This window comes from Zea mays, chromosome 6 (genome assembly GCF_902167145.1).
Source record: "Zea mays cultivar B73 chromosome 6, Zm-B73-REFERENCE-NAM-5.0, whole genome shotgun sequence".
Classification (NCBI taxonomy): Eukaryota; Viridiplantae; Streptophyta; class Magnoliopsida; order Poales; family Poaceae; genus Zea; species Zea mays.
In genome coordinates this window covers 41,199,151-41,343,329 of record NC_050101.1, presented here as the reverse complement: position 1 = coordinate 41,343,329, position 144,179 = coordinate 41,199,151, and the positions used below count along the sequence as shown (strand labels likewise).

General features: G+C 51.8%; 1 long non-coding RNA gene and 2 pseudogenes across 1 annotated transcript in view; 2 read left to right on the top strand and 1 right to left on the bottom strand.

Moving 5' to 3' along the window:
- The first annotated feature begins 53,150 nt into the window (after positions 1-53,150).
- LOC103638136 (G-type lectin S-receptor-like serine/threonine-protein kinase At2g19130) lies at positions 53,151-106,731 on the top strand (annotated as a pseudogene).
- A 692-nt stretch (positions 106,732-107,423) lies between these two features.
- On the top strand, positions 107,424-109,961 carry LOC111589560 (uncharacterized; annotated as a pseudogene).
- A 30,869-nt stretch (positions 109,962-140,830) lies between these two features.
- LOC103629217 (uncharacterized) overlaps positions 140,831-144,179 on the bottom strand; it is a 4,466-nt gene continuing 1,117 nt past the window's right edge. The window contains exon 2 of the long non-coding RNA XR_002263233.1: positions 140,831-141,108. This is a non-coding gene — a long non-coding RNA (uncharacterized lncRNA). The remainder of the gene's footprint in view (positions 141,109-144,179) is intronic.

The window sequence follows — 144,179 nt, the reverse complement described above, 5'->3', positions numbered from 1 at the left end:
TTTAAATAGCCGGCTAAGAGATACACTATTTAGCGTTAATCAAGATTAGCCGCTAATAGATTTATTTAGCCCTATAAATACATAACATTAGCTTGATTTAGCTGATAAACCTGCAATCCTTTTATTGGGTCGAACCTTTGAAACATTAAGACCCAAAAACAAGTTGTGGGTAGGTCCTTAACTTAATGTTTATGATTTTGTTAGATAATGATTCAATGCCTTTCATATGTGTCATTGAATTTACATGCATGTTGATTTATTATTGGACATTTGGACTACTAGTTTGAACTGTCATATTTAAATGTTGAACATTTAAACTATCTATGAAGTTATATCATGCTTTTTCCTAAAAACTGTTAAATGGTTTAGCTCATAGCTATAGCTGGCTATAGCCTTTATAGCTTATCCAAAAGCTTGCCCCTAAGGCCCTTACCCAGACATTTAAAACAATATTGGTACCTGCTCTGCTAGCTCCGATAATGGCAGCGCAAAAGGCCTCCACGAGGACACCCGCCATCGCGGCACTCCTGCTGTTGTCGGCGATGACGATGTTGTCCTCGACGACAGCGGAGGCACGCTGGTTGGGTGGAAGCATCGTCCAACAACCCCAACCCTTTCGTGACCCTCCTCCGCGGCATTGGGGTCCATGGTCAGTTATTGTCTGCCACAGAACATGGGGCAAGCGTCGTGGTCTCCTCTGCCGCCCTAGATTCCCCTACCACCACCATGCGCCACCGCCGGAGACATACTGGCCATCGACGCCGAGTAATTATTGATTGGTTCATTGGAATGTTAGGACAAGATGGCTGATTTAGGGAAAAAAATATGTGACACCATTGATGGTCGGCGTGCTACTAAATTGTTTTACACATCTAAATCTGGCTCAATAAGCCCATATGATTGGTTGATGAGGCAGAATATATTTTTAGTTTATTATGCTTATGATGAAATAAATTAATCATCTCAAACAGATATGATTGTTGTATATATCTCATTGCTGTCAAGATATGGACCTTTTTGGTGAGGATCAATGACGACAAGGCTCTTAACCTTCTGGTCGTGGGTTCGAGCCCCACGGTGGGCGCCAAATGTTGGGATTTAATCTGCCTAGGCAAGTTGATCCAACAAGGGGGTGGACAGTGTGTTTGCAAAGTTTACACGGAATGTCCAAAGCTTAATCTCCCGTATGTGGGCACTGTACGGGGGTATTTATAGGTACTCGAGGGGCCGTTTGTCCCTGTCAAAGACGTTTAGACAATCGAGTACCCGGTTTATCCCCAAAATATTCACACGAGTGGAGGTTACAGATAGTCATTAAAGTAAACCCTATTACAGACACGACCCTTATCGCACTTGTCCTCACAGGGCCCATCACTATGGGCCGAATCACACATGGGCCTTCCACGGCGGATGCGGGCGCGAGAGGCCCATAGACTTCGGTGGGGCCTTCGTCTTGCAACACCAGACCGAAGGGGGTCGCACTGTTCTCCGTCTGGGCGGCGCCCTCGGCTTGTTCTGGCGTGTTCTGTCGATGTAGCCTTCGTCAGCGTGATGAGAAGACGAAATCGTAGAGCGAAGGGTAGCGTGTTCGCCTTCGCCCCAACACCCGCGCGCTTCCCTAACCCCTCGCGGACTAGGCTTCCCCTGCACGACTAGGCCACGACAATGGCTGCCCCCGTACGACAAGGTCGCGGCGTGGGCGAAGGAGGCGGCGCAACCTGCATTCCAAGGTCTCACATCCACATACACGCATCCCAGGCCCGACCAACTGGACAACCAAACCCTAGCTGCATGCCTATCTCAGTGAGTCCACGCGCCGCACCGCGTCTTCCGGTGCCGGCTCCCCACTCCAGCCTCTAGCGCACAACAACAAAGAAGGAGATCGCCAAGCTTCTCGGCCGGCTCCTCGTCTCCACCACGCCCTCCTCGTCGGACGCCGACTATGTGTCCTCATCCTTGGTCCTTGTCAATTTCGTCAATAGCTGCATCCACGACCTGGCCCTCCCCTTCGCTGACGTGCTCTACTTCCCAAGAACCTAGATAGTGAAACTCGGGTCCGAGTGCGTCCCTTAGGACTTGTCCTCTCCTACCTCTCGTCTTGACCCATTGTCCTTGTCAATCTGATCCGATCCATGTGAAGAAACGAATAGAATCGCTTGGTCGATCCGGTGCTGACATATCCCTTTTCATTTGTTGGTACACCTATGTCTCTCTGATCCTATCATTCCTCTCCAATAAGCTTATTGTTTGCTCTGTCTCTCTGATTTCGCAAGTGACGACGCTGACTTCTGCTCTTGCACATGCGTCATCTAATTGATTAATCTATAGTCTGGTCGCGTTGTGCTGCTACTGCTTGATCGACGAGTGCTGCGACCCATCTGTCATCTTCGTCAGCTACACGAAGCATCCGAGTACAACTCTAAACATACGAACATTTTAATAACGAGAGCATAGAATGATAAAATAGTGCTTCTGCATCTTAATGTATTTTATCAATACATGTTGACTCTGTGGCAAAGCACTGACATACACCTAGTATAAATTATAATACTGTTCTAAATTTGGTATAAAATATTTATAAAATATTAAACGTGGTCAAACATTCAAAATACCATAAAATCTCGAAATTTCTATGTAATTAAATGGAAATAATCCACGTTGGCTTCATAATGGACACTAATGCATAGAAAATATCTAAAGTATGCAGCGAAAACAAAATATTCCAAGATATTATTTGCAAAATTCTAAATCTCATAAAAGTATTTTCTAATTTTTATAACCTTTTCTTTTATTTTTATTCAATCTGCCGAAATAAAGAAAAGACCAATTTTTAATTCGATGGAAATAAAAATGGGCTGCTTGGCCTCTGTCGGGCTTTGGGCCCGTCTCTGTGCCGGTCCAGGCGGTGCGGCCCGTGCTTCCGGGCCGAGATGTCGGCCCACCAAAACCGCCCCCTATTACAGACATGACCCTTATCGCACTTGTCCTCACGGGGCCCATCACTATGGGCCGAATCACACATGGGCCTTCCTCGGTGGATGGGGGCGCGAGAGGCCCATAGACTTCGGCGGGGCCTTCATCTTGCAACACCAGACCGAAGGGGGTCGCACTGTTCTCCGTCCGGGCGGCACCCTCGGCTTGTTCTGGCGTGTTTTGTCGATGTAGCCTTCGTCGGCGTGATGAGAAGACGAAGTCGTAGAGCGAAGGGTAGCGTGTTCGCCTTCGCCCCAACACCCGCGCGCTTCCCAAACCCCTCGCGGACTAGGCTTCCCCTGCACGACTAGGCCACGACAATGGCTGCCCCCGCACGACGAGGCCGCGGCGTGGGCGAAGGAGGCGGCGCAACCTGCAGTCCAAGGTCTCACATCCACATACACGCATCCCAGGCCCGACCAACTCGACAACCAAACCCTAGTTGCATGCCTATCTCAGTGAGTCCCCGCGCCGCGCCGCGTCTTCCGGTGCCGGCTCCCCACTCCAGCCTCTAGCGCACAACAGCAAAGAAGGAGATCACCAAGCTTGTCGGCCGGCTCCTCGTCTCCACCACGCCCTCCTCGTCGGACGCCGACTATGTGTCCTCATCCCTGGTCCTTGTCAATTTCGTCAATAGCTGCATCCACGACCTGGCCCTCCCCTTCGCTGACGTGCTCTGCTTCCCAAGAACCTAGATAGTGAAACTCGGGTCCGAGTGTGTCCCTGTAGGACTTGTCCTCTCCTGCCTCTCGTCTTGACCCATTGTCCTTGTCAATCTGATCCGATCCATGTGAAGAAACGAATAGAATCGCTTGGTCGATCCGGTGCTGACATATCCCTTTTCATTTGTTGGTACACCTATGTCTCTCTGATCCTATCATTCCTCTGCCATAAGCTTATTGTAGGCTCTGTCTCTCTGATTTCCCAAGTGACGACGCTGACTTCTGCTCTTGCACATGCGTCATCTAATTGATTAATCTACAGTCTGGTCGCGTTGTGCTGTTACTGCTTGATCGACGAGTGTTGCGACCCATCTGTCATCTTCGTCAGCTAGACGAAGCATCCGAGTACAACTCTAAACATACGAACATTTTAATAACGAGAGCATAGAACGATAAAATAGTGCTTCTGCATCTTAATGTATTTTATCAATACATGTTGACTCCGTGGCAAAGCACTGGCATACACCTAGTATAAAATATAATACTGTTCTAAATTTGGTATAAAATATTTATAAAATATTAAACATGGTCAAACATTCAAAATACCATAAAATCTCGAAATTTCTATGTAATTCAATGGAAATAATCCACGTTGGCTTCATAATGAACAATAATGCATAGAAAATATCTAAAGTATGCAGCAAAAACAAAATATTCCAAGATATTATTTGCAAAATTCTAAATCTCATAAAAGTATTTTCTAATTTTTATAACCTTTTCTTTTATTTTTATTCAATCTGTCGAAATAAAGAAAAGACCAATTTTTAATTCGCTGGAAATAAAAATGGGCTGCTTGGCCTCTGTCGGGCTTTGGGCCCGTCTCTGTGCCGGTCCAAGCGGTGCAGCCCGTGCGCCCGGGCCGAGATGTCGGCCCACCAAAACCGCCCCCTATTACAGACTCGACCCTTATCGCACTTGTCCTCATGGGGCCCATCACTATGGGCCAAATCACACATGGGCCTTCCTCGGTGGATGGGGGCGCGAGAGGCCCATAGACTTCAGCGGGTCCTTCGTCTTGCAACACCAGACCGAAGTGGGTCGCACTGTTCTCCGCCCGGGCGGCGCCCTCGGCTTGTTCTGGCGTGTTCTGTCGATGTAGCCTTCGTCAGCATGATGAGAAGACGAAGTCGTAGAGCAAAGGGTAGCGTGTTTGCCTTCGCTCCAACTGAAAGGGAAATGTACCCTTGGGCCATTTCTAGTATATTTTGGTGATTAAGTGTCCAACACATATTAAGTGGGTTATTATATGCCAAATGATGTATGAAGTGCAAATCAACAAGAAGGTATGTTTCTAGACTTAGTTCATTTGTTTTGGGTACTAATGAAGTTACCTAAGTGCTAGAAACAGGAAAAGAAAACGATTGGAAGAGAGTGCCTGTGTGCAGCCAAGACTCAGCACAGTCTGGCACACCGGACAGTGTCCGGTGCGCCAGGCTGGTCTCCGGTGAACTGGCCACTCTCGGGAAAACTTCGGCAGTGTACGACTATAATTCACCGGACTGTCCGGTGGTGCACCGGACTGTCCGGTGAGCCAACGGCCGCTAGCGCAACGGTCGGCCGCCAAATCCACGGGCGACGCGTAGCTCGCTCCAACGGTCGGCAGGGGGCACCGGACTGTCCGGTGCGCCAACTGCCACCAATCTGCAACGGTCGGCTGCGCCCGATTTGGAAGGGAATCGGGCACCGGACATGAACAGTAGCTGTTCGGTGGCAAACCGAACTGTCCGGTGCGCCACCTGACAGAAGGCAACTTTGGCCTTCCAAGATTGCCTCCAACGGCTCCTAGCTGCCTTAGGGCTATAAAAGGGACCCCTAGGCGCATGGAGGAGATACACAAGCATTCTTTGATCATTCTAAGACACCAAGACTCCATTCTCACGCATTCGATTCTTTGAGATAGTGACTTGAGCTCCATTTGAGTAGAGAACTCCTCGCGTTGTGTTTTGAGCTCAAGTTGTGGCTTGTGTGCGTGATTGTGCTCGTTGTTTTGAGTCTTGTGTGTGTTGCTCTCCGCTCCCTTACTTCCGTGCTTCTTTGTGATCATCAATTGTAAGGGCGAGAGGCTCCAAGTTGTGGGGATTCCTCGCGAATGGGAGAAGGCATAAGAAAGGAAAACCTGTGGTATTCAAGTTGATCATTGGATCACTTGAAAGGGGTTGAGTGCAACCCTCATCCATTGGGACGCCACAACGTGGAGTAGGCAAGTGTTATACTTGGCCGAACCACGGGATAAAACCAATGTGTCTCTTGTGATTGCTTTTCTGTGATATCTTGTGTTAGCAAGAGCTCGCTTCATAGCCATACTAACACTTAACCAAGTTTTGTGGCTATAAGTATTTGGTTTTTACAGGATCACCTATCCCCCCTCTAGGTGTCTCAATTGGTATCAGAGCCGTTCTCTTCACGTAAGGGACTAATCGCCCGAAGAGATGGATCCTAAGGGAAAGGGGATGGTGGTCAACGATAAGGAGAAGGAGTCCATCTTCAACGAGCCAAGAGATGACAAGCCCACTGACTCTGGCTCGAGTCATAAGAAGAAGGACGAGAAGAAGAAGAGGCGCATCAAGAAGATCGTCTACTACGACAGCGACGAATCTTCTTCTTCACCAAGAGACGACGACGATGATTCTTCGTCAAAGAAAAGAACGGTTAATCAAAACTATTCCTTTGATTACTCTCGCATTCCTTTCAATACTAATGCTCATTTACTTTCAATTCCACTTGGGAAACCTCCACACTTTGATGGAGAAGACTACTCATTTTGGAGTCACAAAATGCGTAGTCACCTATTTTCTCTCCATCCAAGTATTTGGGAGGTAGTTGAAAATGGAATGCATTTTGATAGTACTGACAACCTCGTTTTCATTAATGAGCAAATCCATAAGAATGCACAAGCAACCACTGTTTTGCTAGCATCATTGTGCAGGGATGAGTACAACAAGGTGAGCGGCTTGGATAACGCCAAGCAAATCTGGGATACCCTCAAGATCTCTTATGAGGGAAATGATGCCACCATGATCACCAAGATGGAATTGGTGGAAGGTGAACTGGGAAGATTTGCAATGATCAGGGGAGAGGAGCCAACGCAGACATACAACAGGCTCAAGACCCTGGTGAACAAGATCAGAAGCTATGGAAGCACGAGATGGACGGACCACGACGTCGTCCGACTTATGCTCAGGTCCTTCACAATTATTGATCCTCATCTTGTAAACCTCATCTGTGAAAATCCCAGGTACACAAAGATGACTCCCGAGGAGATCTTTGGGAAGTTTGTGAGCGGGCGGATGATGGTGAAGGAAGCGCGATACGTGGATGACGCTCTCAATGGCCCTCTATCCGTCCACGAGCCTCAACCCGTTGCTCTCAAAGCAACAAGCAGTAGGGAGGCGCTACCTAGCAAGGTGGCACAAGTTGAGGCAGTCGGGCTAAACGAGGATGAGATGGCCCTAATCATAAAGCGCTTCAAGACCACATTAAAAGGGCGCAAGAAGTACCCAAACAAGAACAAGACAAAGGGAAAGCGCTCCTGCTTCAAGTGCGGTAAGACTAGTCACTTTATTGCTAACTGTCCGGATAATGATAGTGACCAGGGACAAGAAAAGAGCGGGAAGAGGGAGAAAAAGAAGTCCTACAAGAAGGCAAAGGGCGAGGCGCACCTTGGAAAAGAATGGAATTCGGATTGCTCTTCTTCCGACTCCGACGACGAAGGACTCGCCGCCTCAGCCTTCAACAAGTCATCTCTCTTCCCCAACGAGCGTCATACTTGCCTCATGGCAAAGGAGAAAAGGTAAGCGCTCGAGATACCCCTAAGTATACTACTTCAAGTGATGATGACTCTAGTGATGATGAAGTAGATTACACAAGTTTATTCAAAGGTTTAGATAGAACTAAAGTAGATAAAATCAATGAATTGATTGATGCTTTAAATGAAAAAGAATAGACTTTTAGAAAAGCAAGAGGATATTTTATATGAAGAGCATGATAAGTTTGTAAGTGTGCAAAAGTCTCTTGCTTTAGAGTTAAAAGAAATGAAATGCTATCTTCGGAATTATCTGCCTGTCATGAAACTATTTCTAGTTTAAGGAGTGTTAATGATGATTTAAATGCTAAGTTAGAAATAGCTAATAAATTTAGTTCATGTGTGGAACATGTCGTTATTTGCAATAGATGCAAGGATTTTAATGTTGATGCTTGTAATGAACATTTAATTTCCATTTCTAAATTAAATGATGAAGTGACAAGTCTTAATGCTCAACTTAAAACTTGCAAAAGTGACTTTGATAAATTAAAATTTGCTAGGGATGCCTACACGGTTGGTAGACACCCCTCAATTAAGGATGGGCTTGGCTTTTGAAAGGAAGCCAAGAACTTAACAAGCCAAATGGATCCCGCCAAGGAGAAAGGGAAGGCCCCTATGGCTAATAGTGCTCAAAGGAATCATGCTTTCATCTATAGTGATAGAAAAATTTCTAGAAATGCTCATAGGAGTTATGCTTATGATTCACATGCTATGATTGCTTCAAGTTCTTCTTTTGTGCATGGTAGAAATATGCCTAGGAAAAATGTTGTTCATCATGTGCCTAGGAAAGTATGCAATGAACCCTCTACAATTTACCATGCTTGCAATACTTCTTTTGCAATTTGTTGTAAGAATAAGAAAGTGGTTGCTAGGAAGTTGGGGGCCAAGTGCAAGGGAGACAAGACTTGCATTTGGGTCCCAAAGACTATTGTGACTAACCTTGTAGGACCCAACAAGAGTTGGGTACCTAAAACCCAAGCGTAAATTGTCTTGCAGGTTTATTCATCCGGGGGCTCAAGCTAGATTATCGACAGCGAATGCACAAACCACATGACGGGGGAGAAGAAGATGTTCACCTCCTACGTCAAGAATGAGGATTCCCAGGATACGATTATCTTTGGAGATGGGAACCAAGGCAAGGTCAAAGGCTTGGGCAAGATAGCCATCACAAATGAGCACTCTATCTCTAATGTATTTTTAGTAGAGTCGCTAGGCTATAATCTCTTGTCTGTTAGTCAATTGTGCCACATGGGCTACAATTGTTTGTTTACAAATGTTGATGTATCTGTCTTTAGAAGGAGTGATGGTTCATTAGCGTTTAAGGGTGTACTAGATGGCAAACTCTACTTAGTTGATTTTTCGAAAGAGGAGGTCGATCTAGATGCATGCTTAATCGCTAAGACTAGTATGGGCTGGTTGTGGCATCGCCGTCTAGCACATGTTGGGATGAAGAACCTTCACAAACTTCTAAAGGGAGAGCATGTGTTAGGACTAACCAATGTATGCTTCGAAAAGGATAGACCTTGTGCAGCTTGTCAGGCAGGAAAACAGGTGGGAAGCACTCATCACAACAAGAATGTGATGACTACATCAAGACCACTAGAGTTACTACGTATGGACCTCTTCGGACCCATCGCCTACCTTAGCATCGGGGGAAGTAAGTATGGTCTTGTTATTGTTGATGATTTTTCCTGCTTCACTTGGGTATTCTTTTTGCAGGATAAAACAGAAACCCAAGGGACCCTCAAGCGCTTTCTAAGGCGAGCTCAAAATGAATTTGAGCTCAAGGTGAAAAAGATTAGAAGCGACAACGGGTCCGAGTTCAAGAATCTTCAAGTGGAGGAATACCTTGAGGAGGAAGGGATCAAGCACGAGTTCTCCGCTCCCTACACACCACAGCAAAACGGTGTGGTAGAGAGGAAGAACAGAACGCTTATTGATATGGCGAGGACGATGCTTGGAGAGTTCAAGACGCCCGAGCAGTTTTGGTCGGAAGCTGTGAACACAGCTTGCCATGCCATAAACCGGCTCTATCTCCATCGCCTCCTCAAGAAGACCTCGTATGAACTACTAACTGGTAACAAACTCAACGTTTCATACTTTCGTGTATTTGGGAGTAAATGTTACATTCTAGTGAAGAAAGGTAGAAATTCTAAATTTACTCCTAAAGTTGTAGAAGGGTTTTTACTAGGTTATGACTCAAATACAAAGGCGTATAGAGTCTTCAACAAATCATCGGGTTTGGTTGAAGTCTCTAGCGATGTTGTATTTGATGAGACTAATGGCTCTCCAAGAGAGCAAGTTGATCTTGATGATGTAGATGAAGATGATGTTCCAACAGCCGCAATATGCACCATGGCGATTGGAGATGTGCGACCATAGGAACAACAAGAACAAGATCAACCTTCTTCCTCAACCATGGTGCATCCCCCAACTCAAGATGATGAACAGGTTCCTCAAGAAGAGGCGTGTGATCAAGGGGGAGCACAAGAAGAACAAGTTATGGAGGAAGAAGCACCACTGGCCCCTCCAACTCAAGTTCGAGCGACGATTCAAAGGAATCATCCCGTCGACCAGATTTTGGGTGATATAATCAAGGGAGTAACCACTCACTCTAGATTAGCTAATTTTTGTAAGCATTACTCATTTGTCTCTTCTATTGAGCCTTTCAGGGTAGAAGAGGCCTTACTAGATCCGGACTAGATATTGGCCATGCAGGAAGAGCTCAACAATTTCAAGCGAAATGAAGTTTGGACCCTGGTGCCACATCCAAAGCAAAACGTTGTGGGCACCAAGTGGGTGTTCCGCAACAAGCAAGACGAGCACGAGGTGGTGACAAGAAACAAGGCTCGACTTGTGGCAAAAGGTTATGCCCAAGTCGCAGGTTTGGATTTCGAGGAAACTTTTGCTCCTGTGGCTAGGCTAGAGTCCATTAGAATATTATTAGCCTATGCCGCTCACCACTCTTTTAGGTTGTTCCAAATGGATGTGAAGAGCGCTTTCCTCAACGGGCCAATCAAGGAGGAGGTGTACGTGGAGCAACCCCCTGGCTTTGAGGATGAACGGTATCTCGACCATGTGTGTAAGCTCTCTAAGGCGCTCTATGGACTTAAGCAAGCCCCAAGAGCATGGTATGAATGTCTTAGAGATTTCCTAATTGCTAATGCTTTCAAGGTTGGGAAAGCCGATCCAACTCTTTTCACTAAGACCTATGATGGTGACCTATTTGTGTGTCAAATTTATGTCGATGACATAATATTTGGTTCCACTAATCAAAAGTCTTGTGAGGAGTTTAGCAGGGTGATGACTCAGAAATTTGAGATGTCAATGATGGATGAGTTGAACTACTTCCTCGGGTTCCAAGTGAAGCAACTCAAGGACGGCACCTTCATCTCACAAACGAAGTATACGCAAGATCTTCTCAAGCGGTTTGGGATGACGGACGCCAAGCCTGCAAAGACACCAATGGAAACCGACGGACACGTCGACCTCAACAAAGGAGGTAAGTCCATTGATCAAAAGGCATACCGGTCTATGATAGGGTCTTTACTTTATTTATGTTCTAGTAGATCGGATATTATGCTAAGCGTATGCATGTGTGCTAGATTTCAATTCGACCTAAGGGAGTGTCACCTTATGGTCGTTAAACGAATTCTTAGATATTTAGTTGCTACGTCTTGCTTCGGGATCTAGTATCCAAAGGGGTCTACCTTTGACTTGATTGGATACTCAGACTCCGATTATGCTGGATGCAAGGTTGATAGGAAGAGTACATCAGGGACGTGCCAATTCCTAGGAAGGTCCCTAGTGTCTTGGAGTTCTAAGAAACAAACTTCCGTTGCCTTATCCCCCGCTGAGGCCGAGTATGTTGCCGCAGGACAGTGTTGCGCACAACTACTTTGGATGAAGCAAACCCTCCGGGACTTTGGCTACAATCTGAGCAAAGTCCCACTCCTATGTGACAATGAGAGTGCAATCCGCATGGCGGACAATCCTGTTGAACACAACCGCACTAAGCACATAGACATCCGGCATCACTTTTTGAGAGACCACCAGCAAAAGGGAGATATCAAAGTGTTTTATGTTAGCACCGAGAACCAGCTAGCCGATATCTTTACCAAGCCTTTAGATGAGAAGACCTTTTGCAGGCTGCGTAGTGAGCTAAATGTCTTAGATTTGCGTAACTTGGATTGATCTATAGCATACATGTGTTTTATGCCTTTGATCATGTTACCTTATGCATTTATATGATTTATTGCTTATTTATGGTGCTCAAGTTGTGCAAGAAATCCCCGGACCTCACAAGTCCATGTGTGAGTGATGCACATATTTAGAGGGAGATGTGCTACAACTTGACCCCTTAAGACTAACCATGTGTTTGAGTTTACTTGATTTAGTCTCAAGAGTGAATTGAAAGTGAAAGGTGAACTTGGACCATGCAAGACTTCCACTGCACTCTGATGTGAGGGTAATTAACTCCAAGTTCATATCTATGCTCTTGTTGCCTTTTTGCTCTTAATTGACAGTTTTGGTGCTTAATGCCAAAGGGGGAGAAATTAACGCCAAAACAAATGGATCAGCTACCACCTGAGAATTTTGAAAAATAATAGAGTTAGAACTTGTGATTTGTCAAAATACTCTTATTGTCAAAATTTGGTCTCTTACGGGGAGATTTTATGATTATGGGAAAAAGGGGAGTTTTTGGTACTTAATGAATTTTTCATTTGGATTATCTCTCTTTGTGCCTAAACATGTGTGTTTGACTTAGAGATAGGAAAATGATTTTGATTTGTAAAAACAAACCAAGTGGTGGCAAAGAACGATCCAAATATGTCAAATTTTGTCAAAGTCTATTTTTGTTCTCAATTGCATTGATGTTGCACTTCTATTTGTTGCTTTTTGATGTGTTGGCATAAATCACCAAAAAGGGGGAGATTGAAAGGGAAATGTGCCCTTGGACCATTTCTAGTATATTTTGGTGATTAAGTGTCCAACACATATTAAGTGGGTTATTATATGCCAAATGATGAATGAAGTGCAAATCAACAAGAAGGTATGTTTCTAGACTTAGTTCATTTGTTTTGGGTACTAATGAAGTTACCTAAGTGCTAGAAACAGGAAAAAGAAAAAAATTGGAAGAGAGTGCCTGTGTGCAGCCAAGACTCAGCACAGTCTGGCACACCGGACTGTCCGGTGGTGCACTGGACAGTGTCCGGTGCGTCAGGCTGGTCTCCGGCGAACTGGCCACTCTCGGGAAAACTTCGGCGGTGTACGGCTATAATTCACCGGACTGTCCGGTGATGCACCGGACTGTCCGGTGAGCCAACGGCCACCAGCGCAACGGTCGGCCGCCAAATCCGCGGGCGACGCGTGGCTCGCTCCAACGGTCGGCAGGGGGCACCGGACTGTCCGGTGGGCACCGGACTGTCCGGTGTGCACCAGACAGTGTCCGGTGCGCCAACTGCCACTAATCTGCAACGGTCGGTTGCGCCCGATTTGGAAGGGAATCGGGCACCGGACATGAACAGTAGCTGTCCGGTGCGCCACCCGATAGAAGGCAACTTTGGCCTTCCAAGATTGCCTCCAACGGCTCCTAGCTGCCTTGGGGCTATAAAAGGGACCCCTAGGCGCATGGACGAGATACACAAGCATTCTTTGATCATTCTAAGACACCAAGACTCCATTCTCGCGCATTCGATTCTTTGAGATAGTGACTTGAGCTCCATTTGAGTAGAGAACTCCTCGCGTTGTGTTTTGAGCTCAAGTTGTGGCTTGTGTGCGTGATTGTGCTCGTTGTTTTGAGTCTTGTGTGTGTTGCTCTCCCCTCCCTTACTTCCGTGCTTCTTTGTGATCATCAATTGTAAGGGCGAGAGGCTCCAAGTTGTGGAGATTCCTCGCGAACGGGAGAAGGCATGAAAGGGAAATAGGCTTACACCTTTTCCTAAATTGATTTTGGTGGTTGAATTGCTCAACACAAATAATTGGACTAACTAGTTTGCTCTAGTCTATAAGTTTTACAGGTGCCAAAGGTTCACAACAAGCCAATAAAAAGACCAAAGATGGGTTCAAATAAAGAGAGCTAAAGACATCCCAAAAGGCACCCTGGTCTGGCGCACCGGACTGTCTGGTGTGCCACCGGACAGTGTCCGGTGCACCAGGGAACTTGACGCTAAACTCCTCACCGTCGGGAAAATGGGAGGCCGCTCCGCTATAATTCAACGGACTGTTCGGTGTGCCAGCGGAGCAACGGCTACTTCGCACGCAACGATCGACTGCAACACATTTAATGTGCGCCTGCGCGCGCAGAGGACAGAGCACGCGCAGAAGGCGCACCGAACAGTCTATAGGACCTGTCCGGTGCACCATCGGATAGCCCAGAGGCCCCACCAGATAGAGCTCCAACGGTCAGAACCCAACGGCCGGCTGACGTGGCTGACGCACTGGACAGTGTCCGGTGGCGCACCGGACTATCCGGTGCGCCATGCGACAACAGCCTCCCAACGGCCACTTTTGGTGGTTGGGGCTATAAATACCCCAACCACCCCCACATTCATTGCATCCAAGTTTTCCACCTTCAACACATTACAAGAGCTATAGCATTCAATTCTAGACACAACCAAAGAGATCAAATCCTCTCCCAAGTCCGGAATCACTCCAAATCGAATAGTGACTAGAGAGAGCGACATTTGTGTTCATTTGAGCTCTTGCGCTTGGATTGCTTCTTTTCTCTCTCATTCTTTCTTGTGATCAACTCTATTGTAACCGAAGCAAGAGACACCAATTGTGTGGTGGTCCTTGCGGGGACTTTGTGTCCCGTTTGATTGAGAAGAGAAGCTCACTCGGTCTAAGTGACCGTTTGAGAGAGGGAAAGGGTTGAAAGAGACCCGGTCTTTGTGACCACCTCAACGGGGAGTAGGTTTGCAAGAACCGAACCTTGGTAAAACAAATTCTTGTGTCTCACTCTTTATTTGCTTGCGATTTGTTTTTGCCCTCTCTCTCGGACTCGTTCATATTTCTAACGCTAACCCGGCTTGTATTTGTGCTTAAGTTTATAAATTTCCGATTCGCCCTATTCACCTCCCCCCCTCTAGGCGACTTTCAATTGGTATCGGAGCCCGGTGCTTCATTAGAGCTGTCGGCGTTTCAACCCCGGGGGGTCCCTGGACCGACGAGTAAATTGTCGCCGCGTGTCCCAGCCCAGATGGGTCAACGCGAGACGGAGCACGAAGGGGGGGAAAAGGAGACAGGCAAAAGGGGAAACTTGCGGCCTTCGTGTTGTCCTGCGCCCAGGTCGGGTGCGCTTGCAGTAGGGGGTTACAAGCGTCTGTGTGGGAGAGAGCGAGAGACTTTACGCGTCGTCCCGTTCTCCCGCGCGGCCAACCTTCTCGTACGAGAGCCCTGGACCTTCCTTTTATAGGCGTAAGGAGAGGGTCCAGGTGTACAATGGGGGATGTAGCAGTGTGCTAACGTGTCTAGCAGAGAGGAGCTAGAGCCCTAAGTACATGTCGTCATGGCAGCCGGAGAGGTTTTGGCACCCTGTTCATGTGATGTCGTGGCCGTCGGAGGAGCGCTGGAGCCTTGCGGAAGGACAGCTGTCAGGGCTGTCAAGTCCTTGCTGACGTCTCCTTGCTTCCGTAAGGGGCAGAGAGCTGCCGTCGTCATGGAGCACGCGGGGCGCCATCATTATTTGTTTACCGGGGCGAGCCAGATGGGACGCCGGTCTTGTTCCCCGTAGCCTGATCTAGCTAGGGGTAGGGTAATGATGGCCCCCGCTGTGATGTGGTCGGTCCGAGCCCTGGGTCGGGCAAGGTGGAGGCTCCTCCGAGGTCGAGGTCGAGTCTGTCTTCCGAGGTCGAGGTCGAGTCCGAGCCCCGGGTCGGGCGAGGCGGAGACCGTCGTCCGAGGCCAAGGCTGAGTCCGAGCCCTGGGCTCGGGCGAGGCGGAGTTTGTCGTCTTCCGGAGCCAAGGCTGAGTCCGAGCCCTGGGGTCGGGCGAGGCGGAGTTCGTCGTCTTCCGGAGCCAAGGCCGAGTCCGAGCCCTGGGGTCAGGCGAGGCAGAGTTCGTCGTCTTCCGGAGCCAGGGCTGAGTCCGAGCCCTAGGGTCGGGCGAGGCGGAGTCCATCGTCCGAGGCTGAGACGGGGGTCGAGCCCTGGGGTCGGGCGAGGCGGAGCTTCCTATGGCGCCTGAGGCTGGACTTGGTTGCTGTCAGCCTCACTCTGTCGAGTGGCACAACAGTCGGAGCAACGCAGGCGGCTCTGTCTTCTTGTCAGGTTGGTCAGTGGAGCGGCAAAGTGACTGCGGTCACTTCGGCTCTGTCGACTGAAGAGCACGCGTCAAGATAAGGTGTCAGGCCATCCTTGCATTAAATGCTCCTGCGATACGGTCGGTTGGCGTGGCGATCTGGCCAAGGTTGCTTCTCTGCGAAGACTAGGCCTCGGGCGAGCCGAAGGTGTGCCCGTTGCTTGAGGGGGTCCTCGGGCGAGACGTGAATCCTCCGGGGTCGGCTGCCCTTGCCCGAGGCTGGGCTCGGGCAAGGCGAGATCGTGTCCCTTGAGTGGACTGAGCCTTGACCTTAATCGCACCCATCAGGCCTTTGCAGCTTTGTGCTGATGGGGGTTACCAGCTGAGATTAGGAGTCTTGGAGGTACCCCTAATTATGGTCCCTGACAGTAGCCCCCGAGCCTCGAAGGGAGTGTTGCTACTCGCTTGGAGGCTTTTGTCGCACTTTTTTGCAAGGGGACCGGCCTTTCTCGGTTGCGTTTCGTTCCGGTGGGTGCGCGCGAGCGCACCCGCCGGGTGTAGCCCCCGAGGCCTCGGAGGTAGGGGTGGTAATGGGCTATAAACTTTACACTGCAAATTTTAAGGATCGAATCGGATTAGGGTCGGGCCCTATTCTTATTCATTTTTGAACTAATATTATTTAAGGGCCTTAACTTTTTGTGAAGAGGTATTTGGATCGTGATCCGTTACCACCCCTACTCGGAGGAGTGGTTTGACTCCATCGAGGTCTTAGCGCGTTTCGTGATGCTTCGGCCGGTCTGGTTGTTCCCTCATGCGAACTGGCCGTAGCCCGGGTGCATAGTCGAGTCCCAAGTTCTCGGGCTGGTATGTTGACACTGTCAACGGTTTGGCCGGAGCCGGGTTTGCGAGAGCAGCCCCCGAGCCTCCACACAGAGCGAGAGGACGGTCAGGGACAGACTCGGCTTTTTTCATACGCCCCTACGTCGCCTTTCCGCAAGGAGGAGGGGGGAAAGCGCCATGTTGCCCTCGGAGGGCGCCGAACATGGTGTCTCCGGTGAGTTGCTAATGGGTAATCTGAGTGGACGCCCGTGCCCCATTCGTTAGGGGTCGGCTAGTGGCCCGGAGGCGCGCTCCAAAAGTACCTGCGGGTGATTTGCCGGACCCGGTCCTATTTTGACGGGGTCTGAGGGCTCGATGCCTCCCTCTGGTGGGATTCCGTTACAAAATCGTTCCCGTCGGTCTCGGAAATGTCCTAGGGTACCTTGGGAGCGTAGCCCGAGCCTTGGTTATGTATCGAACGTACCCAGGGTCATCCCTCGCTCTGCATGCTCTGAGGCGGCTGTCAGAACCCTTCGGGGGCCAGCCTACGAACCCCTGATCAGTAGTGGGCGCGGAGCCCGAGTGGCCTGAGACGGCTATTGAACCCTTCCGAGGGGCCAGCCTTCGAACCTCTGACCAGTAGTGGGCGCGGAGCCCGAGTGCTCTGAGGCGGCTGTTGAACCCTTCCGAGGGGCCAGCCTTCGAACCTCTGATCAGTAGGGGGGCTCGGGGCTCGCTTCCTTCACGGAGAAGGATCCCTTTCGGAGTATCCCCTTTCCCGGTCCCTGTGGCAAGAGAGAGAAAGAGGAAGTGGAAAAGGATACGAAATCGAATGACGTGGCGCACCTTTTTTGACGCGGTCATTATGGCGGAGGTGAAGCGTCGCCTGCTTCGCCTGCCAAAGGTGCCGCCTGTCCTGCCGCAGAATTAATGCGACGGGGTGAGTGGCTCGCGGGGCGGCCGTTGTGCGTGCGCGAGCCGTTCGAGGAACGGAACACGGGCGCGTCGTCTTCACGCCGTGGGAGAGGGTTCTCTCGCTGTCCCAGGAGGGGACGTGAGCTTGCTGACGACTTGACCGCTGCTTCCGCCCGCCTGCCACCGCCATTGCTGCCGGCCCATTTCTGGCCGTATCGACCGTCGTGCCTTCTCCCGCGGCTGACTGACTCGTGACCGATGTGCTCGGTTGGCACTGTTGGGTCATGCGCAGGGTCGCCTCGAGTCGTGGCACCGGTTCCGCAGTCGAGAAGGCGCGGTACTGGCGCGAGTGGCGGTGCAGTTTCTTGCACGTAGTAACCGGCGCGTCGGTTATATGACGTGTGGGCCTGGGCCTCCATGCTGGACGCGTCGAAGTCGAAAGGGTGCGCCCCTTGGTGCGGTTGCATGCCGCCTGCATGGCGGTCCGCTCTTTCACCCGCTGGTCTGGGCGGAAGTGGAGGAATGCTTGTAACCGCTGGGCAGTCGCGTGCACCGTGCGCGGCGGTTTTGGCTCCTTCTGTCCTGGGTCAGCTTGCATGACGCGTGGGACCCAGCCCTTGTGTCGTAGGTGGAAGACCTTGGAGCGTGTTGGAGAAGACTCAGTCCGCGACGGCTGAGGACGCAAGTGGGGAGAGTTGCCTTTAAAAGGAGGGTGACCCCCTTGGAAGGCAACCATGTCTTCGTACTCCCTTCATGCATCGCATCCTTCCACCTTCCGAGCCCCGGATGGGGAACACTCGCGTCGCTTTCGTATTGCTGTCGTTGGAGGAACGCAACTTCGCGGAAGTTGGTACCTTTCAGCCATCGTTCGGCTTCAAGGATTTTCATCAGGCAGCCCGGCTGCATCCCCTCGCTGGTGGTCACCCAAGACGGTGACCACCAGTTCGATGGTGGGGAGAAGCGAGCCGGGCTGCGGCCTCTGCCCCCACCCTCAGCTTCAAGGATCTTCATCATCCTTGCTGGGGCGGAAAGCGAGGTGAGCCAGGGCTCTACCTCCCGCACGGGTCAGCTGGCCACCTCTTCTTCCAGCTTCTGGTGGTGGAAACCATCCTCCAGCTCTGCGGAGGAGGCGTCCTCCAGCCATGTCGGGGAAGGTGAACTGTTGCTGCCCAGCTAGGATGCAACATTCCATCCTCTGTCCTCGCTTTCGTGGCAAGGACGGGAGTGAGGACCTGCCGGTGCGCTTTGGAGCGGCCTGCGCTCGCTGGTGCGGCGTTGGTGGACAGGCGGACGCCGCCGTCGGTGCTGACGTGGTGGCAGCTGGAGAAAGCTTCTCCGTCGTCGAGGCCGTCAGCGCCGCCTGCGGCCCGACCTCCGGCTCTTTGGCTTTAATGTCTGGTTCACGTCCCTTGAGTGGGGACGCGAATGAGAGCCTTTCGGTGGCTGCGTCCGTCCTGGGACCATGGCTGCTGCTGCAGAGGTCGTTGGCGAGTCGCCCGGAGCTTGTCGCCCCGCAGGCTCTCCGGTGTGGAGGTTGTTCATACCTGTGGGGGCGGAACCGGAGTTCCATTTGTAATGGCACCTTGAATGTCGGTGACTATTCATTGTGGCTGTTGGGGCCTGAACATGTATGTATTTTTGGCATGAAGCCGTGTTTTTTCCTCATTTCGAGCACTAGGACTCGCCTGTCGGCTAACTGAACCGCTTAACCAAGTGTGAGTTGCCTTGTGCGAAGGTGACGAGTGAGGTATCCATATCCCGGAGGCGTAGGAGACCCTCGGCTCGGTCGGCCTTGCCGCCCGAGGCTTCTCTTGCTTAGTTAAAGGAACCCTCGGCCGCTCTGCGATGAGCTGGAGCTGGAGGCAGCGGTGTTAGTGTGGACAGAGGCAGAGTTGGCTCGAAAAGAAGACTTCGTCGGCCGGAGCCTGGCCGGGCTGTCCACTGGCGGAACCAGCGCCGGAGTCGAGTTGCCGAGGCCACGAGCCGGGCTGGTGTCCTCGGAGGACAGCTGGCTGAGGCTTCGAGGTGGCCGGCCGAGCCGTCTGCTCGGGCCGGGTTCCTGGAGGAGACCCTGGCGGCGATGGCCCGGGCGCGGTGCTGACGTCGTCCTTCGGAGCGGAGATCCTCCGACCGCGTTGTCGTCCGAGGCTCGGTCGAACTTCGTCGAAGGTGTAGTTGACGCCGAGGGTGCTGCTGCTCCCCCTCCGTCACGGTCCGAGCCTGCAGGATCGGTTCGCCTGTAGTATGCATATGTTTTTTGCGGCCGCCGAGGCCCAAACATATCGTCGTTGTGTTGTAAAGCTGCGTTTCTTTTCCCCTCGTTTCGAGTATCAGGACTTATTTGTCGGTAACAGAATTGTTTGTCCGAGCGAGAGTTACTTTTCACGGAAGGTGATGAGTGAGGTATCCGTATCCCAGAGGCGTAGGAGTCCCTCGGCTCGGTCGGCCTTACCGCTTACGTGTACTCTTACTCGTCCGTAGGATTCTGCTATCGATATAGTCGAGAAGGCACGAAAAATCGTTTCGGCAGAAGAGTTTTCGAGCGTTAAGACTTGTTCGGTCCGCAGAATCGCTTATCCGAGCGTGAGTTACTTATCGCAGAAGGTGATGAGTGAGGTATCCGTATCCCGGAGGCGTAGGAGTCCCTCGGCTCGGTCAGCCTTGGCTGCTTACGTGTACTCCGTCGTTTTCAGGATCCCACTTTTGAAGTAGTCGAAAAGCACGAAAGACGTTCTGACAGAAAAGACCTTTTCCGAGGAAAATTTTGATGTAGAGGGGGTTCCCCCCTTCTAGCCCCCGAGGGAGGGTCGGGCTTTGCCGAGGCAAGGCTGACCCTTCCTTGATGGTTAGACTTGGTGTGTGAACGAGGTGTACGAATGACTTGAAAGCATCTTAAGGGTAGAAGCGACGTAGTTGTTGGATGTTCCAAGCGTTGCTGTAGACCTCGCCTTGACTGTTGGCCAGCTTGTATGTCCCGGGCTTCAGAACCTTGGCGATGACGAATGGCCCTTCCCAGGGAGGCGTGAGCTTGTGCCGCCCTCGGGCGTCTTGTCGCAGCCGAAGCACCAAGTCGCCCACCTAGAGGTCTCGGGACCAAACCCCTCGGGCGTGGTAGCATCGCAGGGACTGCTGATACCGCGCCGAGTGTAGTAAGGCCATGTCCCGAGCCTCTTCCAGCTGGTCCAGTGAGTCTTCTCGGTTGGTTCGATTGCTTTGGTCGTCGAACGCCCTCGTCCTCGAGGAACCATATTCTAAGTCTGTGGGCAAGATGGCCTCGGCCCCATAGACTAGAAAGAACGGTGTGAAGCCCGTGGCTCGGCTCGGCGTTGTCCTCAGACTCCAGACCACCGAGGGGAGTTCCTTCATCCATCGCCTGCCGAACTTGTTGAGGTCGTTGTAGATTCGTGGCTTGAGTCCTTGCAGAATCATGTCGTTGGCACGCTCTACCTGCCCATTCGTCATGGGGTGAGCCACGGCGGCCCAGTCCACCCGGATGTGGTGATCCTCGCAGAAGTCCGGGAACTTTCTGCCGGTGAATTGGGTGCCGTTGTCGGTGATGATGGAGTTCGGGACCCCAAAGCGATGGATGATGTTGGTGAAGAACGCCACCGCCTATTCGGACCTGATGTTATTTAGGGGTCGGACCTCGATCCACTTGGAGAATTTGTCGATGGCGACCAGCAGGTGCGTGTAGCCCCCGGGTGCCTTCTGCAAGGGACCGACGAGGTCCAGACCCCACACAGCAAACGGCCAGGTGATGGGTATCGTCTGCAGAGCCTGAGCAGGCAGGTGGGTCTGCCTTGCGTAGAATTGACACCCTTGGCAGGTGCGGACAATTCTAGTGGCGTCGGCCACCGCGGTCGGCCAGTAGAAGCCTTGTCGGAAAGCATTTCCAACAAGGGCTCGAGGCGCTGCGTGATGACCGCAAGCCCCTGAGTGTATTTCTTGTAATAACTCCTGACCTTCGGTGATGGATATGCATCGCTGGAGGATGCCTGAGGGGCTGCGGTGGTAGAGCTCCTTCCCGTCCCCCAGCAAGATGAACGACTTGGCGCACCGCGCCAGTCGCCGAGCTTCAGCTCGGTCGAGGGGCAGCTCTCCTCGGTGGAGATATTGCAAGTACGGGGTCTGCCAGTCTCGATTAGGCGGGACCCCATTCTGCTCTTCCTCGACGCGCAGTGCCTCACCCTCGGGGGCCGAGGGTGCCTCGGGCTGAGCCGAGGGCGCCTCGGGCTGGGCTGAGGCCTTCTCGGGCTCGGGCGTGTCGTCGGTCTTGACTGAGGGCTGATGTAGGTCTCGGGAGAAGACGTCCAGGGGAACCGTTGTTCGCCCCGAGGCTATCTTAGCCAGCTCGTCCGCAGTCTCGTTGTATCGTTGGGCGACGTGGTTGGCCTCAAGCCCGTAGAACTTGTCTTCCAGGCGCCGAACCTCATCGCAGTAGGCTTCCATCTTCAGGTCACGGCAGTGGGAGTTCTTCATGACTTGGTCGATGACAAGCTGCGAGTCACCGCGAGCGTCGAGGCGTCGGACCCCTAGCTCGATGGCGATGCGCAACCCGTTGACCAGAGCCTCGTACTCAGCCACGTTGTTGGACGCCGGGAAATGGAGGCGCAGCACGTAGCGGAGGTGCTTCCCGAGGGGCGAGATGAAGAGTAGGCCCGCGCCTGCCCCTGTTTTCATCAGTGACCCATCGAAAAACATGGTCCAGAGTTCCGGTTGGATCGGAGCTGCCGGGAGCTAGGTGTCGACCCATTCAGCCACAAAGTCCGCCAAGACTTGGGACTTGATGGCCTTCCGAGGGGCGAACGAGATTGTCTCGCCCATGATTTCCACCGCCCACTTCGCAATCCTACCCGAGGCCTCTCGGCACTGGATGATCTCCCTCAGGGGGAAGGATGACACCACAGTCATCGGATGAGACTCGAAGTAGTGTCGTAACTTCCGTCGCGTCAGAATCACTGCGTATAGCAGCTTCTGAATTTGTGGGTAGCGGATCTTGGTCTCGGACAATGCATGCCCTTCTTCTCGTCTCTCAACCACGATCGCGGCGCTGACCACCTGAGTGGTAGCGGCGACGTAGATAAAGAGGGCTTCTCCGGCAGCGGGGGGCACCAAGATGGGCACGTTCGTGAGGAGCGCCTTCAGGTTCCCGAGGGCTTCCTCGGCCTCAGGGGTCCAAGTGAAGCACTCGGCCTTTCTCAAGAGGCGGTACAGAGGTAGGCCTCTTTCGCCGAGGCGCGAGATGAAGCGGCTCAGAGCCGCAAGGCATCCCATGACCCTCTGTACGCCTTTCAAGTCTTTGATGGGCCCCATGTTGGTGATGGCCGCGATTTTCTCCGGGTTGGCCTCGATGCCTTGCTCGGAGACGATGAATCCCAAGAGCATGCCTCGGGGGACTCCGAAGACACATTTCTCGGGATTGAGTTTTACGCCCTTCGCCTTGAGACACCGGAATGTCGTTTCAAGGTCGGAAAGGAGGTCGGAGGCTTTCCTCGTCTTGACTACGATGTCATCGACGTAAGCCTCGACCGTTCGACCAATGTGCTCTCCGAACACGTGGTTCATGCACCTTTGGTACGTCGCACCCGCATTCCTCAAACCAAATGGCATAGTGACGTAGCAGTACATGCCAAAAGGTGTGATGAAAGAAGTCGCGAGCTGGTCGAACTCTTTCATCCTGATTTGGTGATACCCTGAGTAGGCATCGAGGAAAGACAGGGTTTCGCACCCAGCAGTGGAATCCACGATTTGATCGATGCAAGGCAGAGGGTAGGGAACCTTCGGACATGCTTTGTTTAGACCAGTGTAGTCTACACACATCCGCCATTTCCCTCCTTTCTTTCTCACAAACACAGGGTTGGCAAGCCATTCGAGATGGAATACCTCTTTGATGAACCCTGCGGCCATCAGCTTGTGGATCTCCTCGCCTATGGCTCTGGCTTTTCTTCGTCAAATCGGCGCAGAGGCTGCTTCATGGGTCGGGCTCCAGCTCGGATATCCAGCGAGTGCTCGGCGACATCCCTCGATATGCCAGGCATGTCCGAGGGACTCCACGCGAAAACTTCGGCGTTTGCGCGGAGAAAGTCGACGAGCACTGCTTCTTATTTGGGGTCGAGCTCGGAGCAGATCCGGATCTGCTTGGAGGCGTTGTTGCTGGGGTCGAGAGGGACGGACTTGACCGTCTCTGCTGGCTCGAAGTTGCCGGTATGGCGCTTCACGTCTGGCGCCTCCTTGGAGAGGCTCTCTAGGTCGGCGATGAGGGCCTCGGATTCGGCGAGGGCCTCGGCGTACTCCACGCGCTCCACGTCGCATTCGTACGCGTGTCGGTACGTGGGGCCGACGGTGATGACCCCGTTGGGGCCCGGCATCTTGAGCTTGAGGTAGGTGTAGTTGGGGACGGCCATGAACTTGGCGTAGCACGGCCTCCCCAGCACCGCGTGGTAGGTTCCTCTAAACCCGACCACCTCGAACGTGAGGGTTTCCCTTCGGAAGTTGGAGGGAGTCCCGAAGCAGACGGGCAGATCGAGTTGTCCGAGGGGCTGGACGCGTTTCTCGGGGATGATCCCGTGAAAGGGCGTTGTGCCTGCCTGGACCGAGGACAGATCGATCCATAGGAGCCCGAGGGTCTCGGTGTAGATGATGTTGAGGCTGCTGCCTCCGTCCATGAGGACCTTGGTGAGCCTGACGTTGCCGATGACGGGGTCGACAACAAGCGGATATTTCCTCGGGCTCGGCACGCGGTCGGGGTGGTCGCCCTGGTCGAAGGTGATGGGCTTGTCGGACCAGTCTAGGTAGACTGGCGCCGCCACCTTTACCGACAGACCTCCCGACGCTCTTGCTTGCGGTGCCGAGCTGAGGCGTTCGCCACTGGCCCACCGTAGATCATGAAGCAGTCGTGGACCTCGGGGAACTCCTCTGCCTTGTGATCCTCCTTATTATCGTTGTTGTGGGCCCTGCCACCTTCCGCGGGTGGCCCGGCCTTGTGAAAGTGGCGACGAAGCATGACGCACTCCTCAAGGGTGTGCTTGACGGGCCCCTGATGATAGGGGCACGGCTCCTTGAGCATCTTGTCGAAGAGATTGGCGCCTCTGGGAGGTTTCCGAGGGTTCTTGTACTCAGCGGCGGCGACAAGGTCTGCGTCGGCGGCGTCGCGTTTCGCTTGCGACTTCTTCTTGCCTTTCTTCTTGGTGCCGCGCTGAGTGGACGTCTCGGGGACATCTTCCGGCTGGCGGCCCTGGGGTTGCTTGTCCTTCCGGAAGATGGCCTCAACCGCCTCCTGGCCAGAGGCGAACTTGGTGGCAATGTCCATCAGCTCGCTCGCCCTGGTGGGGGTCTTGCGACCCAGCTTGCTCACCAGGTCGCGGCAGGTGGTGCCGGCGAGGAACGCGCCAATGACATCCGAGTCAGTGACGTTGGGCATCTCGGTGCGCTGCTTCGAGAATCGCCGGATGTAGTCCCGGAGAGACTCTCCCGGCTGTTGGCGGCAGCTTCGGAGATCCCAAGAGTTTCCAGGGCGTACGTACATGCCCTAGAAGTTGCCGGCGAAGGCTTGGACCAGGTCGTCCCAGTTGGAGATCTGCCCCGGAGGCAGGTGCTCCAGCCAGACTCGAGCGGTGTCGGAGAGGAACAGGGGGAGGTTGCGGATGATGAGGTTGTCATCGTTCGTTCCACCCAGCTGGCAGGTCAGTCGGTAGTCCACGAGCCACAGTTCTGGCCTCGTCTCCCCCGAGTACTTTGTGATGGTAGTCGGGGTTCGGAACCAGGTCGGGAACGGCGCCTGTCGTATGGCCCGGCTGAAAGCCTGCGTACCGGGTGGTTCGGGCGAGGGACTCCAATCCTCCCCGCTGTCGTAGCATCCCCCACGCCAGGGGTGGTAGCCTCGGTGCACCTTCTCATCGAGGTGGGCTCAACGGTTGCGGTGGTGGTGCTCGTTGCCTAGGCGACCCGGGGCCGCAGGCGCTGTGTTGCGCGTGCGCCCGGTATGGACCGAGGCTTCCCGCATGAATCGGGAAGTCCCGGCGCGATGCTCCGATGGGTACCCCTGCCTTCGGGAGGCAGAGCTTTCGGCCCGTCGGACCGCGGCATCTTCCAGGAGATTCTTGAGCTCTCCCTGGATACGCCGCCCTTCGGTGGTCGATGGTTCCGGCATCGCGCGGAGTAGTATCGCTGCCGCAGCCAGGTTCTGGCCGACCCCACTAGAAGCCGGTGGCGGCCTTGCCCTGACATCGTCGGCAATGCGGAGCTGGATGCCCTGGGGCAGATGACGCGCTTCTCCGGTCAGAGCTTGGTCTGCCCATTCCTGCCCGATGTTCCGCCGGAATGGCTCAAGTGTTCCTGCTCCCTCGTCGAGCCTGGCCTGCACCTCGCGGATTTGCTCGAGCTGTGCATCCTGACCCCCCGCAGGGACTGGGACCACAGCTAGCTCCCGAAGGATGTCAACGCGAGGCACAGGCCTAGGGGGATCACCGTTTTCCGGTATACCAAGATGGTTGCCTTCGCCGGGACCCCCTAGATCGACGTGGAAACATTCACGACTTGGGCCGCAGTCCTCGTCGCCGAAGCTGCGGCTACCATCGGAACAATCGGAGAGGCAGTAGTCGCATGCGGTCATGAAGTCCCGCATGGCACTGGGGTTACTGAGCCTAGAGAAATCCCAACAAAAGTCGGGATCGTCATCTTCCTCGAAACCCGAGGGTCCGTAGGTCGAGACGGCCGTCAACCGGTCCCAGGGTGACCGCATATGATACCCCGGAGGGCTTGAACATGCCTTTATAAAAGCGTCCACCAAAGTGGGGTCGCTCGGTGGGTCGCAGCTGGATCTAAAAGGCACGAGATGGGAATCGGTCGGTACCTCTTGGTCGACAGGCAGTGATAAAGTCGCGTCAGAGGCGGACTGCACCGTCGTCTCAGGTACGAGGGTGACGCCCAGCAAGTCCCTCGCGAGCGTGCTGGCGTCGTTCGTCCGCTTGGAGTTGGCGTGTTGCGGGGAAACGGCGCTCGTCTTCGTCTCAGACGCGAGGTCGACGCCTGACGTGTCCCCCGTTGGGGCACCGGCGCCGTCGACTCGCTCGACAGCCGACAAGGTGTCGCCTCCTGCTTGGCCATGGTTGCCCCGCCTCCTCCTCCGTCGGCGGGGGGTGACGGGACAAACCCGAATGTTGTTCTTCCGCCACGTGGGGAAGACGTCGTTGATTCCGCCGCCGGCGGGCGGGCTGACGGCCGCCATTGTCGCTGTCGCGCGGCGGAGGAAGGAGTATCATGTCGTAGCCGCCGTCGAGGGACATGAACCCAAGACTCCCGAAACGGAGCACCGTCCCGGGCTGGAAAGGTTGCTGGAGACTACCCATCTGGAGCTTGATGGGAAGCTGTTCGTCAACACACAGCAGGCCCCTACCAGGCGCGCCAACTGTCGGTGTTTCGACCCCGGGGGGTCCCTGGACCGACGAGTAAATTGTCGCCATGTGTCCCAGCCCAGATGGGTCGGCGCGAGATGGAGCACGAAGGAGGAATAAAGAGACAGGCAAAAGGGGAAACCCGCAGCCTTCGTGTTGTCCTGCGCCCAGGTCGGGTGCGCTTGCAGTAGGGGGTTACAAGCGTCCACGTGGGAGAGAGCGAGAGACTTTACGTGTCGTATCGTTCTCCCGCGCGGCCAACCTTCTCGTATGAGAGCCTTGGACCTTCCTTTTATAGGCGTAAGGAGAGGGTCCAGGTGTACAATGGGGGATGTAGCAGTGTGCTAACGTGTCTAGCAGAGAGGAGCTAGAGCCCTAAGTACATGCCATCGTGGCAGCCGGAGAGGTTTTGGCACCCTGTTCATATGATGTCGTGGCCGTCGGAGGAGCGCTGGAGCCTTGCGGAAGGACAGCTGTCGGGGCTGTCGAGTCCTTGCTGACGTCTCCTTGCTTCCGTAAGGGGCTGAGAGCCGTCGTCGTCATGGAGCATGCGGGGCGCCATCATTATTTGTTTATCGGGGCGAGCCAGATGGGACACCGGTCTTGTTCCCCGTAGCCTGAGCTAGCTACGGGTAGGGTAATGATGGGCCCCGCTGTGACGTGGTCAGTCCGAGCCTTGGGTCGGGCGAGGTGGAGGCTCCTCCGAGGTCGAGGTCGAGTCTGCCTTCCGAGGTCGAGGTCGAGTCCGAGCCCTGGGTCGGGCGAGGCGGAGACCGTCGTCCGAGGCCAAGGCTGAGTCTGAGCCCTGGGCTCGGGCGAGGCGGAGTTCGTTGTCTTCCGGAGCCAAGGCTGAGTCCGAGCCCTGGGGTCGGGCGAGGCGGAGTTCGTCGTCTTCCGGAGCCAAGGCCGAGTCCGAGCCCTGGGGTCAGGCGAGGCGGAGTTCGTCGTCTTCCGGAGCCAGGGCTGAGTCCGAGCCCTGGGGTCGGGCGAGGCGGAGTCCATCGTCCGAGGCCGAGACGGGGGCCAAGCCCTAGGGTCGGGCGAGGCGGAGCTTCCTATGGCGCCCGAGGCCGGACTTGGCTGCTGTCAGCCTCACTCTGTCGAGTGGCACAGCAGTCAGAGCAACGCAGGCGGCTCTGTCTTCTTGTCAGGTCGGTCAGTGGAGCGGCGAAGTGACTGCGGTCACTTCGGCTCTGTCGACTGAAGAGCGCGCGTCAGGATAAGGTGTCAGGCCATCCTTCATTAAATGCTCCTGCGATACGGTCGGTTGGCGTGGCGATCTAGCCAAGGTTGCTTCTCTGCGAAGACTGGGCCTCGGGCGAGCCGAAGGTGTGCCCGTTGCTTGAGGGGGTCCTCGGGCGAGACATGAATCCTCTGGGGTCGGCTGCCCTTGCCCGAGGCTGGGCTCGGGCGAGGCGAGATCGTGTCCCTTGAGTGGACCGAGCCTTGACCTTAATCGCACCCATCAGGCCTTTGCAGCATTGTGCTGATGGGGGTTACCAGCTGAGATTAGGAGTCTTAGGGGTACCCCTAATTATGGTCCCTGACAAGAGCCTAACCGCTCGAAGTGATGTCGGGAGCATCCGCCAAGAGGGAGATCGAGACCGGCGAGAAGCCCGCCACAAGCCATGGGAAGGCTCCATCCGGGGAGTCCGCCAACAAGGTGAAGGGATCCCCTTCACACAACAAGTCGCGTTGGAGCGGTGACAAGAAAAAGAAGATGAGGAAGGTGGTCTACTATGAGACCGACTCTTCGTCGCCATCCACCTCCGGCTCCGACACGCCGTTTGTAACTTCTAAGCGCCATGAGCGCAAGAAGTTTAGTAAGATCCCCCTACGCTACCCTCGCATTTCCAAACGTACTCCATTACTTTCCGTTCCATTAGGCAAACCACCTATGTTTGATGGTGAAGATTATAATATGTGGAGTGATAAAATGAGGCATCATCTAACCTCACTCCACACTAGCATTTGGGATGTTGTTGAAATTGGAGTACAGGTACCATCACCGGGGGATGAAGACTATGATTCGGATGAGGTCGCCCAAATCCGACACTTCAACTCCCAAGCCACCACTATACTCCTCGCCTCTCTAAGTCGAGAGGAGTATAACAAGGTGCAAGGATTAAAGAGCGCCAAGGAGATTTGGGACGTGCTCAAGACCGCACACGAAGGAGATGAGGTGACTAAAATCACCAAACGGGAGACGATCGAGGGGGAGCTCGGTCGCTTTCGGCTTCGCCAAGGGGAGGAGCCACAAGAGATGTACAATCGGCTCAAGACCTTGGTGAACCAAGTGCGCAACCTCGGGAGCACCAAATGGGATGACCATGAGATGGTCAAGGTTATTCTAAGATCTCTCGTTTTTCTTAACCCTACGCAAGTTCAATTAATTCGAGGTGATCCTAGTTATACGCTAATGTCTCCCGAGGAGGTCATAGGTAAATTTGTGAGCTTTGAGCTAATGATCAAAGGCTCCAAAAAGATTATCGAGCAAGGCGACTCCTCCACGCCCGAAGCACAACCCGTTGCATTCAAAGCAACGAAGGAGAAGAAAGAAGATTCTACTTCAAGTAGAATCCCCATCGACGCCTCCAAGCTTGACAATGAGGAGATGGCGCTCATCATCAAGAGCTTTCGTCAAATCCTCAAACAAAGGAAGGGGAAAGATTACAAGCCCCGTTCCAAGAAGGTGTGCTACAAGTGTGGTAAGCCCGGTCATTTCATTGCTAAATGTCCATTATCTAGTGATAGTGACAGGGGCGACGACAAGAAGGGAAAGAGGAGAGAAAAGAAGAGATACTATAAGAAGAAGGGCGGCGATGCCCATATATGCCGCGAGTGGGACTCCGACGAGAGCTCCACCCACTCCTCCTCCGACGAGAACGCCGCCAACATCGCCGTCACCAAGGGCCTCCTCTTCCCCAACGTCGGCCACAAGTGCCTCATGGCCAAGGACGGCAAAAGGAAGAAGGTAAAATCAAAATCCTCTACTAAATATGCAACCTCTAGTGATGAGAATAATTGTAGTGATGAGGAGGATAATTTGTGTACCCTTTTTGCCAACCTAAACATGCAACAAAAAGAAAAATTAAATGAATTAATTAGTGCTATTCATGAGAAGGATGAACTCTTGGATTCTCAAGAGGACTTCCTAATTAAGGAAAATAAGAAGCATGTTAAGGTTAAAAATGCTTACGCTCTGGAAGTAGAAAAATGTGAAAAACTATCTAGTGAGCTAAGCACTTGCCATGATATTATTGCCAACCTTAGAAATGAGAATGCTAAATTAGTTGCTAAGGTTGATTCTAACGTTAGTGATGTTTCAATTCCCAATCTTAGAGATCATAATGTTAGTTTACTTGCTAAGATTGAAGAATTGAATATCTCTCTTGCTAGCCTTAGAAATGATAATGAAAAATTAATTGCTAAGGCTAAAGACTTAGATGTTTGCAATGTTACAATATCCGATCTTAGAGATAAGAATGACATTTTACGTGCTAAGATTGCTGAACTTAATTCTTGCAAACCTTCTACATCTACCATTGAGCATGTTACTATTTGCACTAGATGTAGAGACATTAATGTTGATGCTATTCATGATCACCTAACTTTAATTAAGAAACAAAATGATCACATAGCTCAACTTAATGCCAAAATTAATGAGCATGACTTAGAAAATGAAAAAATTAAATTTGCTAGAAGCATGCTCTATAGTGGGAGACACCCTGGCATTAAGGATGGCATTGGCTTCCAAAAGGGAGACAATGTCGAACTTAATGCTCCTCCTAAAAGATTGTCTAACTTTGTAAAGGGCAAGGCTCCCATGCCTTAGGATAACGAAGGTTACATTTTGTACCCTGTCGGTTATCCCGAGAGCAAAATTAGGAGAATTCATTCTAGGAAGTCTCACTCTGGCCCTAATCATGCTTTTATGTATAAGGGTGAGACATCTAGCTCTAGGCAATCAACCCGTGCAAAATTGCCTAAGAAGAAAACTCCTATTGCATCAAATGATTTTAACATTTCATTTAAGACTTTTGATGCATCTTATGTTTTGACTAACAAATCCGGCAAGGTAGTTGCAAAGTATGTTGGGGGCAAACACAAGGGATCAAAGACTTATGTTTGGTTACCCAAAGTTCTTGTATCTAATGTAAAAGGACCCAAAACCATTTGGGTACCTAAAATCAATAACTAAATTTGTTTTGTAGGTTTATGCATCCGGGGGCTCAAGTTGGATCATCGACAGCGGGTGCACAAACCATATGACAGGGGAGAAGAAGATGTTCTCCTCCTATGAGAAAAACCAAGATCCCCAACGAGCTATCACATTCGGGGACAGAAATCAAGGTTTGGTCAAAGGATTGGGTAAAATTGCTATATCTCCTGACCACTCCATTTCCAATGTTTTCTTGTAGATTCTTTAGATTACAACTTGCTTTCAGTTTCGCAATTATGCAAAATGGGTTACAACTGTCTTTTTACGGATACAGGTGTTACTGTCTTTAGAAGAAGTGATGATTCAATAGCATTTAAGGGAGTGTTAGAGGGTCAGCTATACTTAGTAGATTTTGATAGAGCTGAACTCGACACTTGCTTAGTTGCTAAGACTAACATGGGCTGGCTCTGGCATCACCGACTAGCACATGTTGGAATGAAGAATCTTCACAAGCTTCTAAAGGGAGAACACATTTTGGGACTAACAAATGTTCATTTTGAGAAAGACAGAGTTTGTAGCGCATGTCAGGCAAGGAAGCAAGTTGGTGTTCATCATCCACACAAGAACATCATGACGACTGACAGGCCACTCGAGCTCCTACACATGGATCTATTCGGCCTGATAGCTTACATAAGCATCGGCGGGAGTAAGTACTGTCTAGTTATTGTGGATGACTATTCTCGCTTCACTTGGGTGTTCTTTTTGCAGGAAAAATCTCATACCCAAAAAACCTTAAAGGGATTCTTGAGACGGGCTCAAAATGAGTTCGGCTTAAGGATCAAGAAAATTAGAAGCGACAACGAAACGAAGTTCAAGAACTCTCAAATCGAAGGCTTCCTTGAGGAGGAGGGCATCAAGCATGAGTTCTCTTCTCCCTACACGCCACAACAAAATGGTGTAGTGGAGAGGAAGAATAGAACTCTACTGGACATGGCAAGGACCATGCTTGATGAGTACAAGACTTCGGATCGGTTTTGGGCCGAGGCGGTCAACACCGCTTGCTATGCCATCAACCGGTTGTATTTACACCGAATCCTCAATAAGACATCATACGAACTCCTTACCGGTAAAAGCCCAATGTTTCATATTTTAGAGTCTTTGGTAGCAAATGCTTTATTCTTGTTAAAAGAAGTAGAAAATCTAAATTTGCTCCTAAGGCTGTAGAAGGCTTTTTACTTGGTTATGATTCAAACACAAAGGCATATAGAGTCTTTAACAAGTCCACTAGACTAGTTGAAGTTTCTTGTGACATTGTGTTTGATGAGACTAACGGCTCTCAAGTAGAGCAAGTTGATCTTGATGAATTAGATGATGAAGAGGCTCCGTGCGTCACGCTAAGGAACATGTCCATTGGGGATGTGTGTCCTAAGGAATCCGAAGAGCCTCCACAAACACAAGATCAACCATCCTCCTCCATGCAAGCATCTCCACCAACTCAAAATGAGGATGAGGCTCAAGATGATGAAGGAGAAGATCAAGAAGATGAGCCACCTCAAGAGGAGAGCAATGATCAAGGGGGAGATGCCCATGATCAAGATGAGGAAGATGAACAAGTTCCAAGACCGCCACACCCAAGAGTCCACCAAGCGATTCAACGAGATCACCCCGTGAACACCACCCTCGGCAATATTCAAAAAGGGGTAACTACTCGATCTCGTGTTGCTCATTTTTGTGAAAATTACTCTTTTGTTTCCACTATTGAGCCACACAGGGTAGAGGAAGCACTTCAAGATTCAGATTGGGTGGTGGCGAAGCAAGAGGAGCTCAACAACTTCACGAGGAATGAGGTTTGGCATTTAGTTCCATGTTTGTCGGCGTTTCGAGACCGGGGGGTCCCTGGACCGACGAGTGAAATGTCGCCGCGTGCCCCAGCCCAGATGGGTCGGCGCGAGACGGAGCGCGAAGGGGGGAAAAGGCAGCCGGAGAGAGGGAGGTGGAAATCCCGCGGCCTTCGTGTTTGTGCCGCGCCTAGGTCGGGTGCGCTTGCAGTAGGGGGTTACAAGCGTCCACGCGGGAGGGGAGCGAGCGGCCTCACGCGAGCGCCTGTCCCGTCCTCTTCCCCGCGCGGCCAACCTTCTCTAAGAGGGCCCTGGTCCTTCCTTTTATAGGCGTAAGGAGAGGATCCAGGTGTACAATGGGGGGTGTAGCAGTGTGCTAACGTGTCTAGCGGAGGAGAGCTAGCGCCCTAAGTACATGCCATCGTGGTAGCCGAAGAGGTTTTGGCACCCGATTCGTGTGGTGTCGTGGCCGTCGGAGGAGCGCTGGAGCCTGGTGGAAGGACAACTATCGGAGCTGTCGAGTCCTTGCTGACGTCCTCTTGCTTCCGTAAAGGGGCTGAGAGCCGCCGTCGTCATAGAGCGTGCGGGGCGCCATCATTGCTTGTCTGGCGGAGCGAGCCAGATGGGACGCCGGTCTTGTTTCCCGTAGCCTGAGTCAGCTTGGGGTAGGGTAATGATGGCGCCTCCTGTTGACGTGGTCGGTCCGTGCCCTAGGTTGGGCGATGTGGAGGCTCCTCCGAGGTCGAGGTCGAGTCTGTCTTCCGAGGCCGAGGTCGAGTCCGAGCCCCTGGGTCGGGCGAGGCGGAGACCGTCGGCTGAGGCCAGGGCTGAGTCCGAGCCCTGGGGTCGAGCGGAACGGAGTTTGTCGTCTTCTGGGGCTGAGCCCGAGTCCGAGCCCTGGGTCGGGCGGAGCGGAGTTCGCCGTCTTCCGGGGCTGAGCCCGAGTCCGAGCCCTGGGTCGGGCGGAGCGGAGTTCGCCGTCTTCCGGGGCTGAGCCTAAGTCCGAGCCCTGGGTCGGGCGGAGTGGAGTTCGCCGTCTTCCGGGGCTGAGCCCGAGTCCAAGCCCTAGGTCGGGCGGAGCGGAGTTCGCCGTCTTCCAGGACCGAGCCCGAGTCCGAGCCCTGGGTCGGGCGGAGCGGAGTTTCCTATGGTGCCCGAGGCCGGGCCTGACTGCCTGTCAGCCTCACTCTGTCGAGTGGCACAGCAGTCGGAGCGGCGCAGGCGGCGCTGTCCTTCTGTCAGGCCGGTCAGTGGAGCGGCGAAGTGACTGCGGTCACTTCGGCTCTGTCGACTGGAGGACGTGCGTTAGGATAAAGGTGTCAGGCCACCTTTGCATTAAATGCTCCTGCGATTTGGTCGGTTGGCGTGGCGATTTGGCCAGGGTTGCTTCTTGGCGAAGACTAGGCCTCGGGCGAGCCGGAAGTATGTTCGTCGCTGGAGGGCAGCCTCGGGCGAGACGGAGATCCTCCGGGGTCGGCTGCCCTTGCCCGAGGCTGGGCTCGGGCGAGGCGTGATCGAGTCCCTCGAATGGACCGATCCCTGACTTAGTCGCACCCATCAGGCCTTTGCAGCTTTGTGCTGATGGGGTTTACCAGCTGAGAATTAGGAGGCTTGAGGGTACCCCTAATTATGGTCCCCGACAGTAGCCCCCGAGCCTCAAAGGGAGTGTTAACACTCGCTTGGAGGCTTTTGTCGCACTTTTTTGCAAGGGGACCAGCCTTTCTCGGTTGCGTTTTGTTCCGGTGGGTGCGCGCGAGCGCACCCGCCGGGTGTAGCCCCTGAGGCCTCGGAGGAGTGGTTTGACTCCTCCGAGGTCTTAATGCCTCGCGCAATGCTTCGGCTGGTCTGGTCGTTCCCTCATGCGAGCTGGCCGTAGCCCGGGTGCACGGTCGGGTCCCAAGTTCTCGGGCTGGTATGTTAACGCTGTCAACGGTTTGGCCGGAGCTGGGTTTGCGAGAGCAGCCCCCAAGCCTCCGCACAGGGCGAGAGGACGGTCAAGGACAGACTCGACTTTTTTTACATACGCCCCTGCGTCGCCTTTCCACAAGGAGGAGGGGGGAAAGCGCCATGTTGCCCTCGGAGGGCGCCGAACATGGTGTCTCCGGCGAGCTGCTGGCGGGTAATCCGAGTGGACGCCCGTGCCCCATTTGTTAGGGGTCGGCTAGAGGCCCGGAGGCGCGCCCAAAAGTACCTGCGGGTGATCTGCCAGACCCGGTCCCCTGTCAACGGGGTCCGAGGGCTCGATGCCTCCCTCTGATGGGATTCCGTTACAAGATCGTTTCCGCTGGTCTCGGAAATGTCCTAGGGTACCTCGGGAGCGTAGCCCGAGCCTCGGTTATGTATCGAACGTACCCAGGGTCATCCCTCGCTCTATGTCTGAGGCGGCTGTGAACCCTTCGAGGGCCAGCCTATGAACCCCTGATCAGTAGTGGGCGCGGAGCCCGAGTGGCCTGAGGTGGCCGTTGAACCCTTTCGAGGGGCCGGCCTTCGAACCTCTGACCAGTAGTGGGTGTGGAGCCCACGCGCTCTGAGGCGGCTGTTAAACCCCTCCGAGGGGCCAGCCTTTGAACCTCTGATCAGTAGGGAGGCTCGGAGCCTGTTTCCTTCACGGAGAAGGATCCTTTTCGGGGTATCCCCCTTTCCCGGTCCCTGTTGTAAGAGAGAGAAAGAGGAAAAGGAAAAGGATACAAAATCGAATGACGTGGCGTACCTTTTTTGACGCGGTCATCATGGCGAAGGCGAAGCGTCGCTCGCTTTCCCTGCCAGAGGCGCCGCCTGTCCCGTCGTGGAGTTAATGCGACGGGGCGAGTAGTTCGCGGGGCGGCCGTTGCGCGTGCGTGAGCCATTCGAGGAACGAAACGCGGGTGCGCCATCTTCACGTCGTGAGAGAGGGTTCTCTCGCTGCCCCTGGACGGGACGTGAGCTTGGCTGACGATGTGACCGCTGCTCCTGCCCGCCTGCCACCGCCATTACTGCCGGCCCATTTTTGGTCGTATTGACTGTCGCGCCTGGCTGGCACTGCTGGGTCGTAGCAGGGTTGCCTCGAGTCGCGGTACTGGTTCCGTAGTCGAGGAGGCATGGCAGTGGTGCGAGTGGCGGTGTAGTTGCTTGCATGTAGCGACCGGCGCGCTGGTTGCATGAGGCGTGGGCGTGGGCCCCCATGCTGGGTGCGTTGGAAGTCAGAGGGGCGTGCCCACTTGGCGCGGTTGCATGCCGCCTGCATGGCTGCCCGCCCTTTCGCCCGCTGGTCTGGGCGAAAGTGGAGGAATGCTCGTAACCGCTGGGCGGTTGCATGCACCGCGCGCGGCGGTTTGGCTTCTTCTGCTCTGGGCCAGCTTGCATGACGCGTGGGACCCAGCCCCCGCGCCGTAGGGGGAGGACCTTGGAGCGTGTTGGAGAAGACTCAGCCCACGACGGCTGGGGACGCAAGTAGGGAGAGTCGCCTTTAAGAGGAGGGTGACCCCCTTGAAAGGCGACCATGTCTTCGCGCTCCCTTATGCATCGTGTCTTTCCACCTTCCGAGCCCCCGGATGGGGGACACCCGCAATCCTTCCGCCTTGTCGTTGGAGGAACGCAACTCTGTGGGAGTTGGTACCTTTCGGCCATCGTTCAGCTTTAAGGATTTTCATCACGCAGCCTGGCTGCACCCCCTCGCCGGTGGTCACCCAAGACGGTGACCACCAGCCCCTGGATGGGGAGAAGCAAGCCGGGCTGCGGCCCCCGTCTCTCCCTCAGCTTCAAGGATGCTTACCATCCTTGCTGGGGCGGAGAGCGAGGCGAGCCGGGGCTCTACCTCCCGCGCGGGTCGGCTGGCCACCTCCTCTTCCAGTTTCTGGTGGTGGAAACCATCCTCCAGCTCTGCGGAGGAGGCGTCCTCCAGCCATGCCGGGGAAGGCGAACTGTTGCTGCCCAGCTAGGGTGCAACATTCTGTCCTCTTCCTCGCTTTCGTGGCGAGGACGGGAGCGAGGACCTACCGGTGCGCTTTGGAGCGGCCTGCGTTCGCCGGTGCGGCGTTGGTAGAGAGGCAGACACCGTCGTCGGTGCTGACATGGTGGCGGCCGGGGGAAGCTTCCCCACCATCGAGGCCGTCAGTGCCGCCTACGGGCCGGCCTCCGGCTCTTTGGCTTTGATGGCTGGTTCGCATCCCTTGAGCGGGGACGCGAACGAGAGCCTTCCGGTGGCCGCGTCCGTCCTGGGACCATGGCTGCTGCTGCAGAGGTCGCCGGCGAGTCGCCCGGAACTTGTCGCCCCGCAGGCTCCCCGGTGTGGAGGTTGTTCATACCCGTGGGGACGGAACCGGAGTTCCGTTTGTGATGGCACCTTGAATGTCGGTCTTTTGTTCAACGTGGCTGTCGGGGCCTAAACGTGTATGTATTTTTGGCGCGGAGCCGTGTTTTTTCCTCATTTTCGAGCACTAAGACTCGCCTGTTGGTTGTCTGAACCGCTTCACCAAGCCTGAGTCGCCCCGTGCAAAGGTGAAGAGTGAGGTATCCGTATCCCGGAGGCGTAGGAGTCCCTTGGCTCGGTCGGCCTTGTTGTCCGAGGCTTCTCTTGCTTAGTTAAAGGAACCCCTCGGCCGCTCTTCGATGAGCCAAAGCCAGGGGTAGCGGTGTCAGCACGGACAGAGGCAGAGTTGGCTCGAAAAGAAGACTTGGTCGGCCGGAGCCTGGTCGGGTCGTCCGTTAGCGGGACCGACGCCGGAATTTATCTGCCGAGGCCTCGGGCCGGGCTGATGTCTTCGGGGGACAGCTGGCCGAGACCTCGGGGTGACCGGCCGAGCTGCCTGCTCGAGCCGGATTCTTGAAGAAGACCCTGGCGGCGATGGCCCGGGCGTGATGATGATGTCGTCCTTCAGAGTGGAGGTCCTCGGACCGCGTCGCCGTTCGAGGCTAGGTCGGACCTCGCCGAAGGTGTAGTCGACGCCGAGGGTGCTTGATAGTCGCCTAGAGGGGGGGTGAATAGGGTGAAACTGAAATTTACAAATATAAACACAACTACAAGCCGGGTTAGCGTTAGAAATAAAAACGAGTCCGCGAGAGAGGGTGGAAAACAAATCGCAAGCAAATGAAGAGTGTGACACGCGGATTTGTTTTACCGAGGTTCGGTTCTTGCAAACCTACTCCCCGTTGAGGAGGCCACAAAGGCCGGGTCTCTTTCAACCCTTCCCTCTCTCAAACAGTCCCTCGGACCGAGTGAGCTTCTCTTCTCAAATCACTTGGGAATCAAACTTCCCGCAAGGACCACCACACAATTGGTGTCTCTTGCCTCAATTACAAGTGAATGTTTGATCACAAGAAAGAATGCCAAAGAAAAGAAGCGATCCAAGCGCAAGAGCTCAAATGAACACTACAAATCACTCTCTCTAGTCACTAAGGCTTTGTGTCGAGTTGGGAGAGGATTTGATCTCTTTTGGTGTGCTTTGCAATGAATGCTAGCTCTTGTATAGTGGTTGGAAGCTGGAAAACTTGGATTACTTGAATGTGGGGTGGTTGGGGGTATTTATAGCCCCAACCACCAAACTAGCCGTTTGGTGGAGGCTGACTGTCGTATGGTGCACCGGACAGTCCGGTGCACACCGGACATATCCGGTGCGCCAGCCACGTCACCAATTCCGTTGGGATTCGACCGTTGGAGCTCTGACTTCTGGGCCCGCCTGGATGTCCGGTGCACACCGGACATGTACTGTTCAATGTCCGGTGTGCCAGCGCGCGCGTGCCTGACTTCTGCGCGCTTCTGGCGCGCATTGAATGCGCCTGCAGGTGACCGTTGGCGCGAAGTAGCCGTTGCTCCGCAGATGCACCGGACAGTCCGGTGTACACCGGACATGTCCGGTGAATTATAGCGGAGCAGCCGTTATGATTTCCCGAGGCTGCCAAGTTCCAGAGCCGCGTCCTCTTGGAGCACCGGACACTGTCTGGTGTACACCAGACAGTCCGGTGAATTATAGCGCGCCGGCTTCTGAAAATTCCCGAGGCTGAGAAGTTCTGCGCGAGATCCCCTGGTGCACCGGACACTGTCCGGTGCGCCAGACCAAGGAGCCTTTCGGGATGCCTTTAGCTCTCTATTTTGAACCCAACTTTGGTCTTTTTAATTGGCTTGTTGTGAACCGTTGGCACCTGTATAACTTATACACTAGAGCAAACTAGTTAGTCCAATTATTTGTGTTGGGCAATTCAACCACCAAAATTATTTAGGAACTAGGTGTAAGCCTAATTCCCTTTCAGTGCTGCTGCTCCCTTCAACTGTCAAGATCCGAGCCTGCAGGATCGGATTATCTTGTAGTGTGTGTTTTCTGCGGCCGCCGAGGCCCAAACACACCCTCGCCGTGTTGTAAAGCTGCGCTTCTTTTCCTCTTGTTTCGAGTATCTGGACTTTTTCGTCGGTAACAGAATTGTCTGTGATAGCGAGAGTTGCTTTTCACGGAAGGTGATGAGTGAGGTATCCATATCCCGGAGGCGTAGGAATCCCTCTACTTGGTCGGCCTTGCCGCTTACGCGCACTCTTGCCCGTCCATAGGGTTCTAACACCGACGCAGTCGAGAAGGCCCGAAGAATCACTTCGGCAGAGGGGCTTTCGAGCGTGAAGACTTGTTCGGTCCGCGGAATCACTTATCCGAACGCGAGTTACTTATCGCAGAAGGTGATGAGTGAGGTATCCGTATCCCGGAGGCGTAGGAGTCCCTCGGCTCGGTCAGCCTTGGCTGCTTACGTGTACTCCATCATTTTCAGGATCCACTTTTGAAGTAGTCGAAAAGCGCGAAAGACATTCTGGCAGAAAGGATCTTTTTTCGAGGAAAATTTCGACGCAGAGGGGGTTCCCCCCTTTTAGCCCCCGAGGGAGGGTCGGGCTTTGCCGAGGCAAGGCTGACCCTTCCTTGATGACTAAACTTTGCGTGGGAGCGAGGTATATGAACAACTTGAAAGCATCTTAAGGGTAGAAGCGACGTAGCTGTTGGATGTTCCAAGCATTGCTGTAGACCTCGCCTTGACTGTTGGCCAGCTTGTACGTTCCGGGCTTCAGAACTTTGGCGATGACGAACGGCCCTTCCCAGGGAGGTGTGAGCTTGTGCCGCCCTCGGGTGTCCTGTCACAGCCGAAGCACCAAGTCACCCACCTGGAGGTCTCGGGACCGGACCCCTCGGGCGTGGTAGCGTCGCAGGGACTGCTGGTACCGCGCCGAGTGTAGTAAGGCCATGTCCCGAGCCTCTTCCAGCTGGTCCAGCGAGTCTTCTCGACTAGCTTGGTTGCTTTGGTCGGCGTAGGCCCTCGTCCTCGGGGAACCGTATTCTAAGTCTGTGGGCAAGATGGCCTCGGCCCCATAGACTAGAAAGAACGGCGTGAAGCCCGTGGCTCGGCTCGGCGTTGTCCTCAGACTCCAGACCACCGAGAGGAGTTCCTTCATCCATCGCTTGCCGAACTTGTTGAGGTCGTTGTAGATCCGAGGCTTGAGTCCTTGTAGAATCATGCCGTTGGCACGCTCTACTTGCCCATTCGTCATGGGGTGAGCCACGGCGGCCCAGTCCACCCGAATGTGGTGATCCTTGCAGAAGTCTAGGAACTTTCTGCCGGTGAACTGGGTGTCGTTGTCGGTGATGATGGAGTTTGGGACCCCAAAACGATGGATGATGTTGGTGAAGAACGCCACCGCCTGTTCGGACCTGATGCTGTTTAGGGGTCGGACCTCGATCCACTTGGAGAATTTGTCGATGGCAACCAACAGGTGCGTGTAGCCCCCGGGTGCCTTCTGCAAGGGGCCGACGAGGTCCAGACCCCACACAGCAAAAGGCCAGGTGATGGGTATCGTCTGTAGAGCCTGAGCGGGCAGGTGGGTTTGCCTCGCGTAGAACTGACACCCTTCGCAGGTGCGGACAATTCTAGTGGAGTCGGCCACCACCGTCGGCCAGTAGAAACCTTGTCGGAAGGCGTTTCCAACAAGGGTTCGAGGTGCTGCGTGATGGCCGCAAGCCCCCGAGTGTATCTCTCGTAGGAGCTCCTGACCTTCGGCGATGGGGATGCATCGTTGGAGGATGCCTGAGGGGCTGCGGTGGTAGAGCTCCTTCCCATCTCCCAGCAAGACAAACGACTTGGCGCGTCGTGCCAACCGCCGAGCTTCGGCTCGGTCGAGGGGTAGCTCTCCTCGGTGGAGATATTGCAGGTACGGGGTCTGCTAGTTTCGATTAGGCGCGACCCCGCTTCGCTCCTCCTCGACGCGCAGTGCCTCACCCTCGGGGGCCGAGGGTACCTCGGGCTTAACCGAGGGTGCCTCAGGCCGAGCCGAGGGTGCCTCGGGCCGAGCCGAGGGTGCCTCGGGCCGAGCCGAGGGTGCCTCGGACCGAGCCGAGGGTGCCTCGGGCTGGGCCGAGGGTGCCTCGGGCTCGGGCGTGTCGTCGATCTTGACGGAGGGTTGATGCAGGTCTCAGGAGAAGACGTCCGGGGGAACCGTTGTTCGCCCCGAGGCTATTTTAGCCAGCTCGTCCGCAGTCTCGTTGTAGCGCTGGGCGATGTGGTTGAGCTCGAGCCCGTAGAACTTGTCTTCCAGGCGCCGAACCTCATCGTAGTAGGCCTCCATCTTCGGGTCGCGGCAGTGGGAGTTCTTCATGACTTGATCGATGATGAGCTGCGAGTCACCGCGAGCGTCGAGGCGTCGGACCCCTAGCTCGATGGCGATCCGCAACCCGTTGACCAGAGCCTCGTACTCAGCCACATTGTTGGACGTCGGGAAATGGAGGCGTAGCACGTAGCGTAGGTGCTTTCCGAGGGGCGAGATGAAGAGTAGGCCTGCGCCGGCTCCTGTCTTCATCAGCGACCCATCGAAGAACATGGTCCAGAGTTCCGGCTGGATCGGAACTGTTGGGAGCTGGGTGTCGACCCATTCAGCCACGAAGTCCGCCAAGACCTGGGACTTGATGGCCTTCCGAGGGGCGAACGAGATCGTTTCGCCCATGATTTCCACCGCCCACTTCGCGATTCTACCCGAGGCCTCTCGGCACTGGATGATCTCCCCCAGGGGGAAGGATGACACCACAGTTACCGGATGAGACTCGAAGTAGTGTCGCAACTTCCGCCGCGTCAGGATCACCGCGTACAGCAGCTTCTGAACTTGTGGGTAGCGGATTTTGGTCTCGGACAGTACCTCGCTGATGAAGTAGACTGGCCTCTGGACGGGCAATGTATGCCCCTCTTCTCGCCTCTCAACCACAATCGCGGCGCTAACCACCTAAGTGGTCGCGGCAACGTAGATCAAGAGGGCTTCTCCGGCAGCGGGGGGCACCAAGATGGGTGCATTCGTGAGGAGCGCCTTCAGGTTCCCGAGGGCTTCCTCGGCCTCAGGGGTCCAAGTGAAGCACTCGGCCTTCCTTAAGAGGCGGTACAGAGGCAGACCTCTTTCGCCGAGGCGTGAGACGAAGCAGCTCAGAGCCGCAAGACATCCCATGACTCTCTGTACGCCCTTCAAGTCCTTGATGGGCCCCATGCTGGTGATGGCTGCAATCTTCTCCAGGTTGGCTTCGATGCCTCGCTCGGAGACGATGAACCCCAAGAGCATGCCTCGGGGTACCCCGAAGACACACTTTTCATGATTGAGCTTCACGCCTTTCGCCTTGAGACATCGGAATGTCACTTCAAGGTCGGAAAGGAGGTCGGAGGCTTTCCTCGTATTGACTACGATGTCATCGACGTAGGCCTCAACCGTCCGGCCAATGTGTTCGCCGAACACATGGTTCATGCACCGCTGGTACGTCGCACCCGCATTCCTCAAGCCGAACGGCATGGTGACATAGCAGTACATGCCGAAGGGCGTGATGAAAGAAGTCGCGAGCTGGTCGGACTCCTTCATCCTGATTTGGTGATACCCTGAGTAGGCATCGAGGAAAGACAGGGTTTCGCACCCAGCAGTGGAATCCACGATTTGATCGATGCGAGGCAGAGGGTAGGGAACCTTCGGACATGCTTTGTTTAGACCAGTGTAGTCTACACACATCCGCCATTTCCCTCCTTTCTTTCTCACAAGCACAGGGTTGGCAAGCCATTCGGGATGGAATACCTCTTTGATGAACCCTGCCGCCATTAGCTTGTGGATCTCCTCGCCTATGGCTCTGCGCTTTTCTTCGTCGAATCGGCGCAGAGGCTGCTTGACGGGTCGGGCTCCGGCTCGGATATCCAGCGAGTGCTCGGCGACATCCCTCGGTATGCTGGGCATGTCCGAGGGACTCCACGCGAAAACGTCGGCGTTCGCGCGGAGAAAGTCGACGAGCACTGCTTCCTATTTGGGATTGACCTCGGAGCCGATCCGGATCTGCTTGAAAGCATCGCTGCTGGGGTCGAGGGGGACGGACTTAACCGTCTCCGCTGGCTCGAAGTTGCCGGCGTGGCGCTTCACGTCTGGCACCTCCTTCGAGAGGCTCTCCAGGTCGGCGATGAGGGCCTCGGATTCAGCGAGGGCCTCGGCGTACTCCACGCACTCCACGTCGCATTCGAACACGTGTCGGTACGTGGGGCCGACGGTGATGACCCCGTTGGGGCCTGACATCTTGAGCTTGAGGTAGGTGTAGTTGGGGACGGCCATGAACTTCGCGTAGCATGGCCTCCCCAGTACTGCGTGGTAGGTTCCTCGGAACCCAACCACCTCGAACGTGAGGGTCTCCCTTCAGAAGTTGAAGGGTGTTCCGAAGCAGACGGGAAGGTCGAGTCGTCCGAGGGGCTGGACGCGCTTCCCGGGAATGATCCCGTGGAAAGGCGCAGCGCCTGCCCGGACCGAGGACAGATCAACACGCAGGAGCCTGAGGGTCTCGGCGTAGATGATGTTGAGGCTGCTGCCTCCGTCCATGAGGACCTTGGTGAGCCTGACGTCGCCGATGATGGGGTCGACAACGAGCGGGTATTTCCCCGGGCTCGGCATGTGGTCGGGGTGGTTGGCTTGGTCGAAGGTGATGGGCTGGTCGGACCAGTCTAGGTAAACTGGCGCCGCCACCTTCACCGAACAGACCTCCCGACGCTCTTGCTTGCGGTGCCGAGCCGAGGCGTTTGCCGCTTGCCCACCGTAGATCATGAAGCAGTCGCGGACCTCGGGGAACTCTCCTGCCTGGTGATCTTCCTTCTTGTCGTCGTCGCGAGCCCTGCCACCCTCCGCGGGTGGCCCGGCCCTGTGGAAGTGGCGCCGAAGCATAGCGCACTCCTCAAGGGTGTGCTTGACGGCCCCCTGATGATAGGGGCATGGCTCCTTGAGCATCTTGTCGAAGAGGTTGGCACCTCCGGGGGGTTTTCGAGGGTTCTTGTACTCGGCGGCGGCGACAAGGTCCGCGTCGGCGGCGTCGCGTTTCACTTGCGACTTCTTCTTGCCCTTCTTCTTGGCGCCGCGCTGAGTTGACGCCTCGAGCGCATCTTCCGGTGGGCGGCCCTAGGGCTGCTTGTCCTTCCGGAAGATAGCCTCAACCACCTCCTGGCCAGAGGTAAACTTGGTGGCGATGTCCATCAGCTCGCTCGCCCTGGTGGGGGTCTTGCGACCCAGCTTGCTCACCAGCGGTAGGTGGTGTCGGCGAGGAACGCGCCGATGACATCCGAATCAGTGATGTTGGGCAGCTCGGTGCGCTGCTTCGAGAATCGCCGGATGTAGTCCCGGAGAGACTCTCCCGGCTGCTGACGGCAGCTTCGGAGGACCCAGGAGTTCCCAGGGCGCACGTACGTGCCCTGGAAATTGCCGGCGAAGGCTTGGACCAGGTCGTCCCAGTTGGAGATCTGCCCCGGAGGCAGGTGCTCCAACCAGGCGCGAGCGGTGTCGGAGAGGAACAGGGGGAGGTTGTGGATGATGAGGTTGTCATCGTCCGTTCCACCCAGTTGGCAGGCCAGCCGGTAGTCCGCGAGCCACAGTTCCGGTCTCGTCTCCCCCGAGTACTTTGTGATAGTAGTCGGGGGTCGGAACCGGGTCGGGAACGACGCCCGTCGTATGGCGCGGCTGAACGACTGCAGACCGGGTGGTTCGGGCGAGGGACTCCGATCCTCCCCGCTGTCGTAGCGTCCCCCAAGCCTGGGGTGGTAGCCTCGGCGCACCCTCTCATCGAGGTGGGCCCGACGGTCGCGGTGATGGTGCTCGTTGCCGAGGCGACCCGGGGCCGCAGGCGCTGTGTTGCGCGTGCGCCCGGTGTGGACCGAGGCTTCCCGCATAAATCGGGAAGTCACAGCGCGATGTTCCGAGGGGTACCCCTGCCTTCGGGAGGCAGAGCTTTTGGCCCGTCGGACCGCGGCGCCCTCCAGGAGATTCTTGAGCTCTCCCTGGATTCGCCGCCCCTCGGTGGTTGATGGCTCCGGCATCGCGCGGAGAAGCATTGCCGCTGCAGCCAGGTTCTGGCCGACTCCACTGGAAGCGGGTGGCGGCCTCACCCTGACATCGTCGGCGATGCGGTGCTGGAAGCCCTGGGGTAGATGACGCACTTCCCCGCCCGGAGGTTGGCCCGCCCATTCCTGCCCGACGTCCTGGCGGATCGGCTCAAGTGTTCCTGCTCCCTCGTTGAGCCTGGCCTGCACCCCGCGGATTTGCTCGAGCTGTGGGTCATGACTCCCCGCATGAACGGGGACCACTGCTAGCTCCCGTAGGATGTCAACGCGAGGCACAGGCCTAGGGAGATCACCGTTCTCCGGCATACCAAGATGGTTGCCTTCGAAGGGACCCCCTAGATCGATGTGGAAACATTCACGACTTGGGCCGCAGTCCTCGTCGCCGAGGCTGCGGCTACCGTCGGAACAGTCGGAAAGGCAGTAGTCGCATGCGGTCATGAAGTCCCGCATGGCACTGGGGTTACCAAGTCCGGAGAAATCCCAACAGAAGTCGGGCACGTCATCTTCCTCGGACCCCGAGGGCCCGTAGGTCGAGACGTCCGTCAGCCGGTCCCAAGGTGACTGCATACGAAACCCCAGAGGGTTTGGACTCGCCTCTACGAGGGCGTCCGCCAAAGCGAAGTCGCTTGGCGGGTCGAGGCTGAATCCAAACGGCGTGAGATGGGAATCGGTGGGTACCTCTTGGTCGACGGGCGGTGACGAAGTCACGTCAGGGACTGACTGCACCGTCGTCTTAGGTACGAGGGTGACGCCCAGCAAGCCTTTTGCGAGCGTGCTGGCGTCGTCCGTTTGCTTGGAATTGGCGTGTTGCGGGGAGACAGCGCTCGTCGTCGTCTCAAACGCGAGGTCGATGCCCGACGCGCCCCCCGTTGGGGCGCCGGCGCCGTCGACTTGCTCGACAGCCGACGAGGTGCCGCCTCCTACTTGGCCTTGGTTGCCCCGCCTCCTCCTCCGTCGGCGGGGGAGAGGGCGGGGTGAGCCGGGCTATCGACCGCCATTGTCGCTGTCGCACGGCGGGGGAAGGAGTATCATGTCGTAGCTGCCGTCGAGGGACATGAACTCAAGACTCCCGAAACGGAGCACCATCCCGGGCTGGAAAGGTTGCTGGAGACTGCCCATCTGGAGCTTGACGGGAAGCTGTTCGTCAACACGCAGCAGGCCCCTGGACCGACGAGTGAAATGTCGCCGCGTGCCCCAGCCCAGAAGGGTCGGCGCGAGACAGAGCGCGAAGGGGGGAAAAGGCAGCCGGAGAGAGGGAGGTGGAAATCCCGCGGCCTTCGTGTTTGTCCCGTGCCCAGGTCAGGTGCGCTTGCAATAGGGGGTTACAAGCGTCCACGCGGGAGGGGAGCGAGCGGCCTCACGCGAGCGCCTGTCCCATCCTCTTCCCCGCGTGGCCAACCTTCTCTAAGAGGGCCCTGGTCCTTCCTTTTATAGGCGTAAGGAGAGGATCCAGGTGTACAATGGGGGGTGTAGCAGTGTGCTAACGTGTCTAGCGGAGGAGAGCTAGCGCCCTAAGTACATGCCATCGTGGCAGCCGGAGAGGTTTTGGCGCCCGGTTCGTGTGGTGTCGTGGCCATCGGAGGAGCGCTGGAGCCTGGTGGAAGGACAGCTGTCAGAGCTGTCGAGTCCTTGCTGACGTCCTCTTGCTTCCGTAAGGGGGCTGAGAGCCGCCGTCGTCATAGAGCGTGCGGGGCGCCATCATTGCTTGTCTGGCGGAGCGAGCCAGATGGGACGCCGACCTTGTTTCTCGTAGCCTGAGTTAGCTTGGGGTAGGGTAATGATGGCGCCTCCTGTTGACGTGGTCGGTCCGTGCCCTAGGTTGGGCGATGTGGAGGCTCCTCCGAGGTCGAGGTCGAGTCTGTCTTCCGAGGCCGAGGTCGAGTCCGAGCCCCTGGGTCGGGCGAGGCGGAGACCGTCGGCTGAGGCCAGGGCTGAGTCCGAGCCCTGGGGTCGAGCGGAATGGAGTTCGTCGTCTTCTGGGGCTGAGCCCGAGTCCGAGCCCTGGGTCGGGCGGAGCGGAGTTCGCCGTCTTCCGGGGCTGAGCCCGAGTCCGAGTCCTGGGTCGGGCGGAGCGGAGTTCCCCGTCTTCCGGGGCTGAGCCCGAGTCCGAGCCCTGGGTCGGGCGGAGCGGAGTTCACCGTCTTCCAGGGCTGAGCCCGAGTCCGAGCCCTGGGTCGGGCGGAGCGGAGTTCGCCGTCTTCCGGGGCTGAGCCCGAGTTCGAGCCCTAGGTCGGGCGAAGCGGAGTTCGCCGTCTTCCGGGACCGAGCCCGGGTCCGAGCCCTGGGTCGGGCGGAGCGGAGTTTCCTATGGTGCCCGAGGCCGGGCCTGACTGCCTGTCAGCCTCACTCTGTCGAGTGGCACAGCAGTCGGAGCGGCGCAGGCGATGTTGTCCTTCTGTCAGGCCGTTCAGTGGAGCGGCGAAGTGACTGCGGTCACTTCGGCTCTGTCGACTGGAGGACGTGCGTCAGGATAAAGGTGTCAGGCCACCTTTGCATTAAATGCTCCTGCGATTTGGTCGGTTGGCGTGGTGATTTGGCCAGGGTTGCTTCTTGGCGAAGACTGGGCCTCGGGCGAGCCGGAAGTATGTTCGTCGCTGGAGGGGGGCCTCGGGCGAGACGGAGATCCTCCGGGGTCGGATGCCCTTGCCCGAGGCTGGGCTCGAGCGAGGCGTGATCGAGTCCCTCGAATGGACCGATCCCTGACTTAGTCGCACCCATCAGGCCTTTGCAGCTTTGTGCTGATGGGGTTTACCAGCTGAGAATTAGGAGTCTTGAGGGTACCCCTAATTATGGTCCCCGACAATGTCCTAACCAAAATGTTGTAGGAACCAAGTGGGTCTTCCGCAACAGACAAGACGAGCATGGTGTGGTGACAAGGAACAAAGCCCTTGTGGCCAAGGGGTATTCACAAGTCGAAGGTTTGGATTTTGGTGAAACCTATGCACCCGTAGCTAGGCTAGAACCAATTCGCATTTTACTTGCCTATGCTACTTACCATGGCTTCAAGCTTTATCAAATGGACGTGAAAAGTGCCTTCCTCAATGGACCAATCAAGGAGGAGGTCTATGTTGAGCAACCTCCCGGCTTTGAAGATAGTGAGTATCCTAATCACGTATATAAACTCTCTAAGGCGCTTTATGGGCTCAAGCAAACCCCAAGAGCATTGTATGAATGCCTAAGAGATTTTCTTATCACTAATGGCTTCAAAGTCGGAAAGGCTGATCCTACTTTATTTACTAAAACTCTTGACAATGATTTGTTTGTATGCCAAATTTATGTTGATGATATTATATTTGGGTCTACTAACGGATCTACATGTGAGGAATTTAGTAGGATTATGACACAAACATTCGAGATGTCTATGATGGGGGAGTTGAAGTACTTCTTAGGATTTCAAGTGAAGCAACTCCAAGAGGGCACCTTCATTAGCCAAACGAAGTATATCCAAGACATTCTAAACAAGTTTGGGATGAAGGATGCCAAGCCCATCAAGACACCCATGGGAACAAATGGGCATCTCGACCTCGACACGGGAGGTAAATCCGTAGATCAAAAGGTATACCGGTCGATGATAGATTCTTTACTCTATTTATGTGCATCTCGACCGGATATTATGCTTTCCGTATGCATGTGTGCAAGATTCCAAGCCGATCCTAAGGAAACTCACCTTAGGGCCGTAAAACGAATCTTGAGATATTTAGTTTATACTCCTAAGTTTGGGCTTTGGTACCCTCGGGGATCCATGTTTGATTTGATTGGTTATTCGAATGCCGATTGGGCGGGGTGTAAAATTAATAGAAAGAGCACATCAGGGACTTGTCAGTTCTTGGGAAGGTCTCTGGGGTCTTGGGCTTCAAAGAAGCAAAATTCCGTAGCTCTTTCTACCGCCGAAGCCGAGTATATTGCCGCAGGCCATTGTTGCGCGCAATTGCTTTGGATGAGGCAAACCCTTAGGGACTATGGTTACAAATTAACCAAAGTTCCTCTTCTATGTGATAATGAGAGTGCAATCCGCATGGCGGATAATCCCGTTGAACATAGCCGCACTAAACACATAGCCATTCGGTATCATTTCTTAAGGGATCACCAACAAAAGGGGATATCGAGATTGCATATATTAACACCAAAGAACAATTAGCCGATATCTTTACCAAGCCACTAGATGAACAAACATTTAACAAACTTAGGCATGAGCTAAATATTCTTGATTCTCGGAATTTCTTTTGATGTTTTGCACACATAGCTCATTAATATACCTTTGATCATATCTCTTTTATATGCTATGACTAATGTATTTTCAAGTGTATTTCAAACTAAGTCATAGATTGAAAGGGAATTGGAGTATTCGGCGAAGACAAAGGCTTCCACTCCACTCCATCAAATTACTCATCCTTCGCCGCCGCTCCGAGCCACTCTCCAACTTTGGTATAACCTTCACTCATATTTTGTTCGCCAAAGGGGGAGAAAGTAGTCACCAAGGGCTTATATTTTACTCAAGTATCCGTTTTTGGCGATTCATGCCAAAGGGGGAGAAAGTATTAGCCCAAAGCAAAAGGACCGCACCACCACGTACCACCACACCAATTTTCAAAATTTAAGTTTAGAAAAGATTTTGAAATGATGATTTTTTTCAATTGGTATCTTATTTTTGATAGAATTTCAAACTGGAACACCCTCTTCAAAAACCAATATCTAAAACCCTCTTGAATACTAAGAGGAGGATTTTATTGAGGGGGAGTTTTGTTTAGTCAAAGGAAAATCATTTGAAATAGGGGAGAAAATTTCAAATCTTGAAAATGCTTCTCAAAATCTTATTCTTTTATCCTTTGACCATTTGCAAAAGAACTTTGAAAAGAATTTACAAAAAAATTTGAAAAAACAAAACATGTGGTGCAAGCGTGGTCCAAAATATTAAAAATGAAGAAACAATACATGCCTATCTTATAAGAATTTATCGGTTCAATTCTAAGTAACCTTTGCACTTACATTATACAAACTAGTTCAATTATGCACTTCTATATTTGCTTTGATTTGTGTTGGCATCAATCACCCAAAAGGGGGAGATTGAAAGGGAAATAGGCTTACACCTTTTCCTAAATTGGTTTTGGTGGTTGAATTGCCCAACACAAATAATTGGACTAACTAGTTTGCTCTAGTCTATAAGTTTTATAGGTGCCAAAGGTTCACAACAAGCCAATAAAAAGACCAAAGATGGGTTCAAATAAAGAGAGCTAAAGACATCCCAAAAGGCACCCTGGTCTGGCACACCGGACTGTCCGGTGCACCAGGGAACTCGACGCTGAACTCCTCACCTTCGGGAAAATGGGAGGCCGCTCCGCTATAATTCACCGGACTGTCCGGTGAGGCACCGGACAGTGTCCGGTGTCACACCGGACTGTCCGGTGTGCTAGCGGAGCAACGACTACTGCGCACGTAACAGTCGACTGCAACGCATTTAATGCGCGCCTACGCGCGCAGATGACATAGCACGCATAGAAGGCGCACCGGATAGTCTACAGGACCTGTCCGGTGCACCACCGGACAGCCCAGAGGCCCCACCAGTCAGAGCTCCAACGGTCAGAACCCAATGGCCGGCTGACGTGGCTGGCGCACCGGATTGTCTGGTGCGCCATGCGACAGAAAGCCTCCCAACGACCACTTTTGGTGGTTGGGGCTATAAATACCCCAACCACCCCACATTCATTGCATCCAAGTTTTCCACCTTCAACACATTACAAGAGCTATAACATTCAATTTTAGACACAACCAAAGAGATCAAATCCTCTCCCAAGTCCGGAATCACTCCAAATCGAATAGTGACTAGAGAGAGCGACATTTGTGTTCATTTGAGCTCTTGCGCTTGGTTTGCTTCTTTTCTCTCTCATTCTTTCTTGTGATCAACTCTATTGTAACCGAAGCAAGAGACACCAATTGTGTGGTGGTCCTTGCGGGGACTTTGTGTCCCGTTTGATTGAGAAGAGAAGCTCACTCGGTCTAAGTGACCGTTTCAGAGAGGGAAAGGGTTGAAAGAGACCCGGTCTTTGTGACCACCTCAACGGGGAGTAGGTTTGCAAGAACCGAACCTCGGTAAAACAAATCCTTATGTCTCACTCTTTATTTGCTTGCGATTTGTTTTTGCCCTCTCTCTCGGACTCGTTCATATTTCTAACGCTAACCCGGCTTGTAGTTGTGCTTAAGTTTATAAATTTCCGATTCGCCCTATTCACCCCCTCTAGGCGACTTTCAAGGCATAAGAAAGGAAAACCCGTGGTATTCAAGTTGATCACTGGATCACTTGAAAGGGGTTGAGTGCAACCCTCGTCCATTGGGACGCCACAACGTGGAGTAGGCAAGTGTTATACTTGGCCGAACCACGGGATAAAACCACCGTGTCTCTTGTGATTGCTTTTCTGTGATATCTTGTGTTAGCAAGAGCTTGCTTCGTAGCCATACTAACACTTAACCAAGTTTTGTGGCTATAAGTATTTGATTTTTACAGGATCACCTATTCCCCCGTCTAGGTGCTCTCACCAACACCCGCGCGCTTCCCTAATCCCTCGCGGACTAGGCTTCCCCTGCACGACTAGGCCACGACAATGGCTGCCTCCGCACGACGAGGCCGCGGCATGGGCGAAGGAGGCGGCGCGACCTGCAGTCCAAGGTCTCACATCCACATACACGCATCCCAGGCCCGACCAACTGGACAACCAAACCCTAGTTGCATGCCTATCTCAGTGAGTCCCCGTGCCGCGCCGCGTCTTCCGGTGCCGGCTCCCCACTCCAGCCTCTAGCGCACAACAACAAAGAAGGAGATCGCCAAGCTTCTCGGCCGGCTCCTCGTCTCCACCATGCCCTCCTCGTCGGACGCCGACTATGTGTCCTCATCCCTAGTCCTTGTCAATTTCGTCAATAGCTGCATCCACGACCTGGCCCTCCCCTTCGCTGACGTGCTCTGCTTCCCAAGAACCTAGATAGTGAAACTCGGGTCCGAGTGCGTCCCTGTAGGACTTGTCCTCTCCCGCCTCTCGTCTTGACCCATTGTCCTTGTCAATCTGATCTAATCCATGTGAAGAAATGAATAGAATCGCTTGGTCGATCCGGTGCTGACATATCCCTTTTCATTTGTTGGTACACCTATGTCTCTCTGATCCTATCATTCCTCTGCCATAAGCTTATTGTTGGCTCTGTCTCTCTGATTTCCCAAGTGACGACGTAGACTTCTGCTCTTGCACATGCGTCATCTAATTGATTAATCTACAGTCTGGTCGCGTTGTGCTCCTACTGCTTGATCGACGAGTGCTGCGACCCATCTGTCATCTTCGTCAGCTAGACGAAGCATCCGAGTACAACTCTAAACATACGGACATTTTAATAACGAGAGCATAGAACGATAAAATAGTGCTTCTGCATCTTAATGTATTTTATTAATACATGTTGACTCCGTGGCAAAGGACTGGCATACACCTAGTATAAAATATAATACTGTTCTAAATTTGGTATAAAATATTTATAAAATATTAAACGTTGTCAAACATTCAAAATACCATAAAATCTCGAAATTTCTATGTAATTAAATAGAAATAATCCACGTTGGCTTCATAATGAATAATAATGCATAGAAAATATCTAAACTATGCAGCGAAAACAAAATATTCCAAGATATTATTTGCAAAATTCTAAATCTCATAAAAGTATTTTCTAATTTTTATAACCTTTTATTTTATTTTTATTCAATCTGCCGAAATAAAGAAAAGACCAATTCTTAATTCGCTGGAAATAAAAATGGGCTACTTGGCCTCTGTCGGCCTTTTGGCCCGTCTCTGTGCCGGTCCAGGCGGTGCGGCCCGTGCGCCCGGGCCGAGATGTCGGCCCACCAAAACCGCGCCCCCCCGCATCGCCACGGGGATAAGGATCGACGGGCAAGAATACACGGATCACTGTTTATCCATTTATCACAAACCCTACCCACTTTCCCCATTTCTCTCAGCCGTGCGCCTCTCGCCTGAAACCCTACCACTCTCGTCGCTTCTGTTCACCGGCGAGGTGGAGGACTGATCCGGCGTCCATTGTTGCGCTGTCGTCGAACTCCCCGCCGGCGAGCGCTTTCCTGCGAGGGCGCCGCCGTCGGTGAGATCCTCGGCGGTGCTTCTGCACTTGCAAGGAGGTACGGCGTCGGCCTGAGGGTTGCGAACTGTGAACTACCGACGGCAAGACCACGGTGCGTTCTCCTTTCTTGCTCCCTTGTTCTAATCCCCATCTCAAGATGGCTGTTGATTTCCGATTTGGGGATTCGGGGCTCGAATCTGGGGATTTAGGGTTCCATAAAGATCCGATCTGTGTTCTTCTTGCCACGTTTCTCACTAATCTTAGTTGAGATTCGGTCTCCTCTGCTCTTAATCCATTACGCATAGTTTGTGTGCGCGGAGGTGGAGGCTGACCCCAAAGAGAACTAGTGTACTTGTAGATCGTGTGGGCGTGTGGCGGAGGCAGACCCCACAGAGACCCAGAGGGGTGGACGTTGGACGCCGGAGCGGCGACCGGTAAGCTACTGTTTCACCCCGCCGCCCCTGCGTGTTGCACTACATACGCGATACACTGCACGAACAGTTAGTTGATCTGATAGCATGGTGTGCTCCCTAGCATCGATGGCGGCACCCAACGACCCCAATCTATACCACCATGCATCGCAGCTCTCTCCGTGGGCACGTCCGTACCATCCTGGCCGCGTCATCCTAGTACAATGGTCGCCGCCACCTCGTGGTTGGTACAAGCTCAACTTTGATGGATCCGTCTACCATGATGGCTCAGCGCGAGCCAGTATTGGTGGCGCCATCCGTGACAGCGACGGTCGTGTCGTGCTCGCATTCGCTGAGCCCACGGAGCACTCCACGGTGGGCATAGTGGAGGCGCGCGCGATGGCTCGAGGCCTTTGCCTGGCGCTTGGGCTTAACCTGCAGCGGGTGGTGGTCGAGGGCGACGATCTCGTGCTTGTGCGGCTGCTCCGCAGCGAGGACACGCAGACACGGATCCCCGTGGCGCTGCAGGAGGAGATCCACGAGCTGCTTCGCTGTTTTGAAGGATGCGATGTGAGGCATGTGTACCGGGAGGGGAACCAGGTGGCACACACCCTTTGCCGTCAGGCCTACCACTGCCCCGGCGTGTGGGTAGGGACTGTACCGTTTGTCGTGTTTGACAAGGCCGAGGAGGACCGACGTGGCGTGTTGCATGAGCGCGCGGTGGTCCGATGATTGGCCGGGCATACAAAGTTCTGGACGAGAAATTTGCAAGATCACTACCTTGGAAAGGTGGCTTCGCTGCATTGCCACCGTCGATCGTGACCACGCTGAAGTGCCAATATCAATCACTTGCTGTTCTTATGCCATCATGCCTCATTCCAGGTAACCGGCATCAGTTTTGGCATCATGCTTGTTCTCCATACTGCTGACACCAATCTCCTGTGCCATGAACCTTGATGCGTGGTGAACAAATCCTTACAAGATATATATGCACAACACCCATACATGTTTAAGACAAGCACACATCTTTAAGACAAGCACCCATACTGAATATATCAGCCACAAAATATCTCAGTTTAGGACTATAGAATCCAAAACAAACTGCACAATTAAACATGTGACACAGTTTAGCACTACAACCACAAATATTTCAGTTTAGGACTACAACCACAAATAGAATCCTAAGAGTTATTTTTTTTCTTCCTTGGGGTCAGTTTCTTTTGAACTGTCTTCTTGGTTGGCGTTGTTATCTTGGTTGGAGTTGAAGTAGGCATAGTGGTCTGAGAAGAATTGCTTTCTAACAGAGCAGCAAGTCGCCTGCACAAAAACATTGTTAATGGTATTGAAAAAGAACATATTTCAAACTAGAGTGTGCTTGTAAAATTTTTGGAATTACCTCCTTTCATTGTTGCTCCAGGGCGCTCTTGAATTATGGTTTCCCTAGTTGTTATTGGCCTATAAGGTGTTGCCATCTGACTTTTACCACTTGATTTAGTACTATTCTTCCTAGGCTTTCTCTTCCTTTTCTTTGTACCATTGAGTGGTCATTTGTAACTAACTTCTGTGTGACCCAATGTGCCACATCTTTTGCACCTACGTTTCCTCTTATCATCGTTTTGGGCTTTTCTTGTTCAGTTGGTTTTGCCTTTGAACTGCTGCCACCTTCATCATGTTTTGTCTCTGAACTGTTGCCGCCTTCAAGGAAACTTTTGAACCTCAACTTTCTCTGTCTGCCAACAGTTATTTTGCAAATTGGTGCACCCATATCAAATGAAAGTTCTACTGTGGGCCATTGTGACTTGTCAGGCAGTGGCTCTATCAATCTTTTATATGCCTCTCTGAACTTTGCAACAGAGTAGTATTCATGAACAAATCCTCAAGCTTCACATTTCTGTTTTTTACTGCGGCTAGCAAGGCCAATACATGCTCGCAAGGCTTGCCCGTATGTTGCTACTCTTCACAAGTACAGTCATGTAAATGTGCCTTGATAGCATGTCGATCATGATGATTGTGGCTGCTGTTGTACACCTCTGCATCATGTAAGTCAGCTTTCACAACATTTAAGTGTCCCAACCCTCTAGTTCTTGCATTCAATTGGTGTAGGACAGCTGTTAGTATCTTGCCTTGAAGTCGTTCTCCAATTTTTCTCATCTTCTCCCATAGAATCATTATCATTTCCCTTATCAACAAGATCAGTCACTGGCAAGTTCTTTATGTCTCTACTGTACTCTCTAATCCAATTGTTGAAACACTCCGCTAGATTGTTAGTAATATAATCACACTTAATTTCTTGGTTGAAGTCACATCTCATCCATTTCAGTGAATGATGTTCATCAAGGTACTTGAACACATCATTGCTACCTGAGAACATTTGGGTCATGTGGTACTGAAATTTGTCCTTCTTATAAGCCTCAACAGCAGGGTACATACGTGAATAAATGACACCACTATATCTCTTAATAAAGTTTTGCATGAGGTGCCTAAAACATTCCCTTTGATCAACATAAGGAAACACTTGTACCACTGCTTTTTCTAATCCCTTACAAGCATCTGTGCAAATTGCTAGTTGAGGCATGTCTCCTATAGCTCTACGCAACTGCTTCATAAACCGAACGCAGTTATCCTCTGGTTCAGATTGTATTAATCCAAATGCAACAGGATACATCCAGTTATGACCGTCTATATCTGTTACTGATGCCAATTGGTCATTCCACCTACCATTTAGTGCAGTTGAGTTTACACTAAGATAACTAGATAAGGCCTACATCCTGCTAAAAAACCCTCAATGCAAGGAACAAGTGCACAATAAAATCGAGTTAGAGGGGCGACCTATCTTTGGTTAGCAACTCGAACAGCCGAAATATGTAAACAAAACCACATAGCAGAATAGATTATATACCTTAGGTTCATGTCCCAAGAGTTGGAGTTGGGTTCCATGTCCATATCTGGCATAGCACCACCTCTCCAAGGGCAATGGATCACAGATTTAGAGCCAACATCACAAAATCTATTGGTTCATGCATCCAAAAAAACAAGGGATTTTAGAAATCGAAGGAGGATAACAGAAAATGAGGGAATACAACTGGAACACCATTCTTACCTCAAATGATCAAATCTGCTGCCTGTGGGCTTGGAGGAGAACCAAATGTTGAGTTATGCGTGCTTGAGTGTCCAACCCTCTATGCGCCGCGGGGGGGGGGGGGGGGGGGGGGGGGGGAACTCAAGGCTTGTTCATTTTTAGTCCAAGCAAACAGAGGCAAGATGACCTTATCTTGACCTAAGGATAGAGCTGTCTTTTCCCGTGGCTGGAGATCTGTAAAAGAACAAGTTGATGGATTATATGAGGCCGGATGGCATAACAACAGTGAGGGATCAGTTGATGGTTGCAATGCAGCGAAGCCAGCTTTCCGCGGTGGTGATCTTGCAATTTTCTCAGTTTCGGACATCAACGACTGCATCCTGGAGAACGGAGGATGCGAGCAAAGCATGACCAACGATTTTTATTTTTTATTTTTTTATCGAACGCGCAGGAGAACTGCACATCTTATATATTAGAGAGGAATAAAAAACCTTACACAAAGGAGACCTTGCTGAGCAAGTCTCCCAAGGCCCCTACACAAAAACCTGAAGGAAATTACAAACTGGAACCGGAACTTGACCCGACCTCGGCCAGAGCTACAACTAAACCTAGGCTCTCAAGCTCCTTAGCTCCTGCTATTGCCCAGCTAACACACTCATCTTTGTTTTTATAATGATAGATGAGAAGGTAGAGTTCCATAGTTCTTTTATTTTTGTTTTTCAGGTACAATTCTTATAGTTCTTTTTATCTTTGTTTTTAGATACAATTCATATAGTTCCATAACTCTATGCCATGCTTTTGGAGTATCTGGAGCGATACAGCACTTGGCAGGAATGATCGAATGAGACTCGAAGGTTATTGTGGCTCTTAATAAAGGTGTTGATGCCCCATATTTCAGGTTCCTTCTCTCATTTAACAAATTACGTGTTGTCCACCAATATTAGCTACAATTCTAAGCCAACCGGGCATTGACATTGTCCAGGTTGCAGATTACGGACTGGTTGCCGATCTGTTTGAGGTTCTGGATGAGTTACTGAAGAAGATCCCAAAGAAGAAATAAGCGACCTTAATTTGTTGCTGATGTTTTCCCTTTTTGTAGGCATTCTAACTTTTCTTCAGCTTGCTTTGAAACCTTGTTCATCCTTTTCACCACAGCTATGGATCCATCACTGAATTGAGCTTTACAGGCAGTTCCAAAACCACCCTTCCCAATAACCGTGCTGAAGTTATCTGCTGCTTACATTGTTCTTTTGTAGCTGTACCTTTGGAATATTGGTGATTGGCCTGAAGAAGGTAGAGAGGGTGGTCTGGATCAACGACAAAGGTTAAATAAGACAATTTTCTTGTTTTTTTCCCTCTTTTTCTCTATAATACCATAGCTTCAGCAAAACTGGCGCAGACAATGTTCAATATTAAAAAGGGCAGGCCTGCTGCCGAAGGCTCCCACATAAGTGTTATGTAGAACACAGAGAGAAATGCAGAGAGAGATGCAATAGTAACTATTAAACAAAAATGTTATGTAGAACAAGGATATATACCATCTGCGTTTGGGAATAATGGAATAGCCTGTGGAACCTCCTCATTAGATTCATCATCTGAAATATCCATCGCCATATTGCTTATGCCAAGTGATAAAAAACATTAGGGATGTTCAATACTGAAAGAAGAGGATCATTACCTTCTTTGGAACTTGTGACACTGTCATATGTGATAAAAAGATAGAAGCGGTTAAGGAAAAGAAATTTGTGTTCCAGCTTCTCTAAAAATATTGATCAAAGTAAAATGAAAGGATATTTTCTCTTGCAATGCCAAAATTTGTAGCCAAGGGCAGAGATGGTGCTGGTTTTTGAGGTGACATCCAGGGCAAGAGTAGGTTCCACTTTCAAGCTTTTTGGCCTAAATTGGAGGGTTTCCAGGATGTGGTGGCTACTTGGCCTTCAATTTCTGATGGTCCTTGCCCTCTAGCTACCCTTTCTTTAAAATAAGGGCTGTTGCGCGTGGGTTGTAGAGTTGGAGTGATAAAAAGGTGGGGCATGTGAAAAATCAACTTGATTTTGCTAAATAGCTCTTGCATCAACTTGAAATAGCCCAAGATTGTCAAACTTTGTCACCTTTAGATGTTTGGCTAAAGAATTTGTTGAAGAAACACAGTCTTGCTTTGGCATCCTTCTTGCACAATATGGCCAGATTGAAATCTTGCATTGGATGGCTAAAAGATGGGGATGCCAACACCCGTTTGTTCCATTATTATGCTAGGTACCGAAAAAGGAAGAATTTTATACCCACTTACCTAGTATCACTACTTGTTGGCGTTTCGAGACCGGGGGGTCCCTAAGCCGACGAGTGAATGTGCCGCGTGCCCCAGCCCAGATGGGTCGAGCGCGTGGGCGAGCGCGAAGGGGGGAAGCGAGGTGGCCGGAGACGGGCGTGAGAGAGGTGGAAATCCCGCGGCCTTCGTGTTCGTCCCGCGCCCAGGTCGGGTGCGCTTGCAGTAGGGGGTTGCAAGCGTCCACGCGGGTGAGGGAAGCGAGCGGCCCCAAGAGAGCGCCTGTCTCGTCCTCGTCCCCGCGCGGCCAACCTTCTCTAAGAAGGCCCTGGTCCTTCCTTTTATAGGCGTAAGGAGAGGATCCAGGTGTACAATGGGGGTGTAGCAGAGTGCTACGTGTCTAGCGGGGGAGAGCTAGCGCCCTAAGTACATGCCAATGTGGCAGCCGGAGAGATCTTGGCACCCAGCTGGTGTGGTGTCGTGGCTGTCGGAGGAGCGGCGGAGCCCGGCGGAGGGACAGCTGTCGGAGCGGTTGAGTCCTTGCTGACGTCCTCCTGCTTCCGTAAGAGAGCTGAGAGCCGCCGTCGTCACAGAGCTTGCGGGGCGCCATCATTGCCTATCTGGCAGAGCTAGCCGGATGGGACATCAGTCTTGTTCTCTGCGGCCCGAGTTGGCTCGGGGTAGAGTGATGATGGCGCTTCCTGCTGACGTGGCTAGCCTGCGCCCTAGGTTGGGCGTCGTGGAGGCTCCTCCGAAGCCGGGGTCGAGTCTGTCTTCCGTGGCCGAGGCCGAGTCCGAGCCCCTGGGTCGGGCGAGGTGGAGGTCGTTCGGCAGAGGCCAGGGCGGAGTCCGAGCCCTGGGGTCGGGTGAAGCGGAGTTCGTCGTCTTCTGGGGCTGAGCCCGAGTCCGAGCCCTGGATAGGGCGGAGCGGAGTTCGCCGTCTTCCAGGACTTAGGGCCTGTTTGGTTCACTACCTCAGTTGCCACACTTTGCCTAACTTTTCTGCCTAAGGTTAGTTATTCAATTCGAACGACTAACCTTAGACAAAATGTGGCACATTTAGCCACAAACCAAACAGACCCTTAGCCCGAGTCCGAGCCCTGGGTCGGGCGGAGCGGAGTTCGCCGTCTTCCGGGACTTAGCCCGAGTCCGAGCCCTGGGTCGGGCGGAGCGGAGTTCGCCGTCTTCCGGGGCTTAGCCCGAGTCCGAGCCCTGGGTCGGGCGGAGCAGAGTTCGCCGTATTCCGGGACTTAGCCCGAGTCCGAGCCCTGGGTCGGGCGGAGCGGAGTTCGCCGTCTTCCGTGACTTAGCCCGAGTCCGAGCCCTGGGTCGGGCGGAGCGGAGTTCACCGTCTTTCGGGGCTTAGCCCGAGTCCGAGCCCTGGGTCGGGCGGAGCGGAGCTTTCTATGGTGCCTTTGGCAGGCCTGATTGCCTGTCAGTCTCACTCTGTCAAGTGGCACTGCAGTCGGAGTGGCGCAGGCGGCGCTGTCCTTCTGTCAGACCGGTCAGTGGAGCGGCGAAGTGACGGCGGTCACTTTGGCTCTGCCGAGGGGCGCGCGTCAGGATAAAGGTGTCAGGCCACCTTTGCGTTAAATGCTCCTGCGACTCGGTCAGTCGGCGCGGCGATTTAGTCAGGGTTGCTTCTTAGCGAAGGCAAGGCCTCGGGCGAGCCGGAGATGTGTCCGCCGTTGGAGGGGGGCCTCGGGCGAGACGGAAATCCCTCGGGGTCGGCTGCCCTTGTCCGAGGCTAGGCTCGGGCGAGGCGTGATCGAGTCGGTCGTATGGACTGATCCCTGACTTAATCGTACCCATCAGGCCTCTGCAGCTTTATGCTGATGGGGGTTACCAGCTGAGAATTAGGCGTCTTGAGGGTACCCCTAATTATGGTCCCCGACAGTAGCCCCCGAGCCTCGAAGGGAGTGTTAGCACTCGCTTGGAGGCTTTCGTCACACTTTTTTGCAAGGGGACCAGCCTTTCTCGGTTGCATTTTGTTCCGGTGGGTGCGCGCGAGCGCACCCGCCGGGTGTAGCCCCCGAGGCCTCGGAGGAGTGGTTTCACTCCTTCGAGGTCTTAATGCCTTGCGTAACGCTTCGGCTGGTCTGGTTGTTCCCTCATGCGAACTGGCCGTAGCCCGGGTGCACGGTCGGGGCCCAAGTTCTCGGGCTGGTATGTTGACGCTGTCAACGGTTCGGCCGGAGCCGGGTTTGCGAGAGCAGCCCCCGAGCCTCCGCACAGGGCGAGAGGGCGATCAGGGACAGACTCGGCTTTTTTACATACGCCCCTACGTCGCCTTTCCGCAAGGAGGAGGGGGGGAGAGCGCCATGTTACCCTCGATGGGCACCGAACATGGTGTCTCCGGTGAGCTGCAAGCGGGTAATCCGAGTGGACGTCCGTGCCCCGTTCGTTGGGGGTCGGCTAGGGGCCCAGAGGCACGCCCAAAAGTACCTGCGGGTGATCTGCCGGACCCGGTCCCCTGGCGACGGGGTCCGAGGGCTCGATGCCTCCCTCCGATGGGATTCCGTTACAAGATCGCTCCCGCTGGTCTCGGAAATGTCCTAGGGTACCTCGGGAGCGCAGCCCGAGCCTCGGCTATGTATCGAACGTACCCCTGGTCATCCCTCGCTCGGCGTCTGAGGCGACTGTGAACCCTTTGGGGGCCAGCCTTCGAACCCCTGATCAGTAATGGGCGCGGAGCCCGAGTAGCCTGAGGCGGCCGTGGAGCCCTTCGGGGGGCCGGCCTTCGAACCTCTGACCAGTAGTGGGTGTAGGGCCCACGCGATCTGAGGCGGCTGTTGAACCCCTCGGGGGGCCAGCCTTCGAACCTCTGATCAGTAGGGGGGCTCGGAGCCCGGTTCCTTCACAGGGAAGGATCCTTTTCGGGGTATCCCCCTTTCCCGGTCCCTGTTGCAAGAGATAGAGAAAGAGGAAAAAAGGAAAAGGATACGAAATCGAACGACGTGGCGTACCTTTTTTGGCGCGGTTATTACGGCGAAGGCGAAGCGTCGCCCGCTTCTCCCGCCAGAAGCGCCGCCTGTCACGCCGCGGAGTTAAGGCGACGGGGTGAGTTGTTGGCAGGGCGGCCGTTGCGCGTGCGCGAGCCGTTCGAGGAACGGCTGTTTCGCTTCGCGTTTTTTGAATCCCGCGTCCGGTCCGGGCGTAACGCTGGAAACGGTCTCGCCTTGGTCTTTATATACCCGGGAGAGGGTCTGGTGACGGTTCTTCGCTCCGCTTCCTGCCTCTTCCTTTAGGTTTTCGCAACCCGAGAGACTTTAGCCAGAGAAGAGGAAACCGCCTTTCCTGCCCCTTGCGTCGCCGTCCCTTCCGTTTTGGTGATGGCTGACCGGGTGACCATCATCTCACCACGCGATCCGTGGCCCTTTTCCACGGTGACGGCGAGCGATCTGGAGGAGCTGGTCGGCGAGGGTTTGCTTCGCCCTCTCACCGATGAGCAGCGACCAGAATGGATTCCTCCCGTGGGCGGAGTCGCTCCATCCCCACCGCCGGGGTACGTCGTGAGCTTCGTCTCCTTCCACGAGCGGGGATTCGGTGTGCCGACGGGCCGCTTTATGCGGGCACTCCTGTTCCACTATGGGGTGGAGTTGCACAACCTCACCCCGAACTCCATCTCGCAGGCCGCTATCTTCGTAGCGGTGTGCGAAGGGTATTTGGGGATCGCCCCCCATTGGGATTTGTGGACCCATCTCTTTTTCGCCGAGCTTTTTGCTTCACCGACGGGGGAGAGGAAAGTCCACGCAGCGGTGCGGGCCGGCGGCTGCACCCTCCTGCTGAGGCAGTCGCGGGCGTCGCAGTATATTCCTGCCATCCTCGCGTCCTCGAACAAGAGGTGGCAGCGCCGGTGGTTCTATCTCCGGAACGACGGTGAGTTGCTCCCGTCGTACTCCGAGCGAGTAGTCACCGCCGCTACCGACGCCTGGCGTCACGGGACCCCGCACGAAAGACAGAAGAACCTCGGACCCCTTCTCCAGGCCTTGGAGGCGTTGCGGGAGGGGGGACTCACCGCAGCGGGAGTGATTGCCGCCATCCACCGTCGGAGGGTGCTTCCCTTGGCGAAGCGACGGCTGTCGCTTTGGGAGATGACCCCGGAGGCTGACTGGGAGGGCTCACGGATGTCCCCTGATCCTCTTCCCTTCGACGCCCTCCAATGGCGGGTGTCGGCTGCGTTGGGGAAGCCGGACCCCCACGCCTTCTCCCAGCTTCGGATGCGCCCCGACCAGGGGTGCGTGACTCTGGTGAGTGTTCGCTTCTTCCTTCTTCATACATCGGGTTGCTCCTGGTTCTTACGATCGGGCTTCTTTCCCCCCTTTCTTCAGGAGGTGGGGTGGCACAAGCCCTCCCGGCCGCGGGTCCCGGAGGACGCGGTGGACCGAGCAGCGTGGCGGGTCGCCGCGGAGGAGAAGAAGAAGAAGGACGCAGAGAAGGCCCGGGCCCGCGAGCGGAGGCGGGCTCGGGACGCCTTGGAGAAGCGCCGTCGCCAGCAGGAGAGGGAGGGACTCCCGAGGGAGCCGTCGTCGGAGACGCCCGACGACGACGACGACGATGATGATGAGGAGGAAGACGACATGGCCGCCCGTCTCGGCCTCAGCCCCGGCTTGGGGTGTGGCCAGGAGCCGTCGAGCCAGCCCCCGAGCGGGCCGACACCGTCAGTCCCCGGAGCTGGGGCGTCGGGGTCCCGGCCCGAGGCACGGGGGCAACTCGAGAGGTCACCTGACCCCTCGGTTGGAGGAGCTGAGGTGGTTCCGAAGGGCCAGGTCAGGGCGTCTGCTCCCCAAGGGCCGCCGCTCGTACCAGCAGCGCATGGAGGTGACCCTCAAGTCATCGTGACAGTGCCCGGGCAGTCTGCTTCCCGGGTGTCCAAAGCAAGGGTGGCGCCGAAGTTGCCGGCGAAGCGGACCTCGGCGGCTGTTGCGGGAGCCGGGATCCAAGAAACTTCCCCCCAGGCGCGGTGGATTATGGCCCGGAGTGGGTAAGTATCTCGGAATGTCTTCGTCTTGGCTTTCCATTCATATGTCTCGGCCGTGATTTCCCTTTTTTCCTCAGCAAGCGAAGCCATGGCCAGACCGACCTGGCACCCCGGAAGGCCCTTAAGACGGCGCCGGCCTGTGCGGCCAGCGCCGCCCCGGGCCTTGTCGTTCAGCCGACCCTTTCGCAGGGCGTTTCACCGCAGGGGGCTCGGGCGGCACCTGTCGCTGGGGAGCAGGTTCCCGAGGCTGGCTCTTCTGCCGAGGCGGCCATCGTGATAGGGGAGGCGGCTGACGCCGACGTGGTCCCGAGCCCGCCTGTCGTGCCGGCCATGCTGGCGCCTGCCGCTACCGAAGTTGCCGCCGTCCCAGTCGGAGAGCGACCGGTTGCTGCCGGCGTCGAGATGGCTGATACGTCGGCGCCCAGTGCCTCAGAAGAGGTGGGCGTGGAGGCGCTATCCGTCCAGCCGGGCGGCAGCCTCATCGCTGTGCGGCGGAGCCCCGGGGCCCGGCGCCAGTTGCTCCGGTTTCGGACCCGCGAGGCCTCGGACCCTGTCTTCGTTCTCGACGATGAACAGGAGGACCAGTCCTGGGATGAGCTCCGCGAGTGTGCTGAAGCAACGGTGGGGTCGCTCCGGTCGTCGCTGGAGGTTTTCTGCAGGGACGTCCCCAAAATCCTCCAGGTAACGGTTTCAGGCATACCTTTTCTTTTCTGTGAGCGAGGCGTTCTTCGTGACACCCTGTTTCCTTCCCCCAGGATCTGACGGATCGGAGCGCCGCCAAGTCGTCGTTCATCCGCCGCGAGGTCGATGTCTGGGGCTCGCTGCGATCCCTGAGGACCTCGCTCGCCGGGGCTACTGCGCGCCTTTCTCAGCAGGATGCCAAGGTAGCGGACCTCCAGTTGCTCTGCGCTGACCTGAGAGCCGAGGCGGCAGCAGCGCGCACGGAGGCGGCAGCGGCGCGCGCAGAGGCGCAACGGCAGCGGTCGGAGTTCGTCCAGGTCGTCGAGGAGCGGGACCAATCTCGGGGCCGGGCTGCCGAGGCCGAAAGCCGGGCCGAGACCCTCGCGGCCGACCTAGCCGCAGCCCAGGTCGCGGCCTCGGAGCAGCGTGCTCGAGCCGGAGGTACGCCTTGGCCGTCCCTGGTTCTTGTTCTTGTCAGTTTCCTCTGCTTGTGCTTGAGGTCTTCCTTCTGGTTGTTCGCAGAGCTTGAGTCCGCCCTTGACGAGTCCGCCAAGGTGCTCGCCGAGGCGCTCGCCGGAGCTGCCGAGCAGAGGGAGGCTGACCTCGCGGCCATGTCCGAGGCCGTCTCGGACGTTTATCGGATCCTCGGCTCCGGCGACGTCCCTTCAGGAAGCTCCCCTCAAAGCCGCCTTCAAGCCTTGGGTGATCACGCACGCGGCAGAGTCCGCGAGGCGCTACACCACGATGTCAGGCGGGCCTTCGCCGTGCTCGCTTCCCACTACGTTGTGGACCTGGAGCGGGTTAGTGAGGGGTATTGTCTTCCTGACGAAGACGAAGCTGCCCTGGCAGAAGTTCAGCGGCTCGACGCGGTCGCCGCGGGTCCGAGCGCGGTGCTGGCGACCACTTTTGAGGCGGAGATCCTTCCCCCTGCGCCGTCGCCGGAAGCCGAGATGGACTTCACCGAAGGCGGGGACGGAACTGAAGGCACGGCTCCTTCCCAAGGCGGCGCCTAACTCTTGTTGGAACAGTTTCTGTCGGATGTGCGTGTGTCTTACCGCGGCCGCTGAGGCCTGAACACTTTGTTTTTCTTGCATGAAGTCGCACTCTCCTTTCTTTCAATTTGCGTGTCCGGCTTAGCTTGTCAATAATAGAGTGGCTTCTCGAGTTGAGTCATTTTTCGTGGCAGGTGATGAGTGAGGTGTCCCTAACCCGGAGGCATAGGAGTTCCTCGGCTCAGTCGGCCTCGCCACTTACATGTACCCTCGTTCACTCCTCGGGACCCTGCTTCTGACATAGCCGGGAGAACGCAAAAAGCCTTTTTTGATCGAAAATTTTGGGTGCGGAGAAGTACACCCAATCTTGACGCAGAGGGGTTCCCCCTTTTTAGACTCGGCGTACTCCACGCACTCCACGTCGCATTCGAACGCGTGTTTGTACGTGGGGCCGACGGTGATGACCCCGTTGGGGCCCGACATCTTGAGCTTCAGGTAGGTGTAGTTGGGGACGGCCATGAACTTCACGTAGCATGGCTTCCCCAGTACCGCGTGGTAGGTTCCTCGGAACCCGACCACCTCGAACGTCAAAGTCTCCCTTCGGAAGTTGGAGGGCGTCCCGAAGCAGACGGGAAGGTCGAGTCGTCCGAGGGGCTGGACGCGCTTCCCGGGTATGATCCCATGAAAGGGCGCAGCGCCTGCTCGGACGGAGGACAGATCGACGCGCAGGAGCCTGAGGGTCTCGGCGTAGATGATGTTGAGGCAGCTGCCCTCGTCCATCAGGACCTTGGTGAGCCTGACGTCGCCGACGATGGGGTCGACGACGAGCGGGTATTTCCCCGGGCTCGGCACGTGGTCGGGGTGGTCAGCTTGGTCGAAGGTGATGGGCTTGTCGGACTAGTCTAGGTAGACTGGCGCCGCCACCTTCACCGAGCAGACCTCCCGGCGCTCTTGCTTGCGATGCCAAGCCGAGGCATTCGCCACATGCCCACCGTAGATCATGAAGCAGTCGCGGACCTCGGGGAACTCTCCTGCTTGGTGATCTTCCTTGTTGTCGTCGTCGCGGGCCCTGCCACCCTCCGCGGGTGGCTCGGCCCTGTGGAAGTGGCGCCGAAGCATGACGCACTCCTCGAGGGTGTGCTTGACGGGCCCCTGATGATAGGGGCACGGCTCCTTGAGCATCTTGTTGAAGAGGTTAGCACCTCCGGAGGGCTTCCGAGGGTTCTTGTACTCGGCAGCGGCGACAAGGTCCACGTCGGCGGCGTCGCGTTTCGCTTGCGACTTCTTCTTGCCTTTCTTCTTGGCGCCGCGCGGAGTTGACGCCTCGGGAGCATCTTCCGATGGGCGGCCCTGGGGCTGCTTGTCCTTTCGGAAGATAGCCTCGACCGCCTCCTGGCCAGAGGCGAACTTGGTGGCGATGTCCATCAGCTCGCTCGCCCTGGTGGGGGTCTTGCGACCCAACTTACTCACCAGGTCGCGGCAGGTGGTGCCGGCAAGGAACGCGCCGATGACATCTGAGTCGGTGATGTTGGGCAGCTCGGTGCGCTGCTTCGAGAATCGCCGGATGTAATCCCGGAGAGACTCTCCCGGCTGCTGCCGGCAGCTCCGGAGGTCCCAGGAATTCCCGGGGCGCACGTATGTGCCCTGGAAATTGCCGGCGAAGGCCTGGACCAAGTCATCCCAGTTGGAGATCTGCCCCGGAGGCAGATGCTCCAACCAGGCGCGAGCAGTGTCGGAGAGGAACAGGGGGAGGTTGCGGATGATGAGGTTGTCGTCGTCCGTTCCACCCAGTTGGCAGGCCAGGCGGTAGTCCGCGAGCCACAGTTCCGGTTTTGTTTCCCCCGAGTACTTTGTGATAGTAGTCGGGGGTCGGAACCGGGTCGGGAACGGCGCCCGTCGGATGGCCCGACTGAAGGCCTGCGGACCGGGTGGTTCGGGCGAGGGACTCCGATCCTCCCCGCTGTCGTAGCGTCCCCCACGCCTGGGGTGGTAGCCTCGGCGCACCCTTTCGTCGAGGTGGGCCCGACGGTCGCGACGATGGTGCTCGTTGCCGAGGTGGCCCGGGGCCGCAGGCGCGGTGTTGCGCGTGCGCCCGGTGTAGACCGAGGCTTCCCGCATGAATCGGGAAGTCGCGGCATGAGGTTCCGAGGGGTATCCCTGCCTTCGGGAGGCAGAGCTTTCGGTCCGTCGGACCGCAGCGCCTTCCAGGAGATTCTTGAGCTCTCCCTGGATTCGCCGACCCTCGGTGGTTGATGGCTCCGGCATCGCGCGGAGGAGCATCGCTGCGGCTGCCAGGTTCTGACCGACCCCACTGGATGCGGGTGGCGGCCTGACCCTGACGTCGTTGGCGACGCGGTGCTGGAAACCCTGGGGCAGGTGACGTATTTCTCCGGCCGGGGGTTGGCCCGCCCATACCTGCCCGACGTCCCGGCGGATCGGCTCAAGCGCTCTTGCTCCCTCGTCGAGCCTGGCCTGCGCCCCGCGGACTTGCTCGAGCTGTGGGTCGTGACCCCCCGCCGGAACGGGGACCACAGCTAGCTCCCGCGGGATGTCAGCGCGAGGCACCGGCCTAGGGAGATCACCGTCCTCCGGCATGCCGAGATGGTTGCCTTCGGAGGGATCCCCTAGCCCGACGTGGAAACATTCGCGGCTTGGGCCGCAGTCCTCGTCGTCGAGGCTGCGGCTACCGTCGGAACAGTCGGAGAGGCAGTAGTCACACGCGGTCATAAAGTCCCGCATGGCACTGGGGTTGCCAAATCCAGAGAAATCCCAACAGATGCTGGGATCGTCATCTTCCTCGGACCCAGAGGGCCGTAGGTCGTGACGTCCGTCAATCGGTCCCAAGGCGACCGCATACGAAACCCCAGAGGGGTTGCACTCGCCTCAACGAGAGCGCCCGCCAAAGCGAGGTCGCTAGGCGGGTTGAGGCTGAGTCGAAATGACGTAGGATGGGAATCGGTCGGTACCTTTTGGTCGACGAGCAGCGACATAGTCACGTCGGGGACTGATTGCACCGTCGTCTCAGGTACGAGGGCGACGTCCTGCAAGCTCTCCGCGAGCGCGCTGGCGTCGTCCACTTGCTCGGGATTGGCGTGTCGCGGGGGGACGGCGCTCGCCTTCGCTTCAAACGTGAGGTCGACGCCCGACGCGCCCCCCGTTGGGGCGCTGGGGACGTCGATTCGCTCGACAGCCGACGAAGCGCGGCCTCCCGCTTGGCCTTGGTTGCCCCGCCTCCTCCTCCGTTGGTGGGGGAGAGGACGGGGCGAGCTCGAATGTTGTTCTTCCACCACGCGGGGAAGATGTCGTCGATTCCGCCGCCGGCGGACGGGTTGTCGGCCGCCATTATCGTTGTCGCGCGGCGGTGGAAGAAGTATCATGTCGTAGCTACCGTCGAAGGACATGAACTCAAGACTCCCGAAACGGAGCACCGTCCCGGGCCGGAGAGGTTGCTGGAGACTGCCCATCTGGAGCCTGACGGGAAGCTGTTCGTCAACACGCAGCAGGCCGCTACCTGGCGCGCCAACTGTAGGCGTTTCGAGACCAGGGGGTCCCTAAGCCGACGAGTGAATGTGCCGCGTGCCCCAGCCCAGATGGGTCGAGCGCGTGGGCGAGCGCGAAGGGGGGAAGCGAGGTGGCCGGAGACGGGCGTGAGAGAGGTGCAAATCCCGCGGCCTTCGTGTTCGTCCCGCGCCCAGGTCGGGTGCGCTTGCAGTAGGGGGTTACAAGCGTCCACGCGGGTGAGGGAAGCGAGCGGCCCCAAGAGAGCGCCTGTCTCGTCCTCGTCCCCGCGCGGCCAACCTTCTCTAAGAAGGCCCTGGTCCTTCCTTTTATAGGCGTAAGGAGAGGATCCAGGTGTACAATGGGGGTGTAGCAGAGTGCTACGTGTCTAGCGGGGGAGAGCTAGCGCCCTAAGTACATGCCAATGTGGCAGCCGGAGAGATCTTGGCACCCAGCTGGTGTGGTGTCGTGGCTGTCGGAGGAGCGGCGGAGCCTGGCAGAGGGACAGCTGTCGGAGCGGTTGAGTCCTTGCTGACGTCCTCCTGCTTCCGTAAGAGAGCTGAGAGCCGCCGTCATCACAGAGCTTGCGGGGCGCCATCATTGCCTATCTGGCAGAGCTAGCCGGATAGGACATCAGTCTTGTTCTCTGCGGCCCGAGTCGGCTCGGGGTAGAGTGATGATGGCGCTTCCTGCTGACGTGGTTGGCCTGCGCCCTAGGTTGGGCGTTGTGGAGGCTCCTCCGAAGCCGGGGTCGAGTCTGTCTTCCGTGGCCGAGGCCGAGTCCGAGCCCCTGGGTCGGGCGAGGCGGAGGTCGTTCGGCAGAGGCCAGGGCGGAGTCCGAGCCCTGGGGTCGGGTGAAGCGGAGTTCGTCGTCTTCTGGGGCTGAGCCCGAGTCCGAGCCCTGGATAGGGCGGAGCGGAGTTCGCCGTCTTCCGGGACTTAGCCCGAGTCCGAGCCCTGGGTCGGGCGGAGCGGAGTTCGCCGTCTTCCGGGACTTAGCCCGAGTCCGAGCCCTGGGTCGGGCGGAGCGGAGTTCGCCGTCTTCCGGGGCTTAGCCCGAGTCCGAGCCCTGGGTCGGGCGGAGCGGAGTTCGCCGTCTTCCGGGACTTAGCCTGAGTCCGAGCCCTGGGTCGGGCGGAGCGGAGTTCGCCGTCTTCCGGGGCTTAGCCCGAGTCCGAGCCCTGGGTCGGGCGGAGCGGAGCTTCCTATGGTGCCTTTGGCAGGGCCTGACTGCCTGTCAGTCTCACTCTGTCAAGTGGCACTGCAGTCGGAGTGGCGCAGGCGGCGCTGTCCTTCTGTCAGACCGGTCAGTGGAGCGGCGAAGTGACGGCGGTCACTTCGGCTCTGCCGGGGGGCGCGCGTCAGGATAAAGGTGTCAGGCCACCTTTGCGTTAAATGCTCCTGCGACTCGGTCAGTCGGCGCGGCGATTTAGTCAGGGTTGCTTCTTAGCGAAGGCAAGGCCTCGGGCGAGCCGGAGATGTGTCCGCCGTTGGAGGGGGGCCTCGGGCGAGACGGAAATCCCTCGGGGTCGGCTGCCCTTGTCCGAGGCTAGGCTCGGGCGAGGCGTGATCGAGTCGCTCGTATGGACTGATCCCTGACTTAATCGTACCCATCAGGCCTCTGCAGCTTTATGCTGATGGGGGTTACCAGCTGAGAATTAGGCGTCTTGAGGGTACCCCTAATTGTGGTCCCCGACACTACTATAGATGGTAGAGTGCTGACTGTGCATGAGGATAAAGCAACAAAATTTCTCAACTTCTATAACGGGTTGCTGGTTACAGTGGAGCCTAGGGACACTACCATTGACCTTGATGCGCTGGGGATTCCTTTCTCATGATTTGTCTGCTCTTGAAGTACCCATTTCGGAGGTGAGGTGTGGAACACCATCGAGCACCTTCCTTCGGAAAGGCCCCGGGGCTGGATGGCTTCACTGGGTGCTTCTATAAATCTTATTGGTCGATTATTAAGGGGAGTGTCATGGCTGCTATCTCTTGTGTGTGGGCTCAGAAATTCAGGAATATGGAGCTTTTGAATTCTGCCTTCATCTCGCTGTTGCCTAAAAAGGTTGATGCCCAACATGTTTAGGACTTTGAACCTATTAGCCTTGTGCATAGCTTTGCTAAGCTCATTACAAAAAATTTGGCCAATAGGTTGGCCGGTAAGCTGCAAATGATGGTCTCTCCTAATCAAACAGCCTTTACCAAGAAGAGATTTATTTAGGATAACTTTATGTTAGTGCAACAAACAACCAGGTTTCTTAACGATCAGAAACAACCCCGAATCCTTTTTAAACTTGACATTTCAAAGGCTTATGATTCAGTCTCTTGGGCTTTCCTTCTCGAGGCCCCGAAGAAACTTGATTTTGGTGTCTTTTGGTATGATTTGATTAGTGGGCTTTTGGCTTCTTCATCGACAAGAATTATTTTGAATGGTGTGCCTGGTGACTACATTGCCCATCGACGAGGATTAATATAGGGCGACCCCTATCCCCTATGCTATTCATCCTCGTCATGGATGTTCTTTCTCACCTTGTGCGGCGTGCTTCTGAGGATGGCCTTCTACAACTTCTTTCTTCGCTTACAACACCGTATGTCTCTTTATGCCGATGACACAGTGGTCTTCTTAAAACCTATCCTATCGGACATCATTTTGACTGTGAACCTCTTGACACTGTTTGGCAATGCTTCGGGTTGAAGACTAATGTGGAAAAGAGTAGTGTTTTTCCTATTTGTTGTACTAATGAGGAGGTCGAAGTCATCTAGGAGCTGCTGCCTTGTGGGGTTTCAGAATTCCCTCTCAGGGCTTGTTCGGTTCTACCCCAATCCATATGGATTGAGGGGATTTCAATCCCTAGTAAGTCAAAATCTCTCACAATCCGTATCAATCCCTCCAATCCATATGGATTAAAAATAACCGAACAAGCCCTCAAGTATTTTGGCCTCCCTTTGTCTCTCAAGAAGCTTAATACAGATCAATTACACTTTTACAAGCCATCATCGATCGTACTGCGGATATGTGGCTAGGATGGAAGGCGGAGCTTATGTCTATGGCTGGTCGTGCCACTTATGTCCAGTGTGTGCTAACAACTAGAGTTATTTACCCAGCTATGGCTTTGGATCTACTTGGTTGGGTTCTTAAAGCTATAGATAAGCTGCGTAAAGGTCTTTTGTGGAAAGGAAGAAAAGAAGTAAAAGGTGGCTACTATCTACTATCTTGGCCTAAGGTCACCAGGCCAAAGGAGTTGGGAGGCTTGAGTATTCATGATCTGCAAAAGCTTGGGTGGGCTATTCGGGTCAGATGACTATGGTTGCAAATGACGGAGCCCCTTAGACCTTGGTCTGAATTTCATGTTCAGATTTGTGATATTGTCAAAAACTTCCTTCAGTGGCTGTGATTTCGCAAGTGGGCAAACACAATGATACTCTTTTTTGGACCGACAATTGGTTACATGGAAGGAGTGTAAAAACTCTTGATCCGATTGTTTTTGCTTTAGTCTCCAAGCGTATTGCTATCAAGAGGCTGGTTAGTGAGGCTTTGGTGGATCATATGTGGGTCAGTGACATTCGAGGTGCCCTTACGACCAGAGTTATTTGGGAGTTCGTGGAGCTGTTTCAGATAGTTGATGATGTTATTCTCCATCCTGAGATTCCTGACGCTCATATTTGGAGTCTTTCCCCTTCTGGACAGTTCTCCACTATATCTGCCTATGATGCTTTATGCTTTTTTTTTTCTCGAACAGCGCAGGAGAACTGCGCGTTATTTCATTTAAGGAAGAAAGGAGGTACAAAGGTCAAGAGTGACCCTGAAACACAAACACCAACACACACACGCCTTCCCTTAAATACAACCGTCGCGCCACATCAATGAAGAAGGCGACCACAACCTACAGAGCTTAATTAAGCACCAGTAGGCACCGACCCAAAAACAAGATCCTGGAGCTTGGAAGCTCCAGCCAAACACCAAAGCCCCCCCTCCACATTAACAGCTTTTAGCACTTCCACAACACATGGTCTTGAATTGTCAAAGACACACCTGTTGCGGTGCTTCCAAATCTCCCAAGCCACTAACGTAATTAGAGAATTGAGGCCTCTACGAAGCCCCTTAGGAACAGCAGCAACAGTTCTCTTCCACCAACCTGAGAACCGAGACACTGAGGACTGAGGAGCCAACTGCAGCAGCCCCAGCTGTTGAAGGATCAGGCCCAAATTTGGCGAGCAAACACACAACCAACCAACAAGTGATGCACCGTCTCAGTCATCTGGTCACAAAATGGACAAGACACTGGATGGGGCAGATTTCTGCGCTCAAGACGATCAGCGGTCCAAACCCGATTATGGTGCACCAACCATAGGAAGAACTTACAACGCGACGGGGCCCAGGTTTTCCAGATTCTCTTCCAAGGGCCAAACTTGGTAGAGCCCACGAAGAAGGCCTCATACGCAGACTTGCTGCTATAACAGCCATCTTGTGTCAACTTACATCTGAAATGATCAGGAACATCAGCTTGCAGTACGACCTCCTCAACAAAATCCCAGACCTGGAGGTACTCAATTAAAACCTGAACAGTAAGAGCACCCTTGATATCACGAACCCAACTCCGCCCAAACAAAGCCTGAGCCACAGTCTTTCGCTTAGCAATTCGCATAGGGACAGTTCTGAAAAGATTGGGTGCCATCTCAGCCATGGTAAGCCCATCCAACCAACGGTCAGTCCAGAAAATAATTTTCTCACCATTCCCAACCACGGCATTCACAGCCATATCGAAGAGGGCCCGAGCTTTATAGGGAATAGAAATTGAGAGTCCAGCCCATGGCCTCTCCACATCAGTCTTCTGAGCCCAAAGCCATCTAATTCTCAAGGCCCAACCTAGAAGCTCAAGATTATGGATTCCAAGGCCGCCATACTGAAGAGGTCTCTGGACCTTATCCCAAGCTACCAAGCAGTTTCCTCCATTAGCTTGTTGATGTCCCTTCCACAGGAACCCCCGCCGCTTTTTATCAACAGCCTTGATGAACCATTTCGGGAGATCCAAAGCTATAAGCCAATAAATAGGAACAGCAGTGAGAACCACTTTCACAAGCACAAGACGCCCAGCCCTATTCAACAAAGAAGCTTTCCACCCAGGAAGGTAATCTGCCACCTTATCCACAAAGGCCAGCAACACCTCTTTAGAAGGCTTACAGGTTGTGAGAGGAAGACCCAAATAAGTGCAAGGAAAAGCTTTAACCGAACAAGAGAGAGTTTCCACAGAAAGAGCCAGCTCATCATCAGAACAATGAATAGGGGAGACCGAGCTCTTAACCAGGTTGGTCCGGAGGCCTGAGGCGTGACCAAATAAATCAAGAATGCGTCTGACCGAAACCAGATCCAGAATGTGAGGCCTCAAGAAAACTACAACATCATCAGCATAGAAGGAAACATGATGCCTGACCTGCTGAACAGCAATAGGTTGAAGCAAACCCAACGAAGTGGCATAGTTGATTAAAGAATTCAGAGTATCCATGACTAGAATAAAGAGCATTGGGGAAAGAGGATCTCCCTGCCTGAGACCGCGACGATGAATAATGATGTCCCCAGGCTCTCCATTGACTAAAATCTGAGTGGAAGAAGTAGACAGCAATAAACAAAGGAGATCCCGCCAACACTGACCAAATCCCATTTTTCTTAAAACCTCCAAAAGGAACGACCAAGAAACAGAGTCAAAAGCCTTGGAAATGTCCAACTTAAGAAGGATATGTGGTTCTTTCTTCTTATGCAGCAACTTCACAATTTGTTGGACAAGCATAAAGTTATCATGAATCCTCCTCCCCCTCACAAAGGCACTCTGGTTCACAGAAACCAGTGAGGGAAGCAAAGGGGCCAGCCGAGTAGCCATGAGCTTAGCTACCAATTTGGCAAAACTATGAATCAAACTTATAGGCCGGAAATCCTTAACTTCAACAGCATCCATCTTCTTAGGCAGTAAGGAGATATAAGCCGTGTTAAGCAGGCGGAATTTGAAAACATGGCCACGCTGGATGACATCCAAAGACCTCAACACATCACCTTTAATAATATTCCAACAGGATTTATAAAATCGACCTGTGAAACCATCCGGCCCCGGGGCTTTATCCGGAGGCAAATCTTTTACCACAGCCCACACCTCCTCCTCAAGAAACGGATCATCTAAAGCAGATAAATCATGATTGTGGATGGCCAACTCATCCAAGTCAAGAGTGTAGCTCCTCTCCTCAGCCCTACCCAAAATGTTCTCATAGAAATCAGAAACGGCCTTCTGTTTATCTTCTTGGGAGGTGACCACCTGATCACCAACGTGCAGCTTAGGAATGAAGTTCTTCTTTTTTCTGTATCTAGCCTGCTGATGAAAAAAGGAGGTGTTGGCATCACCCTTCTGAATATACAAAATCCGAGAACGCAGACGGGCGATGGTTCTCACCAGTGAGGCCAAACCAAGACAATGAAGCTTCAACTTCCGTCTCAGCCACTCCTCATCATCAGCAAGAGCCCTTTCATCTCTTTCAATTTCCCAGCGATGGAGAAGCTCTTTAGCAATTTCTAATTGTGATTTGATGCTCCCAACTTTCCTTTGGATGTCAATATTTAAGGTCATGTAATTGAATTGAGTTCAATACCAAATCAGCCATGGTATTGAAATGATGTGATTCCAATTCTATTATTTGGATGTCGCTGGATTGGAGTTTGGAATTGTGCGGTCTAATTCCACACAATACAAAGGGGTGACGTTTGGTATTGGGAGGAGTTTCTAGTTATAGTCCAATTCCAGGGAATTTTTTTTTCTCGAAAGCGCAGGGGAACTGCGCCTTTAATTATATTCCAGGGAATTGAGTCTCTGGTTCCAAATCTCAATTCTGTGTGCAACCAAACGACATAATTTAGGAAAGCTGATTCCAATTCTCAATTCAATGCTCTAATATCGACATCCAAACGTGCTATTATATTGTTTTGGTTTAACCTCTTTTGATTCTTCTGATAGAATACGAAAGACATGGGCTCCGGCAAATGTAGATTCTTCATATGGTTGGTTGAACATGATTGATGTTGGACTGTTGACAGTCTTGCCAGGCGTGAGTTGCCTCACTCCGAGCGATGCCCCTTGTATGATCAGGAAGAGGAATCCATCGAACACCTGTTGGCTTCTTGCATCTTTGCCCGACAATTTTGGTTTCAACTGCTGGAGGACTCGAAGTTCTCAACTTGTAGGGTTGCATCATAAGGGCTTCAATTCCTTAGTTATTCTAGGGGCTTGGGTTATTTGGAAACATAGAAATGGGGGCTTGGGTTATTTGGAAACATAGAAATAGATGTGTGTTTGATGGGGCTGCGCCAAATGTGGCAGCGACGCTCCTATCTGCTAAAGAGGTCTTAGGATGGTGTTTAGCAGGAGCTAAGGGCTGACCTTTCTCCAGGTTTTTGACCCTGTTCTGGATTGATAAATGGCTCTCAGGGCAGAGAATATGTGACATTGCTCCTAGGCTTTTTCAGTGTATACCTAGGATGATTTCAAAAAGAAGAATTGTTCAGGAGGGTCTTCTAAATAGAAGATGGATCTCCGACATGAAAGGTGCTCTCTCTCTAGGAGTTTTGGTGGATTGTCTACAGCTTTGGAACCTTCTTTCTGAGGTAGTGTTGCAGCCTACTATTGAAGACAGACATGTTTCAGTATTTCCTCAGATTGTAACTATTCAGCTAAAGTGGCATACGAAGGGATTTATGGTTTCAGCTCCTGAGGACTTTCGACCTTTAAGTGCTAGCCCCTCAGCCTGGTTTGTCTTCCTTCATGGGCTGGTGGGAAGAAGCTTCTTATTCGGTCAGGGGTCTTGTTAGAAAGGGCTTAATTCTCTTATTGCATTCGGGGCCTGGATTATTTGGAATCTTCGCAACAAATGCGTCTTTGATAATTGGAACCCTAATGTGTCTTTAGCCATTAGGATGGCTACAGAGGAAAGATGGATGTGGGAAATGGCCGGGGCTTTAGGCCTTTCCTACCTGTCTGCCCCTCTCATTGAGGCTTAGTCTTGGAGGGGGTTTTAGGCTAGTAGTTGGGTGCTGTCCTCTGATGGATTCTTTTGGGTTTCTGGTTTTTAGACCTCTGTAAGGAAGTCTAAATTTTTGTTGTACCTGGTCTTCTTAGACCTTTTTATCTCCTTAATATAATGGGGCGCAGTTCTCTTGCGCTTTTCGAGAAAAAAAAGGTAGTGGGTGAGATCAGTTTGTTGGCTTTTGTATTGTTCTTTTGAGGGTTCTTTTCCCCTCGTTTTTTCTCTTCTTAATATAATGATACACAACTCTCCTGTGTGTTCTAAAAAAAGGTGTTTAGTAACTCAAACTCCTCAAATAACAAACTAGTTTTACATTGAGGGTATTTGTCAACTGATAGTGTTCCAATCGGAAACTCTTTGCCACCAACCTTCATAGAAACTCTCACATCCTCATTCCCCTTATTATCCTGTAATGCTATCTTAAAAGACAAATAATTGAAAAGTAAAAAAAACAGGAACTCCACAAAAATAATGTAAACCAATAATGATCATTACTAGCAGTAGGTCACACTTCACTCTGGCTCCAGTTCTGCCTACAACTCCTGGAAATGTTAGCATGGCTTTTAGTCTCTACTCCTTTAAAAGGAGAGTTTCGTGCGTCGTCAGACTTTTCATGTGTCGTACCGCATGCTACCCCCCCCCCCCCCCCCCCCCCCCCCCCCCCCCCCCCCCGCTCGCTATGGCGAGACTGCCATGCCCACCCCCACCTCTAAGATTGTCGTCGACCTCTACCCCGCTAGCCGCACTGCAGCACCCCCTCTCACTATGCCCTAGGTCCCTTCCCGCTGAGGCCGCCCCGTCCCCTTCCTCCCATGGAGTACGCACCCTCCTCGCTCGCTTTCGTCGTCCATCGTCTGTTCGTCTCGCATCTCCCATAGACACCAACCGTGCTGCCATCTCCCGTATCCAAGACAATCACCGCCGTCCCGTGTCTCCAACCGCCTCTCCCCACATCGCCTAGGCAGCGAGGCCCGAATCACCATCGTCAACGTCAGGGACGAGGAGAGGGGCTACGGTGGCCACATCGTAGGGTCCCACCACTACGCCAGTGGCACCTTTGCGGAGCGGATGCCTGAGCTCGCCTAGGCAACCGAGGCCAAGGAAACCCTCGAATTCCACTGTGCACTCAACAAGGTGAAGGCCTCCTCCCCGCGTCCCTATTTCTTTGTCAGTTCCAGGTTAGGTCCTGGAAGGGGATGTCCCTGTGCTCCTTCATCTCAGAATGTTCAGTGCCACGAGTTTGTTAGAGTGGAACAAGCTGCTGATGCTGAAACAATTTAGCTCTTCTATGGAAGCGTGGAAAATTTGATGAATCACAACAATATGTATATTGGTTCTTTATTGGATTCATCATACATACAGTTTAGCAAGTATCTAACTGTTGATACAGGCTGCCAGATGGATCTCTTATGGATATTGTTTAAGTCTACCCACTTGATGCTGTCTACGATTCCCCTGAAGAGTAATGTTCTTATTTTTTATCTCTTTTTGCAATATGGATTCATAATTAACATTTTATTTCTCTATTAGGTCAAATCGAACAAAAGATATGCAGGTGCATCAAACTGGACAGTAAAGGTGTGCATCCTCCAATCATTTTTCCATATGAATAGCTGCCTTGGTTCTATTCTTGCTAGAAGAAAATTCTGAAGATACAACTCCAATGTGTTACCTGTTTCTCATAAAAGCTTTAGAGTTTACAATAGCATTGAGCTCTCTTAATTTAACAGGACATTGTTGAATCAGCGAGGAATGAATTTGGTAGCATTGACATATTAATGCATTCTCTGGCCAATGGCCCAGAGGTACAATCTCCCTGTTGTTGTGTATTTGTGCATGCAGTGGTGTGATCCAACTCTTTCTTGTGGCACTAGACTCATTGTCTAACCATCTTAAAATCATATATACACTCGTATATGGGTGGGGAAGGGGTTTAGGGGTTTTTTTCGACCTGTGTGAGGTATTCTTCTTAATATAATGCTGTGGGGGCGGTCTTGCTCTCGCATGTCGAGTTTTTTTAGATTTTGAAATCTTAGGATTACATGTCTGTGTTGCTAATATCTGGATGCCTTACATCTCTGTCGACCTCATAACCCCAGTTGCCATGTTTATATCAGCAGCCATACAACTACACATTTTGTTTTCACTTGTACTGTTCTACATTGTTATATGCTCTTTGTTCTTTACAAGCTAAGACTTGTATGCTTTTTATTTATTAATTTTAGATCTTGTTTAATTCTTATGGTGTCAAAATATTTCTACGTTGTTTCAGGATCTTATGTTTTTGGCTTGTAGTCATCTAGATAACAGAACTACAATGACCTCGATTTCAGATTGTCCAGAATGGATTTTGGAGGTTTTGATATCTAACCATGAGGTGAGTGTCACAGGTCTTTTATCATATTTTTCTAACAAGGATCATGCTCAGATGACATAAACTGTATTTCTTCATTCCATGTATTCAAACTGTAGATGGACACAAAGAAAAATGCTGATGGTGTAAGCATTGGTGAGATTGAAGACATCATACACAATTTTCTGATTATATTGCTGGAGCATTCAATGCGGCAAAAAGATGGGTGGAAGGCAAGATAATTTTTAAGCAAAAGATCCTCAGTAACATTCACGTTTCGTAGTGTCATGGCCATCTGCCCATCCCTTTGGGGATAGGTTTGTGATGGTTGTGTCACAGCCAAATTCATTTTGTGTCCATAAGTTCTTGTTTGTCCTTTCCCTGCAACTATATAGGATGTGGACTGTGGAGGCAACAATTCATTGTGCGGAGTGACTCTCAATGGTTGGACGATCTTGCACTGGAGGCCAAAGGATCAGGTGGTCCCTTCACTCTTAAAAATCTGTAGGTTAGCTAGATATCGTTGTACTTGTTCATGAAATAATTTCAGAACTTCATTCTAAGGTATCTGCACTCAAAAGCATAGGATTTACTTCAAAAACTTCGTCGGCAACACTATTTGTTTTCTCTGCACTGTGTTTACCTTACCCTTTTTGGTTATTATTTTTAAGGCGTGAAGAATCATTACCTATTTTTAAAAGGAGATTGTTGGGCGACCTGCTTGATTTTTCTGCAAGGGTGCTCTTCAGGTACTCCTTTTCAGGACATGATCTGGCTGCTGGCTGCTAAACATGGAGCTCTATGCTTGTGTGCAGAATAAGAGTTAGACCTTTTGTACTATTTCATTAGTGGTCATGCCTGCTATCATGATAGTTGCTAAAGGTTTCTTCTCCAATTCTGTATGTCAGTAGTGCTGATGTTGGATATTTCTATTGCAGCTTTAGGCTGGAGTTTTCCATTTGATATTTGGAGTGTTAGTTGTATTCTTTTTGTTATTTTGGTTTTATCTGTTTTTATTGCTATAAGATCTCGTTTGCAAGCTGGCAGTTATTATACCTTTAGGTTTTCCTTTGTCATGTCAAGGTGTGATAATTTCTTCTCCCATAATCGAGATTGTTGGATTTTGTGTTTGTTGTTTACTTATTTATTATGTGCTTGGTATCAAGGTATTATTTACTAGTTTCAATAGCTAGAATGTTGTTTGGTGAGATCCTAATATTACTTCTATTCGATAGCTATAATGCTCTTGAGAATGCTCCGTAGGGAAGTCATGGGGATAGTTCTTTGTTATGTATCAATTACTGTCACAACGTTTTTATGATATCTTGTAGGAGGATGGGTTGGATTTTTCTCATATGATACAGTGTGTTATGTTAAAACAAAGAAGCTTCCTTTCAGTAAGGCACCACATGACAATAGGAACCTTTCTGGCATTCATTTAGGCCTCTATAATAATGTCATTGTGTTTGATCATGGTGAAAAGGTATGCACCATATACACCATCCTTTTATATGTTTTGGTTGATTAGATAATACTCTAATTTGTAATTTATACATGGTTAGCATACTCGGATTATAGTGTTTCTTTTATGAAGCTAATCAAGCTATTATAACAGTGCATGCTTATAAATCAAATGATTTTGTGCTCCCCCGTTTCAAATTAGAGTTACATGGTTTTGCCACATTGCCTTCAAAGCATTCTCTGATGACTGACTCAATAGCTCATGTGATCTTAGCATCAGAGTAATTGTGATGTCAAGGCCACACAAGCACCATGTGATCTCAGCATCTGTTTACCTGATCTGATAGGGAACCTCCTACAGTTCATGAAAAGCTCAAAACCTAAACTTGTCTCCCTCGACCTTGTCAGTCTCAGAAGCATTCTGATTTACCATGTGCCACTGCTGCAATGACAGCATAATCCATGGAACACCAATCAACGAAAACTTTTACAGTAGGAAGCAACAGTACATGCTACTAAATAACAGTAGCAGACAAGTCGTAGCCTTGACCTGAACAAACCAGCCTCACCCAGTAAATAACCAAAACCTTTTCCCATTCAACAAACAAACCGAAACAAACAAGGGAAACGAAAAATCGCACAAAGGTCATCTACGAACCCTAGGGGTGGGGTGAACAGGTTGATCGAACTTGTCACCCTTTCTACATTGGGTCCAGCCTCCCGATTAGCAGCAGAAACTAGCAAATGGTTTTAGTGTTTACCGACTGTTTTCATCCCTACTTGTGCATAGCTTTGCTAAGCTCATTACGAAAATTTTGGCCAATAGGTTGGCCGGTAAGCTGCAAATGATGGTCTCTCCTAATCAAACAACCTTTACCAAGAAGAGATTTATTTAGGATAACTTTATGTTAGTGCAACAAACAACTAGGTTTCTTAACGATCAGAAACAACCCAGAATCCTTTTTAAACTTGAGATTTCAAAGGCTTTGATTTTAGTCTCTTGGGCTTTCCTTCTCGAGGTCCTGAAGATACTTGGTTTTGGTGTTTTTTGGTGTGTCTTGATTAGTGGGCTTTTGGATTCTTCATTAACAAGAATTATTTTGAATGGTGTGCCTGGTGACTACATTGCCCATCGACGAGGATTAATGCAGGGTGAGCCCCTATCCCCTATGCTTTTCATCCTCGTCATGGATGTTCTTTCTCACCTTGTGCAGCGCGCTTCTGAGGATGGCCTTCTACAACTTCTTTCTTCGCTTACAACACCGTATGTGTATGCCGATGATGCAATGGTCTTCTTAAAACCTATCCTAACGGACATCATTTTGACTGTGAACCTCCTGATACTGTTTGGTAATGCTTCGGGATTGAAGACTAATGGTGCAAAAAAGTAGCGTTTTTCCTATTCGTTGTACTAATGAGAAGGTCGAAGTCATCCAGGAGCTGCTGCCCTGTGGGGTTTCAGAATTCCCTAGAAAGTATTTTGGCCTCCCTTTGTCTCTCAAGAAGCTTAATACAGATCAATTACAAGCCATCATCCATCGTATTGCGGATATGTGGCCAGGATGGAAGGCGGAGCTTATGTCTAGGGCTGGTCATGCCACTTATGTCCAGTGTGTGCTAACAGCTAGAATTATTTACCTAGCTATGGCTTTGGATCTCCTTGGTTGGGTTCTTAAAGCTATCGATAAGCTACGTAAAGGTCTTTTGTGAAAAGGAAGAAAAGAAGTAAAAGGTGGCCATGGTCTACTGTTTTGGCCTAAGGTCATCTGACCAAAGGAGTTGGGTGGCTTGAGTATTTGTGGCAGAACCTTCCAAGTTATTGGGCCCACATGCATCTGTCCTCGTCTCAAAGACCTCAGACGGCTATGCATGTGCATCTGATAACTTAACATGATCCGTCCGAGTGTTACAAGGACCCTGGATAAACCACTTACAACCAGGATTGCAAGATTAAGTAAACACAACTCACGTACAAACATTTGCAACAAAATTCGGTTGATTAGGACCCACTGTTCTGGGCCCTGGCTGGTTGTTGGCGATTTTAACATGATTCTGTGTGATGAAGACAAGAGTAATTCCAATGTTGATCGTGCTATGATGGGCAGATTTCGAAGGTGGAAGGACGATCTTGCCCTCCTGGAGCTTCCTCTGATTGGGCGCAGGTTTACTTGGTCGAATGGGCATGCCTGCCCTACTTTAGTCAGATTGGACAGGATGTTTTGTACTGCTGATTGGGAAGATTTATTTCCAGATTGCCTTCTCCAGAGTGCTGCTACTCAAGATTCGGATCACTGCCCTCTCTTGTTGGGCCTGTGTGATATTAATAAAAGGAAAGGGCGCTTCCATTTTCAGGCCTTCTGGGTAAAATTGGAGGATTTCCAGGATGTTGTGGCTAACGCTTGGAGTTCGATTCCCGCAGGCCAGTGCCCTCTTGTTAGTCTTTCCAAGAAATTACAGGCTACGGCAAAGGCTTTGCAGCGTTGGAGTGATAATAAAGTGGGGGATTTAAAACTACAGCTTGAAATGGCTCGGGAGCTCCTTCATAGACTGGAGATGGCTCATGACAGCAGAACTCTATCTCCAAGTGAGGATTGGTTAAGGCGTACCCTTAAGAAGCACATCTTGGTGCTCTCCTCGTCGAGATCTATAGCCCGTCTTCGGTCCAGAATTAATTGGTTGAAAGAAGGGGACGCTCATACTTCCCTGTTCCATGCTCAGGCTAGAATAAGAAAGAAGAAGAATTTTATTGGCTCGTTATCTACAAGTGAAGGGCTTATTTTGACATCACATGAGGATAAGGCTGATGAGTTGTTCCATTTCTATGATGCCTTGCTCGGGACTGCTTTGGGGAGAGAAAATTCTCTTAATCTTGATGCCCTGGAGATGCCTTCTTTCAATCTCAATGAGCTAGATGTGCCTTTCTCAGAGGAAGAAGTTTGGGGTACTGTAAAATCTATGCCGTCGGATAAAGCTCCGGGCCCGGATGGTTTCACCGGCCGTTTCTACAAGGTTTGTTGGGTAACAATCAAAGCTGATGTTATGGCAGCGATCTCTTGTGTTTGGGCTCGGAAATTTAGGAACATGGGGCTGCTCAATTCAGCGTTTATCACTCTTCTGCCTAAGGTTGAGGGTGCAACCCAAGTGAAAGATTTTCGTCCGATCAGCCTTGTCCACAGTTTCGCAAAGTTAGTAACAAAGATGATGGCCAACAGATTGGCTCGACATTTGAATGATATGGTCTCTCCGAATCAAACAGCGTTCATTAAGAAAAGATTTATCTTAGACAATTTCATGCTTGTGCAGCACACTGCAAGGTTTCTTCATCGTCAAAGGCAAGCCCGCATTCTTTTCAAGCTCGACATTTCTAAGGCTTTTGATTCGGTATCTTGGGCTTTCTTGCTAGAAGTCTTGCAGAAGTTGGGTTTTGGGCAGATCTGGCGTGACATCATTTGTGGGCTGCTAGCCTCTTCTTCGACGAGAATTTTATTAAATGGTGTTCCCGGGGACTACATTGCTCACCAGCGGGGTCTTCGGCAGGGGGACCCTTTATCTCCAATGTTGTTCATCTTAGTCATGGACACTCTCAACTTGCTGATCCAGAGGGCATCTGATGAAGGGCTGCTTCACTCTCTTTCCACGAACAGTCTGCAGCACCGATTCTCTTTATACGCGGATGATGCAGTGGTTTTCCTCAAGCCGGTGCCTTCAGACATAAATCTGATTCTGGAAATCCTTCGGATTTTTGGGGATGCGTCCGGTCTAAAGACCAACGTTCAAAAGAGTAATGTTTTTCCTATCCGATGTTCTGAGGCGGATCTTGCTTGTGTTCAGGAGCTCCTTCCATGTTCCATTTCGGAATTTCCCTGTCAGTACCTTGGCCTCCCGCTTTCTCTTGGAAAGCTTAAGAGAAGTCAAATTCAAGCAATTGTCGATAAAACTGCAGCACAGTTACCTGGGTGGAAAGCTGATCTGATGACAAAGGCTGGTAGAGCCATTTATGTTCAATTTGTGATGACATCAAGAATGATTTATGCTGCTCTGGCGTTGGACATCCCTTCTTGGGCTTTTAAAGCAATTGATAAGCTTCGACGAGGCTTTCTGTGGAGAGGGAGGAAGGAGGTGAATGGTGGCCATTGTCTGCTGACTTGGCCCAAAGTCACTAGACCCAAGGACCTAGGGGGTCTGGGTATTAGTGATCTTCGGATCATGAGCTGGGCACTGCGGGCTAGGTGGCCTTGGCTGCAAAAATCTGATAGGACTAAGCCATGGTCGGACTTCCAGATTCAAACCTGCGACATTGTGCAAAGCTTGTTGGCTGCGGCTGTTATCACTCATTTGGGAGATGGGTCTGATACTCTATTTTGGAAGGATCGTTGGCTGAATGGCAAATGTATTAAGGAGGTGGCACCTGCTGTCTTCGGTATGGTGCCCAAGCGTATTGCTTCTAGACGCCTGGTCAAGGATGCCTTGCCTGATCTCAATTGGTTGGCTGATCTGAGAGGGGCTATTTCTGTTGCAGCCCTTGCTAATCTCATGGACCTTTGTGACTTACTCGAGGGGATGGTTCTGCAGCCGGATGTTCCTGATGTGCATACCTGGAGGTTTAGTGAATCGGGTGAATACTCGGCTAGTTCAGCTTACAGGGCTTTGCTTCTTGGCTCTGTTAGCTTTGAGCCTGCTGAACGCATTTGGAAATCCTGGGCTCCAGGAAAGTGTAAATTCTTCCTCTGGCTTGTGGAGCACGATAGATGTTGGACGGCTGACAGACTTGCTAAGCGTGGCCTGGATCACCCAGTGTCCTGCCCTTTATGCGACCAGATGGAAGAAACTATCAACCATTTGTTGGTTCAGTGCAGTTTTGCAAAACAGTTTTGGTTCAGCCTTCTGCGGTCGGGTGGTTTCCAGGAGCTCTGCCCTTCCCATGATGACGTCTGTTTTGAAACCTGGTGGAGGAATAGTGCTGCCAGGGTGGGCATGCCTTTATCCAAGGGATTCAATTCTCTTGTCATTTTGGGTGCATGGACTTTGTGGAAGCATAGAAATAGGTGTGTTTTTGATAACTGTAACCCTAGCGCTGCGGTGGTGTTGGCAGCTGCAAGGGAGGAGTTGATGGGTTGGCGTATGGCTGGAGCCAAAGCGCTCTCTTTCTTTCATTTAGAAGAGGCGTCTTAGGTGTCTTAGTTGTTTGGGGTGTGTTTTTTGGTTTTGGTTTGCCAAATGTAACACCTTTGTACTGGGGTTTTTTCTCCCCATTTTATTCTTCTTCTTAATACAAAAATACGCAGCTCTCCTGCGTATTCAAGAAAAACGAGTTACAACAAGTTTACATTATATTTATCATAGTGATTACAAAAGAAATTGATTCAAAAGATTCCAATTTGAATGTATAAAACATTTATAAGTTTTAAAATACATGCTAGCTGAGTGACAATCCTCAATAAAGAAGCTAAAGATGGGATATACTTATATAAGAAGGCCGAGCCCACCGGCACTTAGCACCATCCACAACAGAACAAAATTATAACCTGAAAAAAACAGGGAATAAAACCCTGAGTACGCAATTACTCAGCAAGACTTACCCGACTAAAGAAAAGACTCTAAGGCCCCGTTTGTTTCCTATCATTTCGAGGAATTGGAATCTTACTAATGGAATAGGCTATTTTTTTAGAATATGACATTCCACCAGTTTTCAAAGTTATCATATAAGCCTACCTCAAATTCATAGGGTGAGAGATGGAAATTGATTCTATAGATTTACATGCTATTTTTCCGATGTACAACTTATAGCACATTCTTCTACTTGCGCCTCTATAACATAAATATAGTATATAACTATCTCTCTCATATGATTTAGATAATATACAAATATATTACATATATAAATATATAAACTTAATTAGTTTTATCTAAATTATAATTATTAAAATGGAATTCAATTCCAACGAATCAAACGGGCCTAAAGGATATGTTGGCTTGTTGGGAATCAAGGTAAGGCTTATCAAATTTCAAAGACTCATTTTGCAGAAGAGCTTACTAGTAGTGAATCCTAATGCCAAAATTTTGCTTCACAAGTTAAGTACTTCTCCTGAATCTAGATTTGCCTAATCTAGAGCATTCACTTGTCCTGGTCTAGCTTTCTTTTACCAAATTCTTATTTTACTTATTAACTACGATGAGTGGTCGGAGGGTAGAGTCTCTATGACCGAGGAGCAACGACGATTCGAACCGATTATACCCAGTTGGGGATACCTAACCATACGACATATGTAGCACTTAACCCTTGCATATGTCAACCGTTCCCACAGATCCTCCACAACGTGAACCGGTCCGCGCTACCCGGGAGCACAATACTCCTCCGTCCGGCCTTTAGCCAGGAGGGTACATACTACTCCCACCATCTCCCACGTCCAGTGCACGATTGTCTTTTCACGTATGGAATAGCCGAGTTCAGGCTTACCGGAGCATGTGGCTAGTTGCAAAGTCTCCACCACAACAGGCCTACATCGAACGGTCCTTAATCGACACAGACGGGCGAACTTTCTTACTCAACGTCTGGTCTACATTTCATATTATTTCCCAAAACTTGATACCTGAGAGAGGTACCCACCTTGAATGATGAAATCATCGCGGCCACAATGGGTTCATCATCACAAGTCCTTTTATTTCACAAACTCCCATATCCTGTGTTACACATCATCTTTTTAAAAACCATCCTAAAGTAATAAGTAGGGCTAAGCATCACTAAATTTTCATAAAACAAGTATTAGGGTTGTTTAATCAAGGAAGGAAATGCATCAGCTGTTTGATCACACAACTCCTATCACCTAATGCATCATTCAAGGTGATAAAACTTTTTAAAACAGAAGGAGGTGGCAAATGCACCGAGGCTTGCCTGGAATAACACTAAGTCAATGTTGTTAGATGACGATCACTTGGTGAGCATCTCTCATCCTGGTACTTGATCAGATAATCCACTCTTCCGGTTTATTCATCAACATCATCTTGGGATTAACCCAGCTCTTGTCCTCCACATCACGTGATCAATTAACGTACCTATATGATATGCAAGATGTACATGAATGAGCACGAGTATAAATAGTACGGACTAGATAATGCTATCCGAAGTAGATTAAGCACTTAAAGCAAGACATTTCAACTTTACTACGGTAGCACTAAATGCTTTTGACTTTACACAAATATGACCTTCAAGCCAAATGGACCTAACCAAACATCTAGCAACAGGTTTTGCTCGGGTTATATTTTCTCCTAAGATTAAGCATTCATCTAAAAACTAATATCCTTAGATTCTTCACTAACAGACACCTAGAACAAAATATGGATAGAAGCAATCTACTACTTTCTAAACCACCATATCCAAATAACATGAATTATACACTACTAAATAAGGTATCTCACTAATTATCCTAGCAAGAAAAATACGATCAACACATTACATAATCCCATTCGACTATCACTTAGAAGCAAAAACTTAGAACGACAAAATGTTAAGTGCAAGTGGGAATAGCATATCATACTTATAAACACCACACTACCGAAACAACATAATAATACTAGGTATACTTGTCTACTAAACCTTTCGCATTATTAATTTCGCCATACTCACAGAAGGCCTACGTAATCTCTAGACCAATTGCATTCCCTAAAGCATTTACTTCCCAAAAGCACTAAAGTATAGAGCAAACCTCAAGAATGAAATGAAACCATTATATGTAATAAGTCTTCATCACTCAAGAATCAAGAATTGACTAATCCTACCTAGCCAAACAAGAATGACTCCAGAAATCAACTTAATACTTTCTGATTTTGGACAGGAGTACAACAATCAGTTCTTTTAACCATAACTCACAAGATATTCATCTTAAAATGATAAACTAGGACTTTCTGGAAAGCTTATGAAGTCCTCTATAACTTTTGTATTACCATCACAACAAGATTCGACCTTTAGAATGGTCAAACAGAACTAAACATAAATTCTGTCCAGATTTGGATAGAATTCGACTACTCACTTCAAAAATCCATAATTGGAGTCTCAGGTATCCAAATCAAGTGATCTTAGACTTTTTAGAAAGCTAATAGAATTGTCTACAATTTATTTATAAACATGTCAGGTCAATTCAATGCATATCAAAGTCAGTTAACACAAACAGACTTCTCTGTCCAGATTTGGACAGATTCAGACTCTATAGTTCAAACAGCTGTAACTTGGTATCTAGACCACCAAAAAAAGTGATCCAAGACTTTTTGGAAAGATTAAGAAAAGTACTAAAATTCTTCTATAATTACTAAGGGCTGATTCTCAATTTAGCTTAGCCAAACAATCCAATTTTCGAAACCTGTACAGAATTTGGACAGATTCTGAAACTGGACTTGGAAAAATCATAACTCCTAAACTACTAAACATATGGTCATGAAATTTTTGAACAAACAAGATAAAGAAGTTGGCTACAACTTTTGTATATAACATTTCTATAGAACACATGATTTACTCCACTCAATTAGTTGCACAATCAAAACTATACGTGCAGATTCGAACAGCAATACCTTCATCACTTATTTTAACCATAATCATGAATACAATCATGTCACTACCACGAAGAGGTATTACCACTAACTCATGATGCATATATATTCACCAAACATATCCATTCCATTCATCTAATAATTCAATCAACAGTAATAATAAATTAGCTTACCAACACTAAATAGACTTGGATTTCGCAAGAGCAACAAGGATCTCCGATTCATCCATTCCATCAAACACCTAGCACGCGCCACACGACTTTCCTCTCTACGCAAAAACCTGGAGTTCCTCTTACTCACACAAACACACACATATACACATAACATCGTATTAACATAGCACCAAAAAAATTTCTGCTCGCATTAGAAATTCAATGAAATAAAAATAGGGAAGTTGAGAATCACCGTGACTAAACACGACGACGATGCCGAGATTGCATGTGGGGGAAAAAGAACTCATAGGAAATTGAAAATCTAGGCGCCATAGGGAGCTCCTGCAGGGGTGAGCTCGACCATGGGACTTGTGCTTGGGGAAGGAGATGGGAGAGGGTTGGGCGAGCTCCAATGTGACGCTTGGGGAAGCGGTGCCATGGCCGGCCGAGTTGGAGAGGTCGTCGGCTCCCTGCTGTCCTGAGAGCAGGGGAGGGCGAGCACCAGGGAGCTGAGCAGCTGAGAGATGGAGATGAGGACCCAAGGTGGGCGGCCAGGCTGGAGCAGGGCACATCGACCACCAAGCTATGGTTGTGGCCGAGATGAGAAAATGGGAGGGTGGCTGTTGTGAGGGAGATGGAAGATTTGGATATGGCTGAGGGAGTATGACAGTGGGAGAAGTAAAATAAGATTTTTCCTCCATTTTTTTACAAAGGCAAAAAGCAGATATTTTGTTGTTATAAAATTAGGGTCTAAAAGATGTAATCAAGGATCGAACAAAAATGAGATTGACAACAATATTGGAACAATGTTTGATTTTGGTAGATATCCCAATACTCTGATAAATTTTTACCAGTCATTTATACCCGTCATTTGTATCTGGGCGAGACAAAATTTGAGCGAACCACGACACCGACTTTGCTATTTTAATTTTCATTTGTTTTGGTTGGTTCGGGTTCGATTTATCTAAACAGCCTGGCCCTAGTATAGTCTCTGCCGAATTTGTAGAGATCGCTCGAACAAGAGCGAAATACTTGGGTAAAATTTCCAATTCGCCTTATTCGATTAATTTTAACTGGCACCAGACTTGACACTTTATGAAATAAATAAATTTTGAACTACGTGATTCGAACGCGGCATCGCAATCAAAATGAACCAAACGAGATCGAGACTGAAATTAAGTTCTAAAAGATGTACAAAAGGGTCGAACCAAAATAAGATTGACCACAATATTTGGATAGGATTTTATTTAGTGAATATTCTGGAGTCAGATGAATTCCTACCCGTTATCTATATCCAAAAATTTGGATCTGGGCGAGGAACACACGAACCGAACCAAACGAGGTCGGGACCGATACTTTAAACTGTATTTGACCCAGTTGAGTTCAGACGAAGATCACATGCTATTCGAATAGCGTAGACTCGACATATTGAAGGATTTTTAAATTTCAAACTTCATAAAATATTTATAATAGTCCAAATGGATAGAAATGCAGGCGATACATGAGATAGTGTTTTAGACGAGATGTCGATGGACCAAACCAAACGACATTAGAGTCGATATATTAAGACTGTGCTTAATTTGATTTGATTCGAAACCCGATAATTTTATACGCAGTCTGAACAGGGAAACAGATTAGTTATGAATACTCAATATCAGTTCTAATTATCTCGATCCAATTTAATCTCGCATCAACACTCTTGTCGCCGGGCTTCTAATAAATTTTGTTTGGGACGAAATTGGAAGACTGAACTAAGTTTCCAAATTCGTATTTGAGCAAATCGATGAATTTTAAATAATCACCAGACTCGCAAATTTCCGGAACAAATACGTTCTGACTTTGCGAAACATTTAGATTAGACCGGATAGACAGAAATGAAAATGATATCAAAATTATGATAGGTGAATATTAGAACATAGAGATCGTTATTATTGCTGATATCCCATGCTTAAATCCATACTCGTTGTCGAGCGAAATATAAACACCAGGGGTGTTACAGTATTCATGATATGCAAAAGCTTGGGTGGGCTCTGAAAGGGAATTAGGCTTACACCTAGTTCCTAAATAATTTTGGTGGTTGAATTGCCCAACACAAATAATTGGACTAACTAGTTTGCCCAAGTGTATAGACTATACAGGTGTAAAAGGTTCACACTCAGCCAATAAAAAGATCAAGTTTTGGATTCAACAAAGGAGCAAAGGGCCAACCGAAGGCACCTCTGGTCTGGCGCACCGGACTGTCCGGTGTGCCACCGGACAGTGTCCGGTGCACCACCGGACAGTGTCCGGTGCACCAGAGGACTCCAACTCGAACTCGCCACCTTCGGGAATTTCTCAGGCCGGCGCGCTATAATTCACCGGACTGTCCGGTGTACACCGGACAGTGTCCGGTGCTCCAAGGAAAGACGACCTCAGGAACTCGCCAGCTTCGGGAATCTCCAACGGCTAGTCCGCTATAATTCACCGGACATGTCCAGTGTGCACCGGACTGTCCGGTGCAACTCCGGAGCAACGGCTATTCGGCGCCAACGGCTACCTGCGACGCATTTAATGCGCGCTCTGCGCGCACAGAAGGCAGGCGCGCCCATACTGGCGCACCGGACAATGAACAGGAGATGTCCGGTGCGCCACCGGACATCAAGGCGGGCCCACAAGTCAGAACTCCAACGGTCAGAATCCAACGACAGTGATGACGTGGCGGGGGGCACCGGACATGTCCGGTGTGCACCAGACTGTCCGGTGCGCCATCGAACAGACAGCCTCCCAACGACCACTTTTGGTGGTTGGGGCTATAAATACCCCAACCACCCCACCATTCATTGCATCCAAGTTTTCCACTTCTCAACCACTTACAAGAGCTAGGCATTCAATTCTAGACACACTAAAGAGATCAAATCCTCTCCAACTCCACACAAGTCTTTAGTGATTAGCGAGAGAGATTTGCCGTGTTCTTTTGAGCTCTTGCGCTTGGATTGCTTCTTTTCTTTCTCACTTGTTCTTGTGATCAAAACTCCATTGTAATCAAGGCAAGAGGCACCAAGTGTGTGGTGGCCCTTACGGGGAAGTTTTGTTCCCGGCTTTGATTTGAGAAGAGAAGCTCACTCGGTCCGAGGGACCGTTTGAGAGAGGGAAGGGTTGAAAGAGACCCGGCCTTTGTGGCCTCCTCAACGGGGAGTAGGTTTGCGAGAACCGAACCTCGGTAAAACAAATTCACGGGTCACACTCTTCATTGCTTGCGATTTGTTTTGCGCCCTCTTTCGCGGACTCGTTTATATTTCTAACGCTAACCCGGCTTGTAGTTGTGTTTATATTTGTAAATTTCAGTTTCGCCCTATTCACCCCCCCTCTAGGCGACTATCAATTGGTATCAGAGCCACGGTGCTTCATTAGAGCCTAACCGCTCGAAGTGATGTCGGGAGATCACGCCGAGAAGGAGATGGAGACCGGCGAAAAGCCCACTACAAGCCACGGGAGCACTTCATCGGAAGAGTCCCGCACCAAGAGGAGGGAGAAGAAGAAGAGCTCCTCCAACAAAGGGAAGGAGAAGAAATCTTCTTCTCACCACAAAGAGAAGAAAGAAAAATCTTCTTCCCACAAGCCGCATCGGAGTGGGGACAAGCAAAAGAGGATGAGGAAAGTGGTCTACTACGAGACCGACACTTCATCAACATCGACCTCCGGCTCCGATGCGCCCTCCGTAACTTCTAAACGCCAAGAGCGTAAGAAGTTTAGTAAGATCCCCCTACACTACCCTCGCATTTCTAAACATGCACCTTTACTTTCCGTCCCATTAGGCAAACCACCAACTTTTGATGGTGAAGATTATGCTAGGTGGAGTGATTTAATGCGATTTCATCTAACCTCACTCCACAAAAGTATATGGGATGTTGTTGAGTTTGGTGCACAGGTACCGTCCGTAGGGGATAAGGATTATGATGAGGATGAGGTGGCCCAAATCGAGCACTTCAACTCTCAAGCAACAACAATACTCCTCGCCTCTCTAAGTAGAGAGGAGTATAACAAAGTGCAGGGGTTGAAAAGCGCCAAGGAGGTTTGGGATGTGCTCAAAACCGCGCACGAGGGAGATGAGCTCACAAAAATCACCAAGCGGGAAACGATCGAGGGGGAGCTCGGTCGGTTCCGGCTTCGCAAAGGTGAAGAGCCACAACACATGTACAACCGGCTCAAGACCTTGGTAAACCAAGTGCGCAACCTCGGGAGCAAGAAGTGGGACGGCCACGAAATGGTTAAGGTTATTTTAAGATCTCTCATTTTCCTTAACCCCACTCAAGTTCAATTAATTCGTGGTAATCCTAGATATACTAAAATGACCCTCGAGGAAGTTATCGGGAATTTTGTAAGTTTTGAGTGCATGATCGAAGGCTCGAGGAAGATCAACGAGCTTGATGATCCCTCCACATCCGAAGCTCAACCCGTCGCATTCAAGGCGACGGAAGAAAAGAAGGAGGAGTCTACACCAAGTCGACAACCAATAGACGCCTCCAAGCTCGACAATGAGGAAATGGCGCTCGTCATCAAGAGCTTCCGCCAAATCCTCAGGCAAAGGAGAGGGAAAGACTACAAGTCCCGCTCCAAGAAGGTTTGCTACAAGTGTGGTAAGCCCGGTCACTTTATTGCTAAATGTCCATTATCAAGTGATAGTGACAGGGGCGACGACAAGAAGGGGAGAAGAAAGGAGAAGAAGAGGTACTACAAGAAGAAGGGCGGCGATGCCCATGTTTGTCGGGAGTGGGACTCTGACGAAAGTTCAAGCGACTCCTCCGACGACGAGGACGCCGCCAACATCGCCGTCACCAAGGGACTTCTCTTCCCCAACGTCGGCCACAAGTGCCTCATGGCAAAGGACGGCAAAAAGAAGGTTAAATCTAAATCCTCCACTAAATATGAATCCTCTAGTGATGATAATGCGAGTGATGAGGAAGATAATTTGCGTACCCTCTTTGCCAACCTCAACATGCAACAAAAAGAAAAACAAAATGAATTGATTAGTGCCATCCATGAAAAGGATGATCTCTTGGACACCCAAGAGGACTTTCTTATTAAGGAAAATAAAAAGCATGTTAAGGTTAAAAATGCTTATGCTTTAGAAATTGAGAAATGCGAAAAATTATCTAGTGAGCTAAGCACTTGCCATGAGACAATAGATAACCTTAGAAATGAAAATGCTAATTTATTAGCTAAGGTTGATCCGCATGTTTGTGATGCTTCAATTCCCAATCTTAGAAATGATAATGATGATTTGCTTGCTAAGATTAAGGAATTGAATGATTCTCTTGCTAGCCTTAGAGTAGAAAATGAAAATTTAATTGCTAAGGCTAAAGATCTTGATGTTTGCAAAGTTACAATTTCCGATCTTAGAGATAAAAATGATATTCTACATGCTAAGATTGTTGAACTTAATTCTTGCAAACCATCTACATCTACGATTGAGCATGTCACTATTTGTACTAGATGTAGAGATGTTGATATCAATGCTATTCATGATCATATGGCTTTAATTAAACAACAAAATGATTATATAGCAATATTAGATGCTAAAATTGCCGAGCATAACTTAGAAAATGAAAAGTTTAAATTTGCTAGAAGTATGCTCAATAATGGGAGACACCCTGGCATTAAGGATGACATTGGCTACCAAAGGGGAGACAATGTCAAACTTAATGCCCCTCCTAAAAGATTGTCCAACTTTGTTAAGGGCAAGGCTCCCATGCCTCAGGATAACGAGGGTTACATTTTATACCCTACCGGTTATCCCGAGGACAAAATTAGGAAAATTCATTCTAGGAAGTCTCACTCTGGTTCTAACCATGCTTTTATGTATAAGAGTGAGACATCTAGCTCTAGGCAACCAACCCGTGCTAAGTTGCCTAAGAAGAAAATTCCTAATGCATCAAATGAACATAGTCTTTCATTTAAAACTTTTGATGTATCTTATGTTTTAACTAACAAATCCGGCAAGGTAGTTGCCAAATATGTTGGGGGCAAGCACAAGGGGTCAAAGACTTGTGTTTGGGTACCCAAAGTTCTTGTGTCTAATGCCAAAGGACCCAAAACCATTTGGGTACCTAAAGTCAAGAACTAAACTTGTTTTGTAGGTTTATGCATCCGGGGGCTCATGTTGGATCATCGACAGCGGGTGCACAAACCACATGACAGGGGAGAAGAAAATGTTCTCCTCATATGAGAAAAACCGAGATCCACAAAAAGCGATCACTTTCGGGGATGGAAATCAAGGTTTGGTCAACGGATTGGGTAAAATTGCTATATCTCCTGACCATTCTATTTCCAATGTTTTTCTTGTAGATTCATTAGATTACAATTTGCTTTCTGTATCTCAATTATGCAAAATGGGCTACAACTGTCTCTTTACTGATGTAGGTGTCACTGTCTTTAGAAGAAGTGATGATTCAATAGCATTTAAGGGTGTGTTAGAGGGTCAGCTATACTTAGTAGATTTTGATAGAGCTGAACTCGACACATGCTTAATTGCTAAGACTAACATGGGTTGGCTCTGGCACCGCCGACTAGCCCATGTTGGGATGAAGAATCTTCACAAGCTTCTAAAGAGAGAACACATTTTAGGACTAACCAATGTTCATTTTGAGAAAGACAGGATCTGTAGCGCATGCCAAGCAGGAAAGCAAGTTGGTGCTCATCATCCACACAAGAACATTATGACGACCGACAGGCCGCTTGAGCTACTCCACATGGATCTATTCGGCCCGATTGCTTACATAAGCATCGGCGGGAGTAAGTATTGTCTTGTAATAATGGATGATTATTCTCGCTTCACTTGGGTGTTCTTTTTACAGGAAAAATCTCAAACCCAAGAAACCTTAAAGGGATTCTTGAGACGGGCTCAAAACGAGTTCGGCTTAAGGATCAAAAAGATTAGAAGCGACAACGGGACGGAGTTCAAGAACTCTCAAATCGAAGGGTTTCTTGAGGAAGATGGCATCAAGCATGAGTTCTCTTCTCCCTACACCCCACAACAAAATGGTGTAGTGGAGAGGAAGAATCGAACTCTATTGGATATGGCAAGAACCATGCTTGATGAGTACAAGACATCGGATCGGTTTTGGGCCGAGGCGGTCAACACCGCTTGCTACGCCATCAACCGGTTGTACCTACACCGAATTCTCAAGAAAACATCATACGAACTCCTAACCGGTAAAAAGCCCAATATTTCATATTTTAGAGTCTTTGGTAGCAAATGTTTTATTCTTGTTAAGAGAGGTAGAAAATCTAAATTTGCTCCTAAGACTGTAGAAGACTTTTTACTAGGATATGATTCAAACACAAGGGCATATAGAGTCTTTAACAAGTCTACTGGACTAGTTGAAGTCTCATGTGACGTTGTGTTTGATAAAACTAACGGCTCTCAAGTAGAGCAAGTTGATCTTGATGAGATAGGTATTGAAGAGGCTCCATGCATAGCACTAAGGAACATGTCCATTGGGGATGTGTGTCCTAAGGAATCCGAAGAGCCTCCAAGAACACAAGATCAACCGTCCTCCTCCATGCAAGCATCTCCACCAACTCAAAATGAGGAAGAGGCTCAAGTTGATGAAGAAGAAGATCAATCAAATGAGCCACCTCAAGATGACGGCAATGATCAAGGGGGAGATGCAAATGATCAAGACAAGGAGGATGAAGAGCAAAGACCGCCACACCCAAGAGTCCACCAAGCAATCCAACGAGATCACCCCGTCGACACCATTCTCGGCGACATTCATAAGGGGGTAACTACTAGATCTCGTGTTGCACATTTTTGTGAGCATTACTCTTTTGTTTCCTCTATTGAGCCACACAGGGTAGAGGAAGCACTCCAAGATTCGGATTGGGTGGTGGCGATGCAAGAGGAGCTCAACAACTTCACTAGGAACGAGGTATGACATTTAGTTCCACGTCCTAACCAAAATGTTGTAGGAACCAAATGGGTCTTCCGCAACAAGCAAGACGAGCATGGTGTGGTGACAAGGAACAAAGCTCGACTTGTGGCCAAGGGATACTCCCAAGTCGAAGGTTTGGATTTCGGTGAAACCTATGCACCCGTAGCTAGGCTTGAATCAATTCGCATATTATTGGCCTATGCTACTTACCATGGCTTTAGGCTTTATCAAATGGACGTGAAAAGTGCCTTCCTCAATGGACCAATCAAGGAAGAGGTCTATGTTGAGCAACCTCCCGGCTTTGAAGACAGTGAGTACCCTAACCATGTCTATAAGCTCTCTAAGGCGGTTTTTGGGCTCAAGCAAGCCCCAAGAGCATGGTATGAATGCCTTAGAGATTTCCTTATTGCAAATGGCTTCAAAGTCGGCAAGGCCGATCCTACTTTATTCACTAAGACTCTTGACAATGATTTGTTTGTATGCCAAATTTATGTTGATGATATCATATTTGGGTCTACTAACGAATCTACATGTGAAGAATTTAGTAGGATCATGACGCAAAAATTCGAGATGTCTATGATGGGGGAGTTGAAGTATTTCTTAGGATTTCAAGTGAAGCAACTCCAAGAAGGCACCTTCATTTGCCAAACGAAGTACACTCAAGACATTCTAAACAAGTTTGGGATGAAGGATGCCAAGCCCATCAAGACACCCATGGGAACCAATGGGCATCTCGACCTCGACACGGGAGGTAAGTCCGTGGATCAAAAGGTATAGCGGTCGATGATAGGCTCTTTACTCTATTTATGTGCATCTCGACCGGATATTATGCTTTCCGTATGCATGTGTGCAAGATTCCAAGCCGACCCTAAGGAAGCTCACCTTACGGCCGTGAAACGAATCTTGAGATATTTGGCTTATACTCCTAAGTTTGGGCTTTGGTATCCTAGGGGATCCTCATTTGATTTAATTGGTTATTCGGATGCCGATTGGGCGGGGTGTAAAATCAATAGGAAGAGCACATCGGGGACTTGCCAGTTCTTGGGAAGATCCTTGGTGTCTTGGGCTTCAAAGAACAAAATTCGGTCGCTCTTTCCACCGCCGAAGCCGAGTACATTGCCGCAGGCCATTGTTGCGCGCAATTGCTTTGGATGAGGCAAACCCTGCGGGACTACGGTTACAAAATGACCAAAGTCCCTTTGCTATGTGATAATGAGAGTGCAATCAAAATGGCGGATAATCCCGTCGAACATAGCCGCACTAAACACATAGCCATTCGGTATCATTTTCTTAGGGATCACCAACAAAAGGGAGATATCGAGATTTCTTACATTAATACTAAAGATCAATTAGCCGATATCTTTACCAAGCCTCTTGATGAACAATCTTTTACCAAACTTAGGCATGAGCTCAATATTCTTGATTCTCGCAATTTCTTTTGCTAACTTGCACACATAGCTCATTTTGAATACCTTTGATCATATCCCTTCATATGCTATGACTAATGTGTCTTCAAGTCTATTTCAAACCAAGTCATAGGTGTATTGAAAGGGAATTGGAGTCTTCGGCAAAAACAAAGGCTTCCACTCCATAAACTCATCCTTCGTCGTCACTCTAAGTCACTCTCCATGCTTGGGGAGAAAGCATGAGCACCAAGCAAAAGGACTTCGTCTTTGGTATAATCTTAACTTATTTATCTATGACCAAAGGGGAAGATAGCACCATGAGGGCTCTAATGATTCCGTTTTTGGCGATTCATGCCAAAGGGGAGAAAGTAAGAGCCCAAAGCAAAAGGACCACACCACCACCAATTTCAAAAACTTCGTGTTTTCAAAGAATTTTATCATTTGGTATCCTATTATGTTAAAAAAGGGGGAGAAAGTAGTATTTCAAAAATGATATATCAAAACCCTCTTGAACACTAAGAGGAGGATCTCATTTAGGGGGAGTTTCGTTTAGTCAAAGGAAAAACATTTGCAACAGGGGGAGAAAATTTCAAATCTTGAAAATGCTTTGCAAAATCTTACTCATTTACCTTTGACTATTTGTAAAAGAAACCTTGAAAAAGATTTACAAAAGAATTTGCAAAAACAAAACTCGTGGTACAAGCGTGGTCCAAAATGTTATAAGTAAGAAACAATCCATGCATATCTTGTAAGTATTTATATTGGCTCAATTCCAAGCAACCTTTGCACTTACATTATGCAAACTAGTTCAAATATGCACTTCTATATTTGCTTTGGTTTGTGTTGGCATCAATCACCAAAAAGGGGGAGATTGAAAGGGAATTAGGCTTGCACCTAGTTCCTAAATAATTTTGGTGGTTTAATTGCCCAACACAAATAATTGGACTAACTAGTTTGCCCAAGTGTATAGACTATACAGGTGTAAAAGGTTCACACTCAGCCAATAAAAAGATCAAGTTTTGGATTCAACAAAGGAGCAAAGGGCCAACCGAAGGCACCTCTGGTCTGGCGCACCGGACTGTCCGGTGTGCCACCGGACAGTGTCCGGTGCACCACCGGACAGTGTCCGGTGCACCAGAGGACTCCAACTCGAACTCGCCACCTTCGGGAATTTCTCAGGCCGGCGCGCTATAATTCACCGGACTGTCCGGTGTACACCGGACAGTGTCCGGTGCTCCAAGGAAAGACGGCCTCAGGAACTCGCCAGCTTCGGGAATCTCCAATGGCTAGTCCGCTATAATTCACCGGACATGTCCGGTGTGCACCGGACTGTCCGGTGCAACTCCGGAGCAACGGCTATTCGGCGCCAACGGCTACCTGCGACGCATTTAATGCGCGCTCTGCGCGCACAGAAGGCAGGCGCGCCCATACTGGCGCACCGGACAATGAACAGGAGATGTCCAGTGCGCCACCGGACATCAAGGCAGGCCCACAAGTCAGAACTCCAACGGTCAGAATCCAACGGCAGTGATGACGTGGCGGGGGGCACCGGACATGTCCGGTGTGCACCAGACTGTCCGGTGCGCCATCGAACAGACAGCCTCCCAACGGCCACTTTTGGTGGTTGGGGCTATAAATACCCCAACCACCGCACCATTCATTGCATCCAAGTTTTCCACTTCTCAACCACTTACAAGAGCTAGGCATTCAATTCTAGACACACCAAAGAGATCAAATCCTCTCCAACTCCACACAAGTCTTTAGTGATTAGCGAGAGAGATTTGTCGTGTTCTTTTGAGCTCTTGCGCTTGGATTGCTTCTTTTCTTTCTCACTTGTTCTTGTGATAAAAAATCCATTGTAATCAAGGCAAGAGGCACCAAGTGTATGGTGGCCCTTGCGGGGAAGTTTTGTTCCCGGCTTTGATTTGAGAAGAGAAGCTCACTCGGTCCGAGGGACCGTTTGAGAGAGGGAAGGGTTGAAAGAGACCCGGCCTTTGTGGCCTCCTCAACGGGGAGTAGGTTTGCGAGAACCGAACCTCGGCAAAACAAATCCACGTGTCACACTCTTCATTGCTTGCGATTTGTTTTGCGCCCTCTCTCGCGGACTCGTTTATATTTCTAACGCTAACCCGGCTTGTAGTTGTGTTTATATTTGTAAATTTCAGTTTCGCCCTATTCACCCCTCCTCTAGGCGACTATCAGGCTCTTTGGGTCAGGTTGTTATGGTTGAGGCAGGGAGATCCCCTATCCCCTCCGTTTTTTATACTTGTAATGTATGTTCTTAACAACCTCTTTGTCCAAGCTGATGAATATGGCCTTTTGCAGCCCCTTGCTGGTAGAAATGTCAACCAAATAGTCTCTATGTTTGTGGATGACGTTGCAGTATTTATTAAGCCTGATGCAGTGGACTAGGTATTCAAAGAAACCTTGAAAGGCTTCGGTGTGGCCTCTGGCCTCCAGACTAATCTGCAAAAAAGTTTGTCTTACCCAATTCGCTGTGATTTTGAAAGGGTGGAGCTGGCTGTTCAAATTCTGGGTTGTGCCTCTAAATGCTTTCCAACAACTTATCTTGGCCTCTCCCTGATCAACAAAAGGCATATTGTTGGAGAGCTCACTCCTCGGATTGAGAAAATTGCTGATAAACTTTCAGGATGGAAACTGGTCTTTAAACCTTGCTGGGAGAATCACCCTTGTCAAATCTGTCCTCTCTGCTACCCCAGTGTATCTGTTCATTGCCCTCAATGCTCCAAAATGGGCTATTAGAGCCATTGACAAAATCAGGAGTTTTCTGTGGAAAGGAGGCTAGAGGAGGAAATTGTCTTATTTCTTGGGATAAGGTTACTAGGCCTTTTGATTTGGGAGGCCATGGAATTCCCAATCTCCTCACTATGAACTGGGCCCTGCAAATTCATTGGCTTTAGCTCCAGAAAACTGCTCCTTCCAAACCTTGGAGTGGATTGGATCTCAAAATCTCTCCCCAGGCCAGAGCTCTGTTACAGGCTGCGGTGGCTACCACTATTGGCAACGGTCCGACAACCTTTTTTTGGAAGGATAGGTGGATTCATGGGTGCTCGTGCCCAGTTCGTCGCTCCCTCCTTCCGCAGGTGTCGGGTACCGTAATTAGGGGTACCCCCAACACTCCTAAACACGGCTGGTAATCGCCGTCAGCACAAGCTGCAGAGACTGATGGACGCAATTCAGGTCAAGGCTTCGTATACTCAAGGGACGCGATCTCGCCTCGCCCGAGCCCAGCCTCGGGCAGGAGCAGTAGTCCAGGCGAATTCACGCCTCGCCCGAGGGCCTCCTCAAGCAACAGGCGCGCCCTCAACTCGCCCAAAGCCCAGCTCGGGCAGGCTTCGTTGTGAAGCAACCTTGGCCAAATCGCCTCACCAACCGATCGCATCGCAGGCGCATTCAATGCGAGGATCGCCTGACACCTTATCCTGACACACGCGCCTCAGTCGGCAAGGTCGAAGTGACCGCAGTCACTTCGCCCTTCCACTGACCGACCTGACAGGAAAACAACGCCGCTCGCCCCTCTCCGACTGCTGTGCCACTCGCCAGGGTAAGGCTGACTATAGCTAAGTCCAGCCTCAGGCGCAACAGGAAGCTCCGCCTCGCCCGACCTTGGGCCTCGGCCTCAGGAGGAGGTCTCCGCCTCGCCCGACCCCAGGGCTCGGCCTCACCCTCAGCCTCGGAAGGTGGCCTCCGCCTCGCCCGACCCCAGGGCTCGGCCTCGCCCTCGGCCTCGGAAGGTGGTCTCCGACTCGCCCGACCCCAGGGCTCGGCCTCACCCTCGACCTCGGAAGGTGGTCTCCGCCTCGCCCGACCCTAGGGCTCGGCCTCAACCTCGACCTCGGGAGGAATCGCGTCCTCGCCCGACCTCGGCCTCAGGAGGAGTCTTCGCCTCGCCCGACCTTGGGCTCGGACCGACCGAGCCACGGAGGATACATCATTACCCTACCCCTAGCTAGCTCAGGCTACGGGGGAACAAGACCGGCGTCCCATCCAGGCTCGCCCCGGTAACAAGTAATGATGGCTCCCCGCGTGCGTCCATGACGACGGCGGTTCTCAGCCCCCTACGGAAGCAAGGAGACGTCAGCAAGGTCCCAGCAGCCCCGACAGCTATGCTTCTACAGGGCTCAAACGCACCTCCGACGGCCACGACACCGCGTACACAGGGCTCTAGCACCTCTCCGACAGCCACGTTGGCATGTACATAGGGCTCTGGCTCCTCTCTGCCGGACACGTTAGCAAATTGCTACACCCCCATTGTACACCTGGACCCTCTCCTTGCATCTATAAAAGGAAGGGCCAGGCCCTCATACGGGAGGGTGGTCGCCCGGGAGCACGGGCTGACGAGCGGGCTCGCTCTCTCTCCCTCGCGAACGCTTGTAACCCCTACTGCAAGCGCATCCCCCCTTGGCGCAGGATAACACGAGCCACGTTCTTCCCCCCTTGTGTTCCATCTCGCGCCAACCCATCTGGGCTGGGACACGCAGTGACAATTTCACTCGTCGGTCCAGGGACCCCCCGGGGTCGAAACGCCGACAGCAGGCGTAGCCCCGTACAACGCATCTCCGACAAGGAGTGGCCCAGCGTGGCACACACCTGCGAAGGGATGAGGTCAGCGTCGGCTCACCGTCTCCCTCCCTTCCTGCAGATCCCGACGCAAGTTCACCCTACAGATTTCCATCTCCAACACGTCGACAAAGAAGAAGCTCTGCGATTCAGAGGAGTAAACCCTGCTTGCCGTCTCGCGTCGATTGCTTGGTGCGGTCAAGATCCGAGCGGAGATCTAGGGCGCTGGCCATGGCAAGCTTTGGACTCGCCTACCCCATGTCTACGGCGACAACCAGGTGCGTCCTGCCCGGTCTGATCTGCTCAGTTTTGCCATCCCGCCTGTTTCGTGTTTGTTTCTTTGGTGGAGTTTTGATCGAGTGTTTGCTTTTTCTTGCATGGAAAAGCATCGCCACAAGAGTTGGTCCTGGTTCTCACATTGACACGAGGTCGATAGTACCGACTCTGCTTCTTAGGGGGGAGGGGAGTGCACAGCTTGCACTGCATCTTTAGAATGTTTTCTTCCCTGATAACATGGCTGATATTGTTCTTTGGGAAGAGATCATTGTCTTCATGTTTAACCTGTGGTGAAAGTTCCACACTTGCCAATAAGAAGCGTGTTTCTTTAGGTTAAAGTGAATTGAATACATGGGATAAATGGAATGCTTGCAGAGTTGTATCATAAGTGGTCTCTCGGCATGTCGATGTAATGCACATTATTAACTAATTTAATAATTTTATATGGAAGAAAACTAGGTCCATGTAGTGTACAATGCACAACTGCTTCTCATAAATATCCCATATGCTTGAATTGCATATTCCACACCTGAGACCTGCTGAGTCCAAGAGGTCCAAGTTGTCAAGGAATTGAAGGACTGAACCATCCATATGGTGGTGTTTTGACTGGTACTGCAGTTAGAAAGAGGTGATCATTTTTTCGCATCTCATGCTCATCTGTTAAAATGATTGATTGTGAAACTAAGACAAAGCTAAATATTTACCATTGTAATACATACCATAAATTGTTCGTGTTAATTTTTTAATGATGTGAAAAAATCGTATTTTTTATTATAGCTTCTATTCTTATTTTATTCTGTATCAGTCTTGTAGCTTACATCCTAAGAAAATCTAGGTAGGAAACCAGGCGCTTTATATTGTGATGTTATTTGGGGATGCAGAACTGTGGAACCAGATCTTATATATGAAATGCTTTGCCTTTTGGACTGTGATGCTATTTGGGGATGCAGAACTGTGGAACTAGATCTTTATATGAAATGCTTTGCCTTTTGGATTGTAATGCTATTTGGGGATGGAGAACTGTGGAACTAGATCTTTATATGAAATGCTTTGCCTTTTGGACCGATCATTCCACTTATAGAGTCCTTCAGATACATATTATATACTACATTTACTACTTATAATAATGCATAGGAATCTGAAATTTAGTTGGCGGATGAGCATTTTTTCAGCAGGGATTATAAGGTGTGTTTCTTAGGTTTTGATGCTAAAGTAACAATAGTTTCTTCACTCCGGTTTTTCTTTTCTAGATCATTATTTTTTTAATCATCCTCTATTCAGTTCTGTGTTTCTACAGATTTGCTTGAGAATCCATAGATATGCAAATAAGCATTTACTTCACAATTTCATATCACTGGTTCAAGGTACTACAATACGAGGGCTCGAACGAAGTAGTGGAATTATGAATTACAATGGTTTGAATTGTTTGGTTTGGTTTTTCTCCCAAAGCAAATGAGACCAAACTAAGATAATTTCTTCTACTCTAATTAAACTCTAAAACTGCAAATAAGATATAATATTATGAGGCTGGTTCAACTCAAGGAAAATGGCCATTTGGGATTTCCTTCTGTCTGGGTTCGTTGAGCCAGTAAAGTCAAGTTTTGGCGGAGATAAAAATCCCACCATATTATATCTCCTCATATCAGCAAATTTTAGACACAAATTTTCTTATGAAGAAATTTGTCACCGACATGAAATGTAAAGGTACTGAAATGAAGTAATGCAGGCTAGAATTTCTGATCACTGCTGATATAAAACAACAGATGTTTTGTACTTCTACAGAAATGAAACAAATACTAGAGAAAAGTGGTCACAGTCTGATTACTTGTTTTCAAACTAGGATATCCATTACCTGTTATATTCAAGGGCATTTTTGCCATAAAATTTTTCTCACAAGCAACTATCTGGTATTCGATGCATGCTATCTCCTAGCATCTCTCCCCTTCCCCTAGCTGTACCGGCCTTGATCTCTTACAAGCTCATAACTTTTATCTCCATTGCTTTCAATCCCTCACTGGTATGTTATCTACCTAGGAACCTGGTCAGACTGATCGGCTTCTGCTGCGAAGGCGACAAGAGGCTGCTTGTGTACGAGCACGTGGTGAACGGCTCCCTCGACGCGCATCTGTTCCAGCAGAGCAGCGCCGCCGCCGTCGCCACTGCGCTGGATTGGAGCAAGAGGTACAGGATCGCCGTCGGGGTCGCAAGAGGACTGTGCTACCTGCACCAGAGCTGCCGCGAGTGCATCATCCACTGCGACATCAAGCCGGAGAACATCCTCCTCGACGCATCCTTCGCGCCCAAGATCGCGGACTTCGGGCTGGCGGCGTTCGTCGGCCGAGACTTCAGCCGGGTCCTGTCCTGACCACGTTCCGAGGGACAGCAGGGTACCTCGCCCCGGAGTGGCTGAGCGGGGTGCCGGGGTCCCCATCACGCCCAAGGTGGACGTCTACAGCTTCGGCATGGTGGTCCTGGAGATCGTGTCCAGGCAGAGGAACACGCCGCCGCAGGCTCTCAGCAGGAGCGGTTACTACCACGCCGCGGCGTATTTCCAGATGCAGGCCATCACGAAGCTTCACGAGGGAGACCTGCAGGGCTTGGTGGACCCGCGCCTACAGGCAGTGGCGGATCCAGGATTGATCCAAGAGGGGGGCTGCAAGCATAGGTCCTAATTGTTTTAGAAATAGAATCATCTTTCTTCTAGTTCTTGATGAGAAATTTATCATCTTATTTCTATAATTAAACATGAGATTACTATCAAATAAATAATCATATTCAAATTAAAACTTCAAATCAAACTCGGACAGCAACAGAAGGGCTCACCGCTCTGTTCGCCTGCTCGGGCTGTCGGGCACTCGGTCGGCGGCTGTCCGGCTCAGCCTCGGCGGGCGTGCCGCGTGCGGCAGCGGCAGCCAAGCCAGCAGCGGGCAGCGCCGCAGTGGGTGGCGGCGTGGCGCAGAAGACTCGCGCCTGGCGGCCTGGGTGCTGGCCGCGGCGTGGGTGCCCAACTGCCCAGAAGACTTGCGCCTGGGCTGGGCGGTGGCCGGTGGTCGGTGGCGGCGTGGCGCAGACGCGCGGCGTGCGGCGTGCCGCGGAGGCGCGGACCGCGGTGGCCGGTAGCGGTAGGCGGTGGCCCGTGGTCGTGTGCGCCCAGCGGCCAGTGCCCGTGCGTGCCTGCTGGCTGCTGCGGGCCTGCGGCTGCGGCTCTGGCGTCTCCGCGTCTGGATGTCCTCGGCGCGGCAGCGGCTGGACGCCTGGACTAGGGTAGCGCCGTAGCGACTAGGGAAGCTGCTGGGCTGGCGGCTGAAAACCTGCTCCTCTTGTTATTGGGCCGCGACCGGGGCTGCAGCCCAGGCAGCCCCGGTCGTAAATCCGCCCCTGCCTACAGGGAGACCTCAGCCTGGAGGAGGCGGAAAGGCTGTGCAAAGTCGCGTTCTGGTGCATCCAAGACGACGAGTGCGACCGGCCGACCATGGCTGACGTTGTCCGCGTTCTCGAGGGCCTCCAGGAGCTCGATTTGCCCCCAGTGCCAAGACTACTTGTAGGCTTGTAGCTATTACAGCACGTGCCAATGCGGATTTCATGTTATAGATAGTTCATAGCTAGACTGCTAGACTGATAGTTCATAGCTGGAGCTACACGCAGCCTGCAGCATCGTCGCTGTTTCTTCCATGTTACCCTAAACATACGCATGCAGTCGAAGCTGTATTTTATTCGTTCCTGTACTTAGCAGTCCATGAGGATGTTTGAGACAGCTTTATTTTTTTTCTAAAGAGCTTTTATGATAATCTAAATTTCTAAATAATCTAATTATCATGAGAATCTAGATATCGTCAAGGTTTTAAATAGCCGGCTAAGAGAGATGCACTATTTAGCGCTAATCAAGATTAGCCGCTAATAGATTTATTTAGCCCGATAAATACATAACATTAGCTTGATTTAGCTGATAAACCTGCAATTCTTTTACTGGGTCTAACCTTTGAAACATTAAGACCCAAAAACAAGTTGTGGGTAGGTCCTTAACTTAATGTTTATGATTTTGTTAGATAATGATTCAATGCCTTTCATGTGTCATTGAATTTACATGCATGTTGATTTATTATTGGACATTTGAACTACTAGTTTGAACTGTCATATTTAAATGTTGAACATTTAAACTATCTATGAAGTTATATCATGTTTTTCCTAAAAACTGTTAAATGGTTTAACTCATAGCTATAGTCGGCTATAACCTTTATAGCTTATCCAAAAGCTTGCTCCTAAGGCCCTTACCTAGACATTTAAAACATTATTGGTACCTACTCTGCTAGCTTCGATAATGGCAGCGCAAAAGGCCTCCACGAGGACACCCACCATCGCGGCACTCCTGCTGTTGTCGGTGATGACGATGCTATCCTCGACGACAGCGACGGCACACTGGTTGGGTGGAAGCATCGTCCAACAACCCCAACCCTTTCGTGACCCTCCTCCGTGGCATTGGGGTCCATGGTCAGTTATCCTCTGCCACAGGGCAAGTGTCGTGGTCTCCTCTGCCGCCCTAGATTCCCCTACCACCACCATGTGCCACCGCGCGGAGACATACTGGTTATCGGCGCCGAGTAATTATTGATTGGTTTATTGGAATGTTAGGACAAGATGGCCGATTTAGGGAAAAAATATGCGACGCCATTGATGGTCGGCGTGCTACTGAATTGTTTTACACATCTAAATCTGGCCCAATAAACCCATATGATTGGTTGATGAGGCAGAATATATTTTTAGTTCATTATGCTTATGATGAAATAAATTAATCATCTCAAACAGATATGATTGTTGTATATATTTCATTGCTGTCAAGAAATGAAATAATTCAAATCTACAAGGTAGTTATCTTAGTTGTGTTTGCCTACTAATTAAATGAAGGTAGGCATCTTTGGATGCCAAATGACTCGTCAAGCTAAATGAGACGGACATGACTTCCTCTGTAGATACTATTAATGAAGGTGGACGTCTTTGATGCCAAATGACTTACCAAGCTAAATTTTAGCTACTCAAAAGTAAAATAACTCTATGCTAGTGGTTGACCTAAGTATTTTACCTATGTAAATTTGTTTTCAAAGGCGACATTGTTATGCCAATAATGACCCGCCGCAATCATACGCCAATGGAACACATAATTTCCATAAACTTTCATGTCAGCATTTCACAAAACCACCTATGAAGATACAAAAACTACCACTAGTAAAACCTATTTCTATACTAGTGGTGGTCGAAACTTGAGAAAGTTTGATGGCCAAGAATCATAAAGCGACTTGTAATTACAATTAGCTAACATAGATAATAAATTATTATAGAAACAGACGGTAGTTCAAGGCTTGAAGTTGGATCACAAAGATACAAAATTTTTAATGAGGTTAAATTGACAAACACGAAAGAGAGAAAAGTATAGGAGCACATTAAAATCATTCCAATGTTGATTGTCCATCTATATTTATGCAACATAATATTTACACCTCTCTTAGAGCAAAAATTAAATTACCACCTAGTTTAGATGACAACCATCTATCCATGCTAAATTTAAGCACTAGAGAGTCGACACTATATACACACACATATATGTGGTATAACGCCGGCAACGTTCTCTAACAAGAAGCACAGATAGCAACAACAATAACAACAATGGTCGCGTTCGAGCGTAGTTCGAGCGTAGCAGGAGCACAACCACCGTGGTGCTCCTCGTCCTTTTGATGCCGCTACTGCTGTCATCATCCACTGCGTCGGAGGCACACATCCAGAAGAAATAGAGACCCCTAATAATCTATCCATGGATTCCCCCGATAATCTATCCATCGCCGATACCACCTCCACACCATGGGCACGACTTGGACTTGCCCTCCATGAACAACAAGCACACCCCACCGGCGTCACAGCAAGACGACCAAGCTGCTGTCGGCTCGTTGCAACCTTAGCTTGGAATGTGTTGCATGGGTTGTTATATTTATGATGAGGAATAAATTTAATTAACTTTGCATAATTTCCAATGTTTTTGAGTGAGCCGAGCTAAACGTATGAGACTTGTGGATACAAATGGCTAAAGTAGAACCTCAGTTGGGTTAGTTCCGTGGGATTAACCACTAGTACATAGAACATTAGTACTGGCAATGCCAAATCTTATTTCCCACCCTTGAACTTACACTATTCGTAGGCCCTGAGGAGGTTGAATTAAATCACTAAATCATTTCTCAACCCTCATTGATAACATAAAAATATTAAAATTACGCACGCAAATTTTGACATACTAATGCATAATATCCAATAATTTTTATGTGTACTCTATGGGTAATCTAGAGAGTCCTCAATGACCAACATCATTTCATCCTTGTGATACATTTGCATACAAATCTAGTGGTCCCAACATGGATTTAATTAATGCATGTGTTAAGACGTGAATTTTGTAAATTAAGATTATAACGAGAATTTAGGACCAACATAAATTGGAAATTGTATGGTTAGCTACCCTCCACCACAAAACACAAGGAAAATGTTATTGAAGTGCAGTCCAGTTAGGGGTGGATAACGAGACAGCTCGGCTCGACTCGTCCGAGTTCGAGTTGGCTCATTAAGCTAACGAGCTAGCCCGGCTCGGCTCGTTAAGTTAACGAGCCACAGAGTCAGCTCGACTTGGCTCGTTTATGAGCTCGAGCTGGCTCGTTTAGCTCGCGAGCTAGAGCAGAAAAAAATATGTAAATAATAATTATTTTTAGTTAATTTCAAACTAATTTAACAATAGAAAATAATAATTATACTCATAGTTTCACAAACCACGTCAATGTAACACCAAATTAGCATAATTCATCACTCATCAATTCACATACATGTTCATCAGTTTAACCCATAATTATATTTGCATAGACTAAATTAACACATAAACATAGTTCATTAATCATTAGTTTAACTCACAGACCATATACACATCAAATATATATAACATGTTCATCAATTATTCTGTAAATGATATGCATATAGTTTCGTTTTGCTGGAATGTGGTAGCTCGTTTAGCTCGCGAGCTGGCTCGTTAACGAACCGAGCTAGGATGTCAGCTCTGCTCGTGAAAAATTCAAACGAGCCGATCCGAGACGAGCCGCTGACCATGAACCGAGCGAGCCAACGAGCCACGAGCATTTCGTCTAGCCCTAACTCTGGTGGGCCTACCACGACCATGCGCGCCACTGGCTGAGTCATACTGGCCGTCGACGTTAAGTAATTATTGATCAATTCATATGAATGTTAGGACTAGATGGACCAAAATTAGAGAAAAAATTATGCGGCGCTGCTGAATTGTTTTACCCATCTAAACCTAGGCCTCGTTTGGATTCCCTTGACTTAATTTTAATCATGTTAGATCAGATATTTAAATATTAATTAAAAATATTAAATATAGTTTAATTGCAAAACTAGTTCTACAACAAACATTTGCTAATCATAGATTAATTAGGCTTAATAAATTTATCTCATCGTACAATCTTCATCTATTTAATTAGTTTTATAATTTATATTTAATATTTAAAATTATTATTAAAGTATTCATTGCCCATATAATCCCAATGCATGGAGTGGACAACGGTTAGGGCTATATATGCTCTATGCGCATGCGGCACCGCCATATTGGATTTTATTTTTACTGAATTTTATTTGTTGATGAGACATAATATATTTTTAGTTTATTATGCTTATGATGAAATAAATTAATCACGTCAAACAGATATGATCGTTGCATATCTCACTACTGCCAAGAAATAAAATAATTGAAATATATAAAACATTAATAGAGGCAGCCTCTATTAAAAGTCAAAGGAGGCGAATATGGTTGTCTCGGTTGATATTGTTAACGAAGATAGCCATTCTTGGATGTACGTCTCAATTATCTCTACTAACTATTAAGGTATTAGTGTAGACTGCCCCCGCCTCTTCTCAGCGCGTGGCACCCCCTCCACCCGCCGCAAACCCCGACCCCGACCAAGCCGGCCTACCGAGCAATCCGCCCCGAGCTCAATACCCGCACGCACACCCCGAGCAATCCGTCGTCGCAACCGCGACCGCCTACTCAAGCCGCTATCGCAATGGCGCCCACCTACTCTGCCCCGCTAGCAAGCCACTGTCGAAACCCATGGCCGCATACCCCGCGCGCGGCCCGAGGAATCCACCGTCACAACCGCGCTTGCCTACCACACAATTCCAGTGCTCCAAAGCCCTGTCTCCCCGCGTGCATGCCCCGATCAAACCACCGTCGCGAGCGCACCATCCTCCCCCACGATTCCAATGGAGATAGCTCCCAATCCGTTGATTGTATCTAGTGAATGTTTGGTAGGCGCTCAATCCTACTCCCCGTGCATGCCTCGAGCAAGCCACCGTTGCGATCGCTCCCTCCTCCCCTGTGATTCTAGTGGAGATAGCGCCCAATTCGTTGTGCGGCGATGGCGGAGGACAAACACCCTCGACTTCCATGCTAACATATCCCCGCATCCCATGCCAACATTGTGGGGGACAGATATCCCCCGGGTCCACTGGAAGGGTAAAAGACCTCACGAAAGGCCCAAGAGCCCAATAAATCGTGAGGTCACTCCTTCATGGGCCTGGGGAGAAACGACTAGTGGAGCAGATCGACATAAGGCCGGGTGGGCGCAAAACCGGACGGCCCCACAGCGTTGAGCAAGCGACCGCAACAGAAGATCCGACTTTCCCGCGCTGGAGCCCCGTACGACGTAACCAGGCGAGGAGAAGTCGGCAGAATCATAGGAAGATAGACAAACACAGTTCACTATCTTTTAGGTGCATATCCACATGTATTGCCTCACGGTCGAATATATAAGGCCTAGGGGGCACCCCTTAAGAACGATCGACCCCATTACTATTCAACCGTCCACCTCAACTCTCTACGCTTTGGAGAGCGACCTTGTAACTCATACACAAAGCATACTCGCCAGGACGTAGGGTGTTACGCATCTCAAAGCGGCCCGAACCTGTAAACATTGTCCATTGTTCCTCGTGCATCAGGCACGAACCATTTAGCTACAGTCGGCAACACCGTCCTACTCCTAAAACACCTTGAGGGGAAACCCCGGGTGTGCGGTCGGACCCAAAACACCGACAGCTGGCGCGCCAGGTAGGGGGTGTGTCGCCGATCCAATCTAGCTCAATGGCTGTCACCTTCTACAACAAGATCACCCTCCGACCCGGATCCGTATTCTGCTTTGGAACGATCTCGTCCATAGCAGATGAAGAGGGAACTCTACACCGCATCGTCGATCCGCCAAAGAAGAAGTCCACTCCAACACGCTCCGAGAATATCGGGGAGAGGAAGGAAAAAGCGCGACCTCCAGCGCTCCGAAAAAAGATCGCCCTCGGCAAGCCAGGGGCCGAGAGCCCGCTGACCCGGAGAACTCCATTGTCTACTTCCCCGACGAAAGAATGGACACAGATCGCAAGGAAGAAAGAGACCGAAAGGAAGCAAGTCGTTCTTTCCGTTCCTTCGCCCTCAAAGGAGAACGGGAAGAAGATCGCCACGACCGCCGCACCATTCTACCCCGACATCCTCTTCATCGGGAGAGTGGAGTCGCCCCCGTCTCCGACGACGAGCCGACCGCACCCAGAGAAGAACCACCTCAGCGGGAATCCCGTCGGTGGAGAAACCGACGCCGAAACATTCGGCGACATCATGAGGCCAGAGAACGGGATCCAAAGCAGCCTGTTTCGCGGGACAAGGTCTCGGAGATAGGAGAAACTCCGGAGGAACGCGTCTTCAGAGAACGAAGGAATTCCCGCCGACGTGATCGCCGACGAGCTCAGGAACAAGCCGAGCAGGATGCAAGGCAGCGCCGAGAAAATCCACTCTTCGGGCGCAACCTGAATCCCGACTTCGCCCGAGCCATGAACACGCCGAGTGAAGTCGGAGGGGTACTAGATCGGATAGCTGATGGACTCCCTCGGACTCCCGACGCCGAGGGCTATCGACGAATGTTCACCCAGGCAGCCAACCATCTTCTACCGCTCGCTCACCCGCCGAACGATCTACGACACGCCATCAACAGTCGTCGGGACGCGCGAAGCTCCATCAACGCTTCGCGTGAACGACGGCATGAGAACGAGATCCGCCGCCGGGAGGAGTATGACAGGGATCACAGCATCCCAGCTCGGAGTCAGGCAACCAGAACCGAGTCAGCCACGGCTTCGACTGGCGGTACTACCCGGGGTCGGTCGAGGAACCACAACGACTACTCCCCTCCCCGGGACAGACATCATCCCCGACGACAGGAGGACACGTGTGGAGTGACAGCCCTTACTCCACGCCTTAGGGCCATTCAGTGGCCCCCTAACTTCAAGGTATTCAATGTCGACAAATATGAACCTAAGCAGGATCCAGGAGGCTGGTTGGCTGTCTACACCACTGCCGCCCGAGCCGCCGGAGCATCCGAGGACGTGATGACTGCGTACTTACCCATTGTCCTCGGGCAAGACGCACTACAATGGCTGCGACATCTACCTCGACACTGCATCGACGACTGGAACGACTTCAGTCGACGCTTCACCGCCAACCTTCAGTCCCTCTCCGACAAACTAGCGCAACCATGGGACCTCAAATCCATCAAGCGTCGGGGGGACGAAACTCTCCGGTCGTACCTCAAAAGGTTCCAGACCATGAGAAATCGAATCCCCGAGGTCACGGAGGCGGCCGTGATCGAGGACTTCTACAGAGGATCCAATGACTCGGCCTTCGTCCGAGCCATACTGCAGAAAGCGCCGACTACCTCCGAGCAGCTGTTCCGGGAAGCCGACCTCTACATCACCGCCGACGAGCGAGCTCAGGACCTCATCGGGGGAGCGAAGCCCGCACTGGCTGCGCCACGATGCGACGCGACGCGAACCAGCAACCCGACAAACGCTGGGAGAAAAGACCTCGCGAAGAAGTGCACGTCGCCGGACCACCTGCCTCTCGCGCCCGGGGAGGACCTCGCGGAGGCGAGCGCACGCTGGACGACATCCTCGACGCCCAGTGCCCGTACCACAAGGACATGCGCCACACCCTTCGGAACTGCAAGGACTTCAAGCACTCCATCGGACACGGCCGACCCTTCCAACCTCTACCTCCTCCTCCGCCGCGGGGAGGACCAGAAGAACCACGACAACCCCAGCAGCAGGAGGAGGGGGAAGGAGGAGCCTTCCCACGCGTTGACAGGGAGGTCAACGTCATCTTCGGCGGACACGGATCACAGGAGAACAGAAGACAACAAAAGCTCAACGATCGCCAGATATTGGTGACGACCACCTGTCCTCCCGCTCCGTACCGGTGGTCGGAGCACCCGATTACCTTCACTCGGGCAGATCAATGGCTCAACTTCGACCACCCAGGCAAGTACCCGCTCCTCGTCGATCCGGTGATCCGAGAGAGCAGGGCGAAGGAGGTGCTAGTGGACGGGGGAAGCATCATCAACGTCACCTTCCCCCGGACACTCCAAGGCTTGGGAGTTCACCTCAAAGAACTCCGCGAGTCGGACACTCCTTTCTTCGGCATCGTGCCGACCGAAGGGGAATACCCGCTGGGCCACATCTACATGCCCGTCACCTTCGGAACTCCGGAGAATTACAGAACCGAGTTCCTGAGGTTCGAAGTGGCAAACTTCGACTGCGGGTACAACGCCATCATCGGGAGGCCAGGATTGGCAAAATTCATGGCCATCCCGCATTACACGTACATGATACTAAAGATGCCAGGGCCACAAGGAATCATAACTGTGCGCGCTGACTTTCAAGGCGCCGTAGAATGTTTCCGAGTGGCCATCCAAGCAGCCCTCACCACCAAACCGTCGGCGACTTCTTCAGCGCAGGCGAACTCTAAGCCTGAGGAAGACCTTACGGCACTGGCGAACGAAGCTCAAGCCGCGACCTCTATGCGACCGACTGAAGAAACTAAAAGGATCAACCTGGGGTTCGCTGATGAACGCAAGACTGCCATCATCAGCTCCAGCCTGGACGATAAATAGGAAGGCGCGCTCGTCCGGTTCCTGCAAGACAACCGAGACGTATTCGCATGGCAACCTGCGGATATGCCGGGAGTCCCGAGAGAACTGGCCGAGCACAAACTGAAGGTCTACCTCCAAGCAAGGCCGATCCGGCAAAAACTACGTCGCTTCACGCCCGACAAAAGAGAGGCCATTCGCGCTGAGTTGGCTCGCTTGGTCGCGGCTGGGTTTATTAGAGAGGTGTTACATCCCGAGTGGTTAGCCAACCCTGTTCTTGTACTCAAAAAGAATAAAGTGGATTGGCGCATGTGCGTCGACTATACAGATCTCAACAAACATTGTCCAAAGGATCCCTTCGGGCTCCCTAGGATAGATCAGGTGGTAGACTCCACCGCTGGATGTTCTGTGCTGTCTTTTCTGGATTGCTATTCTGGATATCATCAGATCAGCTTGGCAAAGGAAGACGAGGAAAAAACAGCGTTCATCACTCCATTCGGTGCTTTCTGCTATACCTCCATGTTGTTTGGCCTCAAAAACGCTGGAGCGACTTATCAGAGAGCCATTCAAACATGCTTAGCCGATCACTGGGGCAAGCGTGTGGAAGCCTACGTGGATGACGTGGTAATCAAAACAGAGAACTCAGAAAACTTCATCGAAGACTTACAGCTGGTTTTCAATAGTCTACGGCTATATCGATGGAAGCTTAATCCCGAAAAATGTGTCTTTGGAGTACCAGCAGGGAAGCTACTCGGATTCATTGTCAGCCACCGGGGAATTGAAGCTAATCCGGATAAGATTGAAGCTATCATGAAAATGGGAGCCCCACGATCACAAAAGAAGGTTCAACGACTTACCGGATGTATGGCAGCCCTGAGCAGATTTATATCCAGGCTAGGAGAAAAAGGTTTACCGTTTTACAAGCTACTCAAGAAGGTGGACAAGTTTCAGTGGACTTCAGAAGCACAAGAAGCCCTAGATGCGCTGAAGAAATTCTTGACAACCCCACCAGTACTGAAACCACCGCGGCGAGCCACATCAACTCAACCAGCTGAAGATCTGCTGCTGTATATCTCTTGCATGACTCACGTGGTGAGCACCGTGTTGGTAGTCGAGCGAGCAGAAGAAGGACATGCCTACCTAGTGCAACATCCTGTTTATTTCATCAGTGAAGTTCTAGGTCCCTCGAAGAAAAAGTATCCTCAAGTTCAGAAGCTATTATACGCAGTACTTCTAACTGCCCGCAAACTACGTCACTACTTTGATGACCACAAAGTCATAGTAGTCACTGGTTTTCCGATAGGGGATATCCTTCACAACAAGGAAGCCATTGGCCGAATAGCCAAGTGGGCCTGTGAACTAGGATCTCACGACATCGAATTTCGACCTCGCACTGCCATCAAAACTCAAGCATTGGTTGACTTCGTATCAGAATGGACTGAACAACAAGTACCAGAGAACCCAGAAACTGCAGAGGTATGGCAGATGTATTTTGATGGCTCGCTGAAGCTGCAGGGGGCAGGCGCGGGAATTCTCTTCATCGCACCTGGAGGCGAGCACCTCAAGTATGCCCTCCAGTTGTTATTTCCAGCCTCCAACAATGCAGCCGAGTATGAAGCTCTGATCCATGGACTAAACATCGCCATATCATTAGGCATCAAGAGACTAATGGTATACAAAGATTCTTTGGTAGTCATAAGCCAGATAAACAAAGAATGGGACTGTTCGAATGATTCAATGGGAAAATATTGCACTGCCGTCCGAAAACTAGAAGATAAATTTGAAGGCCTGGAATTTCATCATGTAGAAAGAGATCGAAACACGGCAGCCGATGTATTGTCCAAGCTAGGATCCAGTCGAACTCAGGTCCCACCCGGAGTCTTTGTACAAGAAATACCATGACCAAGCATCTCAATGGATCAGGCAGAAGAGTGTAATATCGTGAATCAACCAGAGTCAAGCTCTGATGACTGGAGAAGGCCGATCATCAGATATATAAAAAATGAAGAGGAGCCAGACGATAAAAATGCAGCCGAGCGTATCGCCAGACAGTCGGCTCACTACACACTCATTGGGGAGACACTATACAGAAGGGGCGCATCAGGCATCTTCATGAAATGCATTCTATCGTCTACTGGGAAGCAACTTCTGGAGGAGGTTCATGCTGGACAATGTGGAATACACGCAGCGTCCAAGACACTAGTCGGGAAGGTCTTCAGGTCAGGATTCTATTGGCCAACAGCAAAAAGTGATGCCGCTGAGTTAGTTCAGAGGTGCAAAGCTTGCCAGTACTTGTCGAAACAACAACATCTACCAGCACAGCAACTGCAGACCATACCGGTGACTTGGCCCTTTGCATGCTGGGGCTAGATATGATTGGACCTTTCAAGAAAGCTCAAGGAGGATACACTCACGTGTTGGTAGCAATCGACAAATTCACTAAATGGATAGAGTTCAAACCCATTGCTTCTTTAACCTCAGCTAAAGCCGTGTAATTCATACAAGACATAATATTCAGGTTTGGAATACCGAACATCATCATAACCGACTTGGGGTCCAACTTCACAAATTCAGAATTCTTCAATTTCTGTGAGCAAAAAAGCATTCAGGTCAAGTATGCTTCGGTAGCACACTCGAGAGCCAACGGGCAGGTTGAACGAGCTAACGGGATGATATTGGAGGCACTCAGAAAAAGGTCTTTGATAAGAATGAAAAGTTTGCAGGAAAGTGGATAAGGGAATTGCCTTACGTCGTTTGGAGCCTAAGAACCCAACCTAACCGAGCTCTGCATGGAAACACTCCTTTCTTCATGGTCTATGGGTCAGAGGCAGTACTGCCTGCTGATCTCAAGTTTGGGGCGCCAAGGTTGATCTTTGAAAGCATAGCAGAGGCCGAAGCAACTAGGCTGGAAGATGTTGATGTACTCGAAGAAGAGCGGCTAAACGCAGTAATTCAATCGGCACGGTACCAGCAGACTCTGAGACGCTATCACGACAAGGCCGTGCGACAACGATCCTTTTCAGTAGGATATCTCGTCCTCCGCCGAATTCTAACGGGGGAGGGACAGCACAAGTTATCGCCCTTATGGGAAGGACCATTCATAGTAGCAGAAGTCACTCGGCCGGGATCATATCGTCTCACTCAAATGGACGGCACAGAAATTGGGAACTCCTGGAATATAGAACACGTCAGGAAGTTTTATCCTTAGCTGTATTTCAAAAGCTATCGGGACGACGATGTACTCTGTAAAATGGGAAATATGTCATCAATAAAAAAGGCTTCAAAGATACTCAGTTTGTTCATGATTGACTTGCATTCTTACTTAACTCGGGGTGACCACTATGCCCTGCTAACGGAGCAATTGGCTTAAGTCGGCGACGACTTAAGGCGGTGCAACATGCTCGCGCTTACTTAACTCGGGGTGACCACTATGCCCTGCTAACAGAGCAATCGGCTTAAGTCGGCGACGACTTAAGGCGGTGCAACATGCTCGCGCTTACTTAACTCGGGGTGACCACTATGCCCTACTAACGGAGCAATCGGCTTAAGTCGGCGACGACTTAAGGCGGTGCAACATGCTCGCGCTTACTTAACTCGGGGTGACCACTATGCCCTGCTAACGGAGCAATCGGCTTAAGTCGGCAACGATTTAAGACGGTGCAACATGCTCGCGCTTACTTAACTCGGGGAGACCACTATGCCCTGCTAATGGAGCAATCGGCTTAAGTCGGCAATGGCTTAAGGCGGTGCAACATGCTCGCGCTTACTAAACCCGGGGTGACCACTATGCCCTGCCAACGTAGCAATCGGCTTAAGTCAGCAACGACTTAAGGCGGTGCAACATGCTCGCGCTTACTTAACTCGGGGTGACCACTATGCCCTACTAGCAAAAGCGATCGATTCAAGTCAGCAACGACTTAAGACGATTTTGCATGCTTACGAATACGCATATAGGAGTGATTTCTATATCCCATGAGCAAGTTCCAAAACCATCACATAGCACTTTACTACTGCAAATTTACGTACTGTCGAATTCCAAAACAATAGGAGAGTAACAATATCATTCAAATGCTGAGCCGGTGTCCTCTAACAAATATTCGATCATGCTAACCGCGCGCTCAAAGCACGCAAAATGTTTCTCTATTTTGCAATATCTTTCTCAGGAGCAGCCGACGAACAAGAGCGACTTGAGGAATCAGGAGCAGCGTTCACGTCAGCCCTTATGTCTTCAGGAACAACCACGCCGGGTCTCCTCATCAAGATTCGCCCCGCGCGAATGGCTTTATCCATGGCTCTATCGCGCTGGGCCCTCAGAGTAATGGAAGTTTCTTCAGCAACTTTGACAGCCAGTTGAGCAGTCTCTAGCTCTTGGGCGATGGATTTCTTGGAAGCACGGAGTTCTTTGATAGCAGCATCCTTAGCTGATATCAACTACCGGAGACGGATCACTTCATCTGTGGATTCCTGTAGCTTACAACGATGATTGTCTAACTCCTCCATGGTGAAGCGATGATTCCTCTCTAGGATGGTCAACGAGTTGCTGGAATCACGATACAGTCTATCAAGATTGTCGCGAGAAGCAACAAGGGCACTTTTTTCTTCCTGCAAACAAGAATAAACTCCTTCAAACATCATGCAAGCAATAAAAACACAGCAATACAAGGCACAGTTTCATAAGTCACCTTTTCAGAATCAAGCTGAGCGCGAAGAGTAGAGTTCAGCGTCTTAGCATCATTCAGAGCAGTAGAGACCTGGGCTAGCTCAGTCTGGCTTTGAGAATACTTTTCCTCAAAATTAGAACACCACTGGACCAGTTCAGCCTGACCTTGAGAATGTTTTTCTTCAAGAATGGAAATCTGCCGAGCCATATCTAGCGAGAGACAATCAAGCAAAAAGAGTCAAAATGTAAAGCAGTTCAATAAGGTAGACAAAGAGAAGCAAAAGAGTATTAACCAGCATTCGTCGCCTCCAAATCAGAGACACGATGTTGGAGCAACACTGGATTCCAACGTGCCAGAGATGAAGCTCCTTCTGGAACAGAAGCACCTTGCAACCTCAGCTGACTAGCCATTCCGTCCACCAATGCCTGATATGGAGAACATATGAGCGTGTTGGCAGCAGTTCGTATGGTGTAAAAGTCAGGCCAGAATATACCACAATACCTGGAGATTGGAGAAGAACGAAAGGACTCCCAAATCGTGAGAAATCAATTGACGACCTGGCGTAAGGTCGCCACCCGAAGCAGCTTGCAATGAACCAGCAGGGACCAACTCGGTACCATCAACAGAGCCCAAAACTTGGTCAGTGGGAGCGCTAGCCTCTAAAGCGACTCCCTGGCCTAAAGCTTGGGCTACCACCATGCAACCAGAGCGCGGAGAAGATCCTGCGTGAACATCCATGGAAGTACAAAAGGGAGACCCCGCTCGGACACCCTCGGGGGCTGGGCCATAGTCGGCGCTACCCACTTGAGCCGGATCATCTCCGGCAGTACCCTCGAGGGCTGGGCAGTGGCTCGCGTCTCCCACCCGAGCCGAGTCATCCCCGGCAACATCCTCGGGGGCTGGGCAAGTGTCAGCATCATCCTTGAGGGCTAAGTTCTCTGCAGTAGCCGCCTCTAAGGCTGACGGTCCCTCAATTACTTCCATGGGAGCAAGACGATCCAAGTCAGTTTCCTGACCCTCAAGACCGCGCTCTAAGGTTGATGAGGCGCGGGACGCTGCCCGGGACGATCCCAGCCCGGCGTCGAGCACATTAGCACAAACCTCCATCACACCATCATCCACTGGCTCTGACAGTAGGTCTTCTGGAACCATATCCTCAAGAGTCTGATCGAAGTTTGCCAGGGACAACTCTTGTAGACCAATGAGGGCAGACAGAGCAGGAGAAGGAACTCCACTACTTTCCCCACTGGCGACATACTGCCGACTGTTCTTCCGAGTCAAAGGGACTTCATCTTCTTCCTCCCCGTCGTTTTCATCAGCAACACAGACAACACACTCATTGGGGTCAGCAGCAGATGGAGCACCCCCATTGGGGTCAGCAGCAGATGGAGCACACCCATTGGGGTCAGCAGCAGGTGGAGCACCCCCATTGAAGTCAGCATCAGTAAATTCAGGAACAGGCACTTCTTCAGCAGCAGGAACCGAAGGACCAACATCCCGATCCAAACTAGATACTCGCCGGAGACGTCTCTTTTTCCTTTTCTGCTCGTCAGCAGGAGGATTAAGTTGATTGGCTCAGGAAGGGCGTCTTGGGCGAACGTTGACAGGCCTCTGAACATCCAAGGTTGTATCAGTTTCTGGGGGAGGCGCCACCACCAACGTCCCAGCAGGAGCAGCATCAGAAGAGTCCTCAGCCAGCAAATCAAGCATAGCACTTATTTCTGCGTCACTAGGATCCAAAGGTACCTCAAAGTGGACTTGCCGTTCATCATCAGGAATTTCCCCGAACGAGGCAACCAAAGCGTTAACTTCTTCAGCAGAGGGCCGCACTCTAAGGCCCAAACTGCCATCAGCAACAGGTGGATTCGAAACAAAATAAGTGAAGGCTTTGGAAGGAGGCAGGTTCCAGGCCGAGTATGCCACTGGGGCACCAACGTTTGATACCATGCCTCTAAGGATCATCTCAAGTCGGTTCACCAAGTCTACAGAGGGAATTCTTTTGTTGGTAACCCGAGTTGAGTCAGCTAGGCCTCGATACAGATAAGCCGGGTAAGCCCTGTCCTTCAACGGCTGAATGTTCTTGAAAACAAAATCAGCAACCACAGCCTCTGCAGTCAGACCCCTCTCCTTCAGCAGTCCAACTTCAGCTAGCAAAGCCCCAGCCTCAGCTACCTCCTGATCTGTGGGGGACTCGGTCCAACTCGGGGTACGAACGTCCGGCTGTCTCCCTGATCGTGGGGGGGAGAGAATTTCCGTAGTTTTCAACGATAAACCACTCCAAGCGCCATCCCTTAATACTGTCCTTGAGAGGGATTTCAAGATAATCAGACTTCCTCCCACGGCGCATCTCTAAACTAGCACCCCCAACCAGCTGATGCTGCCCCCGGCCATTCCAGGACGGCAGTGATACAGATACTTCCACAACCCAAAATGTGGCAGGACGCCAAGAAAAGCTTCGCACAGATGAACATAAATGGAAATTTGCATAATGGAATTGGGATTCAGATGGGTCAAATTAAGACGATAGAAATCAAGGAGGCCGCGGAAAAATGGAGAAATGGGAAGACCGAGACCGCGGAGAAGGAAAGGAACATAAATTACGGATTCGTGGGTATCCTCTGTCGGGACAGTGACCCCATGGCAAATCCGCCAAGAACAAAGCTCCCTCGGGGGAAGGACCCTGATGGATACGAGGTGGAGAAGGTCAGGCTCGGAGACAACAGACATATGGTTACCTGCGAAAGGCAACTGGCTGTTGGGATCGATGGGGGGGAATCACCACAGCGGATGAACTCGAGGCCTTTCGCTTGGGCGCCATCTCAACTCTACTGGCGAACAGAGCGAGAGCCGAATTGTAGAGAGGATCTAGAGGCAGGAAAGCAAGAACTAGGGCACGGAAAGCAGAAGCGGCTGAAAAGCGTAGTACATATGGGATATTCCCGAGTTAGATACCGTTTCCAAGAGTGCCCAGTCAGCACCCGGCAGTTACTTCTAAAACACTGGCGTACCACATTGTCACCCGGCAGTTACATCTAAAACATCGGCGTGCCACGTTGTCACCCGGCGGTTACTTCTAAAACCCCGGCGGGCCACATCATCACTCGGCTATTATCCTCAAAGTGGCCGACACAACCCGTTCTAACTCGGCTGTTATTTCTAAAACGCCGACGTTATCACCAGTCGCTCGGCATTTATCTCTAAAGCGCCGACGATGTCTTCAGTCGCTCGACGGCAATTTCTAAAACGCCAACGTTATCACCAGTCGCCCAGCATTTATCTCTAAAGTGCCGACGATGCCTCCAGTCGCTCGACATTTATCTCTAAAGTGCCGACGATGTCTTCAGTCGCTCGGTGGCTATCTCTAAAGCGCCGACGATGTCCTCAGTCGCTCGGCGGTTATCTCTAAAAAACGCTGGCGTCGTCACAAGTTACTCGACTGTCACCTTTAAGATCGCCGACGTGGTCAACAGTCATTCCAGCACTGACATGATTTCGTCGTCACTCGGACTCTATTTCAAATGCATAAATGTCGACAATAATAGCTCGACCATCACCCCTGAGGCGGCGATATGATGCCCGAGTTATTTAGATACTATTCCGAATGAATCAACTTCACAAATAAGAGATCAACTTACTATGAAGCAAAGCAATTGGCACAGGAGGAGACAAAGTCATTCTTCATTAAGGGAAGTAACAGTACTTACAAATCAACTCATTATGAGTTGATACTCCCCAACTACTACTACTACTACGCTACACTATACTACTCTACACCACTAATACTACTACGTTATTTTACTATACTACTTCTAATCTATACTAATATCTAAAAACCAGTGGCATTTAGCCACTGGCCTTGTTGCTGCCGCCGCCGCCGCTGCCCCTGCTGCTGCCGCCGTTGCCGCTCCTGCTGCCGCCGTTGTCGCCCCTGCTGCCGCCGTCACCGTCGTCGCTGCCGTCGCCTCCGTCGTCGTCGTCGTCGTCGTCGTCGTCACCTTCGCCGTCCTCCTCGGGCAAGTCCTCCTCGTCCGAGGAGTACTCCGACTCATCCGAGCCCTCGAGCCCGGAGCGCTCGACGGCCCGGATGTAAGTCCAGACCTTCGCGGCAATCCCCTGAGAGTCGTCTGAGTCATCGGACGACGCTGGGGGAGAGACGGGAGCCGGAGACCCCTCGGACTCAGAGGAGAACTCCTCCTCTGAGTATTCCGAGTCGCCAAAGTCCTCTGATGGAGGAGTCGGCTCGCGCTTGCGTTTGTTGTTCTTGCCCATGGTGGAAATGCAAGGAGAGGAAGAAAGCAAGCAGCGGAGAACAGCAAGAGATGTGAAAAAACCAGAGAGGCAAAGGCACTATTTATAGAAGAAGAAGGCAACCGCTCACCTCCAACCACGGTCACTGAACAGTCGTGAAGCATTCAATACACACTTCAACCCGTCTGAAGACACGTCAGGCGGCTGACGTCGTTTCACGCAACGCAACACCCATTGGGACTCCAGTCAACAACGCAGATGATATGATTACACCCGCCGTCACATCACATTACTACTCAGAAGCAGCCGGCTAAAACACTTAGCGTACCAAGCCGTCCCTTGCCCACACCCATTGGGGGGGGGACGCCCAGGAATTATCAATATATTTTTCAAAACTGTCACATCCGTGCAGGGCATGCAATGAATACCTCAAGACAAAAATGAGATATCAGTAAGGATCAAAGGAAAGCCAAATATAGCCGGTGAAGTACAAAATCTGACCGACAGAAGCGACGTGAAGACTAGCCATGGAACGTCCATCAAATGTCCAATCAGTCGCAGAGCAAATAAATTGCACCACCTAGCAAGATATGGGCGGATCACGAACTCGGCTGCAAGAGACAAACTACATGCTGACCTCTGAAGCATAATATTGATGACATAATGCTGACCTCTAAAGCATAATGTGGATGACATAATGCCGACTTCTAAGGCAGAAAAGATAACCCTCAGCAAAAAGACACGAAAGTAAGACCTTCGAGTGGATTATCTTCAAAAATCCACTCGAAGCTCGGGGGCTACACCCATTGGATGCACCTCCGGTGCACCCAATGAATCACCATTTCAGGAGAAGACAACACCAACTTCTAAGGCATAAGGCAAGATTGAAGACAAGATTGATCCTCAACTAAAGTACAAGTGGAAAATAAAAGTAATTTCTGATGAAGACCTTCGAGTGGATTATTTTCCAAAATCCACTCGAAGCTCGGGGGCTACACCCATTGGGTGCACCTCCGGTGCACCCAATGAAGTCTAGGGTCCTACAACAAGAAATGCCGACCTCTAAGGCACAAGCATGAAACAAGGCTCCAGTTTACGAGTGATCTAAGCAGAAGGAGACAGTAAAAAATCATTTTTACCGGACTGCTTGGAAAGCATCTCTTATCATAAACAAAGACCGCAAGCTGGACCTAGGATCTTTGGACTGATTATCTTAAAATCAGCCCGAAGATCGGGGGCTTGTGGGGGACAGATATCCCCCGGGTCCACTGGAAGGGTAAAAGACCTCACGAAAGGCCCAAGAGCCCAATAAATCGTGAGGTCACTCCTTCATGGGCCTGGGGAGAAACGACTAGTGGAGCAGATCGACATAAGGCCGGGTGGGCGCAAAACCGGATGGCCCCACAGCGTTGAGCAAGCGACCGCAACAGAAGATCCGACTTTCCCGCGCTGGAGCCCCGTACGACGTAACCAGGCGAGGATAAGTTGGCAGAATCATAGGAAGATAGACAAAAATGGTTCACTATCTTTTAGGTGCATATCCACATGTATTGCCTCACGGTCGAATATATAAGGCCTAGGGGGCACCCCTTCAGAACGATCGACCCCATTACTATTCAACCGTCCACCTCAACTCTCTACGCTTTGGAGAGCGACCTTGTAACTCATACACAAAGCATACTCGCCAGGACGTAGGGTGTTACACATCTCAAAGCGGCCCGAACTTGTAAACATTGTCCATTGTTCCTCGTGCATCAGGCACGAACCATTTAGCTACAGTCGGCGACACCGTCCTACTCCTAAAACACCTTGAGGGGCAACCCCGGGTGTGTGGTCGGACCCAAAACACCGACAAACATCCTCATCTGGGAGCCACTAACCATATCCCATTCTGCATACCCCTGCTCAATCCTCTTTCCCCTACATTCCCACGCCCTCGCCACTGGAGAGTAAGGAGGAGCCGAAGGAGAAGGAGCTTGCCCCGCTGCCGAAGAGGAAGGATATCTGATATTGCTCAACCGCGTTGGCCTCGACCAATGTATGCCATGAGGCTCGACTCTACTCTTTTGTGTGGTATTATTTTTGCTTACTCTGTTTGCTAGGAACCAAACAATCACCAATGCAAATGGATTAGCAGGGCCTGACCTAGCCAAAAACGAGTTGATTCATTTTTTGCTGAATTTCTACAACTGTATAAAATAAAAGTACTCTAAGATAAGTAGCGGCACACTCGTTTGGTCGATTATTGCATCAATAATATGTTAGTTTCGTGAAACACTCGTTTGGTCGAGTACTAATTATTTGTTAACTATGTTTTGTAATTTCTATTTTTTCTAAAACATTTTTGTTCCAAACTTGTGTGTATAAGAATGTGTAAGAACATTTACTAATTTCTATTTTTTGTTCCAAACTTCATGTGAATCCAATTACTGGCTCTGTAGGATTGTGTGCTAATTTATAGTGCCCAGTGTGTCGTTTGCTAATTTGGACAATATGTAGTTTGTGTATAGTTTACCTTACCTTCTACATGCATTGTTTAGTTTACCTTACCTTCTTTATCAAGTAGGGTTGATTAGTATTTTAGTACATTTGTGACTGGTAGGATGGAGCCATCATCACTCACATTGTGCTCATAAGAAAATACCCTTCGCATTCTCTGTCCTGAACCACTGTGTTTGCTTGTTGTCTGTTTATATGAATGTAATAGAACTAGCTGAAATCCTGTTGTCCAGTTTTGCGGATATATTCAATTTAATCTGTTTGCTAGGAACCAAACAGATCACCAATGCAAATGGATCAGCAGGGCCTGACCTAGCCAAGCAATGAGTTGATTCATTTTTTTGCTGAATTTTTACAACTGCATAAATTAAAAGTACTCTAAGCTAAGTAGCGACACACTCGTTTGGTCGATTACTGCATCAATAATATGTTAGTTTCGTGCAACACTCGTTTGGTCGAGTACTAATCAGTTGTTAACTATGTTTTTATAATTTCTATTTTTTATAAAACATTTTTGTTCCAAACTTGTGTGTATTTGGGGTATTTATTGGGGTATAAAGTTTATACGCATGCTTCCAGTATATAGAGGTTGATGCTAATTATAATGGTAATTCTTAACTAAAAGTATGCTTTGCCTAGGTAATAGTTTGCTTTGAGTACGGTGAGTTGCATACATTCACATCTATTTCTCACCTGCTTCTTTTCCTACTTTTTTGGATCGTCCATTAAATAAAAAAACAAACTATTTACTATGCAAATGTAAACACTGATGGAACCGGCTATATATGTGTTCACTTCAAATGATGAATGTTCTTATATGTATGTCCTGAACTATAATGGCCTCTCTAATGTCACACGTACAATCCAAAATAAGTGCACCACCCACCAACCCATACTGCTCTCATGTCGTGCTCTATCAATGCCTCGGGCTTAGCCCCGGAAGACGACGAACTCCGCTCCGCCCGACCCCAGGGCTCGGACTCGGGCTCAGCCCCGGAAGACGACGAACTCCGCTCCGCCCGACCCCAGGGCTCGGACTCGGGCTCAGCCCCGGAAGACGACGAACTCCGCTCCGCTCGACCCCAGGGCTCGAACTCGGGCTCAGCCCCGGAAGACGACGAACTCCGCTTCGCCCGACCCCAGGGCTCGGACTCGGGCTCAGTCCCGAAGGACGACGAACTCCGCTTCGCCCGACCCCAGGGCTCGGTGTTAGCCCTGGCATCAGCCGACGGTCTACGCCTCGTCCGACCCGGGGGCTCGGACTCGACCTCAACCTTGGAAGACAGACTCGACCTCGACCTCGGAGGAGCCTCCACCTTGCCCAAACTAGGGCACAGACCGACCACGTCAACAGGAGGCGCCATCATTACCCTGCCCCAAGCTGACTCAGGCTACGGGGAACAAGACCGGCATCCCATCTGGCTCGCTCCGCCAGACAAGTAATGATGGCGCCCCGCACGCTCTATGATGATGGCGGCTCTCAGCCCCCTTACGGAAGCAAGAGGACGTCAGCAAGGACCCGACAGCTATCCTTCCGCCGGGCTCCAGCGCTCCTCCGACGGCCACGACACCACACGAACCGGGTGCCAAAACCTCTCCGGCTGCCACGATGGCATGTACTTAGGGCGCTAGCTCTCCTCCGCTAGACACGTTAGCACGCTGCTACACCCCCATTGTACACATGGATCCTTTCCTTGCGCCTATAAAAGGAAGGACCAGGGCCCTCTTACGAGGGTTGGCCGCGCGGAGAAGGACGGGACGGCGCTCGCGTGAGGCCGCTCCCTCCCTCCCGCATGGACGCTTGTAACCCCCTACTGCAAGCGCACCCGACCTGAGCGTGGGACAAACACGAAGGCCACGGGATTCCACTTCTCACGTCTATCTCCCTCCGGCTGCCTCCCCCCTTCGCGCTCCGTCTCGCGCCGACCCAACTGGGCTGGGGCACGCGGCGATAATTTACTCGTCGGTCCAGGGACCACCCGGGTTCGAAACGCCGACAGTTGGCGCGCCAGGTAGGGGCCTGCTGCGTGTTGACGAACAGCTTCCCGTCAAGCTCCAGATGGGCAGTCTCCAGCAACCTTTCTAGCCCGGGACGGTGCTCCGTTTTGGGAGTCTCTGGCTGGAGAAGTACGTCACCTACCCCAGGGTATCCAGCACCGCATCGCCGACGATGTCAGGGTAAGGCCGCCACCGACTTCCAGTGGAGTCGGCCAGAACCTGGCTGCAGCGGCAATGCTTCTCCGCGCGATGCCGGAGCCATCAACCACCGAGGGGCGGCGTATCCAGGGAGAGCTCAAGAATCTCTTGGAGGACGCCGCGGTCCGACGGGCCGAAAGCTCTGCCTCCCGAAGGCAGGGGTACCCCTCGGAACAACGCGCCGCGACTTCCCGATTCATGCGGGAAGCCTCGGTCCACACCAGGCGCACGCGCAACACAGCGCCTGCGGCCCCAGGTCGCCTCGGCAACGAGCACCACCACCGCAACCGTCAGGCCCACCTCAACGAGAGGGTGCGCCGAGGCTACCACCCCAGGCGTGGGGGACGCTACGACAGCGGGGAGGATCAGAGTCCCTCGCCCGAACCACCCGGTCCGCAGGCTTTCAGCCGCGCCATACGACGGGCGCCGTTCCCGACCCGGTTCCGAACCCCGACTACTATCACAAAGCACTCGGGGGAGACGAGACCGGAACTGTGGCTCGCAGACTACCGGCTGGCCTGCCAACTGGGTGGAACAGACAATGACAACCTCATCATCCGCAACCTCCCCCTGTTCCTCTCCGACACCGCTCGCGCCTGGTTGGAGCACCTGCCTCCGGGGCAGATCTCCAACTAGGACGACCTGGTCCAAGCCTTCGCCGGCAATTTCCAGGGCACGTACGTGCGCCCTGGGAACTCCTGGGATCTCCGAAGCTGCCGACAGCAGCCGAGAGAGTCTCTCCGGGACTACATCCGACGATTCTCGAAGCAGCGCACCGAGCTGCCCAACATCACCGATTCAGATGTCATCGGCGCGTTCCTCGCTGGCACCACCTGCCGCGACCTGGTGAGCAAGCTGGGTCGCAAGACCCCCACCAGGGCGAGCGAGCTGATGGACATCACCACCAAGTTTGCCTCTGGCCAGGAGGCGGTTGAGGCCATCTTCCGGAAGGACAAGCAGCCCCAGGGCCGCCCACCGGAAGATGTCCCCGAGGCGTCAACTCAGCGCGGCGCCAAGAAGAAAGGCAAGAAGAAGTCGCAAGCGAAACGCGACGCCGCCGACGCAGACCTTGTTGCCGCCTCCGAGTACAAGAACCCTCGGAAACCCCCCGGAGGTGCCAACCTCTTCGACAAGATGCTCAAGGAGCCGTGCCCCTATCATCAGGGGCCCGTTAAGCACACCCTTGAGGAGTGCGCCATGCTTTGATGCCACTTTCACAAGGTCGGGCCACCCGCGGAGGGTGGCAGGGCTCGCGACGACGATAAGAAGGAGGACCACCAGGCAGGAGAGTTCCTCGAGGTCCGCGACTGCTTCATGATCTACGGTGGGCAAGCGGCGAACGCCTCAGCTCGGCATCGCAAGCAAGAGCGTCGGGAGGTTTGTTCGGTACAGGTGGCGGCGCCAGTCTACCTAGACTGGTCCGACAAGCCCATCACCTTCGACCAAGCCGACCACCCCGACCGCGTGCCGAGCCCGGGAAAATACCCGCTCGTTGTCGACCCCGTCATCGGCGACGTCAGGCTCACCAAGGTCCTCATGGACGGAGGCAGCAGCCTCAACATCATCTACGCCGAGACCCTCGGGCTCCTGCGCGTTGATCTGTCTTCGGTCCGGGCAGGCGCTGCGCCTTTCCACGGGATCATCCCCGAGAAGCGCGTCCAGCCCCTCGGACAACTCGATCTTCCCGTTTGCTTTGGGACGCCCTCCAACTTCCAAAGGGAGACCCTCACGTTCGAGGTGGTCGGGTTCCGAGGAACCTACCACACAGTACTGGGGAGGCCATGCTACGCGAAGTTCATGGCCGTCCCCAACTACACCTACCTCAAGCTCAAGATGCCTGGCCCCAACGGGGTCATCACCGTCGGCCCCACGTACCGACACGCGTACGAATGCGACGTGGAGTGCGTGGAGTACGCCGAGGCCCTCGCCGAATCCGAGGCCCTCATCGCCGACCTGGAGAGCCTCTCTAAGGAGCGCCAGACGTGAAGCACCACGCCGGCAACTTCGAGCTAGCAGAGACGGTTAAATCCGTCCCCCTCGACCCCAGCAGCGACGCCTCCAAGCAGATCCGGATCGGCTCCGAGCTCGATCCCAAATAGGAAGCAGTGCTCGTCGACTTTCTCCGCGCGAACGCCGACAATTTCGCGTGGAGTCCCTTGGACATGCCCGGCATACCGATGGATGTCGTCGAGCACTCGCTGGATATCCGAGCTGGGGCCCGACCCGTGAAGCAGCCTCTGCGCCGATTCGACGAAGAAAAGCGCAGAGCCATAGGCGAGGAGATCCACAAGCTAATGGCAGCAGGGTTCATCAAAGAGGTATTCCATCCCGAATGGCTTGCCAACCCTGTGCTTGTGAGAAAGAAAGGAGGGAAATGGCAGATGTGTGTAGACTACACTGGTCTAAACAAAGCATGTCCGAAAGTTCCCTACCCTCTGCCTCGCATCGATCAAATCGTGGATTCCACTGCTGGGTGCGAAACCCTGTCTTTCCTCGATGCCTACTCGGGGTATCACCAAATCAGGATGAAAGAGTCCGACCAGCTCGCGACTTCTTTCATCACACCCTTCGGCATGTACTGCTATGTTACCATGCCGTTCGGCTTGAGGAATGCGGGTGCAACGTACCAACGGTGCATGAACCACGTGTTCGGCGAACACATTGGCCGGACAGTCGAGGCCTACGTCGATGACATCGTAGTCAAGACGAGGAAAGCCTCCGACCTCCTTTCCGACCTTGAAGTGACATTCTGATGTCTCAAGGCGAAAGGCGTGAAGCTCAATCCCGAAAAGTGTGTCTTCGGGGTTCCCCGAGGCATGCTCTTGGGGTTCATCGTCTCCGAGCGGGGCATCGAGCCCAACCCGGAGAAGATCGCATCCATCACCAGCATGGGGCCCATCAAGGACTTGAAAGGCGTACAGAGAGTCATGGGATGCCTTACGGCTCTGAGCCGCTTCATCTCGCGCCTCGGCGAAAGAGGCCTGCCTCTGTACTGCCTCTTAAGGAAGGCCGAGTGCTTCACTTGGACCCCTGAGGCCGAGGAAGCCCTCGGGAACCTGAAGGCGCTCCTTACAAACGCGCCCATCTTGGTGCCCCCCGCTGCCGGAGAAGCCCTCTTGATCTACGTCGCCGCGACCACTCAGGTGGTTAGCGCCGCGATTGTGGTTGAGAGACGAGAAGAGGGGCATGCATTGCCCGTCCAGAGGCCAGTCTACTTCATCAGCGAGGTACTGTCCGAGACCAAGATCCGCTACCCACAAATTCAGAAGCTGCTATACGCGGTGATCCTGACGCGGCGGAAGTTGCGACACTACTTCGAGTCTCATCCGGTAACTGTGGTGTCATCCTTCCCCCTGGGGGAGATCATCCAGTGCCGAGAGGCTCGGGTAAAATTGCAAAGTGGGCGGTGGAAATCATGGGCGAAACGATTTCGTTCGCCCCTCGGAAGGCCATCAAGTCCCAGGTCTTGGCGGACTTCGTGGCTGAATGGGTCGACACCCAGCTCCCAACAGCTCCGATCCAACCGGAACTCTGGACCATGTTCTTTGATGGGTCACTGATTAAGACAAGAGCAGGCGCGGGCCTGCTCTTCATCTCGCCCCTTGGAAAGCACCTACGCTACGTGCTACGCCTCCATTTCCCGGCATCCAACAATGTGGCTGAGTACGAGGCTCTGGCCAACGGGTTGCGCATCGCCATCGAGCTAGGGGTCCGACGCCTCGACGCTCCCGGTGACTCGCAGCTCGTCATCGACCAAGTCATGAAGAACTCCCACTGCCGCGACCCGAAGATGGAAGCCTACTGCGATGAGGTTCGGCGCCTGGAAGACAAGTTCTACGGGCTCGAGCTCAACCACGTCGCCCGGCGCTACAACGAGACTGCAGACGAGCTGGCTAAAATAGCCTCGGGGCGAACAACGGTTCCCTCGGACGTCTTCTCCCGAGACCTGCATCAACCCTCCGTCAAGACCGACGACACGCCCGAGCCCGAGAAGGCCTCGGCCCAGCCTGAGGCACCCTCGGCTCAGTCCAAGGTACCCTCGGCTCGGCCCGAGGCACCCTCGGCCCAACCCGAGGCACCCTCGGTTCGGCCCGAGGTACCCTCGGCCCTCGAGGGTGAGGCACTGCGCATCGAGGAGGAGCGGAGCGAGGTCACGCCTAATCGAAACTGGCAGACCCCGTACCTGCAATATCTCCATCGAGGAGAGCTACCCCTCGACCGAGCCGAAGCTCGGCGGTTGGCGCGGCGCGCCAAGTCGTTTGTCTTGCTGGGGGACGGGAAGGAACTCTACCACCGTAGCCCCTCAGGCGTCCTCCAGCGATGCATTTCCATCGCCGAAGGCCAGGAGCTCCTACAAGAGATACACTCGGGGGCTTGCAGCCATCACACAGCACCTCGAGCCCTTGTTGGAAACGCCTTCCGACAAGGTTTCTACTGGCCGACGGCGGTGGCCGACGCCACTAGAATTGTCCGGACCTGCGAAGGGTGTCAGTTCTACGCAAGGCAGACCCACCTGCCCGCTCAGGCCCTGCAGACGATACCCCTCACCTGGCCTTTTGCTGTGTGGGGTCTGGACCTCGTCGGCCCCTTGCAGAAGGCACCCGGGGGCTACACGCACCAGTTGGTCGCCATCGACAAATTCTCCAAGTGGATCGAGGTCCGACCCCTAAACAGCATCAGGTCCGAACAGGCGGTGGCGTTCTTCACCAACATCATCCATCGCTTTGGGGTCCCGAACTCCATCATCACCGACAACGGCACCCAGTTCACCAGCAGAAAGTTCTTAGACTTCTGCGAGGATCACCACATCCGGGTGGACTGGGCCGCCGTGGCTCACCCCATGACGAATAGGCAGGTAGAGCGTGCCAACGGCATGATTCTACAAGGACTTAAGCCTCGGATCTACAACGACCTCAACAAGTTCGGCAAGCGATGGATGAAGGAACTCCCCTCGGTGGTCTGGAGTCTGAGGACAACGCCGAGCCGAGCCATGGGCTTCACGACGTTCTTTCTAGTCTATGGGGCCGAGGCCATCTTGCCCATAGACTTAGAATACGGTTCCCCGAGGACGAGGGCCTACGGCGACCAAAGCAACCAAGCTAATCGAGAAGACTCACCGGACCAGCTGGAAGAGGCTCGGGACATGGCCTTACTACACTCGGCGCGGTACCAGCAGTCCCTGCGACGCTACCACGCCCGAGGGGTTCGGTCCCGAGACCTCCAGGTGGGCGACCTGGTGCTTCGGCTGCGACAAGACGCCCGAGGACGGCATAAGCTCACGCCTCCCTAGGAAGGGCCGTTCGTCATCGCCAAAATTCTGAAGCCCGGAACGTACAAGCTGGCCAACAGTCAAGGCGAGGTCTACAGCAACGCTTGGAACATCCAACAGCTACGTCGCTTCTACCCTTAAGATGCTTTCAAGTTGTTCGTATGCCTCGTTCCCACGCAAAGTTTAGTCATCAAGGAAGGGTCAGCCTTGCCTCGGCAAAGCCCGACCCTCCCTCGGGGGCTAAAAGGGGGGAACCCCCTCTGCGTCAAAATTTTCCTCGAAAAAAGATCTTTTTCGCCAGAATGTCTTTCGTGCTTCTCGACTACTTCAAAAGTGGATCCTGAAAACGACGGAGTACACGTAAGCAGCCAAGACTGACCGAGCCGAGGGACTCCTACGCCTCCGGGATACGGATACCTCACTCATCACCTTCTGCGATAAGTAACTCGCGCTCGGATAAGTGATTCCGCGGACCGAACAAGTCTTCACGCTCGAAAGCTCCTCTGCCGGAACGATTTTTCGGGCCTTCTCGACTACGTCGGTGACAGAACCCTATGCACGAGTAAGAGTGCGCGTAAGCGGCAAGGCCGACCGAGCCGAGGGATTCCTACGCCTCTGGGATACGGATACCTCACTCATCACCTTCCGTGAAAAGCAACTCTCGCTCGCACAAACAATTCTGTTACCGACAAAAAAGTCCAGATACTCGAAACAAGAAGAAAAGAAACGCAGCTTTACAACACGACGATGGTGTGTTTGGGCCTCGGCGGCCGCAGAAAACATACACACACTACAAGATAATCCGATCCTGTAGGCTCGGATCTTGACAGCTGAAGGGAGCAGCAGCACCCTCGGCGTCAACTACACCTTCGGCGAGGTCCGACCTAGCCTCGGACGGCGAAGCAGTCGGAGAATCTCCACTCTGAAGGACGACATCAGCACCACGCTCGGGCCATCGCTGCCAGGGTCTTCTCCAGGAATCCGGCTCGAGCAGACGGCTCGGCCGGCCACCCCGAAGCCTCAGCCAGCTGTCCCCCGAGGACATCCGCTCGGCCCGTGGCCTCGGCAATTCAACTCCAGCGTCGGTCCCGCCAGTGGACGACGCGGCCAGGCTCTGGCCGACCAAGTCTTCTTTTCGAGCCAACTTAGCCTCTGCCCGTTCTCACGCCGCTACCTTCGGCTTCGGCTCATCGAAGAGCAACCGAGGGTTCATTTAACTAAGCAAGAGAAGCCTCGGACAGCAAGGCCGACCGAGCCGAGGGACTCCTACGCCTCCGGGATACGGATACCTCACTCGTCACCTTTGCACGAGGCAACTCACGCTTGGTGAAGCGGTTTAGATAGCCGACAGGCGAGTCTTAGTGCTCGAAATAAGGAAAAAACACGGCTCCACGCCGAGAATACATACATGTTCAGGCCCCAACGGCCGCAATGAACAAAACACTGGCATTCAAGATGCCATTACAAATGGAACTCCAGTTCCACCTCCGCAGGTACGAACAACCCCACACGATTGGGGGGCCTGCGGAGCAACAGAAGGCCGACGGACGGCTCACCGTCGCCTGCTCCAACAGCAGCGACAACGAACCCCGCTACGGGTGGCCGAACTACAGCAGCGATGGCCTCAGGGCGGACGCCGCTGCAACCTTGCCCTCGCCCATGCCGACGCTCGAGGGGCGAGGACAAGCACAAAGAGCCGGAGGCCCGAAGCGCGGATGGTGGCGGTGATCCCGTCGGCGACGGGGACTTCTCGAGCCGCCCCCATCTCGGCACCGACGACAGGAGCCGTCTGCCCTCTGGCAGATCCCCACTCAGATCCTCCCGGACGAGTGGAGCACCGACCTCCGCGCGGAGGCGCCGTACCGGTGCAAAGGCAGGACCGCCCCAGAACACGAACGCCGCCCTAGCAGCGCGCGACGTCTTGGGCGGTCCTCCCGTGCGCGCGGCGCGACAACCGCCCTTGCGGCGGGAGGGGGCACTGGGAGCCAAGCTGGCGAGCCCAACGCGCTGAAGCTGACAACGCCCGCCGTCGACCAGCCCCGCGTTGTCGGAGTCCGCCCCTCCCGCAGGGCCAGTGAGCGCCCTCTCCCTTGAATGCTGAAGGAGAGGCTGACCCACGAACCCGCGCGGGAGGTAGAGCTCCGGCTCAGCCCGGCCTCCGCCCCAGCAAGGATGATGAACATCCTTGGAGCTGAGGGCGGGACCAAGATCGCAGCCCGGCTTGCTTCTCCCCATCCAGGGGCTGGTGGTCACCGTCTTGGGTGACCACCGGCGAGGGGATGCAGCCGGGCCGCGTGATGAAAATCCTTGAAGTCGAACGATGGCTGAAAGGTACCAACTTCCACGAAGTTGCGTTCCTCCAACGACAAGGCGGAAGGATTGCGGGTGTCCCCCATCCGGGGGCTCGGAAGGTGGAAAGACACGGTGCATAAGGGAGCGAGAAGACATGGTTGCCTTTCAAGGGGGTCACCCTCCTTTTAAAGGCAACTCTCCCTACTTGCATCCCCAGCCGTCGTGGGCTGAGTCTTCTCCAACACGCTCCAAGGTCCTCCCCCTACGGCGCGGGGGCTGGGTCCCACGCGTCATGCAAACTGGCTCAGGGCAAAAGAAGCCAAACCGCCGCGCGCGGTGCACGCAACTGCCCCGCGGTTGCAAGCATTCCTCCACTTTCGCCCAGACCAGCGGGTGAAAGGGCGGACAGCCATGCAGTCGGCATGCAACCACGCCAAGTGGGCACGCCCCTCCAACTTCCAACGCACCCAGCATGGAGGCCCGGGCCCACGCGTCATGCAACCGGCGCGCCGGTTGCTACGTGCGAGCAACTGCACCGCCACTCGCACCACTACCACGCCTCCTCGACTGCGGAACCAGTACTGCAACTCGAGGCAACCCTGCGTACGACCCAGCAGTGCCAGCCAGGCGCGACGGTCAATACGGCCAAAAATGGGCCGGCAGTAATGGCAGTGGCAGGCGGGCAGGAGCAGCGGTCACGTCGTCAGCCAAGCTCACGTCACCTCGTGGGACAGCGAGAGAACCCTCTCTCACGGCGTGAAGACGGCGCGCCCGTGTTCCGTTCCTCGAACGGCTCGCACACGCGCAACGGCCGCCTCGCGAACCACTCGCCCCGTCGCATTAACTCCGCGGCGGGACAGGCGGCGCCTCAGGCAGCAGAAGCAAGCGACGCTTCGCCTTCGCCATAATGACCGCGTCAAAAAAGGTACGCCACGTCATTCGATTTCGTATCCTTTTCCTTTTCCTCTTTCTCTCTCTTACAACAGGGACCGGGAAAGGGGGATACCCCGAAAAGGATCCTTCTCCGTGAAGGAAACAGGCCCCGAGCCTCCCTACTGATCAAAGGTTCAAAGGCTGGCCCCTTGGAGGGGTTTAACAGCCGCCTCAGAGCGCTTGGGTTCCGCACCCACTACTGGTCAGAGGTTCGAAGGCCGGCCCCTCGGACGGGTTCAACGGCCGCCTCAGGCTGCTCGGGCTCCGCGCCCACTACTGATCAGGGGTTCGTAGGCTGGCCCTCGAAGGGTTCACATTCGCCTCAGACACAGAGCGAGGGATGACCCTGGGTACGTTCGATACATAACCAAGGCTCGGGCTACGCTCCCGAGGTACCCTAGGACATTTCCGAGACCAGCGGGAACGATCTTGTAACGGAATCCCATCAGAGGGAGGCATCGAGCCCTCGGACCCCGTCGAAAGGGGACCGGGTCCGGCAGATCACCCGCAGGTACTTTTGGAGCGCGCCTCCGAGCCTCTAGCCGACCCTAACAAATGGGGCACGGGCGTCCACTCGGATTACCCTTCAGCAGCTCACCGGAAACACCATGTTCGGCGCCCTCCGAGGGCAGCATGGCGCTTTCCCCCCTCCTCCTTGCGGAAAGGTGACGCAGGGGCGTATGTAAAAAAGTCGAGTCTGTCCTTGACCGTCCTCTCGCCCTGTGCAGAGGCTCGGGGGCTGCTCTTGCAAACCCGGCTCCGGCCAGACCGTTGACAGCGTCAATATACCAGCCCGAGAACTTGGGACCCGACCGTGCACCCGGGCTACGGCCAGCTCGCATAAGGGAACAACCAGACCAGCCGAAGCATTGCGCGGGGCATTAAGACCTCGGAGGAGTCAAACCACTCTTCCGAGGCCTTAGGGCTACACCCGGCGGGTGCGCTCGCTCGCACCCACCGGAGCAAAACGCAACCGAGAAAGGCTGGTCCCCTGGCAAAAAAGTGCGACAAAAGCCTCCAAGCGAGTATTAACACTCCCTTCGAGGCTCGGGGGCTACTGTCGGGGACCATAATTAGGGGTACCCTCAAGGCTCCTAAATCTCAGTTGGTAACCCCCATCAGCACAAAGCTGCAAAGGCTTGATGGGTGCGATTAAGTCAAGGATCGGTCCATTCGAGGGACGCGATCACACCTCGCTCGAGCCCAGCCTCGGGCAAGGGCAGCCGACCCCGGAGGATCTACGTCTCGCCCGAGGCCCCCCTCCATCAACGGACACACCTTCGGCTCGCCCGAGGCCCAGTCTTCACCAAGAAGCAACCTTGGCCAAATCGCCACGCCAACTGACCAAATCGCAGGGGCATTTAATGCAAAGGTGGCCTGACACCTTTATCTTGACGCACGCCCTCCAGTCGACAGAGCCGAAGTGACCGCAGTCACTTCGCCGCTCCACTGACCGGTCTGACAAGAGGACAGCGCCGCCTGCGCCGCACCGACTGCTGAGCCACTTGACAGAGTGAGGCTGACAGCAGCCAAGTCCGGCCCTAGGCGCCATGGAAAACTCCGCTCCGCCCGACCCCAGGGCTCGGACTCGGGCTCAGCCCCGGAAGACGACGAACTCCGCTTCGCCCGACCCCAGGGCTCGGACTCGAGCTCAGCCCCGGAAGACGACGAACTCCGCTCCGCCCGACCCTAGGGTTCGGACTCGGGCTCAGCCCCGGAAGACGACGAACTCCGCTCCGCCCGACCCCAGGGCTCGGACTCGGGCTCAGCCCCGGAAGACGATGAACTCCGCTCCGCCCGACCCCAGGGCTCGGACTCGGGCTCAGCCCCGGAAGACGACGAACTCTGCTCCGCCTGACCCCAGGGCTCGGACTCGGGCTCAGCCCCGGAAGACGACGAACTCCGCTTTGCCTGACCCCAGGGCTCGGACTCGGGCTCAGCCCCAAAGGACGACGAACTCCGCTTTGCCCGACCCCAGGGCTCGGACTTAGCCCTAGCATCAGCCGACGGTCTACGCCTCGTCCGACCCGGGGGCTCGGACTCGACCTCAACCTTGGAAGACAGACTCGACCTTGACCTTGGAGGAGCCTCCACCTCGCCCAAACTAGGGCACGGACCGACCACGTCAACAGGAGGCGCAATCATTACCCTGCCCCAAGCTGACTCAGGCTACGGGGAACAAAACCGGCGTCCCATCTGGCTCGCTCCGCCAGACAAGTAATGATGGCGCCCCGCACGCTTTATGACGATGGCGGCTCTCAGCCCCCTTACGGAAGCAAGAGGACATCAGCAAGGACCCGACAGCCCCGACAGCTGTCCTTCCACCGGGCTCCAACGCTCCTCCGACGGCCACGACACCACACGAACCGGTTGCCAAAACCTCTCCGGCTGCCACAATGGCATGTACTTAGGGCGCTAGCTCTCCTCCGCTAGACACGTTAGCACGCTGCTACACCCCGCATTGTACACCTGGATCCTTTCCTTGCGCCTATAAAAGGAAGGAACAGGGCCCTCTTACGAGGGTTGGCCGCGCGGAGAAGGACGGGACGGCGCTCGCGTGAGGCCGCTCGCTCCCTCCCGCGTGGACGCTTGTAACCCCCTACTGCAAGCGCACCCGACCTGGGTGCGGGACAAACACGAAGGCCGCGGGATTCCACCTCTCACGCCCGTCTCCCTCCGGCTGCCTCCCCCCTTCGCGCTCCGTCTCGCGCCGACCCATCTGGGCTGGGGCACGTGGCGATAATTTACTCGTCGGTCCAGGGACCCCCCGGGTTCGAAACGCCGACAATTGTATATAACATAGTTGTCAAACATTATTCTATAGGGTTAATACTAGCTACCTTGTTCTACAAGCTATGGCCATGTGAGGGGAATAACAGACGAATGAAATTTGTTAGAGTGAGTGACCTAAGTTCGTGTCATGTTCAAACATACATTTCGGTTATATAATAAAAACCTGACGTTTTGTTCTCTTATGTCTTTGTGTGTAGGATGCAAAAGTTCTTCGAAGAAACTTTGTAATCGATCTGCTAAGTTATGAGGACAATTCATGTCGATATGCCATCCCTGCAAACATACAACACAGACTTATCAATATATCTAAAAAAGATTAGATTATTGTACGATTGTCGACATATTTGACTGTCATTAAAAATTATATATTGACACTTTATAAATAATTTGTGCGATATTGATAGTATTTGTTCGACATCAGTTCAATCTATTTGCATTGGAATATTTATAATATTAGTGTTATAGCGATATTTTGCCATATGGAATTTGCATATCGTAGTAAGATTTGTCGTTTTGTATCTATGTTTCATACTAATTTTTTACTCCCGTCATCCACACCGCCCTCGCCCTCGCCGCCGCTCCACACCTCGGAGTCGGAGGAGTCTTCCACCTCCTCCGAGGGGTCACCTACGAATCGTCCGACCCACCGAGCCCGACGTGCTCAATGGATCGCCAGTACGCTCGGGCCGCGATGGACAACCCCATGGAGTCGTCCGAGTCCCAGGGACACTGGTGCGAGCGACCGATCATACTCGAAAGAAACTTCCTCCGAGTACTCTGAGTCACCAAAGTCCTCCGAGGGTGGACTTGGAGGACGCTTGCGCTTGCTGTCAGCGCGGCGAGGCCATCCCTTGCCCCTCTTGCCTCTGCCCATGGTCGTGAAGAAAGTGGTGGAGAAGTGATGAAGAATAAGAGAGCAAGTGATCAAGAGCGAGTGAAGACAACAACCAGGGCAAGCGGGCTATTTAAAGAAGCTGAGGGGCGACCGTCCACTTCCTACCCGGCTCACCGAACATGAAAGGGAAATGTGCCCTTGGGCCATTTCTATAATGTTTTGGTGATTAAGTGTCCAACACGTAGTGAGTGAAATATTATGTGCCAAACAAGCAAAATATGCAAATCATGTAACAAGGTACATTTCTAGACTTAGTACATTGTTTTGAGTACTAACATATTTTGTCTAAGTGCTAGAAACAGAGAAAAGAAAAGAACCAAAAGACTTGGCTCGGTGCAGCCAAATCTTTGCTCAGTCTGGCACACCGGACTGTCCGGTGGTGCACCGGACAATGTCCGGTGCGCCAGGCTGGACTCCAGTGAACATGCCGCTCTTGGGAGAATTTGGCGGCGTACAACTATAATTCACCGGACTGTCCAGTGGTGCACTGGACTGTCCGGTGAGCCAACGGTCGCCAGCACAACGGTCTACCGCGCAATCCGCGGGTGATGCGTGGACATCGCCAACGGTCGGCAGGAGGCACTGGACTGTCCAGTGTGCACCGGACAGTGTCCGGTGTGCCAACTGCGACGAATCTGCAATGGTCGTCTGCGCCAAAATAGGAAGGAGATCGTGCACCGGACATGAACAGTGGTTGTCCGGTGGTGCACCGGACTGTCCGGTGCGCCACCCGACAGAAGGCAAGGATAGCCTTCCTTGTTGGCCTCCAACAACTCCTAGCTGCCTTGGGGCTATAAAAGAGACCCCTAGGCGCATGGAGGAGTCACCCAAGCATTCAAGAAACATTCTAAGCCTCCAAACTCCAACTTCGCACATTTGATTCTTTGAGATAGTGACTTGAGCTCCATTTGAGTTGTGAACTCCGTGGGTTGTGTTTTGAGCTCAAGTTGTGACTTGTGTGCGTGATTGTGCTATGATTGAGTCTTGTGTGTGTTGCTCTCCCCTCCCTTACTTCCGTGCTTCTTTTGTGATCATCATTGTAAGGGCGAGAGGCTCCAAGTTGTGGAGATTCCTCGCAAACGGGAGAAAGTCAAAGAAAGGAAAAACCGGGGTATTCAAGTTGATCATTGGATCACTTGAAAGGGGTTGAGTGCAACCCTCGTCCATTGGGACGCGACAACGTGGAAGTAGGCAAGTATTACTTGGCCGAACCACGGGATAAAAATCGTGTGTCTCTTGTGTTCTTTACCTTTGATTATCTGTGTTCAAGAACTCGCTTCAAGCACTTAGCCGTTCTAACTTTCATAATCAAGTTTTGTGGTTATTAGTGTTGAATTTTACAGGATCGCCTATTCACCCCCCCTCTAGGTGCTCTCAGAACAGTCACAAGAATTCAATAAGCAATTCAAGCCGCCTAAAAATGAGTCAGGCAACTGGCGTCGTTTCGCGTAACACGACACCGTTTGGATCCAAGTCAACTGCTCAGGCAAATGATTACACCCCTCCATCACATCAAATTACTACTTCAGTACAACGTGATAAACACCTTTCGTGGGACAGACGCCCCTTGGGCACACCTATTGGGTGTATCGCCCAGAACCTTCAAGATTTTCTGAAGAGGTGATGCCCACAAAATATACGCAATGAATGTACCGCGACAAAAAGAGGAGATCAGCTGAAACGGGAGGAAGCCCAAATGTGGTTACTGAAACGCAAGTCCAATCAACAGAATCATTAAAGTACATGGCAGAGTGGTGTCCAGCCGAAGGCCCTCTAACTCAACCAGCCAGATGTCCAACTTGTCACCAATCAAATTGATTCTAGACCTAACAAGGCATGGACAGATGACATCGCCTGGTTATCCTGGAAATGATTTCAAAGGCGTAAAGATGAAGACCTTTGAATGGATTACTTCTAAAATCCACTCAAAGCTTGGGGGCTACACCCACTAGGTGCACCTTCGGTGCACCCAACAGATTCACAATACCTTGAGGCCAAAATGTTAATTTCAAAAGCATGGAGATGAAGACCTTTGAATGGATTATTTCTAAAATTCACTCAAAGCTCGGGGGCTACACCCATTGGTGTGCACCTTCGGTGCACCCAACAGATTCACAATACCTTGAGGCCAAAATGCTAATTTCAAAAGCATGAAGATGAAGACATTTGAATGGATTATTTCTAAAATCCACTCAAAGCTCGGGGACTACACCCATTGGGTGTATCTTTGGGTGCACCCAACAGATTCACAATACCTTAAGGCCAAAATGCTAGTTTCAAAAGCATGAAGATGAAGACCTTTGAATGGATTACTTCTAAAATCCACTCAAAGCTCGGGGGCTACACCCAATGGCACCCAACAACAGTAAAAAAAATCAAGCCATGCAACAAATCCACAGGCAGGACCAAGAACCTTTGAGTCGATTATTTCAAAATCAACTCAAAGATT